The sequence below is a fragment of the Pholis gunnellus genome (assembly GCF_910591455.1).
Source record: "Pholis gunnellus genome assembly, chromosome: 6".
Classification (NCBI taxonomy): domain Eukaryota; kingdom Metazoa; phylum Chordata; class Actinopteri; order Perciformes; family Pholidae; genus Pholis; species Pholis gunnellus.
The window spans coordinates 12,727,675-12,839,389 of record NC_136532.1 but is presented as its reverse complement, the minus strand read 5'-3'; the positions used below and the strand labels follow the sequence as shown (position 1 = coordinate 12,839,389).

At 42.3% G+C, this 111,715-nt stretch overlaps 8 protein-coding genes across 10 annotated transcripts; 4 read left to right on the top strand and 4 right to left on the bottom strand.

The window, feature by feature from the left end:
* Positions 1 to 683: 683 nt before the first annotated feature.
* LOC306697876 (junction-mediating and -regulatory protein-like) lies at positions 684 to 11,731 on the top strand (the record flags this gene model as incomplete). The annotated part of the gene is made up of 10 exons (XM_079161965.1): positions 684 to 1,508; positions 4,366 to 4,539; positions 8,617 to 8,767; positions 9,384 to 9,553; positions 9,646 to 9,811; positions 10,007 to 10,176; positions 10,467 to 10,541; positions 10,630 to 10,725; positions 10,822 to 11,329; positions 11,424 to 11,731. The coding sequence occupies 10 exons, from the start codon at positions 684 to 686 to the stop codon at positions 11,729 to 11,731; spliced, it is 2,643 nt and encodes an 880-aa protein (XP_079018091.1).
* Positions 11,732 to 14,561: 2,830 nt separating this feature from the next.
* Positions 14,562 to 31,841, bottom strand: homer1b (homer scaffold protein 1b). The gene is made up of 8 exons (XM_079161956.1): positions 31,296 to 31,841; positions 28,783 to 28,914; positions 26,239 to 26,331; positions 23,060 to 23,208; positions 17,861 to 18,017; positions 17,539 to 17,649; positions 17,336 to 17,416; positions 14,562 to 17,219 (listed from the first exon to the last, which is right to left on the bottom strand). The coding sequence occupies exons 1-8, from the start codon at positions 31,596 to 31,598 to the stop codon at positions 17,028 to 17,030; spliced, it is 1,218 nt and encodes a 405-aa protein (XP_079018082.1). The 5' UTR covers positions 31,599 to 31,841; the 3' UTR covers positions 14,562 to 17,027.
* A 6,798-nt stretch (positions 31,842 to 38,639) lies between these two features.
* On the top strand, positions 38,640 to 44,491 carry tent2 (terminal nucleotidyltransferase 2). Its single transcript, XM_079161611.1, has 15 exons — positions 38,640 to 38,695; positions 39,020 to 39,185; positions 39,311 to 39,412; positions 39,970 to 40,198; positions 40,307 to 40,421; positions 40,499 to 40,587; positions 40,703 to 40,760; positions 40,947 to 41,013; positions 41,115 to 41,191; positions 41,378 to 41,506; positions 41,594 to 41,637; positions 41,844 to 41,980; positions 42,903 to 42,994; positions 43,112 to 43,191; positions 43,309 to 44,491. Exons 2-15 carry the CDS (start codon positions 39,064 to 39,066, stop codon positions 43,393 to 43,395), a joined length of 1,428 nt encoding a protein of 475 aa, XP_079017737.1. The 5' UTR covers positions 38,640 to 38,695; positions 39,020 to 39,063; the 3' UTR covers positions 43,396 to 44,491.
* A 1,019-nt stretch (positions 44,492 to 45,510) lies between these two features.
* On the top strand, positions 45,511 to 56,207 carry cmya5 (cardiomyopathy associated 5). Of its 2 annotated transcripts, XM_079162039.1 has the most exons (14): positions 45,511 to 45,726; positions 46,620 to 47,262; positions 47,458 to 50,481; positions 52,541 to 52,636; positions 52,778 to 52,996; positions 53,099 to 53,121; positions 53,284 to 53,408; positions 53,538 to 53,672; positions 53,957 to 54,103; positions 54,256 to 54,403; positions 54,653 to 54,786; positions 54,909 to 55,008; positions 55,078 to 55,254; positions 55,354 to 56,207. In XM_079162039.1, exons 1-14 carry the CDS (start codon positions 45,620 to 45,622, stop codon positions 55,604 to 55,606), a joined length of 5,331 nt encoding a protein of 1,776 aa, XP_079018165.1. In that variant the 5' UTR covers positions 45,511 to 45,619; the 3' UTR covers positions 55,607 to 56,207. The 2 variants fall into 2 exon arrangements, with proteins under 2 accessions (XP_079018165.1, XP_079018166.1); XM_079162040.1 differs by lacking the exon at positions 53,099 to 53,121 and having other exon boundaries at positions 52,778 to 53,000; positions 53,265 to 53,408.
* A 1,309-nt stretch (positions 56,208 to 57,516) lies between these two features.
* Positions 57,517 to 62,744, bottom strand: mtx3 (metaxin 3; the record flags this gene model as incomplete). 2 transcript variants are annotated; one of them, XM_079161618.1, is made up of 9 exons in its annotated part: positions 57,517 to 59,274; positions 59,445 to 59,533; positions 59,818 to 59,975; positions 60,429 to 60,505; positions 60,590 to 60,772; positions 60,857 to 60,949; positions 61,032 to 61,108; positions 61,534 to 61,603; positions 62,652 to 62,744. In XM_079161618.1, the coding sequence occupies 9 exons, from the start codon at positions 62,742 to 62,744 to the stop codon at positions 59,179 to 59,181; spliced, it is 936 nt and encodes a 311-aa protein (XP_079017744.1). In that variant the 3' UTR covers positions 57,517 to 59,178. The 2 variants fall into 2 exon arrangements, with proteins under 2 accessions (XP_079017744.1, XP_079017745.1); XM_079161619.1 differs by lacking the exon at positions 59,445 to 59,533 and having other exon boundaries at positions 59,139 to 59,274.
* Positions 62,745 to 64,738: 1,994 nt separating this feature from the next.
* On the top strand, positions 64,739 to 72,839 carry thbs4a (thrombospondin 4a; the record flags this gene model as incomplete). The annotated part of the gene is made up of 23 exons (XM_079161672.1): positions 64,739 to 64,820; positions 65,541 to 65,738; positions 65,869 to 66,116; positions 66,284 to 66,386; positions 66,500 to 66,591; positions 67,292 to 67,343; positions 67,449 to 67,651; positions 67,743 to 67,880; positions 67,988 to 68,068; positions 68,154 to 68,306; positions 68,455 to 68,559; positions 68,657 to 68,764; positions 68,894 to 69,053; positions 70,059 to 70,177; positions 70,258 to 70,310; positions 70,391 to 70,475; positions 70,597 to 70,693; positions 70,794 to 70,972; positions 71,215 to 71,263; positions 71,396 to 71,592; positions 71,849 to 72,021; positions 72,115 to 72,254; positions 72,344 to 72,839. 23 exons carry the CDS (start codon positions 64,739 to 64,741, stop codon positions 72,391 to 72,393), a joined length of 2,865 nt encoding a protein of 954 aa, XP_079017798.1. The 3' UTR covers positions 72,394 to 72,839.
* Positions 72,840 to 72,845: 6 nt separating this feature from the next.
* On the bottom strand, positions 72,846 to 93,322 carry serinc5 (serine incorporator 5). The gene is made up of 12 exons (XM_079161673.1): positions 93,211 to 93,322; positions 83,960 to 84,127; positions 80,687 to 80,865; positions 80,073 to 80,155; positions 79,585 to 79,678; positions 78,689 to 78,900; positions 78,306 to 78,398; positions 76,692 to 76,818; positions 76,078 to 76,147; positions 75,866 to 75,902; positions 75,246 to 75,390; positions 72,846 to 74,624 (listed from the first exon to the last, which is right to left on the bottom strand). Exons 1-12 carry the CDS (start codon positions 93,313 to 93,315, stop codon positions 74,480 to 74,482), a joined length of 1,458 nt encoding a protein of 485 aa, XP_079017799.1. The 5' UTR covers positions 93,316 to 93,322; the 3' UTR covers positions 72,846 to 74,479.
* A 1,599-nt stretch (positions 93,323 to 94,921) lies between these two features.
* cdk7 (cyclin-dependent kinase 7) lies at positions 94,922 to 100,405 on the bottom strand. The gene is made up of 12 exons (XM_079161371.1): positions 100,307 to 100,405; positions 99,993 to 100,052; positions 99,861 to 99,894; positions 99,698 to 99,765; positions 99,498 to 99,566; positions 98,094 to 98,204; positions 97,721 to 97,839; positions 97,210 to 97,309; positions 97,020 to 97,106; positions 96,778 to 96,927; positions 96,139 to 96,277; positions 94,922 to 95,542 (listed from the first exon to the last, which is right to left on the bottom strand). The coding sequence occupies exons 1-12, from the start codon at positions 100,370 to 100,372 to the stop codon at positions 95,514 to 95,516; spliced, it is 1,032 nt and encodes a 343-aa protein (XP_079017497.1). The 5' UTR covers positions 100,373 to 100,405; the 3' UTR covers positions 94,922 to 95,513.
* Between the last annotated feature and the right edge of the window lie 11,310 nt (positions 100,406 to 111,715).

Here is a 111,715-nt window from a genome sequence, read left to right as displayed (position 1 = left end):
TAATTCAGCCAATAATAGTACGGTTTATTAAACGGGTTATGGTAATAGCAACAATATGGTGAACGCTGGTAAAACTGTAAAAAAAACGTAGCTTGGTTTTTATTCTACATGGAAATTCCGATATTTCTTACAGCACGTGAAGGCAACGTTATCATTTTGCGTATGTGGGCTTCTTGGGCAAACGATGAAGAAAACATGGTGATGTTATGAGTTTGGAGACGAGGCTATACCTTTCAGAAGATATCAATGTATAACAAATATCCTTGTCACGCGTTTTCATGCCCCAGCCTGCTGTATTTGAACAATGCACGCAGCTGTTGTGGGGATGGTTTGTGATGAGAAGAGGTCTGGAGCCGACCGAGAATAACGGAACACAGCTGACCTGGTAAACAAACAGTCGCATGTTATGTGTCAGAGTTGAGTCTCGTATGGTGGCACAAAGCTAACGGTTGCAGGAGGTTGGGATAGGCAGACATCCAGTGGGCCAGAGGATGTAAAATGACACCGCACTGCTCCAAATCCATCCGCTTGAGCGGAGGAGGATAACCCTTCAGGCAAAATATCGGAGAGAAAACAGTGTTTGGTAAACGCTGTTTTGTCACCGTCAACACATAACATTTCACTGCACCCGGCTCTCAAACAGTGCCAAAGGAGGGTTTATTTATTGTTGTTCCATCGCAGACATGTCCTTCACGATGGAGGATAATGTGGAGTCGGGATGGGTGGCCGTCCGACCAAATGCGTTTGAGGAGAGGGAAAAGCATAAATTTGTTTTTATCGTCGCCTGGAATGAAGTGGAGGGTAAATTTGCCATTACGTGTCACAACAGGACGGTGCAGAGGAGAAGCTTTGGTAGGGACACACTACCGACTGGTCAGGATGTGGACAAAACAAAATGGCCCGAAAGTCCCGTCAGAGATAAAGTATCTAAGAGCCCTAGCAAAGGAGCCAAGGAGGCTGTGGTTAAAGGATGCAGCCCTAAAAAGTCCGCGACAGCAACAAAATCAAGTGCTGTCAAAATTCAAACTGTGACTAAATCTGCAGCATCTCCCATTAGTCCTGATAACGAGGTGCTCAAATCACTAAGAGAGGACCTCTTGTCCCCCTCACTGGACAGCTTGGACCTGGAGGAAATGGACTTCCTGAGCAGGGAGGACTGCAGCTGGGCCGGACTCTTCTCCTTCCAGGACCTCCGGTCGATTCACCAGCAGCTGTGCTCGGTGAACTCGGACCTGGAGCCCTGTCTCCCGGTGTTTCCGGAGGAACCAGCCGGCATGTGGACGGTGCTGTTCGGCCAGGCGGAAGTACCCGAGACCGAGATGGATGAGCTCTGCTACAGTTTACAGATGTACCTCGGCCACGTGCTCGATACGTGCGGATGGAAGATCCTTTCGCAGGTTCTGTTCACGGAGAACGACGATCCAGACGAGTACTACGAGAGCCTGAGCGAGCTGAGGCAGTCCGGCTACGAAGAGGCGCTCAACCGTGCAACAAAACACCTGCAGGAGGTGAGTGAGTTTTAGTGACAGCCCCCCCTGTGTATCTCCATGACTTTATCAGCTTCTATTAACATAGTCTGTGCTTTATATGTCTTTGTAACTCACATTCACACAGTCTGTGTGACCTGACAGTCTTTCTGCTGTGCAGACCAGACTAACTGGGCCGCTTTAGGCTTTGCAGTACCAACATGGTTTTGTGGAAGTGTGATGCACCATTCATTTGAGGTAAACAGGTATTTTATAAGCATACTTAATAGATTTCAACTAATTGAAAACAAACCAATGCAGCATAGAGAAGAGAAACTGTGTTGATGAGCTTAACTGGCACAAATACTGAAAGAAGTGTATATTTTAAGCATTAATTAAGAGACAAAAATATACAGACAAGACCTTAAACTATTGCACACCGACGAGACAGCTGACAGGGATACTGTCTCCATGTTTTCATTCCTATAAAATAATTATCTTGGTGATTCAGTGGACAGACCAATTTAACTGGAGAAAGGAAGAATTTGTCAAATTAGGTTGTAACTAAAGTAAGTTCTCTGAGGAATATTATACTCTCAGCATGGCTGCTGTCTGCTGCTTACACAGCTGAGAGCCAAGTGCATAAACACACACACACACACACACACACACACACACACACACACACACACACACACACACACACACACATCAAGCACTTCTTTCCTTTTAGAATGAACCTGTTTATGTAATGCGCATCCAATGTGACAGCACTGCTGCTCACAGGTTGCTACCTAAACCTGTCTCATTCACTGCGTGGGGGACAGTTAGCGATGATTGTAAAGGAAAGCTCAGGGAAATGTGTGTGTGCTGCTCTTTAACGGGGGTGAGGTGGTACTTTTTGAAAACACTTTTGATAAAGCATATATCTCAGTAGGAGGAGCCAGTCCCGAACAGGGCGGGATGCCACCAAACCTACTGTCAACATCTAGTGTCCTTATTATTCAGAGTATCATCGGTTTTAGTGGTTATTTATAAATACAGACTCAAGTAACACACTATATTTAAATGTTTAATGATATTGAGTCACTTACTGTAATATCAGATGTTATATATCCGATGTCTCTTTTGTTCTTGTACAGTTAATTGCAGGAATGGACAATCATTTTTCAACAAATCTATGTCTCAGGATATAATTGTCATAAATACTGATAGATTTGTTATGACTGTAATATTTTTAAAATAGCACATTTATTCAAAAGCATTCAGTATTAAAAAAAACAAGAATACATACATATAATACTTATGATGTGTGTAAAAAAAGGCAGATTTTTGACGATCTGTCGTAGTGAATATTAGTTCTGCATGCATTTTATGAATTGTTGTAAAATATGTCTTGTTATAATATTAATAAACATTTCTGTGAAACACTTAAAATATAATCAAACAATAGCCCTGCTTTGACATGACAGACATAATCCAGACACCATACCATACACACTGACCTGCTCCTTTTACACATCAGCAACAGCTGATTGATTCACTGCTCTTAATATAAACAGACATGTTATTGATACTCACTGGCTCTCACATTGTTCTACCAATCAATGGGGCTCGATTGATGCAGCCTTGACTTATGGAGCCAGAGAGTGCAAGAAGTCCTCTGAGAGATCGGGTGAGAACGAGCATTAATGGAGGAGTTTGCATTATTAGCATCACGGCATCACTGCTGACCAAGGTCTCTCAGGTCTGCTGACCAGTTGCTCCTTGACGTCCCTCGATCGAGGTGGAAGCACAGAGGAGACCGGGCCTTTGCAGCTGCAGACCCCGAACTCAGGAAGGAGTTGCCTCTGCATGTTAGGCTGGCCCTGACACTGCCTGTTTGTAAATCCGGTCTTTAAATACATTTGCATTCTCTGGCTTGTCATTTGTGTTTTTATGGTTGTAGCTATATGTAGATTTTACAGCACTTTGGTCAAATGTTTATAAATGTTCTACACTCACTCCCTCACAGTTCAGAAACACACACACCCAAAACAGAAAGACAGAAAACCAGAGGCAGGAAGCTTTGCCTTACTGCCCTTCCTGAGAAAAAGCAGCCCAAACTAATTTGCTTCAATAAGTATCAGTCACTGAATGGGCTGTTCAGTTTATTTGAAGGTGTATTCATTCTGAAGATGGAGGAAGAGCTACTCATCATATTCAGCTCTCTAACATGGCACATGTACTTACTGTACAGCAGCTCATTCAAACACAGTCGCAGTTTGTTTGTGTTGTAGGATTGTATACATACACACAAACACACACACACACACACACACACACACACACACTGGCCTATTGATCCTCCATCTCCATTTGAGTTAATGGCTATTTTAGTGCTTGCTGGTAGCCTGCAGGATTGTTCACTCCGGCAAAAATGTGTGTGTATTGATCTTATTCCCAGCAGCAGCGAGGACTCTGCTCTCTCAGCAATGAGACTGCACTCATACAGTATATACTGCTATTATTTACAGCGTCACAAAGTATCCTCTTACTCTCACAGCAAGTTTACATTCACTGCCGACGGACACTAAAAGATGTATTTAAGAATGTTCTTCTGGCGTTTGCATGCTTGTGAGGTGTTGATAACTGATTTTCTGACACTGCCATCATCACACTGTTACACAGATGTTGGCCTTCTGCTCAACTACATTTTTCTGATTTGTACATAACAGACACTTGAAAAAAATATATATCGTATTATTATTAATCAAGGTCCTTCCAACTATCTTAATGTTTGTTTGCCTTACATTACAGAGACTGTAAAAGGGGCTCTAAATATGCATCTGTTCTGATATTCTGAAAGTTGTTTGTTGACAATGATACAATTACCTTCCTGTGTGTGCATGTATTGCAGCTGCTGGAGAAGCACAAGACCATGGACAGCATGGTGGAGCTGTTGGAGCTGTATAAGGAGGAAGATGAGGCCTGTGGAGGACTGCTGGAGGCCTCCACACAGCTATACCAGTACCTGCTGCAGCCCTTCAGAGACATGAGGGAACTGGCAATGCTACGCAGACAGCAGATCAAGGTAACAATTTCTACCAGATAAAACTGCACAGAAGATGGTGAGGCGTCCTTTCTACTCTTCATATTTTTGGGGGGTTTGTCTCAGTTTGGGCCCAAATCCGTGGACCCAGTAATTTGCCGAAACGTCTTTGGCCTACATACAACCAAGCAACTCAGTTCTCACACACAGATGGCCATACTTATTTCAGAAGTGAAAAATAGTGTGTGCTATTGGTGACAATATAACTAAAAAGTTAATGTTTGTGATGTTTATGGTAGTTTGACCCTATCATTGAATGGATTATTTTTTCTAGGAAGCTGGCAACTATGCAGGCAGGCCTAGATTCAGTGATGTATTTATCTACAGGCACCAACATGGAACGCTCATAAAACACAATGGATCCTCACAGGAAGTTCCCATGTCTCTTAAAATGGAGTTTGCTCTGTGCATGTTTGCCTGTGATGGATTGTGAAATATGAATGCTCTTGTATATTGTGATTAGATGTATAATGGTCAGTGAAGCACTGGGAGGGTGATGAGATGTGTCTTATTGCAAAGAGAAGATGGAGGCCGGCGAATGGATGGGTGGAAAGATGGAAATATTTATTGCAGTGCTGTTGGCTCATTTATATTTAGCTCACTGACTCATAATGAAAATACTTCAGTATCACATTATTATATAACATCCATCAATAAAGAAGCATATTGACATATATATACAGCACACACACACACACACACTTATATTCTTGTGTTCAAAAGATCCGGGACACTTTTCTCGTCAGTCTACAATAACATGCTCGGCATTGCTGGAAATTCCAAGATCTCTGAGTCACCTAAACGCTACATGGGTCGAAACACACAACGTCCGCTAATAATGGGGAAATGAAGCACACTGACGTAAATCTATGTTCTTGCCAAAAGATTTAACCAAATATTGTGTTATTTTTGTCAATAACGGTAGATTGTGGATACTTACAGTTCCACAGTGAAGCTTGGGCCAGTGGGAAATCGCAGTGAGTCAGAGAGGAGTGCACATTTCTTGTCAGAAAGGGTTTAATCAACAATCAACTTATCTTTTCCTAAACCTTTAGGTTGTTGCCTAAATCTAAGGAGATTTATGGCAGAAGGCCCTGAAGGTAAACTCCGTCCGTCTGCGGGAGGAGCTACCTCAATCAAGTTAGGCTGACTTGCCCTGTAGTCTTGCCCTGTTCAGTGATGCTACATTAATTATGTTTTTGGGGGAAGTTGTAGTAAAGAGTAGTTGAAAACATCCAGTTGCATCATTATCCATGGGACCTTGGTTTTAATGTCGATATTGCCTTTGGAATTTAGATTATTTACTAATCGAGCATAAAAATCTTATGTTTTTCATATAATGCATCTCTATTTGCTTTGGAATAGTGAAATAAATAATCTTACTTACAGTGGATTCATATTCCATGGCTTCTTACCGTTCGAAGAGAACATTACTGATTCATTTTGGATAAGTTGTTTTAGGCGTTTTTATTTTAGGGCTTAACATAGCCACAGCTAGTTTTAACCCGGCAAGCTGGCATTTAGCTACTGATTGATTCTGAAACATTTTTTTCATAAGAAACTAAGAGATTTGTTATGAATTAATTTGATCATCTCGTGTGTGTTTGTCTGAAGGGGCCTCGTAGTTGGCCTTAAATCGCAGTGTCTGAAACAGTTGTGTGCTGCTGCCGTTGGGGGTTGAGTGACATACTGTGAGCTGGAATGGAGCCCCATGGATCTCCAGTTTCCCACAGTCTCACATGAATAAGTCATGTTGTGTGTGGTCCTATAGGTTTACTGCAGGATGATGCTGTACTGGTACACTGAGATCAGCTGGCCTGCACCAGAAATTGAGTGATGGAAGGCAGAGTTAGAGAGGTGGGGCTGAATAAATGTTCTTCATTCCAGTTTTAATTGGAAGGTGAGACACATTGTGAGTGTAAACAGGGTGTTATGTCATTTATTAATATCAGGGAAATCTTGTAACAAAAGAGGGAAATAATTAAATTAGTGTTAAGTATTAAAGGAAATGTAAATAAGGCAGATTGTCCCTGCCCCCAAACAAATGCCATATTTAGGATAATTTGTGACAAATGTTTATTTCCATCACTTTGTAATGACAACTTTTTTAATACCTTTAATACCTAATGAAAGAGGTGTGTTATCAATCAAATGGCAAAGGGAACTATAGTCAAACTCATAAAATAAATCTGATTCTTGTTTTGTGTAACTGAACAAAATTATATATTATTTTACTTGAGTTTGTTTCCTCTATAGGAACAAGATGTTTAGTTAATGACTGTCACTGTCTATTTCTTAGCTAAGAATATAGTGCTATGATGTCATACAATTTCCACTTCTTATTGTTACATCATTGAGAAGCTTCAACGCAAAGAAGACAAAGTTAATGTAAAACATCAGGTCCTACCGAGATTTGAACTCGGATCGCTGGATTCAGAGTCCAGAGTGCTAACCATTACACCATAGAACCTCATACTGGCACAGGGGGGCGTACAAGATTATATTGATACTTCCGGGTATATGCATAGCTCGTGGTATCTGCAGTTTCGGTGCAGCATGGCTTTCTGTAGCTCTTCTTTATCTGAAATCTCATAGTTGTGTTTTGTTGTTGTTGTTGTACGGAGGTGTGTTGGATCAAAATGCTTTTAAAACTATAAGTATAATAATTCTTTTAGTTTTAGTGAAATAAATGTGATGTGATATGGGGAGGGAGAGCGGAAAGACGATGGCGTGAGCTGTAAAACAGTCATTTTCAATTGAAAAGAGGGCCATTGAATACAATGAAAGTGCAAATGCTTATAACAAACTATAAGATTAACAAAGAAAATATGATAAATATTCAATATATTTTTGACAGCAATCATGAATCCCACATGTTAGCATGTTTATGGAGAGTTAACAGTAACGCAAATCATCAGATTGCAAGCTAACAGGTCTAAAATTAAACTATGAACAGCAATGCAGAAACACATTTAAAACCACAGGAATGAGCACTGGCAACCTGACAGCAGGAAATCGCAGTGGTAAATGATACTGCTGCACTGCTGAGTACTGCAGGGTGAGCTGAGGTGCAGCGAAGTTACTCAGGGTCAGACAGGGATGCAGCTCTGTAACCTTTGCTGCTTACTTATTTTCTTTGTGTTAATTTCTCAATTGATCGGTGAGGATTTCGTCTGCGTATGATTAACAGAGACACTGTGACGTCATATTTCTATTGTGGTTTTAAACGTCCTTAACAAATTCCTAATTAAAAGATAACGTGTGTTCATGTGTTTAGAAAGGGTGCAATTATTATTACATCTTCCTTTTATCCTCAGGAATAAAAAGTGTCAGAAGGCATTTTACAGTTTTCAATCATTTGCAATATCTATGTTCCATCTACATGGTGGCTGTGCTTTTATAAGTTGGTTGAAAATTGGTTTGTATGACAAAATGGTGTTTGTACTGGTGTTTGAATGAGGGTTTGAATAGGCACATGATAAAAGTACTGCTTAATGCTTCCATATATGGGAGTGTGGCTCCCTCTCCAGGCCTACCTTCTCTGGTGTAACCATTGAGGTCCATGTTCCTCATAGCATGAAGCCATTCAAGTCAGACAATCTTTCTATACAACATGTGAAGGGGCGATCGACTGTACCGTCATGTAAACCACCACCTAACGACTCCTTAGTAGTCACATATCTATCACTGTTTGTTTTCTCCTTTTTTGTTAAGCCCATTTACTCCTGCCACATTCGGCATTAATGTTCTAACCACCTCTGAATCTCAAATGAAGCAGTTTATCTCTTGGGTGTGGAATTTGATAAATGTGCCTCTAACAGGCATTGGCTGTACTGTGTCACCTCAAATAAAAAAAATTGTATACCACGCTCTCCACATCCATGTTTTAATATCCGCATTATATATATATATAACACAGGGTGTACATATTTTTAGTGTGTTCCATTTATATTTCTTGATCTTTATTTTTTCACAAGATAAATATTTTCCATACTCACTTCATTGAGGCCTGTCGTTCGTAGCCTTGCTGACATAAATATATTCATCCTCCCTAAACAGATTTCCATGGAGAATGACTACTTGGGCCCAAGGAGGATTGAAGCTCTAAAAAAAGAGGACTTTGACTGGCAGAAGAAAGCTCAAGAGGCCGTCCTCAACATCCAGGAGTTTACTATAAAATACTTTGAGATCACTGCCAGAGCCCAGAAAGGTACAGTATGCCATCGCTGTCACTGCCAATGTCAAGTCAATACATCAGCAGAGGACTGACTTTGAATAATCACACACAGCGCACACACGCAGTGGAAGCATAGGCCCGCTATTGACCTGTGTGTGGTTGTGAACGCCAGGGCTAATGTGATTTAGTATTAATGAAGTGCAGACAGCCATGGTTTGACAGGGACAGGAGGAAACAAGGACAACCTATTGATCAAACAACTCTGCCAGAGGATTGTGTCTGTGCAGAGTTACTCCACACTGTGCCCCTGCTTATCTCACTTTTTCCCCACGACTGATTGGTGCATTTATGATCTGTCACTTATTAGATAAAAAAATCAGGTGAGTGAGTGATTTCAAGTGAATGAAGGTGCTATATCCAAATGTGGCCAATAGATGTCTCCCTCTACATTACTGCTAAAGCGTCACTTTTAACTGTGTGGAAGTTTCACGCAGACACTGGCCATTGCCTTTTCTGTTTGTGTGCGTGCGTGTGTGTGTGTGTGTGTGTGTGTGTGTGTGTGTGTGTGTGTGTGTGTGTGTGTGTGTGTGTGTGTGTGTGTGTGTGTGTGTGTGTGTGTGTGTGTGTGTGTGTGTGTGTGTGTGTGTAGGGGTGTATGAGCGTATGAAGGTGGACCAGCGTAAGTTTGGTAAATCTTCATGGACAGCGGCGGTGGAGCGCATGGAGAGACTCCGCTACTCTGTTGCCAAGGAAACACTGCAGCTCCAGAGGGCCAGGGAGATCAGTCTGGAGCAGAGGAAACGCACACTTCGAGATGAGGTGTGGTAGTCACACTCAACACCGTACAAAACACATAAACACACGCACACAGGTTTTTTTGGGGTTGAGTTTTTTTGTCCCGTCCCCTCCAGATGCAGAGTCTGTGTAGCAGTAAAGATGCCATGGCCCTCTTAGACCACATGGAGACACAGTACTATGAGCGCCAGCTCCAACTGTACGACATCCAGGCTGAGATACTGCAGTGTGAAGAGCTGCTCCTCACCGCTCAACTAGACAGCATTCGCAGACAGATGTCAGGTATTTTGGCTGAATTCACAAGCTACTTTGAGTCCTGACAAGACCTTACATTTCACAAATGATTCTGTTCTGTTGAAAGTGCAAGAACAGAAGACAGTCTGAATGAATACGTTATGGCTAGTGTCTGTCAAACACATGACAGACCTGTACCTGTGTATCCACACAAGTCTTTATATTTATAAATGTGTGTTTCAGAGTTTCAAGATGAGGTGGTGTACTATGACACCTTTGAAAGTGCAGATGATATAAAAGAGGACAATTCTGCAGAGAGAGAAGAGCTGCGCAGACTTCAGGTCAGCGGTCGTCAGCTGGAGGCGAGAAGGGGGCGCATCACGGCCAAGCGCTCCTATCTGAGGAACAAAAGGGTGTGTGCACTTTATTCACATTCACACTCTTTTGCATTCCCGAAGTGTATCCTACACACTGTTGGTGCATACTATTGGAAATGTGGAATGGAGTGTGTAGTCTGCATTTTGTTTGATTGGGCTTCATATCTGAGCAGACGTGACCCTTGAAACGTTGACCTGTATGGCGCTTCTGCTCTATCACAAAAAACATATTGCATCAAGAAACAGCTAAAAATATGCATTTGAATTGGAGTTGTCAGTGTGTATGATGCTGTGTTGACGTTTTCTTTCCTCCATTCTTACTGCAGGAGATCTGTGTATCTAACCATAGTCAGAAGCAGCAGACACGTCAAACCATCCACAAGGACTCCATATCCCACCAGGTCTTACATGTAGATGCTTTTTTATAATAACATGACTACTGTAAAGCATTGTCAGTAACATTCTCCTCTAAACCTCTACATTCGTCAGCTGAAAAATGAAGAAGAGGAAGACGAGGAAAAGAAGAATAGCAGAGTTAGTCAGGAGAGGCAGAGAACTCTAGACAGACTACGCACTTTCAAGCAGGTATGTGCCCTCCTATTTTAATAGTAAATATCAATATAACACTTTTCATTTTTTTCTCACTGATCGACTTCCCTGTCTCGCTGTGTCTTTATCTAGCGGTACCCAGGTCAGGTGATTCTGAAGTCCATTCGACTACGCGTGGCCCACACCAGAAGAAGAGAGCGTGGAAGGAGCATGGGAATGAGTAGTTTGAGTGAGAGGGAGGAGCACCCGCTGTGTCTCAGTACCAGTGTGCAGACGGACCCCAGCTCCACACTCACCACTCAGCCAGTCACAGTCCTCACAGCATCCCTTCCTCCTCTGCCTGTGCCCAGTCCTGCAGACTCCTCCTGTTCTCCCTGCTCCCTCTCCTCACTACTGGCATCCCCCATGTCCTCTCCTCCTCCACCTCCCCCTCCCCCTCCCCTGCCAATTAAGGAAGAGCTTTTGCCTTCTGGGAGCCCAGCCCGGCATGGGCAGAAGGTTGAGGGGAAGAATGCAGCAGAAGAACGCTCCCTCTCCCCACTTGGTCCATTTATGCCTCGCTTCTTTGACAGCAGCCAACTGTTGAGTGCCCGGAAAAAGCTGAGGAAGACTCCTGAGTTTGACTCCGACAGCAGAAGAGGTACTGGAACCATTTAGTACCATAGTAGGCTCTTAGATTAGCAAGTTACAGTAGCCCGTCACAGTTTGTCTCCCTCTTCTCTTCCTGTATGCAGTGAGCTCGCCCATGGACGAGGTGCTAGCCTCCCTGAAGAGAGGCAGCTTCCACCTGAAGAAGGTAGACCAGCGGTCTCTGCTTCCGTCCACGGACGACGATGACCCCAATAGCATCCTGGCTCAGATCAGAAAGGGGGTCAAACTGAGGTGCGTCCCCAGGAAAGAGAGAAAGGACTATGGAGAGCTCCCGGCCTCCACCGACCCTCTGACCAGGAGCATCCATGAGGCGATGCGCCGCATAAAGGAGGCCTCACCAGATTCTGACTCGGACGACGACGGGCTGGCCGCCCATGACTGGGATAGCTAGGGTTCAACCCTCAGAAGCAACAACTAATACACACACAGATGCCTGCACACTCTAACACTGAACACACTGTACTGTAATGTACTGTAAAGTGCTGCGTTGTACTGTACACACACACCCCCACACACACACACACACACACACACACACACACACACACACACACACACACACACACACACACACACAGTTACTCATTCACTCACACTCTAGCACACACAGCCCAGTCACACATAGTGACTATGCCATTGCCCGAGTCACACTGAATATCACCAACTGCTCCAAAAGTCCTTGGTCAACCCGTTTCACCATCATGACGGACATCATTCGTGTTTTTATTTCTACTGTATGTTACTGTGGTTTTATTCCTGTATCTAGATTGTGATGTTTGAAAAGCTCTGCACTGGCCTTTTGTGGCTACATTAACATTCAGAAACGGCACATAACACATTTACGACTGACAGTTATTTGTGAAACTGAAAACCTCATACAAAAAGCTATTTGTATTTAGTGCTGAGTGTGAGACGTGTGATTTTTTTTGGGGTCATGGTGGGAGATTGAAAAACAAATAGAAGATCCTACTGAGAATTGAAGTGGATTTAATGTCCAGATTTTAAACCATTACACAATCACCTCTGCTGAAGCTCTCTTCTATTTTTACTAATGTACTATATGACTGAACCACACTACTGTATGCTGCACAGCTGGTTTTTTTCCAGTCACATGTGGGTGTGTTAGTGTCCGACACGACCACTGCTTGTCTAATCTGACTCTGCACAAAGACTGTAAATCCTTTAGTCCGTCACACCAGACTTGTGCCCCTCCCCCGCTCTTGTCTCCTTGCGACCTTCACCAAACCCCATCTCTCACCATCTCTCTGGGTGAGAAAAAATGTATCAACCCATCTGTTCAACCGCAACATATGGCCAGGCTGGTGGGAGATATGGAGATTCACAGTAGGTTTATCATTTGGTGCCGAAACCAACAACATCTCTGAGCAGAAGCTGGCCACCTAGAGTGGGAGAGGATTAGATAGATGAAGGGTCACCTGCAGAGATGCAGAGTTTCTTTAGCGGGGTGGAGGTCATGGTTAGTGTTAGTCATCTTGGTAAAGTGTGGGCAGATTTAGTTGGTGATTCCCAAACTTCGTATGTGGGATAGTCACGGCAGAGCCGTGAAACTATTCACTCTCGTTTGAATGATGGATGGTTTGTGGGAGGCTAGATTCTCTCAGCGCTGCAGGGAGTCACTGTGGGCTGAGGAGCAGGCGGTCGTGATGGATGCGGTTTCTGCTTCCAACTTATTCACTTTCTCTCTTCTCCTCCATTGCGTCTTTTCTAATTTCTTTCACAGCACTCAGTGGGCAGAAGCACACAGTAGGAGGTCTGTTACTCACAGTGCTAGAAGTGAAAACATGTTCACGCACACATGGACTCACACATTAAACTCACAGCCAACATGTGCAGACACATTTTAGTGGCAAAGTGAGTCCCCCAGCCTCTACCCATAAGTCTTAACAGTAGTAACAACTTTTTTTTTCAATCACTGATGAAACATATCTGATGAGTCCGTTTAAAAGCACTGAACATGCAGCAACGGGACCTACAGAGGTGTGATGGAAGGACCGTATGAGAGGACCTGTGGGGAGGTTTAGCAGCAGAGGAATTTACTCGAGCATACATGTTAACATGAAGCAAAAAGATGTAAATTCATAAACACATCTGAGTCTGAAACAGCCTCGGTATGCACCGTCTCAAAAAACTTTGATGCAAAGATTTGTGCTTTTTTCTCTTGTTATTGTGTTGAGAGCCGTTCTCGGTTTAATCATGAACGGGCACTAATGTAGAAAGAGCAGGCATGGACGTATATGTCACATTTACTCAGCTTGAAAATAGATCAGCGCTAAAGAGAGTTTGTTGTTTTCCTGGCAGACCAGACCTGAGGCACTTTTACATGTCTCCTGTCACTGTCAGCACTACATGTTCGTCTATGGTGTCCTCATCATGTAGCATGAGTCAGAGATCTAACCCTGACCTGACTCTAAACTTAGACCTAACCCAGACCTTACCTGACTTGATGTCACTATAACTGATCAGGGCAGAGTTTCCCAAAAGATGTTAGCGCTAAGGTTTACGTTGCTCCACTAAACAATGACCAACAGAGTGCTCACAATTTTGGGAAACTGGGCTCAGTATGTGACACCATGGCCATGAATCAACTATCCATCACCTGACTGACCTTAGAAACACACTGTTATGTTTTACACTGATCTTTATCTATAAATAATCTTAACACAGCTAATTGTCAGCTAACTGTAATTTTACATTGCATTCCACTGCTTTGTTTGAATCCTGGTTTTTTCCCAAAGCATTTCCAGCCAAACCTTTTTGTGTTGTGTTTGCTTCTGAACATTTCCTATGGAGACCTGTTATCCACACAGGCAGACTATATGACCCGCTGTCTGAATACGGCAGTCACTTGAGAAGTGCAATATCAATATAGAGAAGTACAAACAAAGGGATGAAACAAGTTAATGGGTGATAATGAGTTCAAATCGATTGCCTAAAACAATGGACTTATTAATAGCTGCAGTTGTTTTTACACAGTAGTGTATAAACATACTGTTCCAAGAATACCTTTTTGCCTTTAGTCCTGCCACTTTCATTTATTCAAACCTTTTTTTTTTATTATTTACAACCTTGCACCTGCATTTGAATAAAACCCTGTGAAGCAAATTGTGAGAGTGTCTGTTTCACTGTTGAATAATTTAGTTAATAATGTGTTTCTTAAAAAACAAAGAACGGAAGCAATTTGCACACACTGAATTCTGCTGTCTCTGTATTTGAATATAAAACATAGCATTTCTCAGTTCACAGAGGTGCGTTCTCAGCCTGGTAGGGCTGTCTTTGTTGGAATTCAACAAAGGATTTAGTTTGGCTGAAGCACAAACAGGTGCGTCTCCTGATCGTTTTTCACCAGCATTTGGTAAATCCTTTCACCTGTAAACACACAAGTCTCACCAATCTACGAACATCATAAGCCTGAGGTACCTCTTTAATATCATGAGTTCAAAATTACTTTAAATAGTCAAAAATATTGCCAGTCTTCTCATACCTCTAAATACAATAATAATACCTACATTTAAATACCATAAGTTACAAAACAGGAGAATGAAAAGCTTCTTATCCACTACTGTACAAAGGCATTCATTAACAATAGCATTAATATCAGGGTATTCCATCTCTGTCATTCGACTGTCAAAGTTAAACCAGAAAGAAAAGAAAATGGGTAACTTCCTTTACATGGGTCTTATTCCAGTGTATTAACCTGTGTAACTAACTACAATATTGGCATTAAATAATTATGCTGTGCTAGTATTAAATGCAAATCTCTTGATATATAATGTAGTTACAACAGTGTAATAACATAGTGCAAACAGGGTGCTCAATTGAAAGGTAGAATAAGCAGAATTTCATGTGAGGATATCGCTTTTTAGAAATGTTAAGATTTTAAAGAAAGACATTTTCAGATGCAGTTTTTGGATTTTACCGTTACATGAGCTGCTTCAGAAGTGTATGTTTCGGTACAGAACGTTTAACACTATGCGTTTACATTGTGTTGTTACGCATTTTATATATATATTGAAGAGGTTTTCATTGTTCACCTACAGAATATATACTCTATAATAACTATGCAATACTTTTCCATTGGTTAATACACAACAATAAGCCACTGCAGGGCGTTACTGCATTTGAGTTATCCATCCATTCATTTACAATGTCATGAGTAGAAAGTTACCTTATACAGTTCTAGAATTATATCATCAGTGTTATATCCTGTGTAAAAAAAAAGAATAGAAACTCAGTACAGTTCTATATTCACCCGTGAGGAGTGAAAATCTGTGGCCAGTTTCACTGAGGGTGGAGATTTACGAACACGTAGATGACACTCTGTAAGCCCTTCACTAAGCACTACTTCGACCAGACAGGGCTGCCACACAGGTTCGCGGTCAACAGTAGTTCACTTTCTGTCGGACAGGGGGGGATCAGCTGAGTTGCATCTGACCTATCTGCATGAGTCCACTGAGTAGAGTACCTGATAGAGTAATATAGAGGTGTTGTATAGAGCCTGTCTGGTATTGCTCAGTGTTTGTGTGTGTGTGTGTGTGCGTGTGTGGGCCTTGATGTCCAAAAACAGGGTCTTTCTCTCACAGCACAAATCACACACACATATTATATACAAACATGTGTCAACGCATATGTGCTTTGAAGGCACACGTAATGTCGAAGGTCAGGCCTTATTTGGGGACACACGCCACACTGAGTTTGGCAGGAAGACAGGTCAGGTGTCTGCGACGGTGGAAGCAGTCTGGATACAGGAATTCTCAAGTCAGGGCACATGCCCCCTTAAAATTTCAGTGTGGCATGAACAATGCCTCTGCAAGATTCAATAGTCATCTATCATGTCAGATTTTAAATAGGGTGTGGATATAAGCAGTCATTCTGGACAAGTAAACCAAACTTCATTTCCCAGCAGCCCTGTGTGCCCTGGCCTATAGGTAAGACTGACTGATTCATTGAGAGCCAGCCTTTAATTTTCTGTTGACACTCCGCTGGCAGCCCGTGCTCAAACATGGGACTCTGTTTCTCTGTTCAGCACTTCTCTGTACAGTAAGTCACTTTGGATCAAAGCATCTGCTAGTTAGAGGACAATATTTTGGGGGGATTTGGCAGCTTTGGCGCAGTTCTCTGAGTCTTAACAGCAATTATTTCCACATGACTTTCAACATTCCCCATGGGGGGGCAGTTTAGAGAGGAAGAAAAGGGGTGTGTGTGTGTGTGATGTTGTGATGCTGCAAGCTGTGGTGCAGCTCCCCCGGTCAAACAGCAGATGGCACTGAGGCACAGATCTCAAGTTAACTCTTTGAGAGTGTGTGGGTGGTTTGGGGGGCAGTTGCAGTGTGCCACAACATGCACCTCCACCTCTGAAGAGATCAATTCAACCAAGGTTACGCCTACACCAGCCAATCAGAAGGCAAGATGAGGTAGTCCCTGCGTTGTCTTGAACTACAGATGTGACTGCGGTTGGTTGGAGCTCGATGCCGCCAAGGTAAGTTGGGGAGTTAGCTGCCCTTTTTGAGCTAAAACAGAATTGGGGCAGTGTAGTGTCTCAGTTTTAATGTGCGTGGAGTGTAGGAGGAAGGTGGGGCATGGTGGGTTAAATCAAAGTGTGTGAGTTGCGGGTGTCAGTATGTAAATTATCATATGGCTCTGTCTGTGAAGATTAGGCAGCTCCGTCTCTAGCTGGCCTCCTCTATCAGCCGAGCCAAGGTGTCTCTGAGCTCCGTCAGCTCAAAGATCTTGCCGTCCAGCAGCTCCAGCAGCGTCCGCAGGCTCTTCCTGAAATTCTCCTGCTCCTCCTGGTTCTCCTCCAGCCGCTGCTCGGCCCCCGCCAGCTGCTCCTCCAGCACCCGACCGCGCAGCTCTGTCTCCTGGAGAAGGAGAGACAGCATTGTTGGCAGGTTTGTGTCGTTAGGAGGTAAATAATAATGTAGGATGTGCTGATTGGGAAACAGTTACATGTTCAATGCATATTTGTATCGCTCACCTCAAGTTTCTGGGTTAGTGTGTCTTTCTGCTCCATCAGGTCATTCATATTTTCCAATTCCTCTTTTAATTTTTCCATTTCCTGGAGGACATAAAAAGCAGATTAAAAGGCTGTGTAGCATGAACGTAGAGTGTTGTTGCATGAGCCAAAACATTTCAAGCAGGGCACTTCCCCCAATCACACACACACACATGCAAACGCACCTCTTCTTTATCCCTTAGTGTATTCTCTAGTTCCTCTATGGTTTGGTTTAGTTCAGTCTTCTGGGATTTGATCACTGGTGTTTGGTTGCTCTGACACTCGAGCTCCGTCACCTAAAAGGACAAGATGGAGTCAAGATTTAGATCCACGGAGTTAGATGGACACAACAGAATCGTGATCTCAACCCATCTTTCATTACCAGACTACCTCTTCTTTATTCTCCCTCATGCCAACAATCGTCTGCCCTCTCTGTTTTTTATTCCCTCCTATTTGATATGAATTAATTAATCACACAAACAAGCATTTCTGTGCCCCATCCCTCACCCGTTTGTGTAGTCTCTCGGCCTCTTCCTGGTAGGCGGCCAATTGTTGTTTCCACTGTTTGACGTTGGCTGTGGACTCCAGCAGAGCTGCAGTTAGCTTGGCATTGTTCCCCTTTAGGGCGTCCAGCTCAGCCTCCCAGTGTTTTGTCATGGCAGGGCTGCAGAACACAGAGAGGTTCATTACTGTCAGTTTACCAAAAGCAACATGAGATAATAAGTGTTCATGTTTTCATGCTAAGATGTAAGATGTGGGATTCTGAAAGCTCATGATGTCTAATTCTGCAAAACTGAAGTTTTATTTTTCTACAACATATTAGAACCATTATCGTTTGTAAAACATCCATCCATCCATCAATCGATTATGAGAATACAGGACTGTGGACACAGATATGTTTTAAGTCTCTTAGTGGTCCTGTTGGCTCTTTGTGGTTATTTTGCATCTATTTGTGGTCATTTTGAGTGTTTTTGTGTCTCTTTGATTCACATTTAGTAGGTTAAGCCTAGAGCCACACAACCACTCACGCCCCTAGGCTTGTACTGCGGACCATTCAAAAATCCATCCATCCTTCCATCCAGTTTTGCCCCAGCACTAAAAGCTAACAAAGGCTGCAGTGGGCACTCAAGTTGAAAGTCGCCACTTCCTGGCCTGTAGCTGTGAAAGCAGCTGTCTGCCGCATGAGTTGTAATCTGAGATTATATCGTCAGACTGGCTGGAGCCTAATCTGGTCCAGCTACTCACAGACGAGAAGATGAGATGAGAGATAAGGGGAAAAGTGATTGACTTGCATGATGGAGAGGCATGTGTGGGAGAAAGACGCTGGTGAAAAGAAATGTTGCACATGGTCTGGGTAGTCGATAGTTCGGTAGAAGTAATGTTGTCGTGTAATATTAGATCTATGTACAAACTCAACTTTCTGGAGGGAAAACGCTTCCGCTTTGCATCTCCCCTGTTAAATGTGAGCATTGCAGCTATTCATTTAAGATTTTCATAATGCCCACTCACTGTCTCTCACATAATGTCTGACTTGAGCAGGAGATTGTATGAGAGACCTAAACGTTGTTGAGTACCGACATCGAGTCAAGTACCTTTGAAAAGAAGCTCCTACTCCCACATACTTCACAGTAATTCTTCACAGCGGTGGAAACAGATACACAGAAAAACACAAAAGCAAGCTTGGCTTGCTCAAGAAATGTTGAGGGTCTGTGTATGACCCATAACAATGTTCTTTTCAGTTTTGTTCCACCCCCTCGCTGACACACACGCACACACACACACACACACATACTCACACTGCAGCAGTACTCCACTATGCCATAACACCCACTCTAAAGTGTAAAGGAGAGAAAACCCAGGTCTAATTCACGCAGAACTCCCACGGTGCCTTCAGTTCTTACACAACAGCCACCCCCTCTGTGAGTGCAAGTGTGTCTGCGTGTGTGACGCATAGGAGGGAGACGACACTTCATCCTACACATGCACATATTAACTGACACACAACCACTCACACACACACACACACACACACATATACACACATGGAGCGATGCTGTCACCAAGGCACACAGCCCCGCCAATGTATAAACCCCACACACCAGCTCGCAGAGCAGGAGAGCAGGCGAGACGTCAAGATGTGAAGATGGAGACAGACGGAGAAAGCAAGCGAGAGCGATAGGAGGGAGAATCAGAGGAGAGAAAAGAGTGCAAGATGTTTTGACACTGGTGTTTGTCTTCATTAAAAGAGTCTGGCTGAAAGGTCTCAGGGGGGCACCTGAGCACAATTCTGGCTGAGGACAGCAGAGCAGAGCTGAAGGTGTGTGAGAAACACGGTGGGTAAGTTAGCTGCTACTGTGTCAATGAACTGCTGATTGTAAAGATGATGTGATTATTTACTCAATGTGATTGCCTTATCATGAGGATTTTATTTGCTAGTTTTGCTATTTCTAGTTGCTGATTTTATCATTTTGTTATAATTGCACTTCTTGTCATGTAAGAGCCAACTGTGATGTTAAACTGTAGAAACAATTATTTTCTTGCATCAGCTTGAGATTGTTAGGCAATTTTGCAATGTTTTTGAATACTATAATAAAAGAAATTTGAATCACAGACTCTAAAATTCTGTATCTGGTAGAGAAGTTTGCATCTGTGTTACAGATTCAATTTGATCTGTTTTTATCCGTTTTGTGAGAGCACTACAGACATGACGAGACACAGCACAGGACCAGATTTTGTGGGGTGTCAGTTTACTTTTCTTTTGTATTTATTTAGATTATTTCAACTGGTTTTAAATTAATTTATACATTTTTCTAATTGAATTAAGAATGTATTTTGCTGATTGTACACACTGCAAACAAGCCATGACTCTTGAATAAAACATCGACACTCTGTTTTTGGTTTTACTACTTCCCAATGTAAAGTATAACTCTCCTCCCAGGCTCAATAAAGATAAAAAAAAAACACAAAACATAAACTTGAATGTGTCCTGACCGCTGTGCGTTGTCAGCTAGGTTCTTCCTCCTCACAGAGCACTTCAAGGAGCAGGGAGCCAGAGCGGTTGCCATGGCAGCACTGGAGGAACGGAGGCGCTCGTAGACGTCGGCACCGTCTCCGTTCACACAAGCCGACCACAAACCCACCGACAGACGCCTACACCCGCCAACACCAGAAGACCATTCACATACAGCCGAAACGGTCCCAACAAAAAGTCGTCCAATATTCAGAAAACCATTCAAAATGACTCCACTGCAGATCTGCCAAACACGCCTACATCCTGCGATATAAAAAATAAACTCTCACAGCCCTGCAAACGGCTGTATCTCCTCCTCCTCCTCCTCTCTCTTCCTCTCTCTTCCTCTGCCATATGCACCCACACAAACCTGCCCACACAGACCCACTAAGCAGCAGAGTGGTGTATATGGATATAAGTCATCATCTAATTCCAGACTCATGGCAAAGAGACAAACCAAGATCATAAAGGTCCGGTGCAAAAAGACAGCACCAGTGTGTTAATATATGTGGGTCTGAACCCTCATGCCTAATATACAAGTAAACACGTTCAAAATGCACTACAAACGTTTGTATTCTTTTCTTTTGACTATAAAATAAACTATAAGCGTATACGCGTAACACCAGCTTAAGGTTCATAAAATGCTGAAGGAGCTACAGTACAAGGTGATAGACATGTGAGATGATGCATGTGTAAGATGTTAAATGGAAGAAGAATGAATCATAGAGAGAACAGAAAAAAAGAGGGTTATGTGGTGAAATATTTGAACGGTCCTAGCATCTACCCTCTCTGCACACGCCTCTGAGAAAATGTGAGACTGAGGTTTGCTTGTTACGTCCATGCTTTCCATCGTGAATGCCGAGAGTCGACCCGGTCTCCCACGCATGCAGCATTAATAGACACATCAGCAGCAAGGCTGCAGCAGGCAGTGGGTGTCCTCTCTACATTCTGCTCTCACTGCACACTCAGATCTGTGTAGCCTTACAGAGTTCATGATGTAGCGGTAGGGATTTCTAAGCGTTTGCACTTGAGCTTGTCACAGCTTTAGAGACTTCAACAAACTATTACAAATAACTCTGTCGCAAAAGATCTCGACAATGATGTTTAAATATTTAAAAATGTTTTAAGCCTCCTCTCAGACACCCACCGTTAAGCGAAAAAAAGAATGATAATACATTAAGCGATTGATTGATATCTTTAATTAATAAGAATCGCAGCCAGAGAAATAATGAAATGAGATTACAGAGATTTTACAAGTGAAAAGACCTCCGTGTACAGTCAACGACAGGTGACAGTAGATAAAAGGAACATTTCCTTTCCTGAGAAAAAAAACTCTTCACTCTCTCAAATGATTCGAACTCATTACCCGTGCCCTCCTCTTCAGTTTATTTGTTGTAGCGTGTGTGCAGTTGGTGGATGTGTAGGTATCAGTGACTCATGTGCAGACTTTATACAATACACCTCTCTCTCTCTCTCTCTCTCTCTCTCATTCTCTCTTTCCAGCTTCTGACACACACACACACACTCTCTCTCTCTCTCTCTGTGTGTGTGTCCATCTGTCTTGCTCTTTGTCTGCCTCCCACTACCCACAGTATGTTATATAAGTCTTACATAAACGCTTCATCAACACCTTTTTGGTGAACCACACAACCACACCTCTTCAGAAAGCCATTATACAAATCAAAAAAATGTACATGTCACTTTGACCTTATTATCTTACACAATCTACTGTATATGAACCAGTATTGACAATCAAAAAGGAATATGAATTATCCATTTCAATATTCAGTCAACTGACAGGACACAAAAACAGCAGGAATGTATACAATGTAACAGTGGTGCTGCATGCATAGAAGTGACACCGTCACATATTCCTTAATGCATCAAACAACATTAAAGTCAAAAGATTTTAATTTGCATTTAAAAAGATATTATTGCATTGCAGTAGGCAAACATATAAATAGTATAATAAATAAATGTGAGATTTTCCTTTTACCAAGCATGCTCAGATTGGACAAAATGTTAACTTGAATAATTCCTCTTTCCCGAGAAACACTTAAAGTAAAGTAACACTTAAAGTAAAAGAAGTTACTTTAAGTAACGTCTTTTGCTGGTCCATGTGAAGTGACAGCGTGTGATTAGGAATGATATAATTCATTGCACCAATATTCCTCCTGACTGGAGTGATGGTGTGCTGTTAAACCTTGTTTGTTAGCAGTTAGTAAACAAGCAGTGCACCAAGTTTTGTAAAGAAGACCCTCCCTGTTGCTGGCCTGTATTCAGGCTCTTATTTTTGGGGAAAATTTGTCCCTGAACATTTTTGGTTTTGCGTAGGTGTCGCAGTAGTCAGGACTTGTAATGACATCCCTATCAGAAAGAGCAGACCCGACAAGTCTTATACTGCTCCCTAGAGAGGAAAGACACGAGAGAGCAGCCGTGAATAGTAGGAGTTCACTACCATGCTGACGTGCAACATAAATTGGTGCATGCAGACGAAAAGAAAGACATTGAAGAAGAGGGGTGAATACTTCTGTGCCTCAGACAGAAAAACAGAGAAAAAAATTATAATAATGTATTTTAGTGTTCTTTGTGTGTAATCTATGTGAAATATGAGAGTACATGGTCAGACTGTTACCCCTGTACTGTGGTAAACATGACAACACGGGACAGTGAACACATCACCATGCGGGATGTACCTGTGTGCAAAGGCCAGTGCGTTCTGAGATGGCTCTGGACGGGTGTCTGAGTTGGGAGTTGTGTCACAGATGTCATCCGTGCCGTTGATGTTTTCCATGGGCGGAGTCACAGGGGTCAGTGGTGACGAGAGCTCACCTCCTGGAGACTCCTACATGTGAAACAAAATTGTTCAGCCGTTACTGCCAGTTAGACACAAAAAAAATCAATAAAACACTATTTCATTATTTTAATAATTTTATTGTTCTTCAAATTGTTAGTCGTGATTAAGGCACGAAACTAGGAATGCACATTTCTGACTTAATCAGTCCCGATACCGATACCTGGGCTTTTGGGTGTAGTACCGATCCGATACCAGTGTTTAATCAATAAGCTGTGTGCAAGTGACTGGGATCATTCTTTTATGGGAAGGCAGCATCAGGCTTGACTTAAACATTGCTTTCCTAACTTTGTAAAACAAGATGCAACAAATAAATACATAGATATAAATCTACTTAATTGTTATTTATTAAAATAATGGTATGGTATCCAATATCAGATCTGCCAATTGTCACTGATACCCGATTCAGCCATTTGATTGATTTCCGGACCGATATCAAATATCAGTATCTGTGTATCTCTACACGAAACAATTGTGTTTTAAAAGCCCAAAAAAATTATTCTCAAATTTAGACATTTGTGACATTTCCATATAAATAAATAGATGTATGATACTCTCTAATATCAATAATATTAACTGGTAATGATTAAACCTAGTGAGGTCAGAAGAAGTTCTTAATGGCTGCATTTACCATAAACACAGCCTCAAGCTTACTGGTGTGTCTAACATTACCAAAAACACAAACAGTGATTTAAATAGAGAAGAACTGGATAGTATTAAGCATGAGCTACGACCACCACTTTAGGGCAGAAACTAACAACTATTCTCATAACTAATTAACCTGTCAATTATTTTTTATGATTAATTGATTCATTTTTACACTATAACATTTCCAGCCCAGAGCTCAAGATCACGAGTTTAAATGTCTAGTTTTGTTAGCCCAACAGTTCAAAACTTAGAAAATAGAGAAAAGCAGCAACTCGTATTTGAGAAGTAGAAACCAGTGGAAGTTTGGATTTTTTTTTTTTTCTTGATAAATTACTTTAATTATCAAAATGGTTTTCAATTGATTTTCTATAAATGTACTAATTGTTTAATTAACAAATAATTTAGAATTTAGATAACAAGATAAAGAGATGAATCTCATTCGTCAATTTGAAATAATAGAGGTGTGTTTATGTATTTTAGGGGGGTTGAGGTCTCTCACACTCATAAAGCTCTTGCTCTGGTGTTAAAATTGTAAGCGTCTTAGTGAACGGTTGCACATGCCTATAGGCCGTTAAATAGCTTATAGCACTGGGAAATGGCAGAATTACAGATTAATGCTTATCTTTATATCCCATACAACCACAGAATTATACGAGAGACAAATCATTTAGCTGCTGCTCGCACATAAAACAAAGCTATTAAGACTTAGGGCTTGAGCACGATACAGTAGCACAATGGCACTGCCTGTATGTCTCTAATGGACAAGAAGGAAGGGGGAGATAAGAGAAAGAATATAGCGTAACAGTTTGCGCTCCACATTGATTAGTATACCATTTAATAACTGTTCCCAATGCACGTCCACTGGGGTCTGGCCTATTGGGACCAGCATGTAGCATGTAGCTCTGTGTTTTCTCATCTTGTTTTAGTGGAACAATTCCTCTCTCATATTTTCTAATTTCTGTTTCTAGTATTAAGAGGGGAGAAAAGAGAGCATCTGGAGGTTAGAAAGAAAGCCAGCAGGCAGGTGGGTGAAACCGTGACTTTCAGTAGTGAAATAGAGCAGGCAGCTCGAGTAGAGCACTGCAGGCTTATAGCAGGAAGGCTGCAGCCTTTACGGTAACAGCAATCCCTCCAGTTTCAAAACCGTGGTAGTGGCCAGCACACATGCAGTCTTCAACCCCTGATGAGCGCGAAGCTGTCCACTTGGCTTCATTAAAAACATCCTCCCATGGGAAGCACAAGGTATTGTGGCATTTCATGGGGGCCGCAGCATTAACAGTACAAGTAATAGACCGTAGTACAGCGGGGTGGGTTGCTCCCCTAGCCTCCATAACGAACAGAAGAGGACACGAAGCCTGTTAACAGCCTTTAGATTACAGAACAGATTTCTCTGGGGATTCTCCTCTGAAACAAGCTAATTTTCTCGCAGATGCAGTTACACATGCCCTAAAACACTCAGTTGCTATCCCACACAAACAAGTACCTAACATACAGGCTAATTATGCTCCCCAATTTATAGAGAGTCCACAGACAGCTTTGTCTTTTTCTTATAATGTACAGGGTGGGTACATACAGAGAAAATGTACCATCATATTTTAGGACTATTATTCTTAACCTCAGTGTCAGGACCACCCAGGAGTTCATGCAGCAGTAGTAAGGTAACTTACACTACACAGTACATTTACACAAGTACTGCATGCAAGTACAATTTGAGACACTTTTCAGAAGACAACGTTGTGCTTTTTACCCAGCTATGTTTATTCAACAGATACATTTATTGGTTATTGTTTGGCTTTAGAGTTTGTTTTTTTTGTTTTTTTTAAACATTTGATTAACTTCTGAAATACAATACGTTTTAAAATATTATTGATTTCTAACCTTTTTGGCCGATGTCTGGTTGGGACCTCTTTTCACATTTCACGTCTATGAGTTGTTTTGCAGTATTTCCCCTCTAAACTTAAAAGATGATTTTATTTAAATAACTTTTCTTTTGATACTTTTGTGCTGTAACTTAAGTATTATTTCAAATAAAGGACTTGTTCTTGTAGTGGAGTATTTTCACATTAATGTGTTGTCCTTACTAAAGTAAATGATCTGAATACTCTTCCAGCATTAGCATCATCTTTTTCAAAACATTTTCTCCTTAAAAAAGGTATTTTTGTATCTATTTTCTATCCAATTATTTCGTATTTCATGAATTTGCCTCTACGCCTCCTCTGAAAATGGATCAAACAAAACAACAGCAAAGGGAAAAAATATTATTTGGTCAGCTGTTCATTATACACACCATGCCTGTGACAGGAGGAGGTTTGTAGGCTGACAAAAAGGTTAGGAATTGGGGGAGGGGGTTAAGATGGTGTGTACTGAACGCACCTGAGAAGGGGACGTGGCCATGTCCATCTTTTCTTGACTCTTCTCTTTAGCGAGCCGTGCTGCTTCTTTATACTCTGCAAACTTCTCTGCAAACTGGACACAGAGGACAGCCATAAATATAAACTGTAATTCATACAATACTGTGGTTTAATCTGTGTAGCAAAGCCCTATGTGCATGGACAAACACACACACACACACACACACACACACACACACACACACACACACACACACACACACACACACACACACACACACACACACACACACACACACACACACACACACACACACACACACACACACACAGATCAGTGTGTAATAGGTCAGACGTGAAGGATAGGGTAAATGTGCTGCCAATAGCGACACAGTTGAACTTAGAAAAGATGGCCCTTACCCATAATGCCGCAACAGAAACATGAGCTAACTAGGTCACCGCTAGTAACCTCTATATCATAGACATATACACACACAAGCACACACACACACACACAGACAGAACAAAGTAGCCATTGTGGTTTCCTGGTTGAGTTTTTGTCTTTAATCAGAAGTTGTTGGGGGCTGCAGTTGATCTGCGGGGTTATTTTAGTCAAGGGCAAAGATACATCCAGCGATCCTGAAGCAGTAAGGTGAGCTCAGCTGAGCGGCTTTGGGCAAATATAAACACCCTGGCACATTTCCCCAATGTCCCTTTAGGGTGTGGTTCATCACCGACACTACTCCCACAGTGTTACAGAGTAATTTAGTATATCCAGTACTGCAGAGGGCTGAGTGGCGAGGAAATCAAATTGACAACACTGAAGCCGGTCTTGTGTCTGCCATTAGTGGAGTTCCAATAAGTAACTCAATATCTTTTCACTTCAGTGCAATATAATAGTTCTGGTCCAGTGATCTAAATGCAGTAGTTTTCAGTTTAAGTGCTCCAGGAGTGTTTGGCACTGCAGTTATCTGAGAGGTGAATCTGGTTATTTCAAATTTAGACCACATAAAATACTTTTAACTGGCTGTTAAAACTGCACATTGATGTACATCAGACATAGTTCCTCTCAATATGGTAAATACCTCTGTGAATCAATCAAACCAGAAGACATTTTTTAATGTATATCTTATACATATCTTAATCTAAATGAGACTTTGTAAAGAAATAAAGCTTATGGTAACATATAAAAGGTACACTGTAAACATACATCATCATCATAAATCAGAGAACAAAACCATTGAAATAAAAAAAGACTCATTTTAAAAAATGTCTTGAAATGTCTCAAATGTATGTAGCATGTTTGGTTTGACTGCTTCACAGTGGTAATTACCATGTTGAGAGGAACTATATCTGAGAGGTGTATCTATATGCAGTTTTAATAATTAGAAGTATTTTATGTGGTCTAAAGTTGAAAATAAAACGGATTCACTATTAGAATATTACATGTTAACACATTCATACAATAGGAAAATAACTTTACTACTTTATTTACCTGGAAAAAAAGACCTGATTGTGCTTATTGTTGTATAGTAACTGTCCACCTTAAAGTCACATAATTAGATACTCCATCAATTGGGTAATCCATTAGATTTGCAGTTTCATACATTTTGGGGCCTTGGGAGAAAGAATTTAAAGGACTTTTAAAAAGGAATGGTCCGAATCAACGCAGCAGAAACTGAGATACCTTGACTTTTGCTCACTAACTGGAGTAATGCCTGAAAAACCAAGCCGAAACTTTGATGACTCTGGTGACGTCATCAGGGTTACATATACATAATATCACTGTTTTCACAGGTCACATGACAAATAAACTAAACTAAACCAATGTAAAATTGGTGGAGTTCCCTTTTACTCCAAGGCACCCACCACGAGGTCCATATTTGGGCTGCCAAACTATTTCCAGAATTTTTCACTTCTTAAACTTAGGCGTATAAAGAGGGAGATGATTGGGAAAGGGAAATTTAAGATATTACTGTAACAATAGCTGAGGCCTGACAATATTATTAATGTCCAGTATATGATATGAATCAGGAAATGTCTTTGATTTCAGGACATCACAGTTTATACTATTGAGTTTGATGGTTGTGTGTGTGTGTGTGTGCGTGTGTGTTCTTCTGACAGTGGGAATGGTGTAAGCCTACCCGATTCACGATAGAGCTTAATCATACTGCAGAGGAGAGAAATCACCACCTACTCTCACTCTCACTCACACACTCTCTCTCACACACACACACACACACACACACACACACACACACACACACACACACACACACACACACACACACACACACACACACACACACACACACACACACAGAGATATGTATAACTTTCATAAACACAGAAAAAAGCCTCATTAAGGCTAACTGCCAAGCAGATTCTACACCTTGGAAGAAGCTATAGCAACTAGAATAAAAAGAAAGTTGAAATACCATCCTCTCTCTGGGACTGGGGGAGAAGAAGAAAAGAGAAGCCTCCCCGTGATTGATGTGTGGTTGGTTTGTGAGTGTGTGCGTGAGTGTGTTTGTGTGTGTGTGGGGGGGTTGGATGGGGGTGGTACCTTGGCTAGATGATGCTCAGTGGAGAATCCCAGGCCGTAGACGGTGTTCGCTCGACTGTCCGCCCACTGGCCAAACTTCTGTGAGGTCTTTGTGAACGTCATGTTAGGACTGATGGTGCTGTTGATTATTGCCTGCAGGACATAGGGAACCCACTTAATACATATTAAATCAACTTAATTACTGCAGTGTAATGTGTGTAAGGTGTATGTGTGAGTATTAGAGAGAGGATCAAATGAAGAGCCAAGGACAATTTTTAGCCCCAAGTATGTGCTTTTTGTATGAAGATTACTCACTCAATCAGGACTACAGATGAAAATATCGATGAAACATTATATTTTTGAGGACACACAATTGACATATTAAAAGCTCAGCTGCATCTCTACTTAATTGTTTTGTAACTGTTGGTATTAGTGCCTTGATCATGTGTCTTTCAGACTCTCCAAACAGTATTGTAGTGCCAAAACACTTAGCCAATTGATAGAAAATGTATCGTCAACAATTTCCATAATCAAGTTATCATTTAAGATGTTTATCAAGCAATATGCAACATTCATGCTTCCAGCTTCTTAAATGTGAAGTGTGTGTGGTTGAACAATTAATTGTAATGCATCACATGGTGCTTCTGGGTAATTCTGGATAATTAGCCTACTTTTACATATTTATGACAAATGTATATTGTGTGTGAATGGTCTGTGCTGGGAAATCATTTATCAATTAGTCAAAAAATAATAATTGATCATAGTTGCAGTCCTATACTTCATCAGAACAAATAGTGCTGTTTCTGTGTGCGCGCGCGTGCATGTGCGTGCATGAGAGACAGGGGAAACCTGAGAGAACAGTATATAGCTTCCGGTCTGCAGCAGTGCAGCTCACAACCACCAACACAATAAAATCCATGCATGGATAGTTAACAGAGGGCAGCTGAGTTTGACTTTAAAGCCTTCAGCCATGGATTCAGTGATCCACAGTTAGTTAGACAAGACCTACACCAGCATGTGCACACACACACACACACACACACACACACACACACACACACACACACACACACACAGGCAGATAGAAACATCTGATGGGGAGAATAGGAAATGAGGTGGTGGTCATGGAAAAAGTAAAAAACAGAATCTGAAAGTTGGTGAACGCTGAAATATTGAGAGCTTGAAGTTCAAGTGTAAATATGGCAATATTTAACATTTTCCTTATTGTCAACAAAACCCATGAAAAGACCAAAACCGACAATGTATTGATCCTTTAAACAAGTATTGTATGTGTATCCAAAGTATAATTTAATCCTCTGTGCCATTTACCTGTATTGTTGTCCAAAAACTGTTAAAAACACATCAGTGAGCCACACTGTTGCACTGGCTGTCACATTGCTTTAAAAAGATAAACCTGGACTCCCCAAGTTCATCTAAAGGCCCGTTATGGACAGTCTCGTTTACTTTGAGTCAATCCCACATACAGCACACCGTTCCGCTGCCATAAATACTTAATAGCGCACTAAATTTGCTGCTGAAAATAGTCACCAACAACTGCACTATTTACTCCTGTTTGAGAAGCACATTTTATGAAATGATTGAACCTTTTGACTGGTTTCTAAAGATTAATATCTTCAGTAGGAACCAATGGGCTTGGGCGTAGTGCAACAGACAGGATTGTGGAAGTCAGAAAGTATTGAGAGACGTAATAACACATTTGTTTGTGCCTTCAATAAATTTGTTTAAAATAAGCTCAAATATAAGGCTATCTCTAGATCTTATATAATCCAACCTCCCTTAAATAACACTAATGGAGAACAAATTAATGTCTGATCAATTAGCAGCGTTATGTAATGCTTGGCCTTCTGGTTGGCATCAATACATAACGATGAGTTTGGGAGGGGTAGCAGTCCATGAGTGTGTGTGTTACACAATAGCTGAATTTAGTGATCAACTATCCCATCGGTCCATCTCGATCCCCTACCTTCACACTTTTCTGTATTTGCCTCTCTTGTTATTTCCTCTACCACACATTCTTCTCACTCTGTCATCTGTTTCTCTCATTTAACTTCACCCCTCCTCTCTCCATATGAGGACTGGTCCGTGGCTATAAATCACACCATGCCCAGCAGAAATATCCCTCTCGGTTCTCTATTAAGAATATCCTGAGACAGAAAGTGTAGACTGAAGTGCAGACGGACACGCAGACATGCGCACATAAACACAGTAGTTGCATGCCTACGCGCAATGAAACATGAGCTGTCAGTTTTGGGACAGGTTTCAATGCTGATCTCTTTTAAGATGTGTTTGCACATTAGATTCCAGCGCAGTGCTTATTAACATCATTAACACTCAGTAGATCACAGTGCCACTAAAATCTCCCAGAGCTCTGTTTGACATCTTAATAAAACCACGTCAGTTGGCAGAAATTAAAAACAACAATGGATGCAGTATGGGAGGTATAATGAAATCTGAGTTTTGTGTGCGACAAAAGTTTGTAAGGTGTACAATAACCATCAGAATCAACCGCTCACCTTGGTGCCATCCAGGCTGATGATGCGGTAGACATTGCGCGTACTGTCGTAGAAGTAGGAGACAGTGACGGCATGCTTGCTGGTGGGCAGCCAGTTCTTCTTGGTGTTGGGGTCAATCTGGAAGACGTGGGCCCTCGTGCTGTAGATGGGCTGCTCCCTGAAGGGGACGAAGAAGAAGTGGTGAACCTCCTTGTGCCGCAACACCAACGTCTCACCAAACCCAGCGCCAGCACTGCAACTCCTATTGTCCACGGGGGAGTCAGATCGCCCTGGCAACCGAATTACCAACTCGCCATCCTCCATAGTTACACCACAGAAAGAGAGGCTGTCAAAGGACGACTACATGTACTCATTGTCTTGTACCGTTGACATGGATAACAAGCTAACTGAGCCGTCAAACTACAGCAGAGTTCCCGCATACACCTTAAGTCTAAACTTCCTCTCTGACATCACCGCCGCTTGTAAATCAATACACTAAACGCATGCAGCTTTTCAACAGAAACTCTCTCTGTCTTTCAATCTTTGTAAGCCAGCGCCGTCGCTCCATGCTCCGATATGGAAATGCCTGCAGCACAGAGCGAGGGTCACACAGGGGAGCACAGAAGGGAAAGGAGAGGGTTTAAGGCTAAATATAGACAGTAGGCTACAGTTAGCTACCAAAGACCCACCCCACAGAGCTGCAGTTCCCACACAGACAAACATAATGCATGTGCATATACAAACATGCACGCACTATGGCACAGAATCATAAATCAGTATTTACGTCTGAGTGTAAATGTGGATTTGTGTCTCTGTAGCTCAGATCAGTAGATGATCAAAACTCCATGATGGGCTCAGTTTAAGATGACTTAATTACTTATTGACCCCTAAATGACACTCAACCCAGGGTTAGGATTCATCACTATTAATGTTGGAGATTATAATATTATATATATAGTCATCTTGGTTTTTTAACCATTCATTCGTCTGTCACTCATGCGCCACTTTCACCCTGTGTCTATGTATCCCTCACTCCTCACTTAGCTCTCACCATGCCCTCGTATATTCCAGCATTGTTGGGGCTTCTTGGGTAATATCTACAGTCAGTACACACACACACACACACACACACACACTCAAAGTGCAGGGTGCAGAGGGAGATATTCTGGGCTGGCAGTGCTGGCAGAGCAGGAGATAGAGAAGTGCTTACACTGCACTGAGGGGGTGATGGGGGACATCAAAGGCTTGCTGTATAAATGAATATTAAAATTCAGCAGCAGCACCCCTCCTGTGTGTGATTAGCCAAGACTGGGAAAGAAAGAAAAACATGGAGACAGGGGGAGAGAGAGAGGGAAGTTAGACAGGAAGAGAAAGAGAATGATGGGGAATGTGGAGAGTATAGGAAGTCAGAGTGAATCTGGGATGATTAATGCCGCTTTACAAAGCTGCTTGTGGAGTGCTGTGCGCGAATTATCATAATCATCGACAGCAGTGTAAGTGGCGGAACTGTGAGTCATTTCAACTCACACCAGCACGGCCTGTCCGTATGATCCGTGCAATAGCCGCTTGGCAACTGTCATCGTTTTCCGTTGCATAATTTGATGGAGCTGTGGCAAACTTCTTGTTGCTTGATGGTGTTTGTACCAAACACAGCAACGCTGTTGTGCTTTGAAGAGTTCCAAAACGACACCCACCAGTTGTAAAAAATACTAACTCCTACAATTGTACTTTTAAAAGACACCACAATAAATAACGGAATGCGATTTCAGAGTAAATTCTTCTTCCTCAAAAAACGGCCATCTCCATAACGCGAAAGGCATCACTCTCCTCACACATGCTTCCCACTATACAGTGACTCTGGTGTGAGCCAATAGCCAGAGTTATCGGTTAGGGGATTGTATAGAGGTCAATTCAGAACGCATTGATCCTCTTGCACACCAGTGTCGAACTCCGACAGTAGCATGTAGGCTGCATGGCAGCTACACAGAGGTAGCAACAGGGACACAACAAAAGCATGAAAGCCTTAGAAGGCTGTCTATCTCCCATCAGTGCATGAGAGAAGTGCATACACGAGTGTGAATGTGAAAACAAAAGCTGCACAGCCCAATATAGGATGGGGGGGGACATGATCAGAGGAATCACAGGATGAGGAGAGAGGAGAATAGAGAGGAAAACTAAGCGCGTAAGCCAGGGGGTAATTTCAGTGGGCGAATGAGTGGTAGGCCTACAGGAGAAAGTGTGGAGGAGGAAGAAAAAACACAGAGGAGAAAGAGGAGGAGGTGTTTAGCATGCAGAGTGTACGGTGTGACACAAGGGCAGGTGATGGAACATGAATGTTAAAACAGAGAGAGGCGGCCGGCAGGAGGGACGAGAAGAACGTAGAGGGGGTGATGTATAGAAGAGGATGGAGCTCTGAGAAGAAGATGAAGGGAGTGGGAAGCTCTAAACTGCTACACAGCGTGGTATCAACAATTATGTGAACTATGGTTGCTCAAATCCGAACTTTCAGAAACCCAATAAGAGTTGTTTATGGAAAAAGCATGTCACTGCCTATGAGTAAGTGTGCTCTTGCTGACATCTGTAGGATGATGAGGATGATGATGATGATAATACTCATGGATGGATGGTGTAAGAGCCATATCATGAAAAGCAATATACAGATATACAGTATGTTGTGGTATAGTATAATACATGCAGTATTAACATTTTTTCACTCTTATGTGAAATGATGTGTTCTGGGAAACTGTGTATTGAGTTATTGTTGTTGCTGATGTTGACATGGTGGTACTAAAATGTTGCTGTTTTTGAGATGGTCCTTCACTATGATTGATGACATCACGTCCAATAGTTCATTAGACTGGAGCAATGAATAGATTTTGAAACATTTCATTTTTCACAGTAAACCTTTAAAACTTTGATACCGGTTAAAGGTTTATTTCACATCAAATTACAGTTATTGCCTAAGACAGGTTTTAAGTTTCGAAAAGAAAAAAAGTAACGTTACAAGTGGACGGATTTGGGGACAGATTGGCTGCTCTGGTGTATGCTGTGAATAAAAGGGTAAGTACACACCAATTGCACAAAAAAAAAAGGATTCTCATTTTCCTCTTGTGGCATCTAGCAATATTAGTTTAGATTTATTTGCTGGGTTTTGAGATATTTCTGTCTCCGTCCCAGTACAATGAAGGCAAATAAAAAATACATCGTAAAAGATTTTGACAGGGACATTTTTTTTCTTGAAAATCCAAAGAAGTCCCATGAAAACTGTTCAGGGATGTTAGTGGATTTTGTGGACCACGATATAAATAAAAAATGGTGTTATGGATGTAAATATGCAACAAAAGCTTCCTGCATGCCTAGATACTGTTTTTTGTTTTTATGTTAAAATATAGGTATTGATCGGTGAACAACACTGTACCAATGCCTACAGGGCATTTCACAATAAAACGAACACACACACACGCACATCTGCAGTTCCAGGAGTTGCAACAGGTGTGTCCTTTAGCGCCTCTTGTGCCTCAGGGGTTTAATGCACAGATGTGAACACTCAGTCTTTGAATCACAGTGTGTAACCAAACAGCTTACACAAGCACGTGCACATCATTTTATACCACAAAAGGCATTTTCTTTTCTACTTCAGTGTGTCCCCTTTAACCATACAGCTGGCCCTCTTTCTGCAAACACTGACAGTGAAACAGAAGCATATTCAAACAGTCCTTCTCAGGATTTCTCACTTTCCCTTGCCACCTCCACCCAGCCTCTCTCCTGAAGTTTTCTTTGTTTCCAGAGTTCATTAATTCAACAGAGTAGAGCATGAATGCAAGTAGATCTTATTTAATGTAGTGAGCGGTCAGTAATGAGAGAGCTCTGTGTTGTTCCATATAATGGGAGCGGCTTCGATGACCTAAGATGTGCCCGTGAACACACAAACCCACACAAGCAAAGACAAAGACAGGGAGCAGGGAGATAAACTGAGTCCATCTGTTCATTAATTGTATTAGCCCAAGGAAGTGAGAGCGCACCAGAGAGTTTTGACAGTCATCTCCAGTCCTCGCTCATCACTAATGTTCTTTCTCTTTGCCATCACCATTAGAGACATGTGGATGGAAGTCTGTCCGAAATCTGTCTGTGCCATCACTGCTAGACAGGCAGCTAGACAACAGATATGTGCGCTTTCATCTCATCTGCACATATTCAGACTTCAATACACACACTGTATGCAACATAGTGCTTTGAATCACTATATACAATGTATTTCACTGCGAATTATTTGAGTCATTGAGTCGCTTGCATAACAGTAACTTAGTCACCAGTATGGCAGAGCCCAGTGGAGAGCTGAAGCTGAGTGGGAGACTGCTGAATGATGTGCTGCCCACACTGTAGGAGGGCAGAGTGGGGGCCTGGGAAGCCTCCAGTGTATTGTAAATAGTTAATGCAGGAGTTTTGGCTGATGCCTTGAAATGGTACCATGCCTGTGCCATATTGTTAACCTCCTGCTGTGCAATTAATCACAATGAACTGCAGGAGACAGCCGTTAATGAACGACAGGCTTGGTTGGGGGAAATGGACCGCTGAGCTTGGGGTTAGGGGAAATGCAAATGAGCAGTGCTGTACACTGGGCAGATATTTTACTGATGGGTGCCTGTTGTTGAGAAGGTGTAAGGTAGCGGTCACTGTGCTGCCATAGAGACAGGAAGCCGCTTTCTGTCACTGGAGCCTTGTGAAGCATTGTAGCTACTGACATTTCACTGCTTCGGACATTATACTGTTCCCAAATCTTTTCTAGAACAGGATAGTACATCAGACCACAGAACTCTGACAATATTTTAGAAGAATTGCTGTTTTTATACGTCTTTCAGAATTACATAACTGTCTTTAATGTAGGAGGGGAAAAAACAGCAGAACAGAGAGACCATGGAAAAACAGCATTTTCTGATTCACTCTCTCATTGTTCTAGTGCAATAGATAATTAAAGTCTTGCTTCATTTAGGTGAGAAAACCCAAAATCCCATATTCTTTCACTTTGGGAAACATTGCCGATTAGCTCCCTATTTTGATCCTTAAAGTTTGACGATTTGGTCACTTCTCCACCAGCATTTGTGAGCCAGCATGTTGGGCCTAAAGTATGTTTCTATTTTACCAAACGGAGCATATTCAGAGGAGAAAGAGGAACATGTTAATTTAATGTCTCAAAATGTGTTGTTCTAGTGAGCAACATCAAGACCGTCAGAAGATCATCACTCAACCACACAGACAGCCTACCTGAGCTATCCACCGTCAAGTTCATTAGACGTCATATAAGACAGAGAGATACATTTTTACGCATACGCCTGGGTCACTGCGTGGTGTGGTTTCCATGGGAGAGAAGTTCATAACCTGTGAAGCAGGCGCAGCCGACATGAATACAGAAAGAAATTAAATGGACCCCTTTGTATAATAATCACACTTACCCCATTGTTATGGTCGACATGGTGGCGATTACTGATCCTTTTCACTGGCAAAAAAAACGTATCTCGCAGATTGGCTGCTGCGTATGAAGGTCTTCTCTCTACACGACCGTCTTCAATGTTTCACCGTTGGTGCGTCTGCAGGAATTTGATGACAACTGGTCCATTACCCTTCCACTGTCACCGCATGAAATCACACATATGTCGTTCTGCACATGGCACTGAAATCAGAATTTGTCTGTTCCTTCGGCGTTGAGCGTTTGGTGATGGAGCAGCAGTAGCGCGGAGGGAGATCCAGCGCGGAGTCCAATGGAGATCCGACAGGCGTCCTGCTGTTGTCGTGTAAAAACTACAGATCCTCGCTGGAAGGGTGGAGAAGCCCTGCTGCCTTTACTGGGAAAGACAACCCTCATTTAGCCACTTGATAACGCACAGAATCATACTGTCCACGCGCGTCTCTCCCTCCCTCCCTCCCTCTCTCTCTATCTCTCATTACCATAGGCTCACAGTCTACACCCCCACTCTCTCGCCCAGACTACAGCTATTTCACAGCTATTCCACACAGCTTTACCTCTGCATTTCTATAATAAAGCCGATTTCTGATGTCGCTAGGACTAAACCAACTTGTGCTTATGCAACATCATTCATGCCTTTTCTGCTAATGCACGTGACAAATGCCTGCTCTCCTTATCAAAGTTGGTGTGTGAAGTCGTTTGCATTGATTAAAACATCCTGTTTCTACGCTGTAGCTGTATGTGTGCTTTATTGATCTCAGCCTATCCACAGACCCATACGCGTACCCCGCCCCCCAAACCGCTCCACATCTGGCTGATGCATCGCTTCCCTCCTACTCAGATCCTGTCAGTATTGAACTGCCTACGTCACGACACCGTCCTCCGCAGTGACGTCACTTCGTGCTCAAGGGACTGGTGCCATTTGATGCTTTATTGTTTTATAAGAAGTTTATTGGTAAGTGGCCTACTCACCAAATACTAAAAGAGTCCAAAGCTGCAATAGCCTATTTGTGAGTTCCCTCCCAAAGATTTCTGAATCTACATAGATCTAATGTAATGTAATCCGCATTTTGGTTTGAATTATGCACCCTAAAGAGATATAGGACACATTATAATATTGTACACTTATTATTTCTTATCTTATTCCTTCATAATCTCTTATTCGGGTCTCTGTGAGCTGTTCTGTGATTTAATTATTTATTTTTCTAAATACACAATTGGTTCTATCTAAATCAAAAGTTATTTTGAGGCAACATCTTATTCTGAACCCTGGAAATTGGAGTGGAAAGCCTTAAGGAAGGCTCAGTATAAAGATGTTCATATATCATGGATAAAGTCAGCCATTTCTAGAATAACCTAAGTCTATAGCCAGAGAATCTGAAGACTTATTTATGATCCAGGAGCTTGGGTTGCCTATATGGAGTCACTCCATAAGGAATGGAATGATGATGGACACAGTGGATCAAATAAATCACAAAGCTACAGGGGTAACAGAAACAACCCTCAGTACAATATCAAAGAGGTGCCAGTATAAGTCCTATTGTTTTCTCATTACTCTTATCTAATCCATAGTGGACTTTTAAACAGGAAACCCAAACTAAAATAGAATCAAAGCATATCATGTTTACAACATTGGAAAAATCTCTTTAAATGTTTGGATTTTAACAAGTTACTTCATCTGCAAACCAGTAGAAGCTGCTGGTCTATGGATAATTGAAAACCTGAGTGCAGCTATGGTGATTTTACTGCCCACTGAGTTTTTCCGTTACATAGCTTTAAGCTCCACGTCCAAATTAAACTAATTTGGATACAAATACTTTTGCCCTTGGGTGGATTTATCTTTACCTCGCGTGGCCACGTCCCCTTTAAATCCAGTTGCATTACGTCATGGCATCAATGCGGAAGTAGGTTCTCAGGAAACGAGCACCTTCAGTTTTGTTTACATGTGTCATGATATTTGGTAAGTGTTACAGTTACGTTTTTGAGTAAACGTTTTTAACATTCAGTGACTTATTTATATAGATACAGTCTTCAAACAAATCTACAGTTAAGCAGGTAGAATGTTGTGATAATATCGTTACCGATAGTTGAATTAGATAGCTACGTCTGAGCTAACGTTAGTTAGCTCAATAGTAAGTTTCGGTTTCCAGAGAAAGTTCTCGTGACATTAACGTTACCATTGCCGTTGGGTGATGAGTTCAGTGCTGGTGGTCACCGCAGTTCTTCTGTATTTACGTTAACTAACGTTACCAGCCGTGTTGTTGCTATGTTGTCTTGCTTTCAGGAAATCAGCTGAGTTAATGCTGGAGCTCTGTGAAGAACCGCAGCATGTTCCCCCGCAACACCGTACCGAGACAGCGGTTAGTCTACCGAGAAGACATGTACCCGCCGCCAACACTCGCGCCCCGGTGCTACGATTACAACCACCAAAGGCTGGCTGGTGTCAACAAGTGAGCCTGACGAAGAAACGCATTGCTGTGCTGTGATAGACATCAGCTGCGTCACTAAAATAATACACAATGGTTACTTGTGCTCTTTTGTGTACTGTTCAGTAATATGTGTGTTTGTGTGGTAGCTTCCATGTCCCTGGACTACAGAGGTTTCCTACATATGAATGGAAGCCCAGACCACTTTCCCCAGTCCCTCCTCACACACCAACTATGACCAATGGGCGCAAGTATGATATATCACCATTTATTCATGACTGAATAATCTGTAATCTATGAACATTTACCATTACCTTGTCACATGTCTCCGTATTGTGGTGGGAAAATACAAGTATAGACATATAAACATCAATTTAATGGTGTCAGGGAATAATTAAAATTGTATTATTGTATTGTATACTGCGAGATGAAAAGTACAGAGAATACTCTGACATTGTTAGTGATCTCATCTTGACTGAGTAAACATTGTGGTGCAGTTACATGTGAGTAGATATACCAAACAGAGGTAATCAACTAATGTTAACCCATGTGTTGATGGTCTTTTGTGTAACTTATGATAGTATGTCATATTCAATCAGAGACATGTACACTATCTTCTCTAACCAATCACGATGTTCCAGCAATAGGGATATGTGTCCTTGAAAGCATAAAGATGGACCGTTGGAAACGCTATCAGTATATGTTTTAGGTGCTTGCAAGTTTATTCTTGAGAATAAAACCTTGAAAGACAGCTTTTCTCTTGGGAGTCTTGATTACAGAATTACCACCATCATCGTGTTTCTTGCAGGAGGCAGAATGAGGACTACAGCCCCCACGTGGTGAAGCGCCAACGCCTTGACCCCCCTTTAACTCGAGCCCCTCCCCCTCGTTGTCCTGGCCAAGTGGTGGCAGGGTCATCAAGAGCCTCTTCTGCTGGTTTTGATAGCTCTTATCACAGCCCAAGCACCCGTATCCAGCCTCAGGTCACTGCTGTCCCCGAAAGCCCAAACATCTTGCTGGCCTACACAAAGGACAAGGTACTGCATTTATAAATGGGCTTAACCTGCAGCCGATATACATCCAGTCTGACTGTGTGCATGCAGGTATGCTTGGTTTAGTCAGTGTACATGTGTTTGTGTCCTCAGTTAAGTGGTCAGATGGTGGAGCTGTTTGAGGCGTGCCAGCAGCAAACTTCCGATTTGGTCCGGAAGGAGACGTGCCGAGCTCAGCTACAGAAAGACATACAGAGTGTCTATGCAGGTGTGTAGGAAATACACAGTTGCGTTCTGCTCTGACTTTTTGTTGCGATCCCTATTCACCCAGTGCGTTTCTCACAGTGGCACGGCTTTACTTGACTGGATCTTCAATGAATGGATTGGGCTGCCGGAGCAGTGATGCTGATCTGTGTCTGGTCCTCATTGGAAATGTGAGTATCTCTGACTCTGCGCTGTGTATGTCATCCAAAGCGTGTAGGTGTATTTACAATCATAGACATGCACTTCCACTTAAACACCTGCATGTTTTTCTGTTTTCTGTTTTAGAAAAGACCTGATCCTATACATGTACTGTCTGTCCTCCAAAGATTCTTCAGGTCACTGTGTAAGTAATAGTAAACTACACTTTTAAAGATCTATAAAATCATTTAGAATAGTTTATTACATATTTTTTGCTCTTCTCAGATGCCACAAGGTGGAGCTATTTACCTAGTGGGAAAAAAGGTTTCAGGTTTACAGGAAATGAAACTAAAACAACCAGGAATCTCATGATGTTGGCTTTGATTTGTAGCGTATGTAGAGAAGACTCAACTGATCAGAGCCAAAGTGCCCATCCTCAAGTTCAGAGAGAAAGGCAGGTAGGAGCCAACGTTTAAGCTTATTTCTTTTTTTCATACAACATCAACAGAGTGAGAGAGATGTTTTAATAAGACTCTTTCAATACTCCCATCCTCTTTAGTCATCTGGAGTTTGATCTGAATATCAACAACACAGTGGGCATCAGAAACACATTCCTTCTGAGGAGTTACGCCTATGGTGGGTGAGACAGTCCACAATACACACATTTTTATGACAAACTTTTCAAAGTTCCTTTCTTATTTTAAGTCGGCTCCAACTGTGACTGATCACTCCGTTTATAATGCCAGCCGCACATTTGATACTTGAAATGGAGACCGTAACGTTTCCTGTTTTGACTTGCTGTGTTTGTGCGGTCTCTCTCAGCTGATCTCAGGATAAGACCCATGATCCTTGTTGTCAAGAAATGGGCACGGCACAATCAAATCAATGATGCCAGCAAAGGAACGTTGAGCAGCTACACACTTGTGCTGATGGTGCTGCACTACCTCCAGAGTCAGTACAATCAGACAAAATCTTTTTTTCAGTCCCCTTTGTACTCTGTAATAATTGTGAATCTCATCTGGCATGTTTTCTTTACAGCTCTCAAGGAACCGGTCCTTCCCTCTCTGCAGAGGGACTACCCAGTGAGTGTCTCCATTCAGTTTTGCTATTAGCAGGTTCATCACAAGAGATGCAACCTTAAGTCAGTTTAACAGCCAAATCATAGCTCATGCATGAAATGTAAATTGCCCTATAAAAAGATATTTCAGCATTACTTTGCTTCATCCATCACAAAGAAATGGCAAAAGGTGCTCAGTCTTGTCCTTCTGTCCTGTGCCTTGATTTTCAGGAGTGTTTTTATCACCTCATGGACATTGATATGGTTCCAGATGGACCCAAAAACATCCCCCGCTACATCTCAAGAAACCAATCCTCTCTGGGAGAGCTTCTCCTGGGCTTCCTCAAGTACTATGCTACATACTTCAGGTATCTCCAAAGGACATCACATTACAGAGTGTAGTGTTTCAGATGCACCCATGGTTCCTCATCTCCTGCTCCTCTCGCCAACTTCTTCTACCTCTCTCCGGTCCCTCCCCCCCCCTTCCTCTATCCTGCATCCTTGTCTCTGGTTTCATGTTTCTGGGTGAGGGAAAGGAGCAGGTGGGACCTTTGGCCTTACACAGCACTAACATGACATACCATGCTCCCTGTGTTTGCAGTATGTGTGATACTGTGCCACGCCACAGTTGCAAGATTGAACTAAACCTCGCCACACAAACACGCACTGATTTCTACATTTCACAGTATCAAACAGGTCACAGATGTTGAGGGTTTTGCATGTGCTTTTTCTTTTTACTGCTGACATTTTTCAAAAGCATAATTTTTTTTACAGTGGTGGACCTTTTTTCTACCTTCTTGCCAGAAATTTGTTTCAACCAACACCTATCAATAAGCTATCAAATGTAACTGAAATATTGACTGAAATCTATCGTTACCATTGAGGCAAATTCTTCTTTTTTTTTTACTTTGAACATTGAATTTTATGCATTCAATGAGGCTCCAATATTTAAGACGTAACAGTTGAAAGACAGTTAAAGGTTTAATAGTTTGAAGGTTAATATGTCGACTCTCAGGTCTCAGTCAAGAAAAATGAGTTTGTAAAACAATTTCTTTGAAAAAATTAAGTTACATGTTCACATTCCAAGCCAATTTTATGCGGCACTGAATTCAACTAAAACCAACTGAGCCTGGAAGGTACAGAATCTTGCTTGTTGACAGTTAAATGTGCATTTTTTGTAGTTTAGCTGAATTTGCAACGCTACTAGTATGGTCGTTGAGGACCTCGGCCATTTATTTTCAGTCTCATGAGCACAAAATAATGCCCTTTTGTTTTTTCTGTGTCTTGCAGGTGGGATAAGCAGGTGATCTCTATTAGAGAGGCCAAAGCTTTGCCCAAGAACAATTCTCAAGCGTGGAGAAACAAATACATATGTGTGGAAGGTAAACATTTCAGTGGAACCAACAGGCCACCACTAAACAATTCCCAGGAGCGTCAATGTAAGAAATGCCCCCGGTAATGTTACAGATCCAGAGTTACAGCAACGCCTTGTGTTTCAGAGCCGTTTGAGAGAAACAACGTTGCCAGGGCAGTCCATGAGAAGATGAAGTTTGATGCCATCAAAGCAGAGTTTGCCAAGGTACATGCCAGTCCTAATAACTGCTCTCTTCATATTGTTTTTCCTCCTCCAAGCCGCTGTGGGCCAGCTATGAGTTATTCAAAAATCCTCCTGCTTCCCATCTCTGTGTCTGCGTAGTCATGCCGGATTCTACAGGACAGGAAGGACCTGAACTCGATCCTCCCAGTCAGAGCCATCATTAATGAGGAGTTTTCCAGGAGATAAGGGGCTCCTCTAATTAGAAGAGCGGACAGGAGTCTTCTACCTCAAGACAGGCCTGTTCCCAGAAACAAAGAGAGACGTTTAGGATGTGCTGAGAGAGGAGCCCTGCTGCCTCCGCACCTCACAGCCTCAAAGAATCTGGGACTCTGAATGCTCTGGCTGCCTTGGTATTGCTCGCATACAGTATTTCCTGTTTTGAAAATACTGCACTCTACTTCAAATGCTTTGCAGACTTTGCCATATTATTGAAACTCATGATTCAAACTCAAAACATTTGTGGAATGGCACTAGAGGGCTCTGTTACAAGTTAATGCGACAGGATTATGATCTCAGAGATGCTGCACTGAAGCATGATAATAATGGTCAGTGTTACAAGAGATACTCATTGATGTTACACAGCCCTCCCCCTCCCAGCACACATTGCATTATGGGGTAAATGTTGAGTATACTGCCAAATTGTGAAAGACAAAATAATACCTGCAACCTGCTCATATCTAGCTTAAATGGAAGCGTGTTTCTCCTCTGATCTCAGTTTTACTTATATCCACATTGTTGGAGCCATACTTCACCGTTTTGGAAGTCGGTAATTTGCTTCTGCAACACATATGCAGAGTATATACAGTGTATTGTCTTCAGCCTGTGTGGACCAACTTGTAACATCAAAGTCTTTTTTCTATTTTTCTAGGTCAGTAGTCACACTATTGTGGATTTAAATACCATAGACTCTTTTTTTCTACAGATGCATTAAATACCCCGTCGTTCTTCATTCTCACATTGTTTAAGTTTCTGAGCTCCTCTGAAAACTGAGCTGTTAATTGAGGTTGTGTGATGTTTAAGTTAGTGTCATCGTTTAAGTGACTCCAAGGTGATTATTAGAGGGCTGTGAAGAGGCTGGTCTCTGAATGTTGTAACTCCTTTATCATTGGTCCTGATGTGTTGTGTTCTTTCCTCTAGACTGGTCGGGCCTACTGGATTTATTTGGACAGAAAATGATGTTATTCACTCGTTTTCTGTTGACTGTTGAATTTCTACTTCAAATTCTTTTTCCTCTGTCCTTTTTTGTACATTACTGACTTTTAAAGGTTTATTTAAAAATTAAATCTATAAAGATGTGTGATTTATTTATTTTTTTGCTTTATATTTTTGAGCTATATGCAAAGCCCGCTGAATTCATGGCTATTCTAATAGAAGTTCCAAAGTCATCATTGCAGCTTTGGTGGCATCTTTATTTTATGTTTTAATATATTCAGGGGTATGGGAGGTAACAAGACTTAAAAATAAACACTGGCTAATCACACTATTATATTTGATATCCTTGCAGTTAAAAATCACAATCTATTCGATTTTATCCACAGGAACTAAATGCTTAACCTGGAACACACTTTGACCATAAGCATGAATCCGATCCCATAGACCTGGTCCAATCCACCTCGTCCATCTAATATTTTAATGTCCGGTGTCATTTTGTTTTCTCAAGGTAATGCAGTTCATCAGCCATCATCGGGATCTCTGACATCATTCAGTACGTTATAAGTGCTTGTGATTCACAGGCCTTAAAAAGATAAAACTAAAAGTCGCTCCTGGAAAAATGCACCTTTTTTAAAGTGTTCTCTGCAGACCCCTCTGGCAACTCTTGTGTTGATTAGTTTTTATGTTGTTTGACACCTAATTACACAAAGTTTTATGACTTCTGCATAGTGCCAGGACTGCTAAGGGGGGGGGTGCCTTACAAGACGTGTGCGCCGAGTGGCCCCGTTCAGTGTTGCATCTGGCAGCAGGGGGACCAAAGGGGTTACCGTTTCAGCACACGGCCTATATTTAACTTAGCAAGGGGGATTTTGATCTTAAAGTCACACTGGCTCATTCAGCTATAGCCACTGGCACGGACCATCTTAAGGATGAATTTCTTTTGCCTAAATCTATAACAATCTTTTTATGATACATTCAACATCTAACAACTTCTTAGTTGAAGTACACAAACAGCAAACTCTAGACCCAGTGAGACCTACCTCCTCTCTCTAGCTCTACTCCCCTCTTTTCATTCCCCACTCAGTCTATTTCTGTCCCTGGCTGAGTCAGATGGACTGCTCCCAACTTAGAATGACACAAACAGGCACAGCAACTCCTTTTCGAAATCAGAGTGGCTGAAAACATCTAGAGGACTCTGAAATACACAGAAAAACAACATTGGGGACTACAAAGGGAAGAGCTGGAGGATACAAGCAAGATGGAGGAGTTTGAGAGTCTGGACTCGGAGGTGACGGAGTTTCAGAGTGAGGCTTCAGAGGCCAACAGCCAGGACGATGAAGACGAGGTGGAAGAACTGCAAAACAGGTTCTTTACATACTTGAGCTAGCTTACAAGCAGAATAACCTCAGATGTAGCTCACGTTTATCTTTGTGTAAAGTGGTGTCTTTTCTGCTTGGCGATCTTGCCATGAAATATATTGAATGGAGTCGTGAGAAACTGGTGTACTTAGGTCAAACACATTTTGCTTTAAAGACTGAATAGAGAAGTCCTACATCTGGAGAGCGTGACTGGACCAGTGCATCCAAGTGACACAAAGTTCATTTAATATATTACATGACCATCTGTCAGGAATTGTCAGATAGGCACTGCAGACAGCTCTATTCTAATATTTGAATTAATTCACCGTATCTTACATCTCATTTATCATGTTTCATACTTTGAACTCTAGTTTTCCTTGCCATGTCATGTCATAAATAGGAGAAGACATTGATATGTTGGATGTATCTGGGAAGGCCAGGCATCTCTTCTCTAATATTACACGAATGACGCTTTGGGACGTCACCTTGCTGTAACCCTGCAGGGGTTGAGCTGTATTGATAGCAGGTGAGTCAGCTCAGAGAACATCTGATCATTATTTTTTTCAGCTCGTCACTCACATTGGCAGCCTAGCACCAGGTCTGGTTTAACGCCGGAGACCTACACGTCTCAAGTAATCATCTTGAGAGTAGATCAGCGGGTGTTTTCAGCTTAGATTTGCTAAGTCGCAAAACGTGAATTGGTGGTGGTGGTTTCTATGCTGGCACATCTTGCACATATGTTTTGATTTGATTCATTGGTTTGCTCTCTGCTTGCATTCCGTGAGCTGTGCCAAAAGGATCTCCTCTTGCAAGACTGTTTAGTCATGCCCTCTCTCTTCTCGGGAACTGCACAAACAGCCTGCTTTCCTTCTTCTAACTGTCCATTTCTCGCTCTTCCAGTCTGCGAGAGGTTGTCCAGGACCAGTCTGTGAAGCCTAAGTTCCAGTGCCTGATTGTGGATCCATCATTCTCCATGGTAACTGTTCAGAGCGAGGACAGTGGTATTGTTTGGGAGACGGCCTCCAGCCGCTGCTCTACCCCTTGGGCCTCTGAAACCAGCTCCATCTCTGAAGCCTACAGCATGGATGGCTCTGGAGCTGCAGGAAAGATCTCCATCATCTTTGATGAGGAAAAAATAGTCCGTAGGAGGACGAGGTCTGGCAGGAGCAGCAGGCTGGCGGACAGGCTGAGCCGACCTGGTAGTTCAAGATCAGCTTCAGTCCTGGGAGTAGAGAGACCTGAGATGGCGGAGATTTCTCTTCCCAATGTCAAACTGGAGAAATCCGAAACAGAGCCAGACTTGGAGGAAATCAAAAACAAAGATCAGCAGCTGTTTAGTTTGATTTCCGAGGGTTATGAGATTCTCAACATCAGAGTCCCCTCCAAACTTCCCACTGTGGACGAGGAAGAGAGCATAGAGTTGCAGGACAATTTGTCTTATTTGGACCAGACTCCGAAGATCAGGTCCCAAAACAGAAAAGACTGGACACTGCAACAAAATCATGCCCTGCCACAGGAGGGTGAATTACTGGATCAGCAAGAGGTATTTATTAATTTCTCTATACAATTTAAGTAGTTTCAATAACTAGGTATTTCATTTCCAACACTAGTTTTGGATTACTTTGGTATTTTCTGCCATCCACAAGAAATTACTAAAATATTAATTTGTCTAGTAGAATGCTGTTTTAAACACTTAATTGTCCTTTGGATTGACTTGCTGATTGTGATCTTTCCTCAGTCCTCAAAGCAAGACTCCTCTCAGCCATCAGCGGACACAGAGCTCAGACACACACCCACTCCGAAAGAGAGCACTGGCGACATAGACTACTTTGAAAAGTTTACCTTGGTTGATGTGGCGGTTCCTGGAGAACAAGCTCCAGAGCTGCAGGAGGAAGCAGAACAGCCACAGGCGAAGCCCGAAGTTGAGGAGCAAAAGCCAGCTAAGGAGGCCACCACAGAAAGCCCCTCTGCATCAGAAGACTCCTTTGTCTTTGTTACGGATGTGGATATAGTGGGGGAACACCTTGATGAGGCCTTCTACGGAGAAGGAGCTCCTGCCGATGCATTGCAGCAGAGAGAAGACGATGAGGCGGAGAGTGTGATGAGAAGGAGACGAGTGAGCCACAGATCTTTAAAGGAGAATGGTTCAATGTTGCTTGGGGGTGAAGACACCGTCCTCACACCCATTTTTCTCTCGCCTGGACCCCCTAAGATCATTGACCAGATCCTGCTGGATGAGCCTACTGCCATGTCCTTCATGTACTCAGACCTTTACGAAGATGCTGTAGGCGAGAGGAGGAAGAGTGACGAGGAACACTCTGAGGCAGAGAGCGTGGCATCTGAGAAGACTTATAAGAGACGTTTGTCAGATTCAGAGGAGGCAGACGGGTACCTGGAGAAGTTTACTTTGAAGGATGAAACTCCCACAGTGGAAGTTCGACCACAGTCAGTGGCGGAGGAGAGGGAGGGGAGGATGATGTGGTCGCAGAGTGAGTTTGACATGACAGGATGTCTAACAAGAGTGGTCATAGAAGAAGACGAGGACAAGACAAAGACAGAGGAACCAAAGACACAAGAGGTCAGTGTTGGAGATGGGAGCGAAGATTTACAATCAGACACATTTAAAGGGAAAAGAGAAATAATTACCGAGACAAAAAAGGAGATGAAAGACATACAAGTCACCATGGTGACTGAAGAGCAGGCTGTCAAAGAGGCCTCCGACGAATCAATTCAGGTGCCCAAACTGAGAGAGGATCAGATGGAGGATCAGGAGGTAAAGAGAGATCAGACTGAGAGCAGCATTGATAAACCACTAACTGAAACTCAGCAGGTAGACAGTAAAGTAGAGGAAACAGAGGAGAGTGAGGAGCATCAGAGAGAAGTGGCAGCAGAAACAACTAGTATTATTGAAACTGAGCAGCCATGTCAGACACAAAAAGTGGTAGAAAAAACAGCTCAGGTTGTTATAAATTCCGCAGAAGAGACAGCTGTGGTAGCACCTGTAAGCAGTGAGGCGCCTCACCTCATCACTGAGATGAGTTTGTCTGAGGTGGCAGCTACTGACACTAAGATGATGGCTGATAATGAGAAAGACTTAACCGAGGCCTCAGCTGAAGTGAATGAGACTGAAAGACAGGAAATGCTCACCTCTACTGAAATAGAGACATCCGCTGAAACATCTCTGTGTGAGAAAAAAGAAGCAGCAGAAGTTGTTCCTGGGGATGGTGCACCTGTTGAGGTCATCACTGACTGTGACTCTGCAGTACATGCGTTAGTGGAGGTGATTGAAAAAGCAGTGGATGAAAAAGAGATCCAAACTCAAGTTCAGATTGATCTTCAGGAGGCAATAAGTGTTGAGACAACAGATGTTCAAACAGCTGAAGGAGAAGAAAAACATGGCGTTCTAACAGAGGAAACTGCAGTTGAGAGCAAGTCGCCTGAATTCATTACTGAAGGTGATCACGAGTCACAAGTTAAGGCAGAGATCTCAGGTGAAGTAACCGAACCTGCGATGTCAGAAGAAGTAAAAAAAGATTCAGATAAAACAATTATTGAATCCACGCAGCATCAACAGGAGGAGTCAGTAACTGACAGTGAGCTGATATCTGAACTCAAAGATAAAACACCCTCAGAGGACACTGGGACCGTTACTCAGGGGAATGTGGGAGATGAGTTAATCATCTTTGTCCCCAAAGGACAAGCTGTAGAGATGGACTTAGAGATCAGTCAGTTATCAGAGAAGACTTCAAGTGATGCAGTAGCTTTCTCTGAACCCGACAGCACATGTGGACGTTTCATAGCACCTGAAACCCCGACACCATGCCCAGAGGCTCTTCAGGCACCGAATGAAGAAACGATGACAGAGCCTCAACTAGAAGTAAAACCAGATGGAGTTCTGAAGGAAGACGCACTACCAATAAACGAGTTAGACAGTAGGTACACTCCTCCAGCACCTATGGAGGAGGCCTACACAGATGAGCAGAAGATGAAGAGGGACTTTGAGGAAGACGAGGGCGCATTTTCCCCTCTGAGGAGCTTTACTCCCCATGAGGATTTGTCCGGGCTACACAGCGAGGATGTTAATTCAGGAGCAGCGAATGTAGAACAAAAGGCAGAGATTCACAAGGTGGACGATGCCCCAGAAACAAGCATTGTTACAGAGCATTCAAGTACAGAGATTGATCTGCACAGAGAGGATGTAGAACGAAAGATGGAGCAAGACGAGGCAGTTGCAGAGGCTCCAGAGGTGACTGTTGCAGAGGCTCCAGAGGTGACTGTTGCAGAGGCTCCAGAGGAGACTGTTGCAGAGGCTCCAGAGGTGACTGTTGCAGAGGCTCCAGAGGAGACTGTTGCAGAGGCTCCAGAGGTGACTGTTGCAGAGGCTCCAGAGGAGACTGTTGACGAGCTTGAATATGAGGTAATATATAAACAAGATGCCAAAGAGATGCCGGAACCTGAAACACAGAGAAATGCAGAGGAACCAAAGCCTGAGTCTGGCCAGGAGAGAGATGAGAGGATGGAGACGGAGGAGGAGGAGGAGGAGAAAGTCTTTGATCTGTCCCCAGATGATGAGGTCATAGAGGCTGACTATGAGATTATCGATGCAGAGGAAGAGAGTCAGGCTCGACTGGCTGCTGAGCTGCAGCAGATGGACATGTTCTGTATCACCTGTGGATGTCTGCTGTCAGAGGACGACTGTGTGTCTGGAGAGCATCACAGCCACGAGGTTACTGCTGTGGACCAAGCCTACGAGGAAATAAAGGTAATGTACTGGGTGAATGGGAAGTTGGGAACGCATATTAAAATTAGCTTTGGAGTTTATATTGATGGTTGTCACAGCTTTTTAAGCCCAATAAATAAATAAACAGAACTGGATACTTTGTCAGAGGAGGGGCCCTATTCATTCCAACAAAAGTTGCTCAGTGGCGCATGAAGCAAAAAAAGTTTGACTTCTGAGTATAAAATGAAAATGAAAATGGGATCTTCCACATTATAAAGCCCAAAGAGCATGCGCACTAGCTTTTTCTTTAACCCCGCCTCCCAGCCCTCGGTCCAGCCTCCAGCAAAATAACTTGCACAATTTACAACTTTTAGGGTCAAAAAGGCATTTTTCATTTCATCTTGACTTTAATTACTTTATCTAATCTTATATCTGAGTTTTGTAACAGTGTGCCCAGAAGAGGGCTAACATGGAGATATACCTCTCTGTAGTCTAATTGAACCTTACGGGTGTTTCTAAAATGTTGTCCACCACATTTATATCAATTGGGATAGGTTAAATAACAGAAATGTTATTGGCCAGTCAGTACTATTAAATTAAAATGTATGGCTTAGTAAACATGCACAGTATTAGTAAAATAATCAATGAATATTACATATGGGACAAGTATTGAAGGGTGTAGCAAAATGTTAATAGATTTAAAGTACTAACATTTTGAGAGCAAATAAAACACATTTCCCAAAATGTTACAAGTATTCCTTTTTAGATCAGATGACATGTTTGTTATTTTTTGTTTTGTATGTGACCTCAGACTCTAACAGCGTCTCCCAGATGTTTCATCATCTGAGCAGTCTCCCGCTGCAACAACGTTTCTCATTTGTGATGGCAAGCTGTCATCAAATAGCAGTTCATCATACAATTTAACAGTATTATTACAACACACGGTTATGATCACACACACACTTTACTGGCATTAGTTTGGGTCATCATATCAGAAAGTGCTCCTAAATTAGGCCTCTATAACTTTTCCATTCATGCTGGCAGGCTGAATGCTGCAGGCTGCCATCAGGCTGAAGCCAAGCACATTGAACTGGTGTGATGTAATGCTCCGCTTTGATCAGAGAAAAGGTCCATTGTGACATCAAGTGGAGACTGATATGTGATCTGCTCGCACACTGTTCTCCCTCGCTGTCCCTATCGGTCAGTACAGGGTCAGCCATCTGCTTTTTTAAATCTGAGTTAATGTCACAGCACCTTCTAACAATTTAAAATACATATTTTTGTTGTCTTTTACTTGCAGTTTTCCAAAATCCATCAGCCCACTTTTTAACCTGAACGCTCATGCCTGAGACACTTCATTTACAGGAGAGACTGTAAATAGAGCCAGAACATAAACTCCACAGCGGCTGCAGGAACTCATGTTGCAGCAAATAGAAAAAGTGTTCAGCATGGTTTTCACACAATAGCCAAGCGCGCACACACGCAACCTAGTTGCCGCAAAGAAGTGTCTGTTGTCGTTCTCATCAACCGTTGTGTTGTTGCACTCACCTGTCTGAACTGCACCGCGAAGTCCTCCACAATCTCCCCCAGGTTCAACTTCTCCTCTCGTTCATTCGTAATTGAACCAGTCTGAGCTGAATGAGGCTCAACCCTCACACAGGGATTAACGGTCTCAAACAGCCGAGTATTTAGCATGTTAGCCAGGCCCAGCACGCCCTGTAGGTCACCATGTGTGTGCAACGTAGCATGCGCGCCTTAAGACAGGTGTAACATTTATTAACTATGCCGAGGTGTGATAATGCTAATTGTAACCACACCCAATGTGCAATTCCTTGTGATTGTGCCTCGAGGGGCCCCAGCACGTGAACGCGAACATGTGTAACAATCATTTCCGGAGTGTCTCCACTCTGGACGGAGCTCTGCCCTCCTGAGGACTCAGAGACACCTGCAGCTTGTTCTCTGGTGCAGCTGCTGATTCACCTCTTTTTTTTCTGTTCTATTCTCAAAGTAAAAACGACTTTGTTACAGTAACGAGAGTGAATGTAATGCGTTACTTCCAGACCAGAATTTTACCTGCACGTGTCATTTTTTAATTTATCAGGAGAAGCTGGGTGACTGGATCTCAGAGCTTCAGGGGAGGTCAGAGAACATCGAGGACTTGGTGTCTGAGATCGAACTGGCCTACAACTCTGTAGAGGTAAAAACTGTTTACATATTTAATACTTTATCTTTTTAATATTTGCCATGAGATCAGTCATAACACATTAAATGACAAGATGCACACTGTTACATTTGTAAATATAGTATCTCCGTTTTCCTTCCCTCTACTCTCGACCAGGACCAGTGTGTGGAGAGCGAGGCAGCGATGCAGGCGCAGAATGAGGAGATGATGGCTCTGGTGATGGAGCAGTACAACGACATGTCTGTCAGCATGGAAGAGGAGAAGAAGGCCAAACTGGAGCAGCTATATGACCAGATTGTCTCCTTCCAGGAGAGCATCGACACCGCCAAGGCCACTCTGGAGACCACGGCCAGAGAGGCCGAGACTGACGCACGGGTGAGTGTTGGGGATTATCGATCAGTGGTTTCCTATGCAGCCAATAATAAGGGTTCATGTCAAATTTCTGATGAATTCCTTTTCAATCTGTTCTCCCACTAGTCACCTGAAGACATTAATGCAAGGTAATGTGATTTCAGTGAATGGAGTGTGAGCCAGTGTGGTTTTTCTAATACAGTTTGCTGCTTGACCTGCAGAGCTACCTAAACTCTGCTCAGTACATATCCTTTTTTTGACACTGACCTGTGGTTGTGGGCAAAGGCTAAAGGCTGTGTATGTGTGGTCAGTCTCAAGGCAGCTCTGGACTCAGCCATGTCACTGGAGCTGGGGCCCAAGGGACTACTGGTGTTCGAGGACTACGCCAGGGGCAACACTTCTAGCCCTCACCTCGCACAGCGCAAGGGAATCCCAGGTAGCTCTGATATAAACATATCTTTGCAGATTCACCTGACGTCTACAAGAAGTCTTGTGCCATGTGCATATATATATATATATATATATGTAGCAGTTAATCGTGTATGTCTCCTGGTCTGTGCCTCAGTGCCTCAGAGGCCTACGCTGCAGCCTCAGGAGCCAGGCTCAGCCACCAGCACCAGTGTCACCGTTTACTGGAAGGTCAACCCTGGAGATATCATCGACTGCTTCCAAGTTTACTGCATGGAGGATCCACAGGGAGGTAAATACGTTCAGGATGGTGTTACAGCTGGAAAATGGTGGCCAAAGTGCTCCCATCCTATTTTTAATCACCATCTACTTCAGGTTAATTGTCAGAAATTAAGTTTAATGGATCATTTTATTTTATTTTTGTTTATTTAGAATAAGGTCTTTTTGTACAAATAAACATGTTATAGTATATTACCTTGTAGTATTTATAATAGGTATAGCTTTTGTTGATATGAAGTTTGTGATTTACTAAAGACAGACAAACAGTGCATGTGCTGTGGCTGCTGTTGTCCACAGCTGTGTCAGAGGAGTACCGTGTGACAGTGAAGGAGAGCTATTGTGCCCTGGAGGAGCTGGAGCCTGACAAGACCTACAAGGTGTGGGTGATGGCTGTCAACTACACAGGCTGCTCTCTGCCCAGCGAGAGACTCTCCTTCAGAACTGGTCAGTCCCCACAACGAAACGACAACTTTGTCTGACAATGGAAAGCGTGATTGAATTATTTACTGGTATTTTGAAGCGAGTTTAGATTGGTCATTTTTGTTACAGCATCTACATTGTTGTTATTGACCTGACTTGTTCTCTCTTTGTGGCAGCTCCATCAGTGCCAGTGATAGAAACGGAGCGCTGCACTGTCATGTGGGATTCAGCTACACTGCGGTGGAGCTCAGCAAATCTGTCTCCTGAACAGAGTTACACCCTGGAGTACTGCCGCCAGTATGAACTAGAGGGAGAGGGGCTCAGGTGAGTGTTTGTTTTAACCAGATAGGGACACATATAGAAAAGTGCAGTCATTAAACATAATAGGAAATCCAGTCAATTTGGTTTGAAACAAAGTAAAAACGATCTGACATAAAAATATAAAGACATAACCATACTTCTTGCCCAAACTAACAGGACATAAAATCTACAGTGAAGTATTTTATACATTATGGTTTATTCGTTTTAATCTATATGTGTGCATGTATGTGGGTGTGTGTGACGTACTCCTAGGTCCATCTCGGGTATCAAAAGCTGCGAGCAGAGGGTTCTCCTGCAGCCCAATGAAAACTATCTGTTTTACATCAAAGCTGTGAATGACTCTGGAGCCAGCGAACAGAGCGAGGCTGCCCTCATCTCCACCAAAGGTAACAGAACACTCACTTAAACTGTGTTTGTACTTCCATTTGTGTGTAACATTACACAAATACAACACAAACACAATCGACACGTTTACACATTAATTTCTCTTACCTGTAACCGTTTTCAGGGACGAGGTTCCACCTGCTGAAAGCCTCAGCTCACCCCGCTCTGGAGCTGTCTGTGGACCAGACCACCCTGCACTACGACACGCCATCATCAGACAAACAGTGAGTTTCAGTCAGCTCCAACCACCTAAGCTTTTAAGGAATATTTGTAAACCAGAGTTTGTATTCTAGGTGTCCATCCATCCTGGGTGAGCTGCTGCCGGCACAAGGACATTACTACTGGGAGACCCTCGTGTCAGAAAGCACGGCCTACAGGCTTGGAGTGGCTTACGACACAGCCAATAGAAACAGCCCACTGGGTGAAAACAACCTGTCATGGTGTTTGCAGTGCATCCCTACACCATCGGGGTATGCATAACCTCCCCCCCCCCCTTAACCCCTTTTACAGTACTTCCCTTCGCTATTCTTGTCTAAACCCTCCTTTCTTTGCTCTCTTTGTCTGTCCAGCTGCAGGTATCAGCTGCTCCACAGTGACATTCAGTCCAGTGTGTTTGTGATCGAGGTGCCTGAGCGAGTTGGTACTCTCCTGGATTACCAGCTCGGTCGCTTGTCTTTCTACAACGCCCAAAGCGGCCAGTTGTTGGGCACTTTCTGCCAGCGCTTCACCCAGCCGTGCCACCCTGCTCTGGCCCTGGAGATGCCGGGCAGCCTGGAGGTCAGCATGGTGCTGGAGGTGCCGGAGTTTACCAAAGACAGCTAGCTCTACTATCGGCCTCACACGCTGAGGAGTTTACAGTTCATGTTGGACTTCATTGGATTTGAATGATCTTAATGTATAATGATTATAATGACTTACTTGCTGCCTTACTGAGAAAACTGCAGATATGACAAGACATAAAATAGAGATATCCCACAGCAAAAGCAGAGGACATATTTCTACATACGTACCATTCTTCTATGGGTTTGTGTGTTTATGTTAGATCAAACCTAATCAATAGTGCAATTATTCTCTAATCAACAGGAAATCAATTCAACGTTTATCTCTTTTGTTAACAGAGATGTCTTGTCTAACATCTTATCTAAAATGTCTTGTAAATACCCCAAAACAAAGGCAGTGAACATGAATGATGACGGTGTGAAATACTGGATTGAAATTTAGTGCCTTCAATTTGTTTCACATGTGAGTGTCTTGTATTGTATTTTGTCACGGGAAAGGTGAAATGTTGTGGATATAACACATGCTGATGGGATTGTTTTGTACTGTTTTGTAAATGTTCTTTGATTTACTCACGTTCCGCTTTCTCCTCTTTCTTTAAACCCTTACTTTATAGGTACTGTGAGGTGAGTAAACGGTCTGACTGCATACTTAAGTCGAACACTGAATCATTATTGAGACAAAGAATAGTTAAAGCCCTTTGGCGACACGGAGTTTATAGTGCCGAGAAACATACGGTGGGACTTTTAAACTGTATTTCATATTGTGAATTTGTGTAAATAACCTTTGTAAACAGATGTGATCTCATCTATATTTTGTTATGTGCCACAGCAGCAAGTGGAGATGAATTGTTTTCCTTTCTTTGTCTTGTAAACTGATTTTAACATCTGAGCTGAATGAACATATTTATTTTTCTATTTGCTCAACTGGACTGATTGTTTTTAGTTTTCTGACGTACATTCACCACTAGAGGGCCCCAGCACTCCATTAGCTGTAATATTGGCTCAAAATACATTTCTGCCACCAATCCTGAATACTTCTGCTGAATCTATCGTGCAATTAAGACGTCCAGATTGCTTTTGATGATTTACAGCTACTGTACTGGGAGCCATACACATCGCTGACAAAGCTACATGGTTCATGTCATTTCTCAAATATGGCTAAACTATTTTTCCAGGCACTCGTACCGTTTCCCCTCATTTCTGGGGGAGCGGAGGGGAGTGAAATGTAGAAGAGGGGTGTGGGGCAAACACATGCAGACTGTCAGGGAACAGCTGCTGGCTTCCATGTGATCCGTTGGACTGCTCAGCTGGAAGCTGAAGGACAGCTCTTTGAGAAGGGACAGCCTCATTTTACTGGGACCAGTTTCAGTGCTGCAAACACAGTTCTTTGATTCAATTAGATTAACTTTTCAAACTCAGAAAAACAGAAGAACAGGAATAGTGTCGTTTAATCACCGATATTAAAAAGATAGAAATACGCAAGATATTTTTTGTAGCACAGAATTGTCAACATGTAATTATTTCCCTTTACCACACCTATTAAATAGCCAGCCAAGAGAAGTCTCAGCATGAGCCTCTACCTCCAATGACTTTGACAATATCTGATGTCAAGTATGAATCATCTCCTCGCAGCTAAATTACTCTCATTTTTTCCAGGTCTAAGGCCAAAAACCAAACAAAGAGCTCACTGTCCTCCCAACATCTAAACAACGACCACACAATAAGCATGGTAGGCAAGGGTAAAATCTTCTGTCACTATTACTGGAAAAACAAGTTACCCAATATGTTGCTTCGCCTTAGAAGATGGACGTCTTTTAAAGCACAATATATGACCCAAACTGCTCTCATATAATCTTTTAATTAGGCTCCAGTTGACCATTTACAGGCACATTTAGTGAAATTATATTAAGTTTATTTAGCTTCATAAGAAAAGACAGTGGTCGTGGTTGGATTATATTTGTATTTCATTTATATGATGACAGTTGTTACCAACCATCCAAACAGAATGAACAGTAACAGAAATGTCAAAAGATCATTTGCGGCAATGTATGAAAATGATGAACCGTTAACATTTGGACAATTGCACAATGACACCAGCAGTCATGAAGGCACACTGCAGCCTTATGGTTCTCACAAGCCTGATTGTTGTCTGTCAACATTTTGTAATTGACAAAAACACACACACACACACACACACACACACACATACACAAATGAATGCTTTTGTTTCAGGGTATGGTGCTTTAATGGGAATGTAACCATAAAATGTTGTGTTTGGAAGTTGCAGAAGCCCAAGTATCTTGAAAAGTATTAATACTTTTAGACTGAGACACTAATCACATAGAGTAGATGTTCAGAAGTGTCTGAGCTGTGAGGATATTGGGGAGCATGACGTTAAAAACAAAAGAACGTGAGGCAACTCATTTTACAGTTCAGTTTCTGAAATTCAGACAGCAAAAATAAATGTTTCAAAAGGCAGATAGAGACATTCCCAAATGGGACAGACACTTCAGTTTTAACAAGGTGTTAAATAGGCACAGCAAATGACAACACAGCTGAAAAATCTAAACAAAATAAATGCTGTACTTGTAAGATTGATTGTGGAAAAACCATGGCAACAACTGCAAGTGGATTGGTAATGACAGTTATCTTGCAAAACAAAGAAACTATAAATGAAAGACATGGTTTCTGATAGTCCTTGGGTGAACTCTCACACAAACACTCATTAGTCCCAAATATTCTGCATGAATAAGTTACCACAGTGTGTGTGAATTACCTCAGTGTATCTAGCAAAGACTGAAGGAGATGATCAGCCCTATTAAGTAAATTACATTGATTTCCATCATGAAAATATTTACAACTATACAAGCTATACAAAGCAGAGAGGAGAGCAAAACTAAATACGCGATTGTTTTTTCCTAGTCATGACTGTATACATACTGTACATAACACTAATTTAAATGTCATTAGAATTTACAGAAGGTTTTTACAGGAGGTGAAAGATCTCAGATCACCATCATGTTAAAAAGAAAACAGATTTATAAACTGGAGTAACATAACTAAACAAATCTTCCCATTTGGTGCTCTAGCACAACTCTGCACCATGTTAGAGATCAATGAGTAACTAACTTCAATATCCTCATGACGTGTCCTATGGTGCATGAATTGTAGTGTGATGAAAAATGAAAACACATATTTCTTACAGAAAACAAAAGGATGAAGAGGTTAGGTGGTCACTTATTTCCCCTGCTGGACTTTTACTTTCCTTCAACTTTCTGTGTCTTTCTCATCAAACGCCACTTCATAGAATTCCATCCATAACCACACACATGCACCCAACCTTTTTCTAAAACCTCACACATGCACTTTTCCATCTCTTTCAGACCAACATCTTTGAAATCAATCATCATTATGTTTCTATAAAATAGCCTCTTTAATAGTTATATAGTCATACTTCCAATAATTATTAGGTTATTTTCCATTCAAACCATATTTCCCCTGGATGGCATTTTTTTTTACTTTAGGATGTTGAGTCAGAACTGCAGCTTTCATCGACAGGCTTCCTCTCCTCCATTCTTAAGCCTGGATCAGGGTTGACGGGTCAGGGGTCAGGGGTCAGGCAGGAGTAGAGCTCTGCTCACTGGCCAGACTGGGTTTGGGGTCTGGTCTGTGGGGTTTGTGCTGAGGGCTGCTGCGAAGGTTGTCATCCATCTACAGTACAGGATGTCCAGTTTAGTTAGAGCACACATGCAGAGGCAGAAAATAAAATGACAATAATTCATTAAGTGACACTATATATACTATTAGTACAGCTGAGACTGTACCTGCCAAATGCAACCATGCACCCATGCAAAGAGACGGTAAAAGGAAAACAGAAGCACCTTCTCTATCAAGTTGGACTCTTTGTTTACAAGCTGAGTTAGTTTCTGGAGGTTGGCATCCATTGTTTCCTGAACAGGTGGGGGGGGACCTGGAGAGAAATGATGTAAGCGGACACCCACAGAGAAGATAGCAGCGAGTCAGTGGAAGAGGAACAGCGTTAGGCTGATGAGCACCCAGAAACAGAGCAGGTACAAAGAGCAAGCACGCCGTGAAACAAAGATGTGAGAAGAAGGGAAATGCTGATGATGTTAGTAGTTTCGTGTGCTTGTGTATGGATATCATGTCAAATGTCCCCTGCATCTTTGTATGTGTGGATTTCACCAAGCTAAAGCCCAAGAGTGCGAGTATTTCTAGCGCGTGCAGCGATCTTACAAGGGTGGTCCGAGCTGAAGTAGACGGCGAGGATGTTGTCACAGAAGCTTGTGAGGTTATCGAGCTGTCTGAGGTGGCTCTGCAGAGGGCTGCTGGGGAGACTGGCTTTGTACATTGGAGCCACAAAACCAAACACAAAGGCGTCCAGACTGGTCGGCCTACAAACACAAACAAAAACAAATTATAAACACACAGAGACAAGCGAGACATCACATGTAGTTTTACTCATTCTGTCAGTGTTCCATAAATCCTGAATTATAATTTATATTTTTGTCTTAATAAAAACCAGAAAGCATTTTCTGTGTCTGATTTCTCTCAGAATTATTCTGAGATACACTTCAGAGGGCCCATTCCCTCTAATATGATGATCATCAACTTCAATACTATGAGAGAAATCTACATTCATAGATCGAAATTGGCCTATTATTGTGATCAATTGTAATCAAATGGCCAACTGAATATTTGATGAAATAAAAAACATTTTTAAAACTAAACCAGACAAAGACTCAATCCCAATTTCTTATGATTTTTCATCTTTTCTGTCTTCTAATAGCTTTGCACATCCATGTAATGTACATATGTGGTCCATCAAAGGACATTAAAGCACTCACAAGTTGCCAAAGAAGTAGTTTGCAGTTCCCAGTCTGTATGAGAGGAGATTCAGGCACTCTTTAGCATCGCTGTAGATCTGAGGCAGGCAGTGAGAAAGAGTTACAGTCTACAAAGAGTTGACACAAGATGTGACTGGTGAATCAGACAAGTGAATGTTTACCTTTCCCTCGACCTCAGTGATTCTGTGTAGCGGCGCCTCTCCTTTCGTTAGAAGGATGCGGGAGAGGGCGGTGTTGGCATAGTGATTGGGGACGAAAAAGTTCAGAGGGAATGGCGAGCGTGAAGCAAACCATGGCCGTGTCAGATTGGCGTAGTTTTCTGCATCCACCCAGAAAGTGTGCAACTGTGGGACACAAAGCGTCACTCTAATTAAAATCATTACTCACGGAGTAGTTCTCGTCGGGGATCAGAGGAGAGATGGCGTTACCAGAGCTGGTCGTAGTTTCTCTTCAAGCAGAGCGATGTACGCCATGGTGTCTGCTCCTTGTCGGGCTGTCAGTTCATAGTCTGCATTAAACCTCTGAAAAAAATAACAATCACATTTATTACAGTAGATAATGACCAGGTGAAGCACAGTGAGCAGCATTGGAATTCACTGGTACCTGTTTTCTCAGGAAGTTGAGAATATTTGTAGGTTCTTGAACTGCAGAGTCTCCACACAGCAACTCTGGGACTGTCGCTGCAGGTTGAACGACAGGAAGAAGATATTACAATTCAAGACAAAGCTAGCGTCTGGTGTTGCATCTGCATTAACGTTATTAAGGTCTTGTAATCAACAATATATTGAGTACCTACAAGTTAGATGAATTCACTCCATTGTGGAACCCAATCAGATGCATAAAAACATTAAATCCAAGCTTTAAATCTGTGTTTTTCAAAGAAATTTCATGACTTGGTCATCATGTGATTTTGAATATGCACACTGTAGTGTAGGCTCCTACATTATTATATACATCTAATATTGATATGTGTTCCAAACTACAATGTACTGTATGTATTTAAAACATATTCCTATCAGTCAACCACATATGTGTATATTAAGCAATTCCCATGTGGTGTCTGGACCACGCTGTTATGTGCTTCTGGTTTAGAGCTGCAGCCCACCTGTGAGAGTTTTCCATGTCCAGTCAATAGGAGAAACTGTGACTTTTGCCCCAGAAAACTTGGCGTATGCCTGAAAGAAAACACACACTTCAATCAGAAAAATGGGTTTAAAAAAAAGGGAGGAAAAAAGAAGCAAACCCACGAGCAAGACAAAAAATAACTCACTAAAATGAGTTAAAAAAGATGTATAACTAAATCAACCAATTATTTGTATTATCGAATAATTTGTTGATTATTTTTTGGGGTAAAAACAGGCTATTACAAATGTATCTAAGGAGAAGTCTTCTTTTTTATTTTGTCTGACTAACAGCCCAACACCCAAAAAATGTCCAGTTTACAATCAATAAAATAGAGAAAAGCAGAAAACACACCACAGGAGGAGCTAGAACCATAGAATGTTTGTAATATAAAATAACTGAAACATTTAATTGGTTAAATTTTAAGTCAGTTAACCAATTCACTAAATGTCTGTTTCTGGTTGGTGAACAGTAGGCTACTATCCCTGACTAACTGACACTAATTAATATATATATATATATATATATACTGCTGTCAATAAAGTAACACAAAGCAGTAGTATCACTAACTAACGTGCTATGCTTTTAGGGTGACACACACGTCATCTTTGAGTCAAAGTGTCACCTTGTGGCAAAAGTAATAACTGCATAGATTCAGTGACTGAGAAGCAAACTCCTCACTGTTCACGTTCTGACAAGGTTACTACTAGATGGGTCATCGTTGATAGCTAGCTAGCGAGGGTAATAAATAATAAATAAACATTATGAATTAAAACCTCAGTCTCAACAAGCTGACCTTGAAGGACCACAGTTACGTTCCCAGTGAGAGTGACTTCTGACCATGCAGTCAGCACAGTTACGTTGTAGCTGGTCAAAAAAAAAGGGAAACTGGAAATAATATGTTTAACCCTGCAGACCGAGCTGAGCACGAGCAGCTAGCTTAACAGGCAAACTGCAGGAGGCAGGTTAGCATGGAAGCTAACCAGAAATACACAGAGAACACGCAAAGACAACCGGAGAAGAAGCATTTCGTCTCGAAAGCATGGCTCGACAGAATGACCGTATGTTTTATGTATCCATTCGAGCAGACGACAACGTTACCTGAACTATTAGAGACTCGGTGTGGACAGAAGGCAAACCCCAGTCTCCTCCCCAGCATCTCAGCTCCATGGCAGCCGCCATGTTTTGATTCATAGAAGGAGCTGGTGACGTCACTGGGTGTCATATCGTAGGTGAAGAAATTAAACAGGTGGTGGATGTGAAGTGCTAAGATGACATGTATGTGGATATGTGTTTTGAATATGCTTTTTTTTTCTCCAGAAATCTGTCTCTGGCTTATGTTATGAAACTGTAATGGTTTATTCTCAGTTTGTTAGGATGATTGCTTCACTTAATTAAAGGGTCATAAAATGATAAGTAATGATTAGGAACTATAGCAACAACTCAGCATGATGCACCTTTACGAGAGGGGGCACAAAACAAGTAAACATAATGAGAAAGAATTTATTTGTCAACATAATACAACATAGACGAGAACCTGTAATAACATCAATGACAAATTTAGACTCTACAAATTCTTGACAACTGGGCAGCACTATCTGTTGAGGAAGGTTGTGTGATTAGATCGAAAACTGCAGAACAGCTCCTAATAGACCTTGTGGTGAGACTGTTTTGCCGAGCAAAGACAAGTATGGACTCTATATTAATGGGGGAAATTGTGCCCTTTCAGAATGTAGTCTATTTTCTTATTTTCAGTAACAATAGCATGATGAACTGACAGTCGGACTGTTGAAGGCTGCCAGGTGTTTGGTCGGACACCAGACAGCCAGACACAAACGGATGCACGTTGATAATGCTCTGAGGGATGGTAAATGTCTCTCCTTGGCTCGGAGTAGCAGCTGAGATGTTGAAATGTACTTGAGGTTTGAGGAGAAAGTTTTAAGACGAGTACCAGACATCAATCAAGAAATGTTTCCAGGGTCCCGAGTCCAGCCCTCTTTGTCCTTCCCTTCCCACATTCTCAGATGGATTTTATAAAAGGTTTACACAGGCATGTAAAACAAGTTAGATTAAATTAAATTAAGATTAAATATAAATTAAAAACATCTGGTATACAGTTATTCAATTTAACTGGTCTTACTGGAGATGAGCTAGGAGATCAAATACACATCTATGACACAGGTTTATGTTTGTTAAAACTTTGGCCAGCTAGAATCAAGTTTTCCTCCTTGAAGACCCAGGTACAATCCATTTCATTTGTTTGAGTTGGCTGACTGTGTACAAGCTGATTTAGAGTACTTTTTATGCTATTATATTACTAATCCCCAAAAGATTGTTAACATAAAGACTCAAGGAATAAAAACTTTATCATGACTCTAAATAAAATAGGGTTGTAAATGCATTCAAATGCTCCCATTTAGTTCATACAGTATATTAAATTATTGTATTTATATAGCAGATTCAAGCGTAAATACAAAGTGCTTTCTAGATTAAAAGATTTACAGAATAATAAATTAAAAAAATAGTCAGAAATCCATTTAAGCCCTTTCATGTATGCAGACAAAAATGAGAGCACATCAAGCAGCACTGGGCCCATACATAAGAAAGACACACAAGAAATAATTAATTTAATTTAATAATTTAATTTATAATTACATAAGATGTGGAGAAGAGAAATACGCTCAATTGAAGGTACAATTGAAGTAAAGGAAATAACCACATACTGTATATAAACAAATAAAATTCAAATATATGAGGTGATCTGAAGTAAAAGTGATGCTGTACTCTGACAATCCTTTTAAAAATAAAACAATGTACAATTCCTTATTTATTTATTTAAATGTGCATGTAGTAATAAATGCTCCAGCTTTTACACCATAGTGACTATGATTTATCATTTGATGAAACTATAGCAAGGGGACACTCCCTCAAACTATTAAAATAGGTCCTACACTGTGCCACTTTCGCAATAGAGTGCAAGGACACTCCCCTTTGCTTTAAAAGCTGTGCCTGTGTCCACAAAACCATCTCACCTCTGCTGAGATTTGGCTTCAACATCTGGATTTTCTTCATTCTGTGTTGAAATAGGCGATTGATCTGTGATAGGCTTACTGATCCACAAGTGGAAACTCAATTATTTCTTCAGGAACACTGCTTCTGCTGAGGCGTGTCCCATACTGAAGCACTAAATGATGGATGTGTGGGCCAGAGCAGCGGCTCTGTCTCTGGTGCTGCAGCAGCTGGTGCTCACTGTCACGGCTCAAGGCGTTAGTAAGTACTCTTCACCATCTATGCCCCTTCGGAAAAAAACATTTTTGTGTCTGTAGATCAGCACATTTCAAGTGACTGTCTTTTCCTAACAATCTGTTGTCTGGTCTTACGACTTCTAATCTTCAGCAAGCCTGCAAATAACAAGAGTAACTCTCCTAATTTCTTTGGCTCTTTTTGTGGTTTGTAGAATTTGCCATCCAGGATCTTGTAACAGTCTGACCTAAATGAGTAAATCAGTTTTAGATGGTAAAACAACACTAACTGCCATCTGAGAAAGTGCATGTGCAAAACTTTGATTTGCCCAGAATCCACACGCAAATGTTTCCACATAACTTCCTGTCACTTTGTATTATTCTTGAATTTAACTAACGGCTGTGGGCAAGTGTTTTTGTGTATGTATGTGTGTACGTGTCTTTGCGCGTGAGTGTGTAGTAGAGAGTGTGGGCGTGGGGCAGTGGGTTTGTTCCAGTGGAAAGAGTTTATTGCTGCTCCTTTCTGCAGCTCCTCTCTACCTCTCTATAAAACACAGCAGGACACAAACATGAATGTGCACTTACACACAAACACATACTCTCTAAGTCCCTTGCACGCTATTGACTGACTATACTGTGTGTTTCCCTTACTGTCTGTGTTAAACTGTGACTTTTCTCTGTCACAATTATGATTCAATCTGTTAACAACCGTATAATGCAGGTTTTTAACAATGCTCTCCTGTGTTAGTCTATGACCTGCTGGTGTCTCCAGACTGCCTGCCAGACTTGCTCCAAGGAAGCCTGAAGAACAAAGGGCGAGATGAGGCGTTCCTCCTCTCTTCCTTCAGGCTCCACAACAAGGCGCCCACCTCTCTCTACAGTGTCATCAACCCCAAAAACAACACCAAGTACCTGGAGGTCAGCGTGCAGGCCAAACAGAGCAAGGGTGAATTATTCTATTAAAACACATACTGGTGTTATACAGACTGCATTATCAGCTATCTGTTTTAACTTGTGTTCTCCTGCTGCCTTTCACTGCCTCCCTGTCTTTTATTCTCGCTTCTCTCCATCTCTAGTGACCATTCGTTACCAGAGGACTGACGGACGATTTGTCACAACCAGTATCAACCACGCTTCCCTGGCAGATGGCCGAGATCACCATGTGATGCTACATGCCACAGGTCTACAGAGCGGCCCACCGCGCCTCAACATCTATGTAGACTGCAGACTGGCGCACAGTTTGGATGATCTGCCCGCTGCGTTTGGGTCACTCCCCTCTGGCCCCAACAAGGTGGCACTTAGGACCCTGCAGTCGAGTGCAAAGGTGAATAAGAGGCTTACAGTTGAGAGTAATTTCATATTTGATGGCAGAGATATAGGCTGCATAAAAAATTTGTAAAGCCCCAATATTACTGTGTAAATACTGTTAGCGCAGTGCAATAACTAGACATGCCACATGTATATCATGCAGTCTGTTTCTTTCTTTGCTAGGATGTACTGACAGACTTGAAGCTGGTGATAGAGGACACCATAGACAATGTGGCGACTCTGCAGGACTGCAGCGTGGATCAGCGTGAATCTCTGCCGCTGCTGAGTGAGAACAGTTTGCAACCGACTGTCTGACATCACCTCATCATTAGAACCTAAACCGACTAGATGTGGGATGTGTATCTAATACTCTAATTCTGATTGGTGAAATTCTTTCAGGCATCCAGGGAGGCAGGACAGCAGACGACCAGGCCACCATGGAGGAGCTGAAGAGCATGTTGTCTGAGATGAAGGAGCTGCTCCACAAGCAGGTATCCCAGCTCTGAGTCCCAGACGTGTGTGTCTCACATGGGTAACTGATGGAAGGAGAAAACACAACAATTAAAAATTGATCAAGATGATATGGAAAAATAAAACAAACTACCAAAGTATTTCAACATAGAGGTCTAATAAACAGTCCAATAATTTGTTGTTTGTTCCTTTCTTAAGACCAGGTTGATGCTAAGATTAAATTAAATGGATAAAATATAAATTGGAAATTCATTTTTCCTCGGGATAAGATTGGTTTTGCAATAAAATCAGCAATTTGTTATGAAAAGTGAGAATCCAGACTGTGGGGACCTGCTGGCGGTCTCTTGTTGCAAGACTTTATGTATAACCTCTGCAACAGACAGCTGAGTAAAAGCAAAATTCACCTCAGCAGCAGATAGACATGGATGATATTCGTTTAAAGCAGAGGATTTGTAAAGAGATAAGGCATCAAACAGGGAGACTGAGGCAATAAAGTACTTGTTATATAGTTCAACATCTCAGACTTGTCGTGCACATTGAGAGAAACAGATCACCGGAGCTTGCCTTTCGCAGACACACATTTTAGTCTCATTCAGATTTTCAATAGGTATTGAAACATAAGATTGTGATTTGCCTCCAGTGATATATGCTGTAAAGTAATAACGCTATTACCTAAAATAGTTTGTCCCGACTAACACTTTTTCACTGTGTTTCTTTAAGATTAAGGAGACAACCTTTCTGAGGAATACTATCGCAGAGTGTCTTGCCTGTGGTAAGCAGTACAAAAATCATGATCATGTACTGTAGAGAGTATTGAGATACTGACAAAGTGACATTTCAACAAGGTGCTTTCATATCTGGCTGTGTGTGCACACAGGTCTCGGGGGTAATCCAACCAACACAGGTCCAGCTCCAAGTCCGCCGCAGTTTGTCATGCAGCCTAAGCCTCTGACTCAATGTCCACCTGGCACCTGTTTCAGACAGAACATGTGCATCCGTTCAGAGTCTGGGGGTTTTCACTGTGCCCCCTGTCCTGATGGATATACAGGAGACGGGGTGCACTGTGACGATGTAGATGAGGTATGTATCATTTGTTTCCTGGTATGCGACTCTGCAACCAGTAAAACTAGCAGTAATTATCATTTGAACGTGTTTATTTTGTATATCTTAGTGCCAGTTTAATCCATGTTACCCTGGTGTCCGGTGTGTAAACACTGCTCCTGGTTTTCGCTGTGAGAAATGCCCTCTGGGATACAGTGGACCAGGGATAACTGGAGTGGGAGTGTCCTATGCTAAGTCCCACAAACAGGTAAAACAAACACTATTACTACACTGTACATAAAAACATTCCTACTGTTGGATATATCTGTGCCCGGTGGCAGAATGTGAATTCTATCTTCTACCTGTTCTTTCCAGGTGTGTGATGATATAGATGAGTGTCTGAGCCCGCCAAAGAATGGAGGTTGCACTGCCAACTCGCACTGCCGCAACACTATGGTGAGGCCACTGTAACTAGAGTATGGTTATTGTCACACTCTATTAGCAGGAGGACTGTTTTTTGACTCAGTATTGTCCTCACCAGGGCTCCTTCCGATGCGGAGAGTGTAAAACTGGCTTCACAGGTGACCAGGTGGGAGGCTGCCATGGTACCAGGCTTTGCCCCAACGGTCAACCCAGTCCCTGTAACACCAATGCCGTGTGTGTCGTGGAGAGAGACGGCAGCATTAGCTGTGTGGTAAGGATTTAGAAAATACCGAAGTCATATTCGGCTGCATACGTACCACTGGGTCATGAGTGTGAATCACTAAAGATTGTGCTGTTCCTCATTACATCATCTACATAAAACGTCATAACATTACTTTTTCTTCTTGTGTGTGTGTTAGTGTGGAGTTGGTTGGGCAGGTAATGGCTATGTGTGTGGAAAGGACACAGATATTGACGGATATCCTGACAATAAGCTCCAGTGCACAGACAACAACTGTAAGCAGGTATACTCATTTCAACACTCCCTACCATTTTTTTTGCATTTATTTCATGCTAGTATTATACATTAATGCTGTGTGTGTTTTGCTGTGTTTTCTCCAGGATAACTGTGTCTTTGTGCCAAACTCTGGCCAAGAGGATGCAGACAGGGACGGGTTGGGTGACTCCTGTGATGACGATGCAGACAATGATGGCATCTTTAACCCAGAGGTAGGTAACTTAGTTCCACAGGACCAGCAGACAAATGTTGATGGGCTCTAACATTTGAATGAACAGGAATTTAACTCACTCACTTGAGCCCCTGCACTGTACAGTAAACCCCTTTTTTTTCTGTCCTAGGACAACTGCTGGCTCGTACCTAACGTGGACCAAAGGGAAAGCGATAAGGATGTTTTTGGCGACGCCTGTGACAACTGCAGAACAGTTAATAATCCCTCACAGAGGGACACCGATCAGGACGGGCTGGGAGATGAATGTGATGATGATATGGACGGGGACGGTAAGTGTGTTTGTTATTATATAACAGTCAAATTATTATTATTGTCCCATTTGTTTTGTGATTGTTGTACATCACTGGGTGTAATTGAAGGGGCAATGTTTTGTTAATGGTCACATTGAATGAAAAGGTTGGATGGTCATTACTGTGGGAGGTGTAGTAACTGCGCCATTAATGCTTTTATTGCATCAATTAGAGGTAATATATGGAGGAACACATTGTGAAACCAAGTGACTGATAATCACATTAAACAACTACCATGTCTGTGAGGGCTATCCAAACCACAGCCTGTCGGGACCAGACTGTCTAGACAAGAATACAGCCTTTACCATCCTGTTGGGTGGAAAGTGTGGGCATTTTTGTAGCTTTCACTGGACTGGCAGCACTTTATCTGTTCAAAACATCTCCCTGGTATTTTTGTGTCTGTTTCCAATTCACATCCTCTACCAGTTAGATCATTGGCTTTCATGGAAACAACTCAAGCCTAAAAACACCAGTAGAAAACAGTGTTAAATGTTAAGATGTTCCAACTGGAATCGTAGGTGTAAAAACTTCTCACATACTTCACTTGATTGCCCATTTCAAGCACCTCTCATTTGTTCCTTTAGAAACACAGTTTTAACTTCTTGTCTTTGTGTGTGCTCACATGTTTACCTTTGCATGCTTACGCATGTTGCATGTTGGGACTCTGTTTGTAGATGTTCATTCCTTTCGGCAGAGCTCCAACCTCTTGATCATTTGGTTATGTCTTTAACTCCAAGGCTGGATTGCTAAGCACTTGGTCATGTCTGTCTCCTCTCTAAAAGCATTTTTCCACAGAAAGCCTCCGCCAGGCTTTGAAGGCCACTGGAAACTATTTCACCTTCTTCTTCAACAAACATTGCCATCTGGTCATGTATTTGACAGACCGTGTCTGCAGACTGTGTTCTGTCAGGCTTTTTTGATTTTCCTGTCAACGTTTTTACACATGACGCAGAAATAAAAGGGCTGAGTTGTTGATGTTTGCAGGCTATAAGAATATCCTCGACAACTGCCAGCGAGTCCCCAATGCAGACCAGAAAGACAGAGACAACGATGGGGTGGGAGATGCCTGTGACAGCTGTCCTGATGTTGCCAACCCTAACCAGGTAACAAACCAAACAACGTCCTAAAAAAAGTCTCTGCTGTTGCTACTCTGACCAACCGTGTTTGTTTTGTCTACCTGCAGTCTGACTCAGATGATGACCTTGTAGGAGATACCTGTGACGACAACATAGACAGGTAGAGCCCTCTGTCATGGCCAGTGGTATGAATGTATATACAGATGTGTCTGATGTTTTGACCTACCTCCTCTTTGTCAGTGATGGTGATGGCCACCAGAACACAAAAGACAACTGTCCCACAATCATCAACTCCTCTCAGCTGGACACTGACAAGGATGGAATGGTTTGAATCTCCTTATTCATACTTTACTTCAGTTATTAGATTAATCATATTTCATTAATTCCTCTCATGCATTCTGACATATAGATGGCTCTGCTCCAAATGTGCATTTTTATCTTGATAGGGAGATGAATGCGACGATGACGACGACAACGACGGCATACTGGACGATGACGACAACTGCAGACTAGTCGCCAACCCAGACCAAAAGAACACAGATAGTTAGTATCACTTAATGCTTTTTCCTTGGTGCGTACATGCATGTGTACAGTATGTGTTTGTGCTATGTGGTCCCTACTAAGCTGCATCCTTGTATTTCAGATAACAATGTTGGAGACGCATGCAAAGGAGACTTTGACAAAGACAACATCATTGACATAATTGACCACTGCCCAGAGAACGCTGAAATCACCCTGACCGACTTCAGAGCCTATCAGACCGTAGTGCTGGATCCAGAGGGGGATGCTCAGATTGACCCCAACTGGGTGGTCCTGAATCAGGTAAACAATAGCCAAAGTTCAACCCCCTTTCCTAGTCAGCCTCTGTTACAGTAACATTACAAGTCTTTGTATAAAGCTCATACCTGTTCCGTCCATATTCTTTAGAAAATGAGTATATTACTGTCCTGGTAGTACAATTTAGTTAAAACTATTATTATTTTTGTTAGAATTCCACAGCAACATATGTAATGAGTCCCGTAGTAGGACAACTAAAGTGAAGCTACTCTGATTTGTCCTGACAGGGCATGGAGATAGTTCAGACCATGAACTCTGACCCTGGCCTTGCAGTCGGTAAGCACAGGATACCTTCCTGCTGTCTCATTCTCATCTGTTTGAATATTCCCATCTTCTTCTGTGTTTTTTTTTTGTCAGCCTTTGCCTCACATATATCGTGTCCTTCTTCTCCACTGTCCACATCTGCAGGCTACAAAGCGTTCAGTGGGGTCGACTTTGAGGGAACATTCCACGTTAACACGGTGACGGATGATGACTATGCTGGTTTCATCTTCGGCTACCAGGACTCCTCCTCCTTCTACGTAGTGATGTGGAAACAGACAGAACAAACCTACTGGCAGGCTACACCCTTCAGAGCCGTTGCTGAGCCGGGAATACAACTCAAGGTAAATGGCTGCATTTCTATACACATTCACACACCGGTGGCAGCGAGCTACAGTTCAAGGTGCTTGCAAGGAGCAATCTGATGTTCAACGCCTTGCCCAAGAACACTTTGACAGGAGGAATTGGGGATTGATCTGCCAACCTTGTGATTCGTGGATGACCCACTCTGCCTCCTGAGTTACAGCTGGGGGAAGAGTGTTTACTTTCATCATCTCTTCTTTCCCTCTCTTATTCTATCCGTCTCTTTATTACTCCTAGGTAGTTAAGTCAAAGACGGGTCCTGGTCAGTATATGAGGAACTCTCTCTGGCACACAGGAGACACCACTGATCAGGCCCGGCTCCTGTGGAAGGACCCCAGGAACGTTGGCTGGAAGGACAAGGTGTCCTACCGCTGGTTCCTGCAGCACAGACCACAGGTTGGATACATCAGGTACATACATCAGGACACCCTCCAACACTCAGAGACATACACACTCATACTGTGCGGACTGACTTAACTAGTTTCACCTCCTGTGTGAACCAGGGCTCGCTTCTTTGAGGGTTCAAAACTGGTGGCGGACACAGAAGTGATAATTGATACCAGTATGAGAGGCGGGAGACTGGGCGTGTTCTGCTTCTCTCAGGAAAACATAATCTGGTCCAATCTAAAGTACCGTTGCAACGGTGAGTGTCTGCAGGTTAGAGGCAGTCCTATCGGCTACATAAACTTCCAAGTATGCCTAAGCGTTTCTTTTTCTTTCTCATCACCACAGATACTATTCCTGCTGACTACGAGGATCTCAATGCCCAGAACACAGAGTGAAGCCAGAGAAGGGGAGCGATCCATTAGGAAACAACTTAGCAGAGGAGCAGAGCTGGACTGCTGAAAACAAAGAGTTAGAGGACACGAGTTAGAGAAAAAAAGATGAATGTGAGAGGGAACATGATGGACAGTTTTGGTGAGGGACTCTAGTGATGGTATTTGAACTATGACATTTGAGCTAAACTGTAGCTTTGGGCATTATATACTTCACTTGTGTTTAACTGAAGCAAGTACACTCGTATAAATTAGCAGGTTGTATGTTTATGCAATATCTCAAATGCAATTCTATGAGCATTTATGAGTAGTGTTAAAGATTCAATACTATGTTTGAATGTGTTGGAGGTACAATAAATTCTGAACATTAAAGAAAACGTCTTTTTTTTACAAAAGATCATTGTGTTATTTATCTGTATGAGAAAAAACTTCAGCAAATAAAGACACCACGTGGCGTTCGATGGCTGTTTTATTGAAAGAGTGTGAACAATGAATTGCATGGCACCCACATCTCTGCATTTCAAACATACATCTTGGTCCAAAAGTGTTCATGTATGTTATGGTAGTACACAGCCTTCACAGTGGGGCATGCCATCTGATTTAAGTTTTTGTTTAGATTGATATCAAAGCTGCAGAGCACCGTTCGATTTCTACATTCTAACCAGAAGTTAAAATGCAGAATAGTTTCCGGGTCACCTGACAAAATTTGCATGTATATGAAACATAAACTGAATCCACAGATCACAGGACTTAAGCAAAAATGTACATAAAACTTGTTAGTAAGACAATCAGACAAAAAGGACATTCTGATTTATAGATGAATGAGAAACAAAAATGACTTGCAGTTGACAATGTGCGATAAATTGTAATTTTTCTTTTACAATACAAAAAATCTGTTAACACAGGAAAACAGGTGGAGATTTTTGTCTGAATTTGAATTCGGCAATAAACTCAACATCCAGTGTTGAATAACTTGCTAACAAAAGCAATTATGCTACCTTATTCTTACCACCATTATGAGATGACAAACATAACAAAAGCCTTTATAACTGTACAGAAAACAGCTGATTTTAGTGTTTGTGTGTGCATGCAAATACTTAATGTTCTCGGTTATATTTTTCTCTGTTACTGACCAAACAATTCTGATAGAGTAGTTTGTTGTTTTCTGACTTCTACCTTTGGCAAACATTCCTCGTCTGTGACACTACAGCTCTTCCAGAGAGGCAGCCGCGGCACTCCACCAACGTCACTCTTACATAAGGCAGGTTGATTTGAAGAGCACTGCCCTGTACAACAGCAACGGCAGGACATGTTGTACAGATGACATGGATTTTCCTAAGAAAAGGTCTTGCTCAAAGGGAGCACTGACATTAATAAAATCTGAATTAGCTTTGTAATCTAAGTGGAAACTTCACAACACTGGGTATAATATTGAAAAGGGCTTGTTCTGTTGCATAGAAAACTTCTACAAAAGGGAGCAATATAACAAAGCACAAACATACAGAGCTTAGATGTGAGCCTGAGAGATGAGTTCTTCAACAGAGCCGGGGACAAATCTATTTCAATTCCCACCACATTCCTTCTCAAAATGATTTCTGATTACTTAACGACACACGCAAATAAATTTGTCCCAAAACTTTGCTACAACTTTATGGTCCAACTGTACAGAACTGAAATGTCTGGCTGAGAGCAAAAGCGAGAAGAAAAAAAAAAAAAAACACAGGCAATATTTACAAAATACACTTTCAAATCTGAAATTATGAAGGAATCTATAGGGGCTGGATGATTCTCGTGTTTCACAATGTAATTTAACTCCCATGATTCTTTATGTAATTTGAAATCTATAAGCAATACAAAACTCCAAGAGTAAACTGGTAGTAAAAGATAAATTTACCATCAAGGTATCAACATTGTAAAACAAAGTAAAACACTAGCATATAAAACAAAAGGCAACAGATTATTCTCCATTTTGAACGCTGAGGGTAGTGTGGGGTTGTGTTTCCAGGTAAGAGGGAGGGGTGGTTGTCCCTTGGCTCAGCGTGAGAGCGTCTGCCTGGCCACGTCCCAAGTAGCCTGACTCTAGGTGGGGCTCTTAGGCCTCAAAGCGAGTTGGGCAGACCATGGGAGCGAAGAGAGTCCACATATAGAGGATGAGACAGACCCAGCAGGAGACCATCTTGATCCAGAACACTGACCAGCTCCCGTCTAACAGCTTCTCAATCTTATGGTCATCATAACTGCAAACGTAAGCACAAAACGAGAGAACTGAGCAACGACTACGAGACTCATTAACAGCTAAATGGTCCACTATGTACATCAGCTAGATGATAACTTTAGTCTGTCTGCTTTTCGATGTTCGGTAGGTAGCAGTGGCTTATTTTCTCTCTCTGAAAACAGCTGGCTGCTACAGCCGAAACAAACGCTGCGAGAGTGAAACAAATCTGCAATGATCGTAAATGTATTAGAATAAAGTCACTACAGATATTTTTCATATCTGACATTTTAAACTCGTCATAGCAGGAGAAGCACAGGCATAACTAATAACATTAACAATGGCTCATACAATTAAGTGTCCCAGAAAGCCACACCAGGACCCTTGGAATGACATTATTAAAATAAAAAGATAATATTAATGATGTTGTTATGAAAATTATTTTTCCAGTTGACCAAACAAATATTCATCCTGTGATCGGATAATTCTACATATATTGCTTGTTCCAAGTTGGTTATTATTTATTCTGCACTTAATGAAGTGAGGTCTGCTTAGTTCAGTCTGATCATCCACAGTGACTGTGGCACATGAGCACACCCATACTGTATATGTCCAAGCATTGTACCCCAATCTGAGCATCACTTACTGGAACCAGTTGGTGACGGTCATCATGACGTACAGGGATCCCAGGAAGAAGACAGAGTGGAAGTAGGAGTAGCTGTAGATGGTTCCTTCTCTCTCATCATACATCACGTTTTGGCCTCCACCAGTGTTCCTCTCCTCAGAGTCATCTAAAAAGCACACATTAAAGAATTCAAAGAGGATGTGAGGGAGTGACACTTTTAATGTGAGAAAATGCCTTATAACACTGAGGTCATTCTGGACTTGCTTATTTAAAATACATGCAACTCCCAAACAGCATATTTGTACAGGTGGAAATATAATTCATATACAACTATTGTTTATTTCCAGCAGGGGGCAGTGTCAGCCTACCCACAATGCCACTTTGCTTTTGGTCCTGCTTCACTCTGTCATTCTACCCTCCTAGTAACAGTGACATCATCTATGTTTGCTGACCAATACTTTCTCACCCTCCTCAATCTGGCTGAGGAATAGCAATGAGCATAGCCCCTCTGTGTGCAAACACTACGGCTGGGTCCATATGCATACACACTGAACAGGCTGGAGTGGCAGGGGGGGGGGGGGGGGGGGGGGGGGGGGGAGCAGGACGAGACAGTGAGGGGACATTCTTTTGACTTTCCTCACCTGTGTCATCTCCAAAACAGAAACAGCAGCGAGCTCTCTGCAGGATAAAGAAAAGTGTACAGGTTACCACCAAACTGGAATAGACAATAGGGCCTAATTAGTTTAATTTAATGAGGACGTCTAATTAAAAGTGTCTGGTCAGTGGGGTTTTCAAGTCCTGTTAATCTGTTTAACCACACACCCTAGTGAGATCTGAATATTTGTGTGTGTACCTCAATCTCTGGCTCACTGTTCCTATACACTCTGAGCGCTGCAGAGCTTCGCCTGGTGGTGGACGTCAGGCTAGAGGGAGGGTGGAGAAAAAGATAGAAATACAGATGGAGGGAGAGAAAGGTTGTAATTCCGTCACAATGTATTTTTCCATGAATTTGAAGTTTCAGATTGCTGCAGAGTCTAATTCCCTGTCCTTCAGGGAACGGCCACAATAGACATGATGCCTCCACTTGATGGGAAACACATGTGAACAAACGAAAAAAAGCCATCGTTCTCTTCTCTCACACCCTTCGCTTAGCCACAGCCAATCATGCACTCCCTCTCAAGAGTCACAGCCAATCAAAACAACCCCGTCTCTGTCGCTACAGCCTGCCATGAAATGCATTACGGTTATTCAACATTGCAGATAACAGAACTGCTGTTAATGGGTTTGGCGTGTAGCCTCTACATAATCTCTCAACTCCCTAAATGTAATGATATAGCACTAAAAAGAGATATGTTGTAGGGAAACGTGGCTTGTATTTGTCTAGACATTGAGATCAGGAAAAAGGAGAAGCAAGGTGTGTGTGTGTGTGTGTGTGTGTGTGTGTGTGTGTGTGTGTGTGTGTCTTACCAAGAGTAAAGGATGCAGCCAAAAAGGATAACGGTTCCAAAAACGGTCACAATCTTCTTGTCGCTCTCAGTCTCAGAGTTGAAGGAAAACATACAAACGGTGGTGTTCACACCATCTCTTTCCACAACTAGACGGAAAGAATGGAGACAGAGATGGATGAGGCAAAAGAACAAGTAGAGGGAGTATTGTAAGGCGAGGGGATATTGTGAATTGTGTATTTTGGTACAATGTATCAAGAGCGGGAAGCAAAGGGAAAATAGAGAAGTGCAACTTACAGTAAGTACAAAAGCACCAACAGCCTCAATAACAGCATACTTGAGTGTTACTTTGGAAGCATGTGCCGATATTAAATATTTATGGTAAGATTATCTTTACAATAGCGTCTCAGCATAGGATGTTATCTTGACAGCTGCTGTGGAAATAGGAGCGCTGTAGGGATGGAAATGTACCTCACAATCTACAGAGTGATTTGTTTTAAGGATCACAACTTTCTCTAAAGCTCCAAGTTAAACTTTTTATCTTTGTCATAGAGATATGAATCCCTTATCTTAAGACAGGCCTCACTGTATTGTGCTTATAGGTTTATGTTTTTACACTTGAGTGTAACAACAACTTTTCACAGAACAGGATTCCTTATCTGTATTGATAACATTGACTTTCAAATCTGGATCCTCAACCGTAAAATAGGATTTCTGGCTTCTGAAATTGAGGTGTTCCTCTTTGCTTTAAATATGTGTTTTATTGTCTCAATTATTTTTGGTTAATTTGAACCAGATGACTTAGAACCAATATTTATTGTTAAAAGTCACATGCTATGATATGAGCATAAACATTTTTGTAATTTCTTCAGAGTTCTTTTTTTAACTTGCAAGCTGCAGCTTGAGTAAACTGTCAAACCACTGATGTCTTCATCACCACCAATGAAATACATGCTAATCTTAAAACACCATTAAAAACACAGGCCACTGGAACAACTAGTTTTTTTTTGTTGTTGCCATTTTAAAAAGGAGCATTGTGTAGTATTTGGTGGCTTCGAGGTGTGGTTGCAGATTGTAATCAAATGAACGAACATTCGCTCACTCTTACCTTTCCGAGCCTGCGGTAATGTGAGCCGCCGAGTACAAAACTGTGGTAATGCCGTTTGCCTAACTCAGAGGACATCCATATCATAATAACTCTGCTTTAGGAGCAATGAAAGTCAGAAGGCGACTGGCGGTGCATTGGTTTCACAAGTGTGTCTGAGAACTACCATGGCCTTCGGGTAACGTGAAAACCTGAGAGGCCCTCTCTAGAGTCAGTGTTGGGTTTGTCCATTCCGGGCTACTGTAGAAACAAGGCCTGATGCCGTGAGGAGGCCCTGCTCCCTATGTAGATAACATGAAGGACTCATTCTAAGCTAACAAAATCACAACGATTCTTATTTTCAGGTGATTATACCCAAATGAAAACATAGTTATGAATATGATACATAGATCCCCCGGAAGGCTACACAGTGACCCTTTAAAACACACTTCTCTAAACAATAAAAGTGCACTCAACATGTATAATACCTGTTGATTGAACCCAACAATGGCAGTAACTACTAGTTGGAGATGGGTGTCTGGTCATACTCACATTCTTTTGGTTTGCTGGAGAAGGCTGAGAAGGTGAGGTACATGACATACAGACTGATGACTCCTGGCTGCAGCAGGCCTGATGTGGGCTGCACTGTAGGGACACAACAAAGGTAAATAAAGCATTTAAATATCACTGGCTATACTGACAAGAGATTCGTGAGTCGGTGCAAATGTATTTTACAAAATAGCGTAAGTATTGTAGCTAATAGTATTACTTATCGTTACTTTGCATCATTATCTCAAATGTGTTGATATTTGTGAATTACTCTTTGTGATAAGCATTGTAGCTTTCTATAAATGGCATCTAAATGCAAATGCTCGTATTTTCATTTGTATTACACAGTCAAATGAGATAATGTGCTTGTGTGTACAGGTCCTCACGTTTCTGTATGCATGGGGAGATGGCCAACAGGGAGACAATGAGGCACAGGCTGCCGTTGATGCCCAGGAAGACCTTGTTAAATAAACAGGCATCGGGGTCGGTGTAGAACACACCCATGAAGACCAAGGCCGCCACCGCACCACTGAACAGCATCAGCGTTACGAAGGCCAAAGCTGCGTACCACATAGTATTATATTTCAGTCCTGAACTCCTGCAGACAGAGACAGAGACAGAGACAGAGAGAGAGAGAGAGAGAGAGAGAGAGAGAGAGAGAGAGAGAGAGAGAGAGAGAGAGAGAGAGAGAGAGAAAGCAAACAACAGAAAGGAAAAAACACCAGATGAACAAGGGTAATGCAAATTAAATAAGAAATAAAGATCAAGTGAACAGGGGGCAAAAAAGGAAGAAAACAGACACAGGAGAGATTGGCCTAAAGAAAAATTCAAAGAAAGAGAAAGTTATGTTAGTGAGTTATTTCTGCAGTATGAAGAGACAGGTTTATGGTTCTTTAAGTGCTTTTACATTCATTTTATCTGGTCTGGAAATTCAAGGTTTTACTAAAAAACTAAATGGGCACAAGTGCACATACAAATACTTGTTTAGAAGCTTGGGTTTACTGCATTGGTTACTAAAATATCAGAAGTTTTTCAAACAATCTGCTGTGGTATGTGTGTGTTTGCGTGGGAGGGGAAAGGGAAAGGAAGTGCAAACTCCTAAACCTTATGCATCCTGTAATTCTAAACAGGGCCGGCCTGCTGACAAGCCTCCGCCCACAAAAACACAAAGCTACATGACCCCCTCTTTCCAAACCTTTTTGGATTTACGTAAGTGAGCTGAACTCTTTGAGTTACCTGGATAAAAGAGACAAAAGCATATAGAAGAACATGTTGCTCTCACCAGTTTGTGTTCCATCTGTGTGCAAACTCCACCAACAGCTTGAGCTGGATCAGCAGGAAAAGGAACCCGCCAGCTGCTCCTATGTAGCGCCACACTGTGGCATTGAAGAGTGGGAGAGACAGGGAAGTTGTTTTAGAGATAAGACGACCTTACAGCAGATATCGGTTACTTGTTGCACTTCGTGATGTGAGATCATATTCAAACTGCAGATAACGTGGCAGGTTCATTTAGAAGTTTGACTAGAGGGCAGTATATTTGAGTGAGCTTGGAAAAGGATATGGCGAATGTAAAAAAACAAAACCTTACTTATTACTTCCACTCTTTTCTTATTACTTTCCTGTGTCTTCAACTTTTTACCACAACTGAGGTGGATTTACAATACATGCATTTATGATCTATATTATTATGAATGTTACATATATAACGACTACGAGCTTTAAAAAAAGATTACAGCACTGTAGGTTTACTATCGAGTGTGTTCTCTTTACCTTCCAGAAAGGTTTCCTCTCCCGGGATGAAGAAGGCTCCAGCGCAGCATCCCACCAGCACAATAAACTTCAGTAACCAGAACCTGACATTTAAATCAGTCATAATGTTAAACGTTGTACATTTTATTTAAAAAAATAAAATAATAACACACAAAACTACAAAAAATTACTCGTGACAGAACAGATTCAGCGTGACTTAGATCAGAATGTTAATGTACAGTGTTAGGAAGAGACATGCAAGAAATGCACGTGTAATTCAGAACATTTAGTATAATGAACCCAAAAATACTAATACTAAGGTTTATGACATAATTATGCTCAGAAAAGCTATTCAGGGATCACCTGTAATGCTGCAGGATAAGGCTGTTTGCTGACAATGTCTTGTGATGTTTGCTGTTCATATTCTTAGAAACTGAACCGTACTAATGCCGGCATTAATGAAAACATGCCTGCGTGTTATGTACCTGCCTTCAGCCAAGGAATAGAATTTATTTCGCTTTAGAGCTCACAAACGAGCACTACACATTAGCAGCCATGCATTATAGTTGAATATAAATTGTTTAAATGACCGACGGGACAAAAGGTGAACAGAAAGAGGAAGAAGGCCTTCTTACCCGTTATGCACGTTCGCCCTCCAGCCTGTGCTGTTGTTGATGCGTATGGTGAAGACAGCGAACAATAAGAAGAAGCAGGCCGTGCCGAAGCACACCTTGTAGACCGCAGAGTAGCCAACCAGAGTTCTGCAGTTCTCCCCTGCATTAATCCTCTCACACAACTCATTGTAGAAGGGGATCTGATTGACAAAATCACAAACGCACAAAACACTTAGCGAAAGATTATATCATCATGGAGTGCCCCCCCCCCCCCCTCGCCCACACACACACACACACACAAACAAACGCACACCTCTGCTCATGTTTGTCTAGTACGCGGCCTCAGAGAATAGGCCCAATAGCTTCTATTCTGAGCGTCACGCCTCTAAAGGAGCAGAAAGAGAGAACAGGCAGCAACAACAACCCCTCTTTCTCTCCGCGAAGCCTTCTTTCATTCCTCGTTCTCTACAGGCTGTTAGAGGGGCCTTACAACTAACTGTCAGTGTACACAAACAAAAGACACCGATGAATAAATTAACCGCCTTTTGTCAGCAAGTCAGAGGGGTTGGGAAGAGCGAAAAGCAGAGAGAGCATGAGCACAAGAGAAAGATTGGCAGATCCCTCTTAAAATAAATATCCAAAATGTGTTTCGACCCACAGTGAGCTGCATAAACAAGAAGAGCGGAAAACTGGATAGAGTAGATAAGGACGTTGTTGCGGCCTTCAACAGGAAATTGGAAGTGCTTCAGTGGCTCAAAGCCAAGAGAAGAGACGACCTTTAAAAGATAACCACAGAATGGAGGCTCAAATATCTATTCCCTCCTCTGATGCCCCCTGACTGTAGATACGTGAACCAAAGTCAAATACAAGAGCTGCTTTTCAAACACAAATCTCTTTTTGAGAGAAATACAGACACTTACTTTGAGCTGGCTTTACTAGTTTACGCGAGTATTTTGGTCACTGAGGTTGTACACATGGGTGAGACGCCAGCGGATTGAGTTGTCATCACCTCAGTGTGCACCACAGTCCAGGCCAGATCACAACATAGAGTAAAAAGCCCATTTTGGAGCTTTTGTCCCGTGTTGAGGACCATATTAGCATGTCCATGGTGTCGTGATTAAGAGGGAAGGGGGCCGCCTGTTTCAGACAGCTGTAAATCTCTTGAGAAAAGACCAGCACTCTCATACGCACAATGGCTGCTCTCTTAGCCGGGACTTCCCACTGTGCTCAGTGTGTGACTGGCGGTGTGCGTGTAAATGTGTATATAAGTGTGTGTGTGTAACTCAGCAGGCTTTGCGTGGGGCTATCAGAGGCCATTTTGTGCCTGGATAGGCCTTTTACAGGGTTTTCCTCTCACAAGGAGACACACAGTTGGGAGTCGTTTTCAATACTGTACAGTAAACACTGCCGGAGAAAACAGCAGAAGAAGAATGGGGAAAAAGCTCAGTTGGCGGTATACTTCCCAGTCTTCAGAGTCTCGTGACTGCTGATACAGCAAACGTACTGTATGGTAGCTCGCAACAGGGAAGTCATTTCTCAAGCTCAGATATTCATCTATAAATATTAACTCAGACAAAAGAGAAGGAAGGATGAGAAGGCAATGTATCGCTACAGTCTCAACAGGACAACTAACGATATTGTATCAGTAGCCACAGAAGCCTTCCAGTTAAGTTGGAGTTTTTCAGAAACAAACCACAGAAAAAGTCTGATAATAATCCTGCATTATGTTGATTCAAAGACGTACATTTGGGGGGGAAAAAACACATGAAAGCCTTAAAGATCAAAAGAGAGAGCAGCAGGCCTCCTGTGTATACTTCAGAGGCTATGTGGGCGGTTAAGAACAAAACACTACGAGCCTGAACTCCTGGCTCCTCGATTATGGCCTCACCACTGAGAAGATACACGTGGGATCTCAAGGAAAAATAGTGGGATGTCTGCTTTGCCTGCAGCAATGTTATAAATCTTTAATTTTGCCTGTAAGCGATGACATGGTAACACTTGTACATTCTCCGAAATGTTATTCTATTTATGCCACAGAGCCAAACACAAAAGTTGGCTTACCCGACAAGAAAACATCCAATTTCAAACTATATGTGTGGAGAGTGAAGCTTACAAATTCATTCTTGCCCTTTGTGTAGTGGAGGAATACAGTGAGCCTTGACCTTATATTGATCTAATGTCCTCTCTATTACCAGTTATTAACTTACTCTATATGACTGTATGTCTGGAGATAACAAGTATCTGCCTACGTCTCTCAAATAACAGTCAAGATCTGTCAGAATATCCGAAAATAGAATAAGTATCTACATCTGTGTAGCTTCACAAATTGTATAAATGGATAGTCAGAGAGCAGAAAATTACTCTCTCAGCCTGAAACTCTGTTGAAGGTTGATTGTTCCTGCTTTGAAGTGTGGCAATTAAGACTCAGAAAGACACTCTCTTGTTTGTGAGCTCTATATTACAGGATTCCTTCCACACTTCCTTTTTCAGTTGTGCTCCATGTCAGCATGCGTTTCTGCATAGTGCACTCTGCTGTCTAATGGCACAGGCTACTGTTGGCTTGGTTATTATAGCCTGTTAGCTGACCCTTACTCTTCTATTCAAACAACAGATGAATTAAGATTTAAAACCTCGGAACAAACCTATAACATTATTTAAATTATCACATTATTTCCGCGAAAATCCACAGATTTTGCAGTCTTGTCAATCAATAGAACCCTCCAAGATTTGCCCGTTTGTACAGTTATTTAAAAATAACTTTCCTGTCACACCTGTGATAGACGTGCCTGATCGCCATTTGTGAAAATCAGATATGTTAAACAAACAACTTCTAATTGACTTTTATTTCCCTACTGTCAACAGCAACTAAAACCCAAATCATAACTATAATAAGCCTTAGAAATGTAGCACCCCAAGAAGTCAGCAGGCATGCTGCTTCCTATACAACTCATGAGCTCCAACCCGAGTTGATCAGAGTAGATCTCATAAATGATCAGCAGTCATCTCTTTACTGCGGAAGCGTTTATCTGTTGGAGGCTTTTAGGTCTGAGAGTTTCGGAACCACTCCACTCACTCCCCGTTTAAAACGACGCTGTTATGGAGCACAGATGAGAGCTTTAATTTTCTCTCTGTGCCGTTTATACCTTCCTGTAATTAACACTTTCAACCATCGACAATTCCAACTCTTCAATTGTAATCCTAAATATACCTGTAATTTACAGTTGAAAGAGCGTGTACATGTGTATGTGTTGTGGTTAGAGTGATACGTTGCTGTGTGTGATTTTTTGTACTTACATTGACTTTCAACTGCTCCTCCACAGTGGGGGACATCATGATGACACAGATGATGGTGACCAGCAGGAAGTAGAGGGCGTACATGATTCGGGTCCCTGTGGATTGCTTGATCTGGGGGCAGCAGCCACAGCATAACGAGCAGGCCGCTGATCCGCAGCAGCAGGCCAGCTGCACAGAGAGAACAATGGAGAAGAGAGGGAGGGACGGTCAAAACATTACCGTATCAATTTCAGAATTTTCTACACGTTATAAGCCATCTAATAGAGACAATGTATTTACAATAGACATGGATAAGGAAAGACTGGGTTTGCATGTGCATTTTGCAACCACCCCCCTCAGCTAAAGAGGCTACAGTTTGATTTTCCAGGAAGGACGGAACGGAGCAACTAAAAAACCCCCCATCAAATTTCCACGAATGAGGGCAGTGGACAAAAGGTAAAAACCTAACCAAGACAAAAAACAGACGGAAAATAAAAATCACATGGTCTCTTTCCTCTAGCCTTAAACCCATAATTGAGTTTAGACAACCTCCACAAAAAAAGAAGAAAAAAAAACCTTAAACAGGAAAAGAAGGGAGGAACCTCAGAGGAGCAACAGGGGAGGCATTAATCTTCCAGGATGGACCGACATGCAATGAACAGAATATGGACAGAAATAGCAGAAGTAAAACACAGTTGGTTAAACCTCAGAAGCCAAAACCAAAGCGCTACAGACACTTTAAGGCGGTGCCTGAAGGTGTCTCCTCCTCATGAAACACTATAAACACTTCTATCAATTCAAGGTTACAAGTTCAATGTTACAGTATCTAAAAGGAATGCTGTACTCTCCGTGGATACTTTGGTGTTTACAGATATGGTGAGTTTTTACCTTATAAAATGCAATATTCACATGACACCCCTTAATTGTAAAAACATTATAGTAAACGGTGCATGGTCAAGCATTTAGAGCATCTAATGGTTTTTTATTTAATTGTTTAAAAGGTTGCAGCCATTGTGTCAAAATAGCGACACTATCTGATGCCTTCTGGGACATTTTCATCTTTCAATTACTGCAGGTCTGAGCCGGAAGACAAAATGATGGCAGCTTACTGGACAGGGGGACACTTACATTGAAGACATTCGCCTGAGTGTCTCTTTGCTCATTCATGGTTTCTTTCACGGTCTCTTTCACAGTGCCAGCTCTTGGTAAGTGCAGACAGTGAAGTCTTGTCCGAAAACACACACAAACAGAGGCCTACTCTGTTTCTTCTGACGGGCCTTCATACAGCGGGGCAGTCTCTAAAAGACGGCCCCGTGTTCTATTTAGGAAAGCGCAGGATCTATAATTATACAGTATAGCATCTTTCTGTAGCCGCCCCACCCTGCTTTAGCCTCCTCGCCTGCAGAACGCACACACTGCTGCGATGAGAGCTGAACTTCTGTTGTGGTCTACCATTGAGCTGTGGCCCACTGTAAGGCTACGTTGATGCTTCACTACTGGAGGCCAACGCGCACCATTTTCCCCTTATGGGATGCAACTCATACTTTGCTAGTGAAAAGGGAAGACAAATGGTTAAAGAGTGTATTTGAGCTACAGGGAAAACCAGTCTCTAGGTAGCCATTATGGCATTAGGTGAGAGGCGGGTGTTGGGGAGAAATGATGTATACTTCAGATTCTTAAATAAAAGTAAAACAATCAACATCTCAGTGAACACAAATTTATTTTATTGTGCACTTAAGAGAGAAAGACTTGTGATAGGAAGGTTGTGCTAGTACATTTCTACTGTGATTTAGTTTATGTGCCTTACTCACTAACAAAACTATATGTGACATATGATTGTGTACCGAGGAGAGTGGGAACAGGATCATATGAGTGATCTCTGCCTTTGCTTTGATAAGGGGAAGTAACCAAATGGGGGTTGCAGTTTAAACAGAGAATGTTTGGGTGTGAAGATCCCTAGGGATAATCAAGGGTAATAAAGAAAGATCTCTTTGGGTGACAAGGCTCAGACGATGAAGGGGGTGACTGGAGGGGTCAATGGGGAGCTTGAAACTGCTGATCAATTGTTGTAATGTAAATACCTGATGTTCCCCCCCTACTGTGTGCTGAGATGCTTAAGAGCAGGAGACAAACTGAACTCTTGGCTCATCCTCTGCGGACTGCACAGCAGTCCGTATGACGGTGAAGCCTTCTCTAGCCAGAGAATAAATACTTTAAAGACAAACTTCTTCTCTCAATGTTTCTTGTTTCAGTATTATAGGACTCACTCGGTGCTATTGAATAGTTTTTTTCCACCACAGACTCCTACAGCAAAATCAGCAAGCTATGAGAGGCTCTCTGTCCCTCAAGAAGATCCCATCCTCTCACACCAACTTCACATTATTTGGACACAACATCCCCCTCAGTAACGGACTCAAACTGGTCGCTACAGCCACACAGAGAGCCTGGGGTTCTATCCAGCTCAAAGGTGAAACTAGAATTATGCCACTTCATTGCTTTACGCTATTAGACATTTGGGTGAAATTCTCATAATAAACACAAGAATTCTTGAGTTATGGCCAAAAATGTGTTTTATGAGGTCACAGTAACCCTTGAATGAGCGATCAGGGCGTTCCCTGAGATATTGCGTTCACAAGGATGGGCGGACGTGAGGTCACAGTGACCAGGACCTTTAGAAAATATAATTAGTTTATCCCTGATAAATTTATTCCCTGAGTCCAGCGAAATGAAATCGTCAGATTCAGAGAACCAAGTCCACTAGGACGCCCTAACTTATTGGTTCAAATGTTTTTTTCTCCTGACCCGTTAATGCATCCAAGCGAGATCAGTTCAATTTGCCTCTCAGTCATAACAGTAATCTTAGCCCATGTCTGTGGGTCTGTGTCCTAAGCCGGGGTCTGTAATCTAGCCAGCGTGTACTGATGCAGTAAAGCCAGCGTGCAACATTGTCTGACGTGTGGCGTTCCGCTCCAGATGCCAGTAATGTGCGCGACGCTGCAGACTCGTGGATCCACACAGGCACATGGTCAGGATCAAGTTATTCTCTGCCCACATGGCTCTGCCCCCCTGCTCCCTCTGTCCAGAGGATTCCCTGACTGGCTGTTCTTGCCTGGAGCTGAAGAACGATTAGCAGTGGCCTTGCCTTTTTGATACAAGCTGTGTGGTGTTGATTTGCTCATTTTCTAAGTAGATTCCCACGTGAAACCAAACTCAATTATGTTTCCAGCCTGTTCTGAGAAAAACATTGCCGTCTATTGCTCATGTTGCAGAAGTAGAAATAATTACAACCAAGTTTTTTGGAAGTAAAGAATCCATCCTTCATCTGAAAGTCTGGGTTCAAGCCCATGTGATAGTACGTGTGTGCCTTGCTGTAGCGTCCTTGATACAAAAAATGAAAGCCTCCCAACTCCAAGAGTTTATTCAAGCACGAGTATATAGGTTAACATACAAGGTTCACATGTTATTCCTTCATCAATAAAAAACGAAATAAGAACAGCAGAAAAATAGGTTGCATCCTAAATTTGACATCCTCGTGCTATCTGGGCAACAAACACAAAGACTTGTTTGATGCCAGATCAACAAAGATCACGTGCAAACAATTTACCTGAGATATCACAGAAGAGTGCGTACGAAGAGGTTTTTGAATTCTGCCTCCAAGGCCGCATGTGTTATTTCTGCTTTTACGCATAAACAGACTTCTAGCCTTGAATCTAAATCACGTTTTAAGTACGTGGCCCCTGGTCTCCATTTGACTACACACGTCTTAACAGGATGAGCTGTTTCCCTGTTCTCTGCTGGACCCAAATGTGTTTCTCAACATAAACATAATGATTTAAGTCCTGAGAGTGTTTAAGTTTCATGCACACAGTCAGGGGGGGCCAACGGCAGAACTACAGCCGAACTGATGCAGGGAGCAGGAACCAGGAGAGGGGAATGTCTGAAGGGATTCCAGCAGACACAAATCCAAAAAGAGTATCCATGGTAACCAACACTGACCCTAACCACTTAATGGGCCACCCTACCCCCCCTCCTCCTCCGCTGCCCCACCAGCATGTCGACAGGTGGCCGGCGTGTCTGCAGTGTACACCCCTACTATAATACCAACAGCAACCCCCCCCACTTGCGTGTCATTTCGCTATGGCCATCCGTCAGAAAGATCACCATCACATGCTGCAGAAAACATGGCACTTTGACCACTTTCGAGGTGGTCTCGCTTTACCAGACTTCAAATGAGCCAAGTCTCTCACAACCCTCCACTGAAGGCCACAAGCCTCCCTACACTGTGACTGTGGGACTCTCGAGAGACAAAGACTCTCTGTTTCACTCTCTTCATCTCACTTCCTCTAGCCTCCCCCACCCTGTTACTTGGGAGGGGTATTGCTATCATCTCGTCTTTCTTCCTCCTTTTTGCCCTTTCTTTGTTGTCTTCAGCTGCCCTTTACTCTAAATCGCTCATTCCCCAGCTACCCTCCAGCTGTTCTTGGGGTTGGGAGGATGACCATATTGCTCAAAGCCCGCCCACCCCCACACACAGTAATCAGCCTTACATAGAGAGGATGGACAATGGACACGGCAGTGAGAATACCTAAATGCCATTCAACATGAAGCAAGTGGTTGCAGAGACAGAATTAGTCAGCATGACCTCGGATGGCTAAACAAGGACTCTGACCTACAACTGGATGCTTAATCAACAAACGTGACACAGTCCTATATACAATCCTAAGACCACATCTGTGACCCGTTTATCAGAGCATTGACTGATGCTTACCATGTTTTCCCCCCTCCTCCATTCTCTACAGTCTTATTATCCTCAACCAAGCAGTGATGAAAAGAATTGCAGTATTTAACAAACAGGAAATGACAAGGGAAGCCGAAATCAAACAACTGGGTTAACTCAGCACATAGCCAGACGGACACGGCTGCTTACGCAATACAAACAAAAAATAGGTCACTCACTATATCACAGTAGGCACAGGGAAGGAGAATCAGGAGGGTTAGACAGAGGCAGAGCTAGTTAAGGGATTTCTCCTCCATCAACCAGCCTAGTCTGAGTGGATTTCCTTTAGGGAATAACCTAAAAGAATAACTATTGGTCATACTTGTGGCATTTCTGAATAGAGTATTTGGCACCAGACTAAAGAAGCAATCTGTTCTTCCTGTGGCTGACAGAGATTTCCATTACCAAGACTTAAACAGAGGGAATTTCTTTAATCAGTTGATTTAAATTGACTTTATGTTTATCAGTAAGGAAAAAGCTAAACGTTTTCAGTGGAAACCCCCCCAGACAGACATGACTCATAGCTGAGATGAGCACTGTCAAAACAACTTTACAACTCGACAGTGTGCCTGCTCAAATACATTCATCTTAGTTCCTGTTCTACTTCACTTTAGAACATGCTGCCTTACATAAGTAGACTATGCTGTGGCTGGCTGCTTTACAATTGAGGTAACTACCCGTTGGTAAGAGTTTAATCATAGTGGCCACTGTGGATAAAGTTGGCCACAAAGAATCATGACAGACCAACATCTCAGTCTAAACTGCAGAGGGTACACACCGTCTAATCTCTAATTACAACAATGCATAGGGTTGAAGGGAGCGAGGAGAAACAAGAAAAAAAAGGTAAAAGCTAAACAAAAAAACTTTTCAAAAATAAGACACGAGGCCGAATCTTTCTCATACTTCGGTTGGCCCAAGCTCCAGTTAAAGACTCCATTTCCTCTCATGTTGTGACTGACAGCTCCACTATTGTTCATATAGCTAGGCAGCTGTATACACACAGCAAAATTGTATCACTGCTCTGTTTCCTATACACAAAGGGAAGGCTTTGCTTCTCTCTTGGCAAATACAGCCCCTAGCTACAACCAACAGAGAGGAACTTAAGTCCAATGGAAATAAAGGAAAAGGCAGACAAAGAAGAAGGTACAGTGTAGAGCTGAGAAATAAGGGCAGAAATGAAACTATCCCGTGCAGACAAAGGAGTCCGTCGCAAAAATAACTAAAGGAAACAGCCCAAACAAGCATGAGGAAGACAGTCAAAATACAAGGCAATATCAGATCAAAGGGCACAGGCTTATCCAACATTTAGCCAACGGTCTGTTTCACTTCCCAAAGTGTATTGTTTACTAGTGTGACTAGCTGGCATTTCAGACGCTTACATCAGCACCCTCAACCCTCGCTCACAAATACTGAATTACACAGACAAGACATGGGAAGATGTGAAGAGGAGGAGCTTGCGTAAGATGTTATGGTTGCCGCATGGCAGTTCAGAGGCAAACAAAAGAGATTGCCAGTGATGTCCCTGTGGGAAAACAAGCTCCTGCTGCTGCTGACCACAGCTACATTCCTGAAGGGGTGCTGAAAATAGCAGACATGTCTCACAGGGATACAGTTAACCAGTTATTCTCAACGTATGTGACCCAGACTTTTTGTTGGTGGGGACTGGTACAGATGTTTGGTGAACGTATTTACCTGGAGGTAATAGTTGTACAAGTCAAGTGATTTTACAGACGTTGGTGTTGGTGTTTGTTGCTGGGCTACAGATAAACGTTCAGGATTTCACAATATCTGTTGATATGGGAAATCTCATTACAGTCAGCTGGCATTCCTAAGAATTGCAGAAATCGTTTTACAAAAATACACTGAAACGGCGTCAATCATGGAATTAATATATTTTAAAAAAAAAACACCAATAATAAAAGCAATACATTGTCTACTATTCCTCATTTATCAAATACTTTTGGCCCTTTTGCAGCACCCTGACAAAGGCAAGACAGCCAAGGCCAGAAATGTACAATGTCAAAACAGTCTTTTTGCTCGCACACTCACAGGCCAGGGGGTAAGTGCTTGATGTCTTACTCAAGGACACTTTATCAGGACGGATAATTGCTGGACCACAGTCTCTAGTGTCCCCTAGGTCCTCTGGACTTATGTACACTGCCAGCGTTGCTTGTACCATAGCTGTGCTGCTTGAAAGACCCACATGGTTTCAGTCCTGTCCCACACTTGCAGCCAACGCTTGCAGCGCTTTGGACAAAACTCAACATTGGCGGAAGCCGACCCCCTATCCCATCACAATATGGCCTGCATCCCTGATCCCACTGCGAAATTACAAGTGAGCTGCTCCCACGCCATGCCTGCTCCCCTCTCCCAATCTAACCCAAACAACACCCACCCTCCCTTACGCCCGCCTCCTAACCACAGGAAATTAACAGACCACACATCGATTTAGGCTACTCTAAAACTCAAGAGGGGCACATATATGCACACTCAAAAAAAGCTAATTACACATAGTTTACACATAAATAGAGATGGCGACAACACTAAATGGGGTGCCTGTGACAGGGATTAGCACCAGCAGCGTATACAAAACTGATTTTATTGTTTGCCCTTCTTAATCCTTCCCCGTTTCCATCACCCCGTATTTGAAAAGAACAGGAAATAGAAGTGAGCTCCCTTAGAGGAGGGATGTCTCTGTGTAATTAAATTCCTGACCAGACCAGCTCAGCAGTGGTAACCCTATGGTCAAAAACAATCAGTTGGATAAAAAAACACACTCAGCATTGAAGAAAACCCTCTCTTAATTTACATATAAACCACGAGCTTGCTGTCTTTTCAAAGCAATTCTGCAACGTCATGTTATTACAGCCCTTGAATAATTCAGAAACACGAACAATGAAACCACCAATTAGTTGAATTACTGGCTAATTTGGAGATTATTTTCTTGATTAATCCTTTGATGTACTGTTGTGGAAAATGTCTATGTTAATTGGGAGAAAAGAGAGTCTTCAAATGATTCAAAGTTGTCTTTGTTCAATTTAATTCTCTTGCAAGAGGGAAATACTCAACACAGCTCTTCAAGCAGAGTCCGTGTTGGAAGCATTCTCAACACGAGTTCAAATCTTCACAAACTTTATACTAAAACAAAAACAGTCCCCGCCTTGAGATAAATCAAAGATGTCTTTTTACACTGGCTTTTATTGTTCTTCCATGATCTCATGCCAGATGCATTCACGTGAGAACCTAAACATTCCATATTAGGAAGAAACTACAGCGAGTCTCATTTCTCAGTCTCCTTGTGTCTGGATGTATAGCCCGCTAAAGTAAACAGAACACTCAGTAACTGTTTTGGCAGGAAAACTATGTTTAGACAAAGCTATCTGTTTCTAACTCTGTTTTTCTAAGCCGTACAGTGTTTATAAACATTTCATGATACTGAGATATATATTTTTCCCATTACAGTATAAAAAGACAAAAAATGGTTTTAGTCCAGCCAACAGTCTAAAACCCAAAGAAAATAAATGTACTATCATGGAGCACATAGAAAACCAGGTACTATTTGCAATTCAGAAGCTGGAAAGCTTTGCTTTAACAATTACCTAAATAATAAATAAATCAATACTAATGATAAATCAATTATCAAAATTGTTGATATTCAATCGAAACATCAATGACCAACTTGTTGTTTCAAATCCAAAAGCTGCCATGCTACTTACAGTCGCGTGTATAATATGGTTTATTGCAAGTCATTCTGCAAATTCAAACGGACCTCAAACATCTTAGAAGTGAGTCTGCCTTTTACAATTAATTCTGCAACTATAACGCAATATCCATAACCAATTAAGAAACACAAATGAAACCATAACATTTCTAAAAGGCTGTGTGTGACTGAGAGAAGAAGCACCAGAGGAGCTTGTAATCGCTTTGGCCTGAAGTTTTTTGAGCTGGGGAGCGAGATGTTCCTCATTGGTTGGAAAAGTGCAACTGTGCATTACTGAAAAGAAAACCAGACGCATTTTCACCACCTAAAATTATGCAGACAATACGCGTCTGACTCTGTAAACCCAAACATGTTTCTCCGTTTCCGTCCAACACATCTGTAAAATATGACGTCCTGATAGCAGGTACTGTAGGTCGGCGGCTCCTCGCGGTGTGCTGCGGCTGCTGTTTTAGCTCGTTGCCTCGTCCCTCTTTGTCTTCCGACGGCGATAACGTCACTACAGTGAAGTTATTCAATCATTTCAGAGACGGAATTATAATATCTTTAAATTGTTAATGAATAGCAGTGGCTGACATTGGTCTCGGGGATTCAACCGCGACGTGAAGACGACACGCGCTAGCAGACGATGAATGGCTACAGATATGATACAAACAGTAGAAGAAGACTGAAGTCGACGTTACACCGAGCTTAACGCTCTTCTGTACCGCGTCATAGTATCATTCACAACCGTTGACCAACAAAACAAACAGCGGTAAGACGGTATTTGTTGCTCACCTGCGAGACACAACACCGCGTACACATTTTTGCGGGGAGACAATAAATAAAATCCGTTGAAGAGTGTGAGGAGCTCGCTGCTTCCGTCGCTTTCTTCCTCCACATGAAACCACCACCATCACACGAGAACAACGCGCCTGTCCTCCCCTCCCTGCCTGGCCGCTGGCTCCCCCCCCCCCCCCCTTAATTCCTCCCTGTCTCTCCTCCCACTGCACATCACCAACACAAAGCCAGATGTCACAAATGAATTGCAATCCAACCTTAAATACATTAGAAGACCAAGGAATATTAAATGAATGTAGAACAATTTTATGAGATGTCACACTATTATTCAAAAAGATCATCATCACAGTACATAAGCCTATCAAGGGATCTGGAGCTGAATATAATAATGCCCCACATAATGTAAATTACTTAACACCTATTGGTAATAGGCAGAACATCTTCTATCACCTTTACATCTGGCTCACATTCAGTACCTTCATACGAGGCAGTGTGTTTAGTTAATTTGTGGAGATGTTTTTATTTAATGTGGGATAAAATGATTCCAACAGCTGGGGAGGTTATGGTTTGGTAAGGAATATGAATATGTTGTTTGGCGCTATGTTATGTTATTGTTTCATGCACATGCAAGTGCCTATCTTCAACATCCTCCAAATTACATAAAGTCTTAATGGAGACCAGTAAACCAGTAAAGTCTGTTTTGGTTAAATTTACATAAGGCTTGACAGTTTTATTCATGCCACCATCTTAATCACCCCACTGCAGATCATGACATATGCTTATGTTGCAGATTCAGACATATGAGCAACTATGACTTTCTCCCACCAACCCTGTGCTCATGTTCTGTAACAGCGTGTTGGTTCAACAAGGGCTTTCCTGGCCACTGAAACGGCCCTTGAATGAGCCTGAGCTGATAAGGCTGCTACTGTAGCTCTCCATGACTGTACTGCTATTTGCCAGATCTGTCATCTGACCCAGTTACCGAGCACATACACACACACACTGTAGCCACTCACCGCCACCACACAAAGTCATTGTGTCCCCTCTCTGTGCTGTATTGTGAGCATTTATGAATATAGGCACAAATCACACAGGCTGCCTTCTCTCTGACCTTATGGGGCCGCAAACTCAAACCCACTGTGCCCAGATCCAAAAAGTGGTCACACTAAGCAAGAGGATGGTAAAATGTGAGCATTTATGGGTTTTTTTTAACTAAAACTAGTCAGACACCCCTTAAGGGAAATTAATGCATGGTCTCATTGTGAGAACTGAAGCAGATGACATTTAACATTACACAGTTAATAGAAATCTGCACTGCTTTTGTTAAAGAATTTGATTTGGTGAAATATAAAGACTGATTTTTTAAATTTAAAATCTGTGGCATACTCTCATTCTCTTCTTCTCTAATCTGATACTGTTTAACAGAAAACCAAAGGGGCAGCAGAACACCTGCCAGAGCATCAGGCCTCCGACACGTCAGACTGCGTTGAATCACAGTAACGTTGAAGAGAAAGGACAGCGAGGGAACGATGTGCCGAGCGACACATTGTTAAATGAAACTGTCAAGCCAAGCGTCGCCCTGTCTGCCCTGAAGAGGCATTATGGCTTATGCCACAGAAACACACACACACACACACACACACACAATCACACAGTTTAACAAATACACACCTCAGTCCCTCTGACACATGAATAAATAAACCACGAGTATAATTATGACCACATATATTCAACAGGAGAAAAAGTAGACCCTGTGATTTCTTCAAACATGAACACAGTCTGTATGAGGTAGACGGTATGGTGTGAACTAGAACAAATATTTCTAATGAATCATATATTCCAATGTAGTTTCATGGTGAGCTCAGGTAGTCAAGACCACAGCGTGAAAATCCCACATATGCATTTGTATCATATAAATATATATATACATGAAATAAATCAGGCTTGTTTGTTTGGTTGTTCTTATTTTCAGTCACATAAATATACATATTACAACAGGCTCCCAGAGCTGAGGCATCATTGTTACAATGAAGGAAGACCAGACGCTATTGACCTCCGTTGTACAGCAATCGATGGGGTGCTACAGACAGCAGCACCTTCGACCAAACCTTAGGCACAATTCTCAACTGATTTAACAGCTACAACCACTAAAATGTCCTAAAGACAACCATATCTGAGCCCTTTGGTCTCTGCGCTGGACTTCTTTTGCTTTCATTCCAGTGGACAATCCTGAGCGATGCGGGACAGCTGAGCCACGGACCGGTGCGAAGACGGTGATCATCGGATTACCAAAGGTCCCATCAGAAAATGAGCTTCTTCTTCATCACAGCTGAAAATAACACAAAGACTGTTGTTACAAAACATATTCAAAAACACTTCAGAACAATACAACGACATACTGTATCTACACTGCACGTGCAAGTAAAACAAGCGTATAATGAGAAATCTGCAAACATCTAAAGTTTCCGTCTACTTTAAGTATTTGGAAATTCTCTCTGTAATATACTCTAGCATACAGCATAGCGGATAGGCAACCCAGATATTTTCCAAACCACAGGAGCTGGAAAAGCTTTGAACCTCCCAGTAACACCAAGGTCCTCCTTTAGTAAAACGTAGCCTACCACAGTCCACTAAACTGTATGTGTTTGTGTTCTACTTTGCTATATTCTGAATTTCTAACTGCAGTTAAATGAGCAGCCAACACCCTTTGAATTGCTAGGTTCAATCATCGTGGATCGGTTCACTAGGCCAACATTTCACAACATGCTTGATGTAAGTTTGGACTGAGTGGGATGTTCTAAAAATGTCCAGCTTGTTACACCGTTTAAACCATAATAATATTGACCGGCTTTATTTGACTTTGGAGGTACTTGGTGGATTAACAGGGGTACATATAGAAACTGTGAGCTAATATGTGTGGATTACTTGTCTCCAGGCCCTCGATTTTCCTCTTGAGCCCGATTGTTTCCTTCTCCCTCAGAGCCTCAGCTGAACCGTTGGGTCGGGGGAGTTGTGGACCAGGAGTGGGACCAGGTCGATTACTGAAGTACTTCATTTTCATAGCCTGGAGAACAACAGACAACAGTAAAAATATTGTCATCACCTGCTGATGGGCAATCAGTCCTTACAAAAGTATACTGCAAGTATCTTCTTGTATACGTCTATTTCTGTCACTGGATGGAGTCTGAAAAAATGCCAAAAGATGTAGGAGCAAACCGTTTCCAAGAAAAGAAAAACATTGTTTTATTCCTTGTATCTCACTCTTTGTTGTTCCCTTCTTTCTGTTTCCAAAAGAGCTCTATAAAATGCTGATCATTGGAAAATGTGTAGATTAAAAAAAGACATCTGGATACGTGTCCTAGACATCATGTTGATCAAACTCACCATTAGGGTAATGGTTCATTGAAATGTTTTCTTGCAACACATCTCTCAATATCTCTTAACTTAAAATGTAAAATGTTCCTTTAGACTTGTAGTCTTCAGTGTCTGCACACATTTAACAATAGCACAGTATTCCTATAGTGAGAGTATGAGAAAAGCTACTGTGCGGCAGTGGTGCGTTACCTGTGTAGCTGTGGTCCTCGTCAAGGGGTTAAAGGTGAACAGGCCCTGAAGCAGCTCTAGTAAGTCGTCTCCAGCTGCACTAAATATATGTTCCAGCGGTGTCCCAGGAAATATTTTGAATGACACATAGTCTGGTAGACTATTCATTCCCTGCAGACATACAGGACAAACAAATTAAACAAGGGACTTCACTTGTGAGCAAAGCCAAAACATCCATCACTGGGAAGAAACAAGATACCAACCGGCCACGTTTCTTCTGTAGGCGTCCCAAGAGCCTCAAAGATCTTCGTCAGCTGGTCAAGATCTGAGTCTCCAGCCAGGAATGGTATCTACAGCAAAGGAGACACGCAGAGACGTAAGCAAGGAAGCAAACAAATAACAGCATTCCTTGTTACTGTATGAATATATATCTTTGAAGTGAGGTTTGTGCACCCGAAGGAGTAACTCTGCCAAGATGCATCCCACTGCCCACATGTCAACACCCACACCGTACATCCTGGCACCAAACAGGAGCTCAGGGGAGCGGTACCACCTAAGGAAAGGATCAATAGACAGAGAGTTACTTTGTACAACTCCTAAACAGGCATTACGTACGCTACTCCTCCAGAGAGATTAATCCTGTTGAACTAGAATGAAGCCTACAGCACCTGGGAAACCTTGAGATTCTTTAGCCAGTAGGGGACGAGATTTCCCACGAGTCTAATCATCTATTTTAGAATACGTGCTGTCACACATGTCTTACCTTACCCATGTGCCTGAAATTAAGGTGAATTGAATCAACCAGTCTCAAATGTATCGCAATATGTAAGCACATGAGGATTAATTTATATAAATTGATTTAGTTCAGGAGATTTCCATTAAGTGAACCAAAAAGACAAGGTAATGTACAGATAAGTATAATATCTGTATTAGTAACACAATAAGATGGACAAAAAGCACAGACCTGGTAACAACTTGATGTGTGTAGACTCTGTTGGGGCTGCCAAACGCTTTGGCCAAACCAAAATCAGCCAACTTCAACACTCCATTGCCGTCTAGCAGCAGATTATTGGGCTTCAGATCCTGTACGTACAAAGCAGTAAAATGTAAATGACTGACTATGTGGTTTGTGTGTGTGTGTGTGTGTGTGTGTGTGTGTGTGTGTGTGTGTGTGTGTGTGTGTGTGTGTGTGTGTGTGTGTGTGTGTGTGTGTGTGTGTGTGTGTGTGTGTGTGTGTGTGTGTGTGTGTGTGTGTGTGTGTGTGTGTGTGTGTGTGTGTGTGTGTGTGTGTGTGTGTGTGTGTGTGTGTGTGTGTGTGTGTGTGTGAATGCTCTTACCCTGTGTAGGACCCAGTGGTGGTGCATATACTCTAATCCCTGTAGGGTCATGAGGATGTAGGCTTTGATGTTGGCCGGAGTCAGGACTAGGCTGGTGTCTTTGATGATCACCTTAAAAAAACAAACAAAAGGTGCTTAAGTAAGGTCGGATATCTGAAAAGTAATAATCTTCTTCCATTACACTCTGGGCTCCACATTAAAAATGAGAGCAGAGCAGAGCAGATAAGAGAACCAAAGACAACATGGATACATCTATGACGACGTAGACACAGCTGCTGCCAAGCCAAACAGCACAAACCACATTCAACCTCTCACCCAGACTGTCCATTGTTCCTCCAGCTCCACCATCACTAACTCCACTATCCTGCCACTTCACTTTATTGGTAAGAAAAGCATCGAACATCTGTAGTTGATAAGCTCATGCAGCCAAACGCAACCTTGTGGCCTAAAAATAGTCTTTCAGCACCAGTAATAAGATGAGAATCATATTTCATCTTCATGTCCGTCCGCTGCCTGTGAGACACTAATGGCATCAATTTGCTGCGAGAGCCAAGAGTGGAGTGTTATTGATTTTTTTTAAAGCGTATTTATCTTGTTTTGCATCATTCTACTAGAGCCTGATATATTGGTGGTGGGCGCCCATCTGGAGCCTCGTATGCTAAAACAAACCAGAGAAGGAAAATAAAAGCCTCAGTGACCTTGCAGAACCACTTAATGGTTAAACGGGAGCACTCACGCTGCTAGCTTCGTCATCCTGCTCCTATGTTCAGTGCTACACTGTACGTCTTCTGACCTTACACCCCTCAATTACAATCTTTTCATCTATTCGCTCATCCTTTGGCCAGGTCAGCCAGTCACAGATAGAAAGCTGAACATAGCATCAAACTAAATACACCACATTTTGTGGAGAAAAGAAATCACTAATGAAACCCAGCTTTTAAATGCTCTCTTTCTAATCTCAATTAAGGGGGAGGTAATAAAGACTGAAACTTCCATCTGGTGGCTCGCTAATGAAATGCAACATAAAGTTATTTTATGACCACGAATGAGTGTCAACTCTCCACACAGAGATATATATATATATAGTACCCATCAGACACCAGTGTTAAATAAATAAGCTGCATGTCTCACTGTGTGAACAGACTGGGATCATTCTTCTGCGTGCAAAGACACCTCAGGCTTGACTTAAACTTCTTTTTGCTTTCCTACCTCTGAAAAACAAAACAACTTTACTATTTTGAGTATCTTTCCTGATAAAAAGGTATTCAAGACACACTCAGGAAATGCAGTTTCTCAATGGGTTATTGTGAGGGTCTGCATAATATTGCACCATGGTATTCCGGTCTATCCCTTGAAAGACACAGCCGGACAGAGAGGTTCTGAAAAGGAAAGAAAGTGTCTCACCTCCAAGTCTGTTTCCATGAAATCAAACACCAGGCTGATGTTCGACTTGTGTCCAAAGGCATCCAGCAGCTAAAAACACACACAGAACATGACATGTTAAATTCAAGTTAGGAGAATACTTAGTCGTTTTCTCTCACAAGCAGTACTATTTACATATTAATAAGATTAAAACAATTCTGACATAATGGATGTTTACTCACCCCAATGATATTTGTATGATGCAGTTCCTGCAGCAGTTTGATCTCTCGAAGAGCAGTCCTGTTAATACCTATTGATAAGAAATCATTCATTAGGTGGGTGGAAAACTGCACTGTGTGGTAAAAACATCACGTGTGTGCTAATAGTCAGTCAGCTTGTAATTACCATCTTTAGCCTCAGTTCTGTGGCCAACCTTAATCTGCCAGAAAGAAAAAGAAAAGACAAGAGCTTGGTGTTTATCGTCTGCATAGCACACAAATGCTAACAGATGTCTAAATTGAAGCTAATTTCTTTTACCTTTTTAATGGCAACTATGGTATCAGTCGTTTTGTCCCTGGCTTTGTACACTGTGGCGAACTGGATGAGAGGAACAGAGAGAGATAAGTACAGAAACACAGCGTCCGAATGTCTATTTATTTTACAGCACTGATGCTGTCAGCACAATAGCGTGAACCAGCAAGGCTTTGTTGACATTAGCAACCAGCTAACGCTTGTTAGCAAAGCTAACATGCTTTCTACACAGCCACTCAGAGCCCGCGAGGGGAAGAACGTAGACAGATATTAAGACCGAAATAACTGTTTACTGCCTAATGATTATTGCCTCTTCCTACCTGGCCCTCTCCGAGGAAATCCAGCTTCTCGTATCGTTTGTTTCTGGATTTTACATCATGCGCCATGGTGGCTAACTGTCAGTTTCACGAGGACACTTCCTGCCCAGTTAAAGGTCCGTCTGTTCTCATTCCGGGTCAAAGGAGGTTTTGTATTGACCAACACCGCCACCTACCGGTTCAAGTTCACACTGAGACCACTACATCAACTTAGATAGCAATATGATAAATTCTATTTCATTTTTAGGAATACAGTGAATTATTATTACGTTTTTTCTCCCTACTCTTTCTCTGTCATTTAATGTGTAAATAGAGTTGTGTTCTGATTGTGACTATTTGTATGAACTACTGTGAGCAGAACAAATAATACAATGATATCAAAACTAAATGAAATAATAATATATAGATAATATTCAAATATTTGCCGTCGTGCACTTAGTAAGATTTGTTAAGCAACTAAAGAAAAATAAATCTCAGCTCAAATTTGATCTCTTATCAAATTACTAAAAACTTGGCAAAACTATGTAGCAGGTTTATATTATATCGTATTACATATATCATATAGCGTTTATTTTTATGACGATTACTACAACCACTGCAAATAAGAATATTAATACTGTGATTTTAATACAGTAAAACAAAATCACAAAACCACAAAACTAATCTCAACTCAGATCGTATCTGTTCTCAAAGTCCTGTAACATCTCACAGTTATGATGCAATATGCAGTGCTGTTATGTTCCAGACAGTTTGCCTTTTTTCATTTTGTTTTTAGCAGTTACCAGTTTGACATTGGTCTCTTGGGAGTCTCTTCTGTCAGTTAGGAAGGTTTTGTGATCCATGCACCGCTGAACACATCTCTACATCCTATCTCCATACATATAGATACCCTCCCGTCCCACAGGATTAGGCACGGCTCCTCTCCTTTGACCCTCCCTGCCTCACACACACACACACACACACACACACACACACACACACACACACACACACACACACACACACACACACACACACACACACACACACACACACACGCGCACACACACACAAGCAACCTTTCTCTCTTCCACTGACTTTCATTTTCATGTTAAGTTTGACAAGAGGAGTGTGAAGGATCAGCAGGCCTAATACACCCCTCAGTCTTCCCTCAGATGCCTGCACATTCATATCCTGACAGCTCACAGATGTGACTGACAGGACCGTATGTGCCCATGCAACCATGCAGAAAAGAGAAGAGGAGAGGAGAGGAGAGGAGAGGAGAGGAGAGGAGAGGAGAGAAGAGACTTCAGCAGCAGTCTAAATCTTTACTGGCATTGTATCATCAACCTTTAGGGACGCACAGGCGGCCTAAATGTGGAACATAACTGTCCGGTGGCGGACATAACTCAGACCCACTTACATCATTCGCTCTAAAACAAATGTGACATCTTGATATCCTCCTCTAATTCTTGTTATGATTTGAGGGCATTCTTGTGCTCATCCCTCTCAGTCTCTTGCTGAGGCTGTGGATGAGGAGAGTGGCAGCTGAGTTATGGAGGCATAAGTGATTCTGGTGGCGTTTACACAGTTTTTCACAGTAAATCTCATGATAGCATGGGTAACATTACACACAATAACTCACTCTGGTTATATGTCACATTAGCAGATGGTGATGCTGTTGAGCTAGTGTGTGTGCATGTGTGTGTGTGTGTGTGTGTGTGTATGTGTGTGTGTTTGTGTGTGTTTAGGCCTACCTCTGTTTGACGGGCAGGAGGAGAGTGAAACCACAGGGCTGTTTATCAAACTCATAGGAAGTAGGTGTTGTTAAGCGAGGACGTGTCGCACCACCACATCCTGCTGCTGGGAGGCAGCTTCAGATGGGACAGTGTTCACACAATGTACAGTAAACAGGCCAGTTGTTTTTTGTGTGTGCCTGTGGTATGTGGCCACTTCATTGTACGCTGTACACTGATTGTATAGCTAATCTGGACAAGAGGAGGCCTTCAGTTGGTCCCTGACAATGTTTTATTTATTTTTTTACAGTTAATTTCCTCTTTGCAATTTTCTGTCACACACACTAACAACTGGCAGATTTGATTAAACCACCACCACCACCATCCAAACCATACATATCACATCACAATGCAGAAAACAAGATCTAAAAATCCAAAGGCCATTTCTGAAAGAAAATAAAACTGTCAAAAGCATCAGTTTGCCCTAAGCACATCTAAAAAGATTAGGATGAATTTCGGACAGAATTTTGGTTATTGTACATTGACCTCCTCTTTCTGTTTTCGTTGGTCATATTGCTCCATTGGACATTTTAGCCGGAGTACTTTCCCATTAGGTAAAAATATTGGAAAGATAAGGTTAAAAAGGAATTTCGATACACTGACTGAATAGGTGAAAAAATGATTCAGCGCTATCGCAGCGATCCGTATCATACACCTGCTACGTCTCTGTCTGCGTTTTACTCTCAGAGTCTCAGGGGATGTGGCAGTGTTCTTTCACCAAGGGAGTTTTCCTCTTTGTTTCTGTTTCTGACTCTCTCACATAACACACAAACACACATGCACACAAATGCAGCTGTATCTGACCACATGCACAGTTATAACACAACAGGATGTTGTAGGGTGGATGTTTGAGGTGTGAAGGTTCACACGAGTCGTGACAAACAATATCTGTTTCTGAGAACTAATTATTCATTATTCATGTGTATAATGGACGCTTTCATTCTCAGCGTAAAATTCAGGATTGAACCCAAATGTATCTAACTTCTGACAGTGACTTACTGCAACCACTCACAGTCCACAACATTATTCACTTTGCTCATTTCACATTTATTTTTTTGCAAATGTCTGTAGTGACAAGACAATACAAAAGCAGAAGGACAAACAGAAGGACAACCATTATCTTCCTTGCTGCCGTTTGTTTACAACCAACGCAGAGATTCATCAAATTGGTGCTGTCAGTCCCGGGCTCCATTGTTAGACGCCAGAACTGTCAGTTTGAATAAATATTAGGGCAGAATTTATTCTTTTTGCTCCCTATTGTCTTCCTCCAGCATCTGAGGCATCAGCATACACCGGGGCTTGTGGAGGACTTCAAGATGAGCCCACTTGATAGCTCGGCTCATACAGAGACAACATTATGATAATGTCACTATAAGTAGCAGGGGGATGGGCGCAGTGTCATCTCTTCACATAAACAGAGCCAGCGGGGAGTCCGCAGTCAACTGCATTTAGGGCTGTCTTTGTTGTTGTCTTAGCTCCCATCTGCGTTGTTGTTTTGTTCTGGTCTGCATCTCCTCTCAGACGTCGTTATCGCTCTCATTAGAAGAATCTCTATCTCAGCCCCAAATGGAGAACAAAGTCTTCCAATAACTTTTTCTCTCCCTTTGTTTGTGTGTGTGTCTAGCGTTGTATATGCAAGTGTGACTGCATGTGCAAACAGCAGGTGGCCACTTTAGTCCTTCAGAGAGACTGTACACTGTGTGCCGAGCAGTTCTGTTTTAATGAATTGCTGTGTGTTGCCTATATGTTCTGTTTTTTTTTTTGTCTTAATTAATGGTGAACAGTAGGGAAATACATTTGGAGATACAAATGGAGGATGTGTGAAATGTGGGTTCCAGGGTGGATTCGAACAGTAGGTAGGTAAATTAGGGAGAAGGAAAGGCCATTCTGGTTCATCAGAGTGTATCAAGAGCAGGAGATAGCCCGAGTAGTGTGTTATCCAAGAAGTCGTTTACTTCATTAACCCAGCCAGATCACTGAGGCCTCAGTAATCAACCTTGTCACACGTCCCATTAACTTCTCACTCTATCAGCATGGCCCTTGCTCCTTCTGACACACACACACACTCACACCCACCCACACACACGCACACACACACATATGCACTGTTTCTCACATCTGTATCTGCAACACACAAGGGCACGCTATCACACACACAATTGCTTGTTCCTTGCATGCTTTCACTGTCTTACTCACAGCGACAATCTTTTCTCCTGCGTGCACACAAACACACACACACACACACACACACACATGCACACTCTCTTCCTCTCTCTCAGCTAAACCCATTACCTCTGTCAGTCCCAGGGGTCTCTCAGCGCTGATGAACCCTCTGCTGCCCTGTGAGATTAGTGGACTCCCTGAGAGAAGCCCCTTCATTGATTGAACGTGAGTCTCTCCTGCTCACAATGTCAGCTCAAGGTTGGCATGTTGACTCTGTCTTTCCCGGCGCAGTCAAGTGCTGTAGCTTTGTTATGAATACCAGTGTATTATTATTATTTAAGCTCTGCTGACTCTACTGCTTATATTATTCATAAAGACAGTCAACCAATTATTGACATTCACCTTCAGAGCCTCTCTTTTCTCCCTTTCTAAACCCTTCTCTCCAGTGGCCCCACTTAAAACATTTGCCAAAGCATTTATTAATTGTTAAATCTGTTTTTTTCTTCACTTCTTCATCTCAATCTCCTTTCTCCCCATCGATGAAACCACAGAGGAACTGTTGCCACATAAAAGCCTCGGCATTTGGTAAAGTGGTTTGAATGAGATTCACTTTTATGTATTGCAAATCAGGCATGGGGAAGCATTTACTTTGCATCCCACTTGAGGGAGTGAAGATGTTTCAGACAAAAAGGCAGGGAGACATGAAGGAATGGGGCCAGCTCTCCGTCTGTATAATAGAGAGTTAGATAAATGGCTGGATCGGGAAGACAGATTGATCTTTTTATGTTGAACTTGATGAACATGAATGATGCAACAGATTTCCTGTAGCGGTGAATAGAGATGAAAGGATTATCTAGATATTTAGATCATTCAGACAGGAACCTTGCCCTGCTCTGCCGTCTCCTTCTTCCCCATCATAATTCAATATTTACAGTTTAAGCTGGAAAACTGCTCCCTCTTGGCTGCCTGTATCTTGTATCCATGGCAACAGATTCAAGAACAGAGTGCGGTCTGTATCTTGCCGTGTGTGTGTTTGCATGTGTGTCTATGTGTAATGTTTACTGATACACTGCAATTGATTGGTTGTTGGGGAGCAGCTGTTGACCCCTCACTCTCAGGGGTCTCTTTGTATTTTTGCACACATCCCAAATCAATAGACACACACACACACACACACACACACACACACACACACACACACACACACACACACACACACACACACACACACACACACACACATTAATTTGTTATTCTATACTCGTGCAGTCTTAGAATTTATCTCCAAAATCCTACAATCCCCATTAACTGTGAGCCTAATTTTTATTTTGAGCTCAGCTTACAACCCTAAACCCAGTTGTAACTCTAGTTCTTTATTGAACATCATTCCCTGAAATAACCCAGAATTATCTTAAAAGCAAGGAGCAATAATGATAATAATCTCACAATAATTGCATTTGGACCTCATAAAGATGTAGTTCAAATGCACACAAACACACACATGGAGTAATACAATAGTGGCCCCATGCCCATAAGTGAGTGAATGGGTTGTACAGAGTTGCTGTTATGAAAACACTCCCAATGAGTAGAGACTCTTTATACACACACATAACACGTTTGTGAATCTAATCAATGTGCCACAGCAGGGGAAGTGAAAAGTAACAACACCCAAACCACTGATGGCATTGCACATTTTTGAAGTTCGAAACTGTGCTGAGTGTTTACATGTTACTGAGCACACACAATCACAAATACCACCCCGGCTAATGAAATACCTCCCAGTGGGTGCTCAACACGTGGGCATGTGCACGCAAATGCACACCCACACTCAACACGCCGGGGATGAGAAACAGCTAGTAACTGTGGGGCACCGAGAGGGAAAGGTCATCTGACATCATTTGCATTACTTGTTAATGTTAAAGGATGTTTTCCATATAAGGAAGGTCAAGGTTTGCATGGAGATGCAATATAAAGACAACTTCTGACAATGATGAATTACAGTAATGGAACAACTGTGGCTTGTTCAAGGTTGGTTGATGTGGGTTTTCCACCCTGTTGTAAATTGACATATTAAAGGGAAAGCACCAGCACCGTCACACCTTCATCTACCTTTATTCACCCACTCAATTCCGCTCACACACCCTTCCTCTCTTCATCTGAAGCAAACGAGTGTTGTGGCTTTTGTCTCAGTGATCACACATGTTAAATTGGACTTAATTATACTGCGCCTGTCAAATAACATCATCTCAAGTCATCCAAGTAGTTTTGGTTTATGGGCAAACCGTTAAGACAATGGTGATAAACGTTATTTATAGGTTACCCCACGGGTTTGCAAAATGTTTCATGTCAAAAATTCCTGAGGATGTGCAGTAAAACATCTGATTAGATTTATGTTTTTAGTAATGACTCAGCAGAGGTTTGCATGGCTGTCTCATTGTAGATGAGAGAGTGGAACCACCGATTATTTTCTTTCTCAAACTTTAGATCCATTCAACTATTTATTTTGAGTAGGATAGAGATCATCAGTTTGATCTGTTTTGGGTTATTCATTCTTTTTATGTATTTATGTTTGAAGAATTTTAATCCACTGTGTGTCTGTTACAAATTCACAATTAAGCAATAAGTTAAAGTGTTTTGTTAACCTTAGCTATTCTCTTAATATTTAATCTAATTCTGTGTTATGTGTTTTGCATGCTCTGTCTTGAATGTAGAATGTGGTGCTGCTATCTTGGCCATAACAGAAACTTTAATCTGAAGTTAAATGAGGATCTGTCCCGCCTCATATTTCTGGGAGGTACCTGTGAGTTTACCAAGAAGGACCATAGATGTTCAAATGGAGTCTGACATTCTCTGGTATTAGACTATTATCTGGTCAATGTCGCAGCAAAGTGGCGTAGCGACTGACCCAAACAGGATTGACCAGGTTTCAAGCCTCTGATTTGGTCAAACTCAATATCTATTGCCAACGCAGCAAAAGTAATATATAATGTATGTAAGGTATGTAATCAAACATTTAATTGTTGTTGTTTCAGACATATTTGCAGACATATTTCATACAATATTTATAATTATCCTACACGTTTATCCAATAAATATTTATGTAAAAAATAATTATTTCATATCACACTCTAAAGTTCTGCAGGCTACACAGGCATGCATCAGTATTTGTTGCAAAACTTCACGCAGTCCTTACAGCAGTGACTCAGTCAAAACAGCAGGCCTTTTGCCAGATGTTGCTTTCACCCTTTGTATTACAGTCCCACAGGAGAAGGCCATGGGATTTAGGGGAAGGTTGCAAAAGGAGACGCGCTGAGCGTGTTTGCTGCCAGCTGGAGGCGATGTCGCTCCTCCTCTCCTCTCCTCTCTCCTCTGCTCTGCTCGGCCACTGAGCTTTCAGTCTGCTGGGTGAGATCATTACCAGACACCAGGCTCCGGGACCTGACATTCACCGATCGGAAAAGCAGAGAGAGCGAGAGAGAGCGAGAGGGAGAGAGAGTCAGAGAGAGAGAATCAGAGAGAGCGAGTCGGAGAGAGAGAGAGAGAAAACCCTGATCTGATGCAACCGGCGAGGGAAAGCGACCCAAACCACCATCTCCTGCCTCGGCTCCTCAGTCTCCCGTACTGACGGATGATAGCGCGGTCTGGCTGCTGACATTTTCCCGCTGGATTTGGGCTTGTAGTCGGATGCGGGCTTGTTTTGACTGCAGTAATAGTCCGACTCCCCCCCCCCCCCCACCCCTCCTGCCCTACCAACCGAGTAGCGGATTTGCGAGGGATCTCAGCGCTGTGCAGCTCCCCGAGTGACCAGAGATCCTGCAAGGCACCGGGAGACGCTCTCTGCACCGCCGCGGCTCCCACCACACGAGTCAATCCGCACGAGCCTCTAAAGATCTTATTTCTCTGAGGATTGGACATAAGCGCCAAGTTTCCAATTGGATTTTTCCCCCCGTGTGTCTACCTTGCTTCTGTCATCAGATCGGCTGCAAATCCTATTTTCGCTTTTTTTTTTCTTTCCTAAGCACCGTTGACGCCATTTTCCTCGGGGTTTTCTGTCAAAAAATATATACCTACATATATTCTGGCACCGTTTGACAGCTCCCCGGGAGGCTGTCATCCCATCCGTCGCTCGAGTAAAATGTGTCTAAATGGATTGTAAATGATCTTGATAAAATATTTACACGTTAGAGCCGAGTGTGTGACAACATTAGACATGGGTAAGTAGTCCCGGTTGACTCGCCACATTCCACACCTGAATACACCTTTCCTACAAATGTGTCTCATGTTTTTATAAATGTTAATAACTCATTTGTGTCTGCTTTTCATGTTTGCTTTTTTACATGCTACCTGCACCAAAGTCGTTTTATTAATATATATTATGCTATGTCTCTGCCGTTTTTATTGTGTAATTGACGTGAAATATGTGGAATTGCTTGTAGTTACATGCCAACAAATTCCGACTAAACATACGCACGCGTGCACATACTCAGAGCACCACGCGCACAGTCACGCACGTAGACACAGACCGCACAAAACAATGCTGTACCACTCAGTCCCCATGCATACTGGGTAATACCTTGGTAATTAGATAGTACTAAGATAAACAGCTAATTAGGTCAATGGGGTGAAGTGTCCACTACACGTTGATCAAGGACCAGCTCAACCAAGACTGTTCACACTTAGTTCACATGTTGTTCTACTGGATCCAGTATCTTCATAGTCCATCACATAGCATCACAGTCTGTGACATGCATGCATGAGAGAGCTGATGGTTGTTTCTCCTTCAGTCTGTCAAGAGTTACGTCATATTTAACTGTATCCTATAGCATATTTTAAACATTTCTGGTTTGGATGGATCTGCTTGTTCTGGTCGAGTTGTGGAGGCTGGAGAGGGACGACTCAACTGCCACATGAATGATGTCAAGTGCTGTGGAAGTTGCTATTTGAAGCACACTCGGTATGCGAGGAGTGTGTTTCATTCCTCACTTTGCATTCAGTCGGTTTCCTTTTTCAAATGTAGCACAAAGTCCACACACGCCACTGTAGCACGAGTGCAGAGATGCCAGCGTACATACAAATGACATGTAGTGGGCTTGGTGGAAGCCAGCGCTCCTCCACTCTGGTTACGTTTAACAATAGCTGATCACTTTCACGTGGGGGTCAGACATTTTGGCCATGCTTTGGCTGTGTGGAGAAAGATGACGGGAGAGAGTGAATGACAGTATGCCAGTGTTATCAGCAGCCCCCCCCCCCAAAAAAAAACAACCTGAGCCACAACCACAGCACCAGAAGATAAATAGACAAGCCCAGCTGAGGGAAAGTGTGGAAAAATGTTCAGGGAATGACGGTGTGGAAATGAGCGCTGGATGAGAAAAGAAGAACAAGGGCATGAGAGGAGGCAATTGTCAGAGAAGTGCGTGACTAGATGTAAAGAAATGTGGTTGAGGGATTGATCGTAGAGGTGATTCAGAACCATTGATCTTGTCTTGTTAACAGGTTTGAGGGAGTTTAAACTCCGGCAGCGTTTTTGTGGCGTAAAAGTATGAAGCAGACTATTAAACCCCATATTAGGTAATGAGATGCCCATGCCACCTTTAAATTAAAGCAGGAGAAATCGATTGGGTGTATACCCTTCTGAGCTGGATACCTCGGGTCGAAGTAGGATCACAGAGAAGGGGAGGAGGGAATGTGAACGGGATCCAAGGACAAATCTAACTGTTGGCAGGCTCTCTTAGCAGAATATCAGCACTGGAGCACCTTTTGGCAGAGCACACAGAAAGAGGGAGGGCGGGAGGGAGAGGAGAGGAGAGGTAGGAGGGTAAAGGAAAGAGGTAGCACGGAGAAGAGGGGAGAGAACAGAGGTTTGGGGAGGGGGTGAGGTGAGGGGAAGGAGGAAGACAGTTGGGGAGAAGGGGAGGTGTTTTTGCTGACAGCCATTTTGTGGCTTCTGCTGCAGTTAAAATGGTTTAACATTCATCTGCTTCTGCGGGGTAGTTAGGTGAGGATGGTTTTAGTGCTACCTGGCATATGGCTCATCCAGAGGAGCGTGTGCATGCGGGACTGCACAGAGCGCCTGCAAGGCCATCATTTTCTATTACGGCTGTCCCGCACATGGTACTTTATGATTGTCCTTCTAGCTGCCCTACAGCTGAACACATGCGTGTGCCATCCTTCCTAAGCTGGGAAAAGGGAAAGGGTTTTATTCTGTTTTTTTCAAATCCAAATAGAAGTTCTTAGTGGTCACTTAAAAAAACAGACTCCGCTCTTTGATGTCGACAGGGTAAAAAGATGGCTTCGTTCACCGTGCCGTGCTCTGAGGCAGAGGACTAATAGACTTCCAGTTTGAAAACTCGTGCTTGTGCCCACTGGATTTGGAAGTATTAGAAGGCCGGGGCCATTCCTTTTGATTTGTCTCCAACCAAAGATTGGATCCTTCTAGAAACATTGGTTTACGTGATTGCCCCTTCACTAGAGGGCTGGAATAAAAGAGAAAAAGAGATAAATGAAAAATGAAAATGGCAGACAGACAATGTTCATCATCCCTCTGAGATACTCATCTACAGCCAGGGATGGCAGAGCCTCTACTACACTCTCACATCAAAGAAAAGGAGAAAAAGAGACTCTTCACCTTGTGCAATCACACGGGCGTTTGGTGTGCTTGTGGATGTGTAAATGTGTGAGCCTGTGTGTGCGCATCTGTCTGCTAGTGTGTATGAGCTATTTTTGAGTCCACCTCAGGCACTGGGCTGCTGGGTATGCAGCCTTAAAAGGTTGTGTTTCTGCTGCCATCTCTCTCTCCCTCTCACTCTGGTTCTCACTCACACTCAGCCTCTGTCGTCCTCTGTTTTGTCTGTATCATTCACCATCTCTGTTCTGTCCATCTGCATTCCATTATCGATGCTTTATCATAATTGTTTTTCAAAGGGCAAGGCAACATGCTGGAGGAGTGTCTCACTCACAGCCTCTCACATCCAGCACAGCGGATGACCTTATGCTTTTTTTTGAGAGGGAAGCTGGTTAGCGCTGGTAGTTTTGAGAACATAATAAAGCTATTTATGCAGTGAGTCTGGCCTCTCACAATCACCCTGCTGTCCGAGGCTAGTCGAGGTGTGTATGTGTGTGTGTATCAGTGTGTTTGCGTGTAAGAGAGAGAGGAGACAGTGAGGCTCAGGCTAGGCGAGGGAGGCCCGAGGAGGGGTCAGACTTACATAAACTCTCAGCCTGTCTGCCAGTAACAGAGAACTAACACAGCTTTGGGCAGCAAGCAGCAGGGAAGGAGGAGGAATATGACCCAGCTAAGTGGTTTACACAGTAATGGCCCAGAATGAAGAATGTACTAATGCATGACACCATTTTGTTGTCATACTGGCTTATATTTGTGAGAGGAGTCTTAAGAGCGCCACCCAAAGTATAGCGGTTTCTTGTGTGTGTGTGTGTGTGTGTGTGTGTGTGTGTGTGTGTGTTATGTTGTAGTTGG

Bases quoted from the DNA above. Each gene is read 5' to 3' on its own strand.
- tent2 (XM_079161611.1), top strand. From the start codon at position 39,064: ATGTTCCCCCGCAACACCGTACCGAGACAGCGGTTAGTCTACCGAGAA. The intron at 39,186-39,310 runs GTGAGCCTGACG...TTTGTGTGGTAG, and splicing joins AGGCTGGCTGGTGTCAACAA to CTTCCATGTCCCTGGACTAC. The intron at 41,638-41,843 runs GTGAGTGTCTCC...CTTGATTTTCAG, and splicing joins CTCTGCAGAGGGACTACCCA to GAGTGTTTTTATCACCTCAT.
- cmya5 (XM_079162039.1), top strand. From the start codon at position 45,620: ATGGAGGAGTTTGAGAGTCTGGACTCGGAGGTGACGGAGTTTCAGAGT. The intron at 45,727-46,619 runs GTTCTTTACATA...TCGCTCTTCCAG, and splicing joins GTGGAAGAACTGCAAAACAG to TCTGCGAGAGGTTGTCCAGG. The intron at 55,255-55,353 runs GTATGCATAACC...TTGTCTGTCCAG, and splicing joins TGCATCCCTACACCATCGGG to CTGCAGGTATCAGCTGCTCC.
- cdk7 (XM_079161371.1), bottom strand. From the start codon at position 100,372: ATGGCGCATGATGTAAAATCCAGAAACAAACGATACGAGAAGCTGGAT. The intron at 99,895-99,992 runs GTAAAAGAAATT...TCTTTCTGGCAG, and splicing joins CCATAGTTGCCATTAAAAAG to ATTAAGGTTGGCCACAGAAC. The intron at 96,278-96,777 runs GTAACGCACCAC...GTTGTTCTCCAG, and splicing joins CGAGGACCACAGCTACACAG to GCTATGAAAATGAAGTACTT.
- serinc5 (XM_079161673.1), bottom strand. From the start codon at position 93,315: ATGTGGAGGAAGAAAGCGACGGAAGCAGCGAGCTCCTCACACTCTTCA. The intron at 79,679-80,072 runs GTAAAGAGAACA...TCAATGCCACAG, and splicing joins AGAGGAAACCTTTCTGGAAG to TGTGGCGCTACATAGGAGCA. The intron at 78,399-78,688 runs GTGAGGACCTGT...GTGTCCCTACAG, and splicing joins CTCCCCATGCATACAGAAAC to TGCAGCCCACATCAGGCCTG.
- homer1b (XM_079161956.1), bottom strand. From the start codon at position 31,598: ATGGAGGATGGCGAGTTGGTAATTCGGTTGCCAGGGCGATCTGACTCC. The intron at 18,018-23,059 runs GTACATCCCGCA...TGTGTTCTGCAG, and splicing joins GCACTGGCCTTTGCACACAG to CCCTGCCATGACAAAACACT. The intron at 17,650-17,860 runs GTGAGGGATGGG...TTGTCCTTTTAG, and splicing joins CCGAGAGACTACACAAACGG to GTGACGGAGCTCGAGTGTCA.